The 108,006-nt window shown below is 40.1% G+C and overlaps 4 protein-coding genes and 1 long non-coding RNA gene across 10 annotated transcripts in view; 2 read left to right on the top strand and 3 right to left on the bottom strand.

Annotated features, from left to right (window-relative positions):
* Positions 1-10,779: 10,779 nt before the first annotated feature.
* strap (serine/threonine kinase receptor associated protein) lies at positions 10,780-29,066 on the top strand. The gene is made up of 9 exons (XM_008401243.3): positions 10,780-11,212; positions 16,299-16,434; positions 17,780-17,861; positions 18,765-18,837; positions 22,534-22,633; positions 22,792-22,929; positions 24,394-24,530; positions 25,499-25,648; positions 28,335-29,066. Exons 1-9 carry the CDS (start codon positions 11,101-11,103, stop codon positions 28,394-28,396), a joined length of 990 nt encoding a protein of 329 aa, XP_008399465.1. The 5' UTR covers positions 10,780-11,100; the 3' UTR covers positions 28,397-29,066.
* A 9,845-nt stretch (positions 29,067-38,911) lies between these two features.
* gys2 (glycogen synthase 2) lies at positions 38,912-73,847 on the top strand. 2 transcript variants are annotated; one of them, XM_081603997.1, is made up of 18 exons: positions 38,912-39,002; positions 39,688-39,758; positions 40,703-40,788; positions 44,713-44,894; positions 46,568-46,759; positions 46,885-47,070; positions 49,988-50,132; positions 61,388-61,505; positions 61,648-61,768; positions 61,863-61,969; positions 62,159-62,218; positions 62,299-62,377; positions 66,507-66,620; positions 67,649-67,775; positions 71,503-71,598; positions 71,679-71,842; positions 73,062-73,142; positions 73,363-73,847. In XM_081603997.1, exons 3-18 carry the CDS (start codon positions 40,740-40,742, stop codon positions 73,579-73,581), a joined length of 2,040 nt encoding a protein of 679 aa, XP_081460123.1. In that variant the 5' UTR covers positions 38,912-39,002; positions 39,688-39,758; positions 40,703-40,739; the 3' UTR covers positions 73,582-73,847. The 2 variants fall into 2 exon arrangements, with proteins under 2 accessions (XP_081460123.1, XP_008399466.1); XM_008401244.3 differs by lacking the exons at positions 38,912-39,002; positions 39,688-39,758 and having other exon boundaries at positions 40,365-40,788.
* A 700-nt stretch (positions 73,848-74,547) lies between these two features.
* spx (spexin hormone) lies at positions 74,548-77,352 on the bottom strand. Its single transcript, XM_008401249.3, has 6 exons — positions 77,244-77,352; positions 76,821-76,904; positions 76,667-76,724; positions 75,131-75,193; positions 74,882-74,968; positions 74,548-74,741 (listed from the first exon to the last, which is right to left on the bottom strand). Exons 1-6 carry the CDS (start codon positions 77,262-77,264, stop codon positions 74,686-74,688), a joined length of 369 nt encoding a protein of 122 aa, XP_008399471.1. The 5' UTR covers positions 77,265-77,352; the 3' UTR covers positions 74,548-74,685.
* Positions 77,353-78,522: 1,170 nt separating this feature from the next.
* Positions 78,523-100,925, bottom strand: caprin2 (caprin family member 2). 5 transcript variants are annotated; one of them, XM_008401251.3, is made up of 21 exons: positions 100,434-100,925; positions 99,742-99,992; positions 99,605-99,667; positions 99,437-99,523; positions 97,279-97,517; positions 96,622-96,704; positions 94,441-94,554; positions 93,577-93,611; positions 93,263-93,493; positions 93,097-93,138; positions 92,882-93,010; positions 92,014-92,098; positions 86,298-86,347; positions 86,050-86,157; positions 85,866-85,964; positions 85,643-85,774; positions 82,036-82,180; positions 81,780-81,953; positions 81,563-81,624; positions 81,279-81,330; positions 78,523-79,675 (listed from the first exon to the last, which is right to left on the bottom strand). In XM_008401251.3, exons 2-21 carry the CDS (start codon positions 99,979-99,981, stop codon positions 79,104-79,106), a joined length of 2,742 nt encoding a protein of 913 aa, XP_008399473.1. In that variant the 5' UTR covers positions 99,982-99,992; positions 100,434-100,925; the 3' UTR covers positions 78,523-79,103. The 5 variants fall into 5 exon arrangements, with proteins under 5 accessions (XP_008399473.1, XP_081460147.1, XP_008399472.1 ...); XM_081604021.1 differs by having other exon boundaries at positions 81,840-81,953; positions 100,434-100,924; XM_008401250.3 differs by having other exon boundaries at positions 78,523-79,678; positions 100,434-100,744.
* Positions 100,926-105,470: 4,545 nt separating this feature from the next.
* LOC103459582 (uncharacterized) overlaps positions 105,471-108,006 on the bottom strand; it is a 7,935-nt gene continuing 5,399 nt past the window's right edge. The window contains exon 3 of the long non-coding RNA XR_014086082.1: positions 105,471-107,961. This is a non-coding gene — a long non-coding RNA (uncharacterized LOC103459582). The remainder of the gene's footprint in view (positions 107,962-108,006) is intronic.

Genomic DNA, 108,006 nt, shown 5'->3' with positions numbered 1-108,006 from the left:
TCCAAACTCATTAAATGTAAACTCATTAGAACCCTGAACCACCATCAGGCAAATAGTTCTGGTCCGACCTGAAATATTGTTACCTGTCAAATGACCTGTCCAACCAGAGCTTCCTAACCAAGGTGTCCATAACTCTTCAACACGCTGTCAGCTCCCGGTCAGAAAGAGCATTTAGTTCAGTGTCCATGAGATGATATTCAGAAAGGATCTTTTATTTGATTGATTTTAGTTTCCTCTGCGATGAACTCTTGGCGTAAAGTCTATCATGTCTCCATGTGCGCCAGTCAAAGGTGTTAATTATAACATGTCAAATGACAGAGGGGCTTAAAAAAATAACCAAATATTCAGTCTGGTTATTTTTTAAAATTATATATATATATATATATATATATATATATATATATATATATATATATATATATATATTCAGTGGCGCAACTACACATTATTCAGGTGGATGCCAAAAACATAGATCGACGCCCCCCACCCCCCGAGCGATTGTGATGTTTCTTGATAGAACATCCAAAGTGATATATCCAGTGGCGTTCACGACATTCACGACACCTTCACGCCGGTTCTCCCGCTGGTTAGTCCAGCTAAAAAGATCATCATCTCAAATGCACCCCGTTTATTAAAAACGATCTCCTTGTTAAGGAGCTGTCACGGTATGGACAGCTAGTTTCACCCATAAAGATGGTTTCTTTAGGTTGTAAATCGGTGCTTCTTAAGCATGTCGTGTGTCACAGAAGGCAGGTATTTATGATCCTTAAGGAAACAGCTAATGACCTTAATCTGTCCTTTAATTTCAAAGTAGATGGGTTTAATTGTGGTTTTTGCCTCTTCTGAGAACATGAGATGTTTTGGTTGTGGTGCAGAAGGTCATATAATTCGATCGTGCCCAGAAAAACCGAAGAATACACAGTTGGTGAGGGTTGGTGATGGGGGCGGAGCCAAGGCGGACCGCGATGAGACCAAGGGGGGCCGCGATGAAACCGAGGCTGCCCGGGGGGCCGCCGGCGCGGGTCGCGATGCCGCCGGGTCGGGCCCCGCGACCTCTGGTGGGATCCGGTGCGGATCTTGATGCTACTGGAGTCGCGGTTCCTGGTGACCCTTCTGTTGTTACTGTAGAGCAGAGGTGTCAAACTCAAGGCCCGGGGGCCAAATCTGGGCCGCCGTAACTTTTTATGTGGCCCTCTGGACTCCAAATTACATCAATAAGTCCTTCCAGTTTTTCACAAATCTGCAAAAATCACACAAAATCAACAAATTTCCACATTTTTTTTCCTGATTTTACTGCAAATTTTCTCAAAATTGGTCAAAAACATTAAATCCGTAACTGATACAGCGAGTGATAAAGAGTCACATTTAACATAATACATTAGCGTATTTACTGTAAAATAACAATTACAAATATTTCTTAATATTCACCACAAAATCTGTCATTTTGATTGCAAAAATAAACACTAAAATAATCTCAAATCCTGGAGGAACAGCTATTTATTGATATTTTAACAGTTTTATTGGTTTTATCAATAGATTCTGGTGCAACCGGCCCTTTAAGAACATTCAGATTTTTGATTGGCCCAAAATAAAAATGAGTTTGACACCACTGCTGTAGAGGAACAGCATGAGGTGCGAGCCTCTATAACTGGTGATCACTTTAATGAAGTTGATACCACTGATGGTGAGATGATACATGATCAATCTATCAATAGGTTTGATGCAGATTCAGGGGAAAAAAGAACTGATGAAGTTTTTGTGAAAACCTTTGTGAAGATGAAAGCATGCTTGATGACGATTTGCTGAAATTGTCTCAGAAAAGGAAAAGTTCTGAACCTGCTAGCAGCAGCACTAAAGCTCTCAGACCTGAGAGAGCAAACAAAGCAGGAGAGAGCAGTTTAGAGTCTGATAGTAGCTTTTCTTTGAGCCAAGATCAGCAGAATCTGTATCCTCCTGCTGAAATTAAGAAGATTATGCAAAAAACTAAAGGACTCAGGATCTAAGTAGAAGAATATTTTCCAGATCTAAAATTGTTTGTTGAATCCTCTCGTTTTTTAACAAAGAAAACTTGACATTTTGTTGATGACGTGTTAATGGATCAGGAAATATTTCGCTTAAAGAAACTGATTTTGAAAGTCAGAGCCCAAAAACTCACTGCTGATGAAGATGAGGACATTTAGAGACATTTTTTACGTCTTTGTGTCTTTTCTTTTGTTTCTTCATTTCAATTTGTGACTTTAAAATAGGCACATTAAATCTAAATGGTGCCAGAGATGAAGAAAAGAGGGCTGAGTTTTTTAAACTTATGGCTCTAAAGAACATTGATATCAAGAGACACACAGCACTGCTGATAATGAGAGCGATTGGAAGAAGGAATGTGGAGGGGAGGTCTTTTATAGCCACAAGTCCAGTTGTTGTAGTCTGTCTATAGTTTTTGCAATGGTAGCGGTCGAAGTGAATGAGGCCGTTCAATCCATGTTCAAAATAAAACGTTTGGCATTCCCATACCACCAAGGGAATATGCTTTTGTTTTTGATGATATCCAGTCTGGTGTTATAATGCTTCTTAAGTCCTCTGTACCTCCACTAAGTCTGGACCCTCCTGTCACTAGCATTGGCCAAATGTGCCAATGCACATCGTTAACAGCAAGAAACAACCGTGAAATAGATGCTTTATTAATGGTCTCTAATCTAAATGTAATCTCTTAGAATAACCTTGCTTCAGAACTGAACTGGAAGAAAATCTGGTGTCTTCCGTCTAAATATTTGATCACGGTCAAAGAAGTATCTTTTAAGATAATCATTTTATACCTGCTAATTTTTTCTCCAATGATACAAAAAGGACATTGACACAAACTGCTTATTCTGCCAACTCTATCAAGAAGATCTGACATTTTTTCTGGTCCTGTCTCACGTATTTTCTGGAAAAACATTTGCACATTTATTTCACAAAACATTCTCGCCAACTTTCCCCTCACTTATAAAACTATATTGTTTGGATTCTTCTCTTATCATACTTGTAGCGACAGCCAAACAATGTCGCTGAGCGGCTGATTAGGGAAGTGGTTGTTGACGCGCGAGCTGATCAAAACGTAAATCCAAGCTGCAGTTGCAATGATTTTATTGTCAATATCCAAAAAGCAAACAGTGTTCAAAGGCAGCATAAAAACGGATCCGTAGAATTAAACAGTGATCAAAAACAAAACATAGCGGTCAGCAAAAAAGTAGACCTCCCCTATCACCCACTCACTAAAGTCACCAGCTGAGCAACAGGTGATCTACAATCACTAATAACACCACGTGATCCCGTGCTACACCTATCCACAACATTCCGGCCCCTAATTATTACATCATTACACCGTAATAATTACTCAGACACCATAACCTAAGACATACACTACATCAAAACACACAATGAGATAACATAACACATTCAAACAGTCCATGAAAGTCATAAGCAAATAGTCAATCATTTCTTCTTTTCTTCAAAATAGTCCATCCATAGTCGGTCAGTCATAGGCCAGAGGTTACCAGCACTTAGCCTAAATATAGTCAGTCTGCGATGTACATCTAGTTGTGGTAAAGTCAAGTCAAAAGGTCATGTCAAGAGTTAAGTCAAACATGTTATCTTCATTGATCGAATGTCTCCTGAAGAAGGCATATCTTTGTGATGGGTCTGCATAAGCAGCTGGTTGGGATCTTAATCCAGACCCGACGTACAAGTCCATTTTTATCTGGCATAGTTTCTGTGATTCTACCGATGATCCAGGAACCACGAGGTGCAGAGTCATCCATTATAAGGACCACATCTCCAGGAACAAAGTTACGTTTAACCTTCATCCACTTTTGGCGCTGTTGAAGTTGAGGCAGATATTCTTTAATCCATCTCTTCCAGAACAGATCAGATATGTATTGGACTTGTCTCCATCGTTTTCGTGCATAAATATCATCTTTCTGGAATAAACCCGGTGGTAAACTTGGATTAGACTTGAGTAAGAGAAGATGGTTCGGTGTTAGAGCTTCCAGATCATTTGGATCAGTGGATTCCAGTGTAATAGGTCTACTGTTGAGAATTGACTCCACTTCACAGAGAGCAGTTTGAAGTCCTTCCTCATCCAGATGCTGTGTCTGCAGGGTAGAATTGAGAACTTTCCTGATTGAACGGATCAATCTCTCCCATGCTCCACCATGGTGTGACCCAGCTGGAGGATTGAAGATCCATTTCACTCCCTTCAGTGACAGCACATCAGAGATCTTTCCTTGATTCCAATATTCAATCGCTTGTCTCAGTTCGCGCTCTGCGCCCACAAAGTTGGTTCCATTATCGGACCACAGCTCTTGTACTTGGCCTCTCCTTGCAATGAAACGTCGTAAAGCGTTAATGAAAGAGTCTGTGTCAAGAGAAGAGGCAACCTCAATATGAACTGCTCTGATTGCCAAACATGTGAAGATAACTCCATATTTCTTCACAAGACTTCTTCCACGCTTCACTTCAAATGGACCAAAATAGTCCACTCCAACAAAACTAAAGGGGGGCTTCTCAGGTGTCACTCTGCTTTCAGGCAGGTCAGCCATTTGTTGCTGGCCTGCAGCTCCATGGAGCCGTCTGCAGATCACACACCTTGACATGATCTTTCTAATCAATGCACCAGCACCAGGAATCCAATATTTCTGATGGAGCTTTGAGAGTATGTGGTTCCTGCCACCATGACCCACCTCTTTATGGATGTATTGGAGAATAAGATAAGCAATATGAAGATCTTTAGCAACAATGATAGGATGTTTAGAATCTTCAGACATGACAGCCCTGCTGAGACGTCCTCCAACACGCAGCACATCATCTACCAGAACAGGATTTAACTTGTATAGGTGACTGCTTCGTTTGACGTTCTCTCCCTTTTGGAGACAGGAAATTTCCTCAGAATATCTTTCCTTCTGACAAAACTTGATTATCTCTATCTCAGCATCCTCAATCTCTCCCAATGAGAGAAGGTCAGTACATAGCTCACCCCTGTGATGAGCATCTTCAGGCTGGGTTGTTTCAGATACAGGCTGAAAATGTGTCTTGTTTCTTTTGTGATGCAGGAGTATTGTTTTGAATCTTAAAATCCAACCCATCACTCTGACAAGACGAGTCCAGGATGAAACACGATGAATCAAAAGAGCCAAAGGTTGATTCTCATCTTGTGCAGGAGAAACACCAACAAAAGCAGAAACTTTGACTTCAGGGTCGTCATGTAGAAGTTCCCGTAGGTTCTCTGGGTTTACAGGCCAATCTGTCTCTGGCTGTGTAAGAAATGCAGGACCAGATAACCATGTAGTGTCATGTAGAAATTGCTGTACTTTCATACCCCTGGAGGCAAGGTCTGCTGGATTATTTGTTGTGTTCACATATCTCCACTGGGAGACACCAGAAGCCCTGAGAATCTCTGACACTCTGTTTGCCACAAAAACACGGAACCTGCAAGTCTTGTTATTGAGGTATTTCAATACAGAGGTGCTGTCTGTCCAAAACACTGAATCTAGGAGAGATAGCCTTAGTTCTCTTTTCCACAGTATGTCCATGCGAACTGCCAACACGGCTGCCGTCAATTCCATACGGGGAATTGTGACCGGTTTTAAAGGCGTTACCCTGGACTTCCCCATTATAAAGGAACTGTGCATCTCGTAGAGACTGTTCTGCAGCAGGAGGTAGGTAACAACACCATACCCCTTCTCACTCGCATCTGCAAAATGGTGCAACTGAGCAGTGGTTGCTTTTCCGAAATCAGTAGGTTTCAAACATCTTTTGATGCTAATGTTGTCTAACAGTTGCAATTCCTCCATCCAGCTTTTCCACTTTTGAGCAACAGCTGATGGAATAGCATCATCCCAACCTATTCCCTTCTGACACAGGTCTTGCAGGATTCTTTTAGCTATAAAAATAACAGGAGCTAGGAATCCCAAGGGGTCATAGAAGGTGCTAAGAGTGGAAAGGATCCCTCTTCGGGTCAGTGGTCTGTTTGGGATGGATATACAAAACTTAAATGCATCTGACTGTAGACACCACCATACTCCTAATGCACGTTCAACAGGCAAAAGGTCACAGTCCAGATCTAGGTTTTTAACCTCTTTGGCTCGTTCCTCTTCAGGTATTACTGCCAGGACGCTGCGGCTATTACTTATCCACTTTGTTAAGTGGAAGCCACCTCTTTCGCAGATGAGTCTGAGGTCTGAGTAAAGAGATATGGCTTCCTCTTCAGTGTCTATTGAGGCAAGGCAGTCATCCACATAGAAACTGTACAGAATGGTGTCAATCACCTGCTGGCTAAAATCTGCTTTGTTGTCTTCTGCACATTTCCGCAGGGCATAGTTAGCACAACTCGGAGATGATGTTGCGCCAAATAAATGAACGCCCATGCGGTACTCCTGCATGCTCTGATTGAAGTCACCACCAGGCCACCAGAGGAACCTCAATAGATCAGAATCTTCCTCTGGCACGCGCACCTGATGGAACATGGCTTCAATATCAGACATCAAAACAACAGGCTCTTTTCTAAACCTAGTCAGCACGCCGATCAGGCTATTTGTTAAATCAGGACCACTCAGGAGTTGTGCATTGAGAGAAACACCCTGGAATGATGCAGCACAGTCAAAAACGACCCGAATCTTTCCCTTGGTAGGATGGTACACCCCATGGTGAGGGATATACCAAACCTTTCCATCACTGCGCTCCAAGTCTGTGGTTGGCACTCTTTTTGCATAACCTTTGGATAGAAGATCTTTCATGAAGGCAGTGTAGTCTTTGTGAAAGTCTTTATCTCTGATGAACCTTTTCTTTAAGCTTAAAGCCCGTTGTTCAGCGATTGCTCTGTTATCAGGCATTTTTATGTCTTGGTCTCTCAAAGGCAAGGGAATGTTGTAGTGTCCATCACGCAAAGTTACTGTCTTACTGGCCAACTCTAGAAACTTGGAGTCTTCCCTTGACAGCCCCATTTGCTCATCATGGCTGCTTTCGGGAAAATCTATCTTGAATTGTTGCTTCCATAGATTATCCAATGTAACAACAGAAATTCTGTTCATAGTGACAGCTGACAGACAATTTGGTCTTTTACAGCATTCTCGGTCAATCGGCCCATTCACTGTCCAGCCAAGCATGGTTTTAATGGCGAAAGGTCCATCACCTTCGCTCCTGATGACCTCTAAAGGTTCTAGGGCTCTGGGCATGTTCATGCCGATCAAAAGCTCCACCTGTCCTTTAATCTCTGGCAAATGAACACGCTTCAAATGTGGCCAAATATCCAAATCTTGTTGCTTTGGGATATTACTCAGATCTACCGGCATTTTATGCTGAGTAAAGAGGTCAGGCATGTCATAATACAGTTCGCTGTCCAATCCAGCAATTTCAAGTTCAGGTACAATGAAGCTGTCCACAACTTTCTCTTGTCCCATGGTGCGCAAGAGAATCTTTGTTTTTCTCCCAGTGAGATTCAGCTTATCCAAAAGACCCACTGTACAAAAAGATGCTGAACTTCCTTGGTCCAAAAAGGCGTATGTTTCCAGTGTTCGTTGACCTTTCTTTGATTTCACCTTGACTGGCACAATGGGAAGTCGACAGTCCTGTTCACCGGCCCCAGTAAGACCACTAGACTGGACTGTGACAGGAGATTTCACTGCTTCAGTGTCTAATTGAACTTCATTCTTCTTCTGGTTGTAAATATGGAGTATGCTTGCATGTCTGAAACCACAGATTTTACATGAAAGGCGTTTTCTGCATTCTTTGCTGATGTGCCCTGTGCGCAAGCAACCAAAACAGACGCCATTTCTCCTAAGAAATGAAATCTTCTCATTATGAGGTTTCCTTTCAAGCAGAGAGCATAACTCCAGTTTGTGTCCACCTTTGCAAAACAAACAAATCTTCACATCAGTCTGATGGTCTTGAGCCTCTGACGGATTATTTGTCTCCACAGCAGAAGTAGTGATGCCAAAACTACTTCTTGTAGTTCTTGGGCGAGAAAAACGTTTCCCTCCATCTGTGCTCTTGGCTGATGGATTTGTTGATGGAGCATCACTTAATTTTCCAAACACAGGATCTGTAGTAATTTTGACTTGACGCTCAATGAACAAAACAATGTCCATGAATGTTACTCTTCGATGCTGCTTCTCCTGAATGTCACATGCTACTGCTCGCCATTTATCTTTTAACTTATATGGCAATTTTTTCATCACAGCAAGCATATTAGCAGGTGTGTTTAATTCAGAAAGATCATGGAGCTCCTCCATTGCATTACAACACCCACGTAAGAACAAACAGTATGCCTGAAGAGCTTTTCCATCTTCTGATTTAATTGATGGCCATGAATGAACTTTATTCAGGTAAGCAGATGCAATAACATGTCCATTTCCAAAATGTTCATACAGCATAGTCTTTGCTTTTGCATATCCAACACCATCAGACATATGTTGACAGCTTTTGACAAGTTCGTTGGGCTGCCCCCTGGTGTACTGTGCGAGGTAATGCAGGCAATCGTCAGGATCGCCAGTCTTTGATTCAATGACCTGTTCAAACGAGCGTATAAAGGCCTGAAAATGAAGCGGATCGCCATCAAAAGGTTGAATTTCTCTTTTAGGTAGTGAAGAGAGACTTTGTTGACGAACCAACATGCAAGTTAACTCATTTTGTTTCTCCATAATGGATAACAGATTTCCATTGGTTGCTGATTGAGCAGCTTGCTGCAGAGGCATATTTAATATTGTTCTGCTTACAGGGTGAGAGGATCCAAGTAGAGGTGCAGACCTTTTCACCTTTTGTTGCATTGGTTTTATTTGAAGCTCTGCATTTTCATTAATCATTTTCCTCTTTGTCTGTAGAACAAAACTATTAGCATCTGCATTAAGAGTTTCAATAGTATTTCCTTTTGTTTTAAAATATGATTCCATTCCATTGGATTTCCTTGAAGCTGAGCTTCGCACTGCAGATCCAGTTTTCAGCACGTTTACTTTTGCAGCAGTTGCAGCTATTTCTGCTTCCAGTTGAAGCTGTTCTTTTCTTTTCCCAAGTTGCTCCTCCTGTTCTTCAATAGCATGTTTTTCTTTCAGCATATTTTGACGTGTGAGCAAGGCAGCCATTTCAGCTTCTGCCCTGAGACGTGCAGATGAAGTTGATGATACTTTGGAGCTTGACTTGCTTCCTTGATTTGAAACACTATCAGATGGCAACACATCATCTTGAACGTCATGCTGGAGATTAGCAGATAACTGAGGCTCCATTTGTTCTTGAACCTCCATTTCTTCTCCTGATGGAGTTTCCTGTGACTGTAATATGTCAGAAGATGGCCTGCTTGAGTATTTAATTGTTTCAGAAAGCCATATTTCAACATCCTCAATAAACCCTTTGTTGTATTTAATGATACTTGAAAACCATGTATTTTGTTTATCTTTCTCATCAAGCGGAATTAAAGGCAGCAAAGATTCATGCAACACAATAGCATCATTAAACATGTGTGTTAACTCATCCAGCTGTGATTTTACTTGTGAATAATTTTTATCATCTTTCATCAACTCTTTGAGAGATGATATTTCATCTTTCATTTTCTTTACATGCTTCTTCCGCTCTGTTTGGATAGTTTCAATTTTATTTGCAAGAGCTTTCTCAGTGAGAACAATCGTTCTTTTATTCTTTTCAGGTTTTTCAACAGACACAGCAGATGATCCATTCATTTTAATCCAAAATAAAGGAAACTTCCAGGTTACAGCAAATCCTTAAACTTTATTGAACGCACGCAGAGCCACAGCACACACTCGCACACCAAAATGCCGTAGCCATAGTCCACAGCAAAACGTAGCGGGGGGGCGTGTCACAGCAATAGCTTCACATGGCAGAACCAAACTGCGCTTAGAAGAGCGATACGCAGCACCAAACATTCAGGTTACATACCACTGTCGTCTTCTACTTCTGTCAGGAGATCCTCTTTCATAGGTGCAGTGGCGGCGGTGTGTGGCTCGCGTTGGCGTCCCAGCTGTGCGAAAAACTCCGTTGTGCCTTTTTTTTGCTGACAATAATGTAGCGACAGCCAAACAATGTCGCTGAGCGGCTGATTAGGGAAGTGGTTGTTGACGCGCGAGCTGATCAAAACGTAAATCCAAGCTGCAGTTGCAATGATTTTATTGTCAATATCCAAAAAGCAAACAGTGTTCAAAGGCAGCATAAAAACGGATCCGTAGAATTAAACAGTGATCAAAAACAAAACATAGCGGTCAGCAAAAAAGTAGACCTCCCCTATCACCCACTCACTAAAGTCACCAGCTGAGCAACAGGTGATCTACAATCACTAATAACACCACGTGATCCCGTGCTACACCTATCCACAACAATACTAACAAGCTAAATTCATTCATTGCAAAATATCATATGCATGAATAAAAATTGTAAATAACAAACCTTCCTTCTAAATCTTTAAATATCTATTCAAACGATATATTACAACACTTTAACATCCCAAAATACCACACAGGCAATTTGGAGAGGCCAATTAACCTGACAGTCATGTTTTTGGACTGTGGGAGGAAACCGGAGTACCCACCATGCACAGGGAGAACATCTTTTTTATGATATTTCACATGTGATTTTTCAAAAGTTATCTGATTCAACCGACTAATTTCAGTTCATATTAATGTATGTAACTGGTTGAGCTCGCTGAAAACCATCAGAAGTGAGTGATATGAAATTGTTGACAATATTATTCACGACAGATTTAATTTGAAAAACATGTTACCGGAAGGAAGTGTTAACCTTGTAGTGTCTGACGGGGCACACCGGGCTATTTCATTGCTACGGCAGTGTAGCCGCGTTGCACGTTGCTAGTTAGTTGCAATGTTGTAGCTATTAGCACGGCAGTCATTCCTTTGCTGGGACGTTTACATTGATTAATTCTTAATCCTAAACTATCTATAGTTTGGCTTTGAACAGCTGTCAACAGAAAATTACCAACGAATCATTCGCTTTGTTGTAGTTTTGTGTTTCTACTCGCCCATTTTTCTATCCATCTTGCTAGCTTGCTAGTTAGCCATATCTTAACGTTTCCTTCCTTTGAGCGAGGTTTCTTGTGTCCGGCTGGAGACCATGGCAATGAGACAAACGCCTCTTACCTGCTCCGGGCACACCCGGCCTGTGGTTGACCTGGCCTTCAGTGGAATTACTCCCTATGGATATTTTCTCATCAGCGCCTGCAAAGGTGAGGCTTGTTTAAAAGGTCTTGTTTACTAAGCTGTTATCCTATCTGATGACTAAAATCAAGTTTGATAGAGTATACTGCGTGCCTTATTTCACAACAATCCAAATTGTAGTTTGTATTTATTCAAATTACAGTTTTGTATTTCTAAAATTCATGTTTGTAGTTTTGATTTAATTAACGTAAACCTGCTGTTCCAAAGATTCAAATGAAACTTCTAAGTTTTTGGTTTGGCTATTTTTACTAACAGTTTAAGGCTGTATCCCGTTTCCAAGAGTTTTCTCTACCCTTTACTTTGCCCTCTTCCTCTACATGTTGATTACTGATTCAGATTCAGGAAATGGTTGAACTTTCCCACTGATTAACGGGACATTACCTTAAGAATCTGATATACAGGAGGAAAAAATAAGTATTTGATACATCACCGTATTTTGTTAAGTTTTCCCCCGTGCAAAAAGAAGGGAGAAGGTTGTAATTTTCATCATAGGTCCACCAATTTGTACCTATGAGACAGAATTATAAAAACCCTGCAGATTCACCAGGAATATAATTTGGGAGTAATTATTTTATTCTGTTAAATAAATATTTGCAGGGCTCTAGATTAATTAAAAAATAAACTCAAAAATCCCCTAAACCAGTGGTCCCCACCCCAACCTTTTTATGACCGCGGACCGGTCAAGACTTTGAAAATTTTGCTGCCTCGGAGGGGAGGTGTTGGTGTTCCCGCTAAATCCTGAATATAGCCAATTTGGGTTGTCTTGGAGTTTTTATTGCATCCTGTGGGGTTTTTCCATGTCTGGGAACGAGAATACGACCTGCTGAATGTGACAGGTAGCCAATCAGAAAGCGCGGTGACGTCAGAACAGAGGGGAATCCCAAACACCTGACATATCGAGCAAATGAGTCCGGTGGATATCGGTGATATGTGGAAATGTTTATTATTAAATCTAAAGGTCATTATTATGTTTATTCAGTTAAAAATGTTAACTATGAAAAAAAACATTCACCTCCTAATCAATAGTGCAGCAAATAGAGCGGCTGCTCCCGTCGTCTTTCATCCACCGCCTTTTCTTTTTATTACATCTTTTATCTCTTAAAATGACTCCACAAACTATCACTATTGTTTCTACATCATCATCCGTGTTTGGTTATTCTAAATTCCCGCTATGTTGGGGGTTTTACTGGATTATCGTCTGGAATCGCGATGTTCGTGACTGGAATCGGTTCTTGTTGCTCCTGCCTTGTGGCTGAACACGAACCGATCAAACCTGTTGTTCTTTTATCAGCTCTGTGGTCACAGAGGTTTGGAGAATCGGCCGACAATTCTTAAATCTTTCCGTCTAAACCAGACTTAAGACTCACAAGTTCTACTCATCTCCTCTCGACCGCAGCCCAAACGCTCTGACTCTGGTCGCTATGGTAACGTTTACATATCCCTTCAAAATAAGATACAGATGCGCCACAAAAACAAACATTTTACTTTCATGAAAACTTTAACTCGCGATAATGACTAACGGAGCCCTGAGCTTGTTTCTCTGCAACGAGACGGTCCCATCTGGGAGTGATGGGAGACAATGACACCCGAAGTGTTGCTTTTATCCACAGCCTGCTTGGTCTCTACGTGGCGAAGCAGCTTGAAGCTTCATTGCCTCATTAGCAGCCGGTCGCCGCATGTTACGCAGAGCGGCTTGTAATGTGGGACTCGCCTACTGGTCCGGGATGAATCCATTCTCCTGTCTTTTCTCTGGGCCTTTTCCCCTTTGCAAAGAAACTTTCCAAAGACACCTGATCTGTTTCTTACTCATTTTGCTGCTTGTGGCCTCAGTGTTGGCGAGCAAGTAACCGAGAGAATCCGGTTAAAGGATTTTCAAAATAAAAGATCCTCCAGACTCAAATAATACATTGTCGAGAAAAGTCGAGCTCATCCCACTTCCCCATGCTGGAGATTTTAGTTTAATAGTAATAATAAATAAAATTACCTTAAAATTAATGACATAGGTGACATCAAGACCCAACAATAGAGTCAGACGGTAATAAAATGAATCTGGTTGTGTGTGTTGTTATTGTGTCCTGCAAACTTTGCTTTAATTCTACTTTTTTCTATTTAATCATAAAAAATCAAAGTCAGGCAGAAAGAGAGTCATGAAACAGGAAAAGCTGGTTTCCTTAATAAAGAGGAAGTTTCTGTCTCGCATCAGGCTAAAAATAGTTCAGACCATTCCTTATTTTAAAGCATTAAAGGTTTTTAAAGAATAAAATCTAAACGTTTTGAGAGATTGGATAAAACCCACAGTAAAATATTTAAAATAATGACTTATAATTATGCCAAATTAATATTGGTTTAACCAGTGGTTGATGTTGGTTTGATTATAAGAATATTTACACTTACTCTTACACTTATGGAAGTACTTAAAGGTGAAACAAGAAACTGTAACATGATATCAGATAATTAGAATAATGGGTTATTCTTGGTTTCTTGTCAGAAATGTCTGTAAGAACTCACATTATGATTATAATAAGAGTAACTAATAAGTTATGGTTATTATAACATTATAAATGAATCAGATAAACTAAAAGGTTATAAATGTGATTTTGACATTGAACTTGAAAAGGTGTAAAATGTTGTAACTGTAATTAAAGGTCACTGATGTTGTGTAGGAGGTAGATGGTAGGTGGAAGGTCAGGGGGAAACAGGAACTGATAGGAGAGCGGAGAAGACTAAGGCCTTATTGCTAAACTTCAACTTGCCTAAGAAAAGGTTGGGCAGGAAACAGAGGTAGGAGGAACTGTTGAGCAACTTGGGGACATTAGAACAGACATCAGGTCATGAGGTCTCCAGGGTGACGGATATGAGATCATCTGTCCAAGCAGTCAGCCAATGAGAGGCACAGCAACAAAGCTAGCCAATGCAAACGCACCAAAAGGTGGATAAACCCTTTATAAGGTGGGTGCAAAAGAGGAATCTTTGGTTGGATCCTTCAGGCAGCTTCGAGCCAAGACGGAGATGGACAAAGAACTCTGCAGCTGAAGAAGAGCCGGGGCCACAGAGCTGAAGACTGTTCTGCACATGGGGACCAACCCGTTAGCCCCGCAACATGTGGCTTCAAATCGGACTTCTCTCAACAGCTGGGTTTAGACCCCCAAAGACCAAGACCAAGGCAAAGATGAAGATAAAGACAAAGGCAAAGAACAAAGGCAAAGAGGAAGAACTGGTGTGTTCCTTCCGTGGGACCAGGAAGATCGTGAGACGAGGAGAAGGGAGCTACAGAGCTGCAAGACAAGAAGCTGAGGACCGCTACGCGCATGAGGAAGTCACCCTGATGCCCGAGACCTGCCGCTCTAAGTCAGTACTCTTCCTGTACTGGGAACCTCCTGCTGCTGCAACACCTTCTTCATCATCAGGCCAGTTCTGGGGTTCAAAATGCCAAACTCTGTCCGTCTCTCTCAAAGTTTCCCTTTTTTATTTCTCAGTGTCAGCATTAGGGAAAGATAGGCTAGATTATTGATTTTACTTATTTGATTATTTCTGCTACTGAATTAAGCTGTACTGACCCTTGCAAAATTGCCTTACTAATAAAATAATTAGCATTTAAGAAAATCTAAAAGATGTTGTGGACATTCAATTAATGAGTCACCTTAAAGTTCTTTGATGGTCATAAAATAGCTATGAAGTTTGATTCTGGGAGGAAAAAGTAGAAATGTTTTATAGGTTGCTTTTGGCCAAAACTAAAATAATGACCTTGGGACTTAACTCTAAGTCACTAAATTTAATCTAGCCGTTAACAAGTGCCGTTATTTTAGGAGAGGAGCTACCGTTAACAGGAGTGGTTGTAGGGGTTATGTCGCTGTGAGGGCTACTCAGCGGATTGCCCCTCAACTGTAAAAGGTCATAACTTCTGGATCGAAGGTAGTCAGAGCTAGACGAGTCCTTTCCGACCCCAGTTTAAACAGATAATTCACCATAAACTATTGCTAGGGTAAGACCCGAGTTTCTGGGGATTTTCCGGACCTGTTAGACAGAGAACTGGGCCGTAGTGAGTCCGAAGAGTTGTGAGGAGTGGGCGGGACTTACTATTGGGTAGTAACAGACAACATAAAACGGAAATATTTCACTATTTCTTGCACGGCCCGGTACAAATTGGTCCACGGACCGGGGGTTGGGGACCACTGCCCTAAACAACAGTTTTACAGGATTTTTAGTCTAAGTTTAAAGGTAATGTTGACTTGTAAATAATGAGCCATTTATTTGTTGTCTTATAAATAAAGTTATTTATTTGAAGCAGAATTAAAACAGGTAACTTACTACAAAAGTGGTAAGTGGTTCAACAAGCTTAAATTTAAATTTAAACACATCTCAAGATAAAATAAATATGTAAAATTATGAAGTAAAATCCAAATTCTTACTATAAATGTGTTAATGGCTTAAAAGCTTGAGATGTTCAAACCATTTTTTCTTCTTAAGAATTAAACTGGACTTGAACTCGGTGAAGAGAAGCTTTTCTGCCATGTCATAACACGGTCAAACTGGATCAAACTGGATCATCTGGGGTTGTTCAGTGTATTTTCATTATGCATTTATGTGAGTGAATGAATTGATATGCTTTTTTAGTGCCTTATGACATGTTGTGAGTTGGTGTTATATAAATAAACAAACAAATGGGTCTATCACAATAACACATTTTGCTGAATGATATACGTTTTAAATATATTGAAAATGCAAGGTTTCTCTCTCAAAAACCAATAATCATTTTAATTTTAAGGAACACTTGACTCTAGAACTGGAAGATATTTGAAATATCTAAAGTAAAAACAACCAGTAACGATTAATAAAAAGAAAATAAAAAAAACACACAACCAAAACCATAAATAAAATGCATTAACTCTCTGTAAACAGAGTTGCCCTTCAAAAAATATTAATCAAAATAGAAATTGTTGCGTTCATTTTGATTTATTATGTGATTAATTGTTTATTTTGACATGCTTATAACTGAATGAAGCCTGAACTCCTGGCTTCATTCTAGCAGTGAACTCCTGCTACTCATTATTCTGTCTTTCAAGAATTTTCTTGTTTATTTTTTCTCACTGTCAGATGGCAAGCCCATGTTGCGCCAGGGAGACACAGGGGACTGGATCGGAACGTTTCTGGGTCACAAAGGTGCTGTCTGGGGAGCCACTCTGAACACAGACGCCACCAAGGCAGCCACTGCTGCTGCTGACTTCACAGCGTGAGTGGGGGATTTCTTTTAATGCCTGGATTCAATAAAGTAGCTGAGTTGTGTGTAGCTGACTCACTGTGCTTGTTTTGGTTTTTCTGTTCAAAGGGAGATTTTTGAGGCACTTCTAAAATGTTTGTTGTTGGGATTTATAGGTCAGCTGGAGTTAAAGCTGGACACACTTTTCACAACTTTTGAAGTTTTCACAGATTTTCAAAACATGTGATCTTGGCACTAGATGGCCAGATTCAATATATTTCTTTCCTGGAGTAAAAGAGTGATGGACCTGCTGATTACTCACAGAAAATGGTGGATTGGTGCATTTATCAAACTATCTAAATTGCTAGAGGGACATTTCGAGGTAGATGTCACTAAAGAAGAACATACCCAGAATGTGGACAAACCATATTTCTGTTTTACTCCATGGTAAAATGAATTAAATAGCAGTGTTTTCCCCAGAAAACCTGTTAAACCTGGTGGTAGAGGCGTTAGGGCAGTCCACCAGCAGCCCACCATGTTGTGTTAAAAAATGTTCAGTCACAAAAATTCAGAGGTGCATGAGCAGGTGTCATAATTTAGAAATAATATCATGTGAAGCCAACGGGCAGGTGTAGGGACAGCGCCCTGTTCAATGCATAAACCTAGTTTAATCCGTCTTTACTGTCACTGTTCCTAGTGTATAAAATAAAAGATGCTTAGCTTGGTGGGGGTGAAGTAAAACCTGGTGGCCCGCCAGGCTTATAATACGTGAGGAAAACGCTCAATACTCTACATAAGTTTTTTGTACAAGTACAATTTCTCAAATGAAAATTTTATTTGGACAGTCCTTTTTTTTTGCTTGTTTGTTTGTTTTTTTAGGGCCTACATAAAAAAACATGTGTATTGTGTAAAAGTAAAAATGTACATCAGAGGAGCACCCAAAGGCGACCAACTGGAGGAAGTGCAGAGATAATTTCTCTGGTGGGAAAATCTGTAAAATGCTCTCCACAGATCCCGTCTTTAAAAGTCCTATTAGCAGTTTCCAAAGGCTGTGTTTCCTACAAGGTTTGCAGGAAACACAGCTAAATTTGTTGATTAGACTAAAATGGACTTCAAATCCTCTTCACAGTAGTACATGATAGTGGCAGCATCATGCTGTGGAGACACTTACCCAGGAAGGCTATGTGGTTGCAATGTGTAGGCTGAGTGTTGAAAATCACACAGAGAGATAAGTTTTGTGTAGCTCCACCACTGCATCAGGTTTCATCCCACGCTTCCTTCTGTTTCAAAGTTTCTGACTAGATCCTGTTTTTATTACTTAGATGAGTTTTATTTTGAAGTGAATCGGCACCTAGCCACTTCCTCTGTGGTTTTGCAGGAAGGTTTGGGATGCTGTAAGCGGAGACGAGGTCCTCTCACTGGCACACAAACACATCGTCAAGTCTGTCAACTTTACTCAGGTTAGTTCAGTTTTGTATCTGTGTGTTCTCACCGCTGATATTTTACTGCAACCTGCAATATAGCTGTGATTGCTTTTATACAGACTTTAAACAAAACCTGTATGGGTCAAGGGCTGTATGATATAGTTGCAAATCCAGCTATGGTACGTTTTTAGATATTTTTTTTCCGATAGAAATAAAAAATATTGTGCATAATGGGTAACCCACTCTTTATTTCTTTAAAATTTCTCTTCAAACAGCATTGACTTCCTGTAGTCCTTGAAAGGTGCCTTTATCAGTAGTATTCTAGCCGGTCTACGGCCATTATTTTTCTGTGACAATTTTTTGCCCACCCACTGCTCACCAGAGGACTGTTTCACAAAACCAGGATAGCGGATTAAGCTGGGATTTTCTGGCTCTCCTGGCTTAATTAAGCCTCAATTACGATGGCGATTCATCCTGTGCAGCTAGCCTGCTCCAGACCAAGCTAACAGCCAAGCTTGGTTAATCCTGGAGCCTTATCCGTTTGGTCAGCAGTAACACTGATTATAAACTGGCATTTTAACTTAACTTAATCCTCCATCTAAAGATGTTTGGTGTGAGGTATGGCGTACTTAGTTTATCTAGCATCGGCGTAGCATCAGTGAACCTGTGATCGATTTAATCGGTATGTTGAAACAATCTGTGGACGCGCATTCATCTGAATTACTTCAGTCTGGCTCCAAATAGCTGCACCTCCTCAGCCTGGTTTGGTCTTTATGAAGATGATAGTCAGGAGGAACTGATGCTATGTGAAGCCTGGCTTTGTCTCTTATCTTAGATTTCTTAATCCTACTTTTGTCAAACAGGCCTCTGTTTTACTGGCATGTTACAGACCTGAGGTAAACTACTATGTCCACTAAATGACCTGCCTCTTTTCTTCAGGACAGCAATTGTCTGCTTACTGGAGGAAATGATAAACTGCTGCGCATCTACGATCTTAGCAAACCTGATGCTGGTAAGTCGGCCTGTAGGAAAAGAAACATGGAGACCATCCTTCTTTGCTGCTTTGCTTCTCTTGCAAAGTGGCAGCCTTGATTTTTATGAGTTGAAAAGTCCAAACAGTGTTGCAACGTATATTAGATCATATAAAATAAAGAGTGAGACTTGACATAATGATTGAAAATTTACAACTTCTTAGTAACTAAAAAAGTATTTATTTTGACTAGCTAGATGGTAAATGTGTCAGTTTCAATGGGTTCAGAACAGTTTAAACTATTGTTATATTACAGTGTTTAGTTTGGGAGATTTCACTGTGGCCATTGGAATAAAGCTACGGCTGAATAGTTGGAACTAATAATAACCCAATGTTAATCAAATGTCCCTGACTAACAAATCAAATGCATCCTTTCAGAGGAGAAATGAGTTGGCTGTGATTTTACATACTGGCTTATCTCTAAACCCTGATTTACAGTGGGGCAAAAAAGTATTTATTCAGCCACCAATTGTGCAAGTTCTCCCACTTAAAAAGATGAGAGAGGCCTGTAATTTTCATCATAGATGTACCTCAACTATGAGAGACAAAAGGAGAAAAAAAAAATCAAGAAAATCACATTTTCTGATTTTTAAAGAATTTATTGGCAAAATATGGTGGAAAATAAGTATTTGGTCAGCTACAAACAAGCAAGATTTCAGGCTCTCACAGCCGTGTAACTTCTTCTGTAAGAGGCTCCTCTGTCCTCCACTTGTTACCTGTGTTAATGGCACCTATTTGAACTCGTTATCGGTATAAAACACACCTGGTCACAACCTCAAACAGTCGCACTCTAAACTCCACCATGGCCAAAACTAGAGAGCTGTCAAAGGACACCCGAAACAAAATGATAAACCTGCACCTAGCTGGGAATACTGAATCTGCAATAGGTAAACAGCTTGGTGTAAAGAAATCAACTGTGGGATCAATTATTAGAAAATGGAACAAGACCACTGATAATCTCCCTCGATCTGGGGCTCCACCAAGATCACACCCTGTGGGGTCAAAATGATCACAAGAACGGTGAACAAAAATCCAGAACCACATGGGGGAACCTAGTGAATGACCTGCAGAGAGCTGGGACCAAAGTAACAAAGGCTACCATCAGTAACACACTACGCCGCCAGGGACTCAAACCTGCAGTGCCAGACGTTCCCCCTGCTTAAGACAGTACATGTCAAGGCCCGTCTCAAGTTTGCTAGAGAGCATTTGGATGATCCAGAAGATGACTGGGAGAATATCATATAGTATGGTAACCAAAGTAGAACTTTTTGGTCAAAACTCTACTCGTCATGTTTGGAGGAGAATGAATGCTGAGTTGCATCCAAAGAACACCATGCCTACTGTGAAGCATGGGGGTGGAAACATCATGGTTTAGGGCTGTTTTTCTGCCAAGGGACCAGGACGACTGATCCGTGTAAAGGAAAGAATGAATGAGGCCATGTATCGTCACATTTTGAGTGAAAACCTCCTTCCATCAACAAGGGCATTGAAGGTGAAACGTGGCTGGGTCTTTCAGCAGGACGATGATCCCAAACACATCACCCGGGTAACGAAGGAGTGGCTTCGTAAGAAGCATTTCAAGGTCCTGGAGTGGCCTAGCCAGTCTCCAGATGTCAACCCCATAGAAAACCTGTGGAGGGAGTTGAAAGTCTGTGTTGTCCAGCGACAGCCCCAGAACATCACAGCTCTAGAGAAGATCTGCATGGAGGAATGGGCCAAAATACCACCAACAGTGTGTGAGAACCTTGTGAAGACTTACAGAAAACATTTGATCTCTGTCATTGCCAACAAAGGGTATATAGCAAAGTATTGAGATGAACTTTTGTTATTGACCAAATACTTATTTTCCACCATATATTGCCAATAAATTCTTTAAAAATCAGAAAATGTGATTTTCTGGATTTTTTTTTCTCCTTTTGTCTCTCATAGTTGAGGTACATCTATGATGAAAATTACAGGCCTCTCTCATCTTTTTAAGTGGGAGAACTTGCACAATTGGTGGCTGACTAAATACTTTTTTGCCCCACTGTATATGGTTTTGGTTCATGAGACCCAAAACCAGAGCAGGGCTGACAAACCAGACACTCAAAGTTGATTGCAAGCTTTTAAATGTCAAAATAATAAATGTATTATTTTAACATTAGAATGAATTTTTTTCTTTTTCTTTACTCAGCCAATCTGCTTATTGTATATTGTGTCACTCTACTGTTCTCACATCTGATTGGCTCATGATATTTAATTGTTCTGTGATGTTTGTTTGTGTCATGTTACTGATGTATAAGCCAAGTTACACATAGTCATTTGGCTAGAACTGCAAACAGCAGAAGACAGCAGATGGCGTTCTGAAGATCCTGAAACCCGACTCCTTAAAAACCATCCTCCACTGGAAAGAGAGAAGAGCCGAGCTGAACAACATGGCTGTTAATGTTAATTCAGTATTTGGAAGCGTGGCCAACACAGACTGAACAGCTTCATTCACTTCCTCTGCTGCTATTGCGGAAATTACAAGCAGACTATAATTCTAAAACAGAGCAGAAAGTCAATGTCAGTGTTCATAACTTCTCCTTCTGTTCACTAATTGTAGAAATTTTAGTTTAGGAATCCACCGCAGAGGGAGAATGTCCAGACTGAACTGTGAAGAGATTAGAATTGAGTGGGATAGCATAAGAAGGCAATGCCAGGTTAACATAATGTCTATTTTTGCATTAAAAAGACAACAGACTATTGACAGATAGACATGCAATACCAGCAAAAATCTTTGTGTCCCAGACTTCTCCAGCTGGGTCGGAGGAGGTAGATGATGGAGTCATTCATGGAGAACAGACTGGTAGGCAAACCTTCACTAGGACGTCACCAGGGCCCGTAAATGGCTGAACACCAGACAACAGGCTGTCAACAGACAGTCTTCATCAGATGTGAATTCAGGCCACCGGTCCCTAGTTGCTGAGGTCTTTAGGATGTTTTGTCTTGTAGCGGTTCCACACAGGAGGTCTTTCACAGCTTCAGGCTCAGGCTGAACATGGATTCTATAATGCCACTATGTTGATCTGCACAGCACATCAAGAGCCTGGACCTGATGCCGTTTGGACCTGCAGCCTAGCATAGCATCATTGATAATAAATACCACATAACATGCCATCCATCCATTTTCTTTACACCCTTGTCCCTCAGTGGGGTCGGGAGGGTTGCTGGTCTCTATCTCCAGCTAACATTCCGGGCGAGAGGCGGGGTCACCCTGGACAGGTCGCCAGTCTGTCGCAGCGCAACACAGAGACACACAGGACAAACAACCATACATACACACACTAACACCTAGGGACAATTTGGAGAGGCCAATTAACCTGACAGTCATGTTTTTGCACTGTGGGAGGAAACTGGAGTACCCGGAGAAAACCCACACATGCACAGGGAGAACATGCAGAAGGGCCGGGAATCTAACCCAGAACCTTCTTGCTGGAAGGCAACAGCTCTACCAACTGCGCCACAGCCTCTACCACATAACATGCCATCTATAATGTAGAACCGTACACCTTCAACTGTGCTCGTGTCAGAAGAGAAACGTCCTGTATCTAAAGCTGAGCAAATGAAACCTATTGTTTCCTGCTGCAAGTAGCAGTAGCAGTGATGTTAAGCTAGCCAGGCTGACCATTGACCTGGCTGCTTGTGTGTGTGTTGTAGCTCCTCAGGAGATCGCAGGTCACAGCTCAGCCATAAAGAAGTCTCTGTGGTGCAACAACGACAGTCAGATCCTCTCTGCTGCTGAAGATAAAACTGTCAGGTTTGTATTTTGTCTTCTCATGGAGACTTCCTCTGCTACATGTTGCTTGGTGTTAGACTTGCACTTCAGCCATACTCTGGTTGCATATTGTCTGCTAAACTGTCAAACAGTTCAGTGCTGAGAAACAATTGGAGATTGGAAACTGTGTGTGTGTCCAGGCTCTGGGACAGTAGATCCATGGAAGAAGTGAAGACTCTAACATTTGACACGTCTGTGAGCAGCATGGAGTATCTTGCTGACGGGGAGATACTTGTGATAACGTATGGAAAGACCATAGCTTTCTACAACGCTCTGAGGTACTGCTACCCTCTCACCATGGTCACTTAATGCTTCACAAGTACATCCATGTTGTTTCCTCTACTAGCTGAAGCAGTGTGCTTTAGGGGTGCAAGGTTTCCTCCAGAAAACTTGCTAAGCCCATTGGACAGTCAGTCATCCAGTGACCCATTGTATTTTTGAGCTAAACAATGTTTAAAGTTGACAAGAATTTTGAAATAATAACTTGATAATTATGTGTTATTAAAAGATTGGAAGATTAACACCTGAACACCAGCTATGAAGCCTTAAAACTATTTAAATAAATAAACAATGCTAATCCTGGTGGGGGCCCAAGCAAAGCCTGGTGGCCCGCCAGTCTTAAAATACACTGGGAGAAGACCTGGAGTGTGTGATGTAGCCAAGTAGTGATGCCATGATACAGTTTAATATCACAGACGATATTCCACAATAATGCAATAAAAATATTCTTCTTTTTTATTGCAGCTGGCCAAAAAAATATTTTTATTTTTGGAAAAAAAAATAAAAATATATCCATCATATATAAATATGAACAAAATCACACAATGAATCTAGTGCATCAAGGAAAATATAACATGAATGAATAAATACAAACATAAACTAATTTTGACTCCCGTCCTGCAGTGTGGTTTCCATTGCTTCACCAACAATGAACCACTGATTGAAATGTTAGTTAGCAGACATTACTTTAGCAGCTAGCTTCTCAAGGATATATAATTGTTATATCCTTGGGTTTCCAGGATACGGTGCTGACAGAACGGACAGAAAATGTTCTCCTGTTTGATGTAACTCGATGGCCTTGTGCTAAGCTTCCAGTTATTTATGTATTTTTGGAGAAGCCATCTGTGTTTCACAATGATTTTTTTCACTGACTGGTTTATTGTGTCTGTGTGGAGAAAGGAGCTGATCTGATGCACAGATGGAAGAGCCCCACCTGGGCAGGTAGCTGCGGGTACAGGAGCTGCAGCTACCTCACAGCATTCTGTTGATCCTTCCCTTCTCACAAGTATCAGCTAATTCTGTAAAATTCAGGCTAGTTCAGACTGTAAAACAGCTGACCAGCTGCTTCTTTGTTTTACTGGCGGTTTGCCTTTAGGAACCATTACCATATAGCGCCTCGCGCTGCACAGGTTAGGCCCAGTTAAATGACGTCATCATTTGATATTGCTGTACACGTTTTTTTCACCGGTGTCAACAATCCACTGGTATTACTATACCAACAGCTCACAGAACACCTGGTGTGCTGTTGAGTAAACTTCCAGCATTTTTCACAGGTTGATGTTCATTCTGACTTCTGCATTTTTTTCTTGGTCTAGTGTTTAGAACCAGAGCTGACAAATCAATGCTGGCGTATTTATGTATATATCAAACATACATAAATACACAGAATAGTAATTTGAGCTGATTGTTATCCGTCTCTAAATAATCGCTGTGGGCTCTAACCAGTGGTTTTTGTTGTTAAGCTTGGACCTTATTCAGATGGTGGAGGCACCAGCTTCCATCAACTCGGCCTCCCTCCATCCAGAAAAGGACTTCTTTGTTGCTGGCGGTGATGACTTCAAGCTATACAAGTTTGACTATAGCACTAAGGAAGAGTTGGGTAAGAGTACTAAAACTTTTTATTAGCATGTTGTTACCCAGAAGATTTTTAGGCTTAGAGGATTAAACAGAGGAACTTTTTTGGATGATCAGAGGGAAGGAAGTTGTTTCAATTTAAAAATATTTCATAATATGACCTTATTAAATAGGAGCATTCTCTGGGGATACTATGCTGATGTTATCCCTTGGCAAAATATATATTTGTATGTAAAATTCAAACATGCGGTCTCAGAGCTGTTAACTGGTTTAAAGGGAAGTAGGTAAGGTTAGCATCTTAAAAAAGAACTTTCCAGTTTCTTCATATGTTAACAAGGAATCCTGTCCTTAAATCAGAAATGTACTCTCTTGTTCTTATTAATTCAGTAACAGCTTTGCAGGCTTTAAGTGACCAAGTCATGTTTATTTATATAACATTTCAGCAACAAGGCAGTTCAAATGCTTTACATGATATCACACAGTAACAAATTATAATACAAGCAGCAAACATGACATTTAGTCAAATATCAGCAAAATCCTGAAGCAAGTACATATCAAATGTATTAATCAATGTTCTAGTAGTTTTTAATCAAAAGCAACTCTTAACAGTTTCAGTGTTTTGGCTGTTTTACAGTTTTCTGGAATTTTATTCCAGATTTATGGTGCATAGAAGCTGAATGCTGCTTCTCCATATTTGGTTCTGATTCTGGATGCAGAGCAGAACCAGAAGACCTGAAAGGTTCTGGAAGGTTGATACAGCAACAGCAGATCTTTAATATATAATGCCCTGTGGTGCTAAGCCGTTCAGTGATTTATACTCAAAGGTTTTGTCATACAGACAATTTAAAAGGTGTAAACCTCTTCAGTGTTGTCAGCCAGGCTGATCTTGTTTTTTTTTTAGTTTTTGTTTTTACAGCTGTTGTATGTTACAAAAGTTAATGTGGTTAATTATTGTTAATTAGCTTCAAGTTTTCTGTGATGTCCTCTCTGCAGAGTCATATAAAGGTCACTTTGGTCCGGTGCACTGTGTGCGCTTCAGTCCTGATGGGGAGCTGTACGCCAGTGGCTCTGAGGACGGCACGCTCAGACTGTGGCAGACGGCGGTGGGGAAAACCTACGGCCTGTGGAAATGTGTTCTTCCTGGTAACTCACTTTGATCACTAACAGATTTTTGTCACATTGTCAGTAGGATTGGAGCAAGTCTTACAATGATTTGATTCAAAAAATATTCTCTTGCCTTGATTTCTGTTTAATCTATATACCGTATTTTCCGCACTATAAGGTGCACCGGATTATAAGGCGCACCTTCAATGAACGGCCTATTTTAAAACTTTTTTCAAAAGGCGCATAGAATAAACGCTTCCGTTTAGGTTGCCAATTTGTTCCGTACCCTATTATTACACATCCACATTTATAAAAGTGGTCCCCGAGTACATTATATAGTAGTCTGCCTCAGTTGTTGTTTCACTCATGGTGTTGCGATATTGTGCCCAACTGCTTTATGGGTAACACAGACCAACCGACACGCTGCCGCCACAGTCTCTGTCTCTCTTCCCCCGCCCCTTCACCCCCCATGGCTTTAAATGTATTATCAAACTTTATTAACAAACCAGCGTTCTGACAACTATCCCAGCATGCACCGCGCACTTCTTCTTCTACGGGGGAAAATGAAGTCGGCGGCTGCTTACCGTAGTTGCTAGACCTGTTGTGGCTCAATATTGGTCCATATATAAGGCGCACCGGATTATAAGGCGCACTGTTGGCTTTTGAGGAAATTGAAGGTTTTAAGATGCACATTATAGTGCGGAAAATACGGTACGTCATACAGCTCAACTGCCCTGTCTTGTTTATGCACATGGTGAGAAGTTTTATAGGGACGTTTGTTGCGGTTGCTCATGTGATCGAGAGAGACGGGAGACAATGAGGGAAAAGAGAGAAACTGAGTTGACTTATCCCATCAGCAATGGCTTCCACTCTAAATGTAGCATTGACCGAGCTGCTCACAGGAGTCTGCTTGTGAAAAACAATAATGAAATAAGTTGTTCTCCTTTATGATTCTCAATCAATAAACAACTGAGTGAACTCTTTGGACCACTATGTCTTTTGGTCATTTGAATTGCCTTTTAGGAATGGGTAATATTAAAGAAGAAACAAATGGTTATTTATTTTTATACATTGTTTTGGCAGTAGTGCGTTTTTGAATGAACCCAGGACGGCGTTGACCACAGCTTCTGGACATGGTGCGCCTGCTCTATGCACTGATTTGATTTAAAATACAAAGCATTTCTCTCTTTCAGTGTCAAAAAGGATGGATAGATTTTAAAAAGATGTTTTATTTTCTATTTCGTATAACAAAAAAAAACTTTAAAACAAACAAAAAAAGTCCTGATGTTCATATTGCATTACCAGGTATGGTCACTGACATGACAAGAGCTCCAAAGTGGGAGAAAGAAAATCAAATAACCAGCTGTTTATTGCTTTTTTAATGTTGGCTTCTAAAAAGAAAATGAAATGACCAAAAGATGTACAGATGTATATCACATCGGTCAGTCATTCTAGCTTAGCTAGTTTCCTTAGAAAACCAGCCAAGCCCAGGGCTTGGGGCAGTAGGGCAGTCATCCAGACACCCACTATGTTTTTGAGTTAAAACATTTTTTAAAGTTGACAGGCAATTTGAAAATACCACTTGATTGTCATTAGGGCTGTCGTAAACAAATGTTTTAGTAATCGAGTAATCTATCAATTATTCTTACGATTACTCGAGTAATTGGATAAAAAAAAAAGATCAAATAAAACATTGGTAAATCTAACATAACAGCAGTGTTGCTATTGCATATCAACATCTGTCCAATTTTTCATATTTGAGCTTCCCTAACAATAACTTTTCTGTAGTTTAGAAAACTAACCTGCAACAATAACAGCTCACTTTCTAAGTTAACCTGAAGAAAAGTTGAAGAAAAATCTGAAATGATAATCAATGTAATAATAAAGAGGCAGGCTCACATATAGCCTGCCTATTTGTGAGCAGACTTATAAAAAATGTCTATACTCCAGCTTTCTGTTTATGTATTAATCTTTAGTCAGTTTAATAGATGAACTCTCACCTGGCTCAGCCATTTATAGTGTTTGTGTTCATGTTAGATTTAACTCTTGCATTCATCACACAGAAACATCTGCCAGGTCAGTAACGTCACGATGCTCTTCGCCACCCATTTGTTGCGACTGGGATGATATGGAATTTATTTTCCGGTATTTCCAGTAAAGCTACCCATCTAATGCACAGCCGCCCGTAGCGTTCAGTCTATCCACGCACCTGTATAAATAATCCCGCCGTGTTTGTCCCGCCATTCGCTCTGAACCAGCAGCTGCGGGAGGAGAAGTACTCCAAGCATCGCTCCCGTCATTTTAAGGATGTTTGTTTGTCGTTTTAAGGAAGAATGACAAAAATCAGTATCATGACTCAGTAAAATCCTCCCAGGCCGAACTTGAAAATTGCTGCTAACACTTAGCTTTCGTCAACAACTCAGGCGGAAGTGAGAGCACAAATAAAGTCCCGGCCGGAACGCAGTGTGCTAAATACTAAAACATAACTTATGGAAGCTTTGAGGCAGATCACTTTTACTTGAGGAATTTTATTAATCAAGGTACTGGAGTCACTCGAGGAATCGTTTCAGCCCTAATACTTAACCATTACTGGAAGATTAATATCTAAACACAAACTATTAAAAAAAACAATGCCAAACCTGATGGCCCACCATATTTCGAATACACTGAGGGAAACCCTGCTCCTGCACTTCTAACTGCTTGTGTTGCGGTTTTGTGTGTTTAGAGGACCTGGGAACAGAGAACTCTGAGCAGCTGTACAGCTCCACCCCTGAGATCAAAGCCTGAGGACGGAGGCTCAGCTGAGGACAGAGAAACAAAGAGGCCATGAGCCTCTCGGGGTTGCTGCAGTGTCTTTTACCAGGCCACATCAAGGAACAGAATCCAAAACATCTCCATCCACCGGGAACTGATGTTGGTATTCTGAGTGCTCTGTTTGTCATTGACCAATAATGATACACCCTTTTCTTCTTTTTTAAAGTCCTCCGAGGACAGGTTTGGCTGCAGAGGAAAACAGTAGAGCTGTGAGTCCAGGCTGCCTGCTGCCTGCTTTCTCTCTGATCAGCCACGTTCTGAAGACCTCAACTTCTTTTAAATTCCTTGTTATCGGCACAAACCCCAAATGTTAAGATGCTTGGCTCAGTTTTGGTTTCAATATTAAGCTTTTAAGAAGCTGGACCAAGGCATTTGTTTTCAGTTCATAGTTACAGAAATACCAGAAGTAGTTGCACAGTTTGTGCTGAAGGCGAGGTGATTTCATTTCTCCAAACATGATGACTTTGAGTATTTGCTGGTGTTTTACTGGATAAGTCATAAAAAGTGTCCAAATAAAAGAAAAATATTGTTTTGTGATGACTTGGAAAAGGAAGAAATGTCACTGGATTTTCCATGTTGCTTTTTCATTTGTGTCCAGTATAAAATAAATGAACTTTGGTTTTATTTGTAGGTAATCCACACAGCCCACTGTTTGGTGTTTTTTGTTAATCTGTGCATTTTTAAAACAATTTGTTAATGGAGTATTTCTTTTTTTAAATTCTGTATGTTGGGAGTAGAGTCTGAAACTTCTGCTTTAAAAGATACTGGAAGAAAGAAAATCCAAAATATTCCTGAAAAGTCAAAAAAATGAATTGTTGGGAGGTAAACTTACCTGGTTTGGCTTTACTGACCCCCCAGTCCTACGGTTCTCCTGGACATGTTTCTGCCAGGAGGTTTTCTGTCCACTAACATCCTACCACACATTCAGTGTAAAGTCACTAACATGGAGTTTTACCACTTTTTCCCTTAATTGTTTCATCTGATATTTCTGGTTTTCTTCATGTTGTCAATGAACTAATTACCACAACTTATGTTCTGTAAGTGATCATTTAACTGGAAACATGATTCCTGAATTGAGCCGTCATTCATTAATGACCTGCTTAAGACGAGGTCATGGGAGCTGCTGCCTGTGTCCAGAAGTCCAGAGTAACGGACGGTTTTTGACTGGACAGGAAGCCAGTCCATTAGATGAGTGGTGATGTTTGTTTTGGAAAAGGAAATTCTAAATGTTAGATTTACTTCATCAGGACAGTCATTACTGAGTGTTTTAGCAAAGCCACAATGTAGTTTGATGAAATTCCTTTCCTCTTTTGGAGACTTGCCTTTTTTGCCAGGAGCTGCTGTTTCAGACATACACCACTTTAATTTTGTCAATATGATCATTGTTTACATTTCATATGCCCATGTGCTCAATAAGACATTAATGTAGCATTTTTCTGCTCGTTATAAACGGAACTGTGATATGTTATGAGGCATATTGACAATGCCACATTTTTATTTAAATTCTGCATTGCCAGCTATTTTTAGAGATTCATTATACAGTAAAATGTTTAAATCTTTTACTTTTTAGAATTTCTGTGAATATGACTTACTGGTAAAGAAAAGCCAAATTCAGTGTCTCAGAAAATTAGAATTACACCGATGAAAAATGTATATTTTAAGCACAAATGTCTTACAGACGTCTGTATGAACGCAGAGCCTGGTTGGCCTTTTGCATCAAAGCACTGTGGCAAACAGACCTGCAGCTCTACTGAGGTTTTAATGGAAACCCAGATAACTTCCTTCAGATCATCTGACTTGTTGGGTCTGGTGTGTCTCTCCTTCCACCAGACCCAACCACCTCATAGATTTTTTACTGAGGAACACCATGGTCACTGAAGCAGCTTTTGGAAATGTGTGTAGATGCTTTGAGTTAAGTTTAAGTTTCCACTGATGATCTTTGTCACAATAGTTAATATTCTGAGGCTAAATTTTGGGTTTTCATTATCTGAAGCAATAATTAACATTACAAGGAAAGGCTTGGAAAGTATAACTTGATTTTATACGAGTTTCACTTTCTGAGAAATGAATTCATTTTTACATCATATTCATATTTTTTTGGAGATATATTAGTATGTCAACAACAAAGTCCTATTCTTTTCTTTAGTTAGTTCCCCATCTGTTAACATCCAGTTTTAACAGAATAGAATACTAGGTCCAGAGTAATTGTTGTTAGAATCTCAACAATTCTAAATTGTAAAGTTATTTTTGTAAATCGGTTCAAAAATATTAATTTTGTTTTATATCATAAATTTTGTTCTCTCATCAAAAACATGTTTGTGCATGTTGAATCTGGTGGCAGCCATTCAGGGCTTTTTTACCCAAAGCACTTCCTGGTTCCAGTTAAGGGGTTAAGCTAACACTTTAACTAGTTGGCAGGTCATTTCCAGTCTAAGATATTTACAAATTTACAAAATCATACTTTCAAAATAAAACAAATGTCCACTGTGACACAATGACCGACTGCTTGGACATTTTTCAGTCAGGTTTCTATGCTCACCACATAAATACAAATTGTGGAAAAACCACAGTGCTGGATGTCAGTGCAGCATTTCACACTGTTGACCATGACTGGAGAGTTGGGTCAGATTCTGGTGCAGAACCTGAGTCTTGCCTAAGGAACTGGGATTTCTTTGCGTCAATAGGTGACTTCTCATTGGAGCAGGTAGAGGTCACATCTGACCTCAAGGTTCAATACATGAACCAGGTTAAATAATATGAGCATGCTCACATATTATAACAAGGTATAAGATTAGTTTAAGTACACAGATGATTCAAAGCTCTACAAAAAATAAGGATACAAGCTTATGTCAAATTTTAATTAATCGAGTTTGATGGATTAAAATGCCACGCCCAAATCAAAAATCGATAAATCGATGCTATCGCACACAAACATCTGTTAAATCTGCGTCATAAAATGATTATCATATAAAAACATATGTTTTGATTTACATTAAGTTATCAAAATACAAAAACAAACAAAACCCTGCAACCTGTCCAGGGTGTAACCTGCCGCTCACCTGAAACATTAGCTGGAGAGGCACCAGCATCCCTTCTGACCCCACTAAGGGACAAGGGTGTAAAGAAAATGGATGAAAATAATAAAAAAAACCCAGACAGGAATCTTAAATCAAATGGTAAATAAGGAGCATGTCTCTTTCATCATATAAAATTTAAATTCTTATAAAACAGACAAAGAGAGAATTCTGGCAACGTGACAGTTTTATACCTATGCAAATTTTCTGAAGCAACTCCTCCTCACATGGATAGAGCCCACCCCAACTGCTCTAATCTTCCTGCTGCCCTGCAGATGCCCCAGCCCACTTTTATTAGTTTATGTTTGAATGAGCCAATAGAGATAAAGGGGCGGGATTTCTGTTTTTCTGCTTTAAATATTTTTCGGAGGCCCTGTCATTCTACTTGTTGCATTTAGTAGAGGAAGAACCACTTGCTCTGACAGAAAAAAAAGGGTTTGCGTTAAAAGAGAAAAGCCTCAAAAGAGAAGACAGCAGGAAGCTAATCAACTAGCATGTAGCTCATCTGCTCCAACCTCAGAGACTACAGATGGACAAACCACCACAAGGCCCTGCTCCATGGCTGATGCTCCATCCTCTACACTCCTGGATACAAATCTGGTCTTACCTCCATCAGCAGCGTTTGAATCCTGGGTTCAGCACGAGATTCCCACGTTCCAGGACTCCGAGCATATTAGGCCTGACTCCAATGAATCACTCTGCTGGAGCTCCTTCATCAGGTGTGGGAAAAACCAAGACCTCCCGGTGTTATCCAGTGGGACCTCCCTTCTCTGTCAGACTCCAGGCTCGGTCTATTAAAATCCAGTCCATAAATTGGATGCTTCCCAGAAGTCCACCTTTTTTTTGTGCAAGAGAAAACCTGAAGACAAAAGGCAGCAGGTTGTGAACTGAGGTGGAGAAGCTGGTCTGCTAACATCCAAAACATCCGATGGGAATCCCACCACCAGACCAGCTCCATGCATCACTCCAAGAAGTAAATCATACAGTTGGACAAAGTTTCCTCTTTATTTATTTATTTATTTATTTATTTATTTATTTATTTTTGCTTCATTCATATATAAGTTTAATCCAATAAAGAACTTTTATCTTCACCTCCAAGCCTGGATCCACTCAGTCACTTCAACCAACCAACTTGGCTCTGGGTCCACATCACTTTGAGTCACTATCTACTAAATTGTCAAGTATTTTATTAACTAATAAAAATAAAAAAAAATCACAGTTTAAATAAAAAGAGAATGGATTAATTTTGAGGACAACTGATGTATATTTTTAACTTTGAGAGTTTTTCTTTCTGCTGCATCAGCTGCTGAGCTCAGCCTGGATCAGCCAGCGGTCACTTTACCCAGCCAGGGATGGGAAATAGAAAAAGTCAAAGATATGTGGAACCAGTGAACTGTCAACCATCAATACATTTTAGAATAATAATAAGACAAGCATACTGTTACAGTTATTACAAACAACAAGTGTTTGCTGTTTCTTTCTCTGTGCTGCTCTCGGCTTGTATCAGAAAACCCAGCAGTTTGTCTCCAACAGACACTTTAAACTGTTGCTTATTAAAAAAATAAATCAAGGAAATCTGGTTCTATTGTTCCCTAACTCAACAAGTATTTACTAAGCCATCAACATGTACAAAATTATTAACACGTTAATCATTTTAAATTAAGTTAGAATTGCTTACCATGTCTTTAGTTTTGTTTTTCTTCTGTCAGGTACTTTTCTATTTATCATTTTAAACTTCTCTCCTATCTACAGAAACCAAAAGAGAAAAACACCACAGCACTAGAACACGATTAAAGAACAAACTTTTTCATAGAGATTAGGACAGAGGACAAGAATGACAGGACTGAGTGGAAGTTTGGTAGCTTGACCTCTAGTCAAACCTGACCCCATATGAAAATAAATGCATAATTAAAGATTAGCTTTGTGCATTTCATTGTAAACCAAAATGAACCAGCTTTAAAAAAATCTTCTTGTTCATGTGTGTCAGGCTTAAACACACAGGAGAGAAGAGTCTCTTATTTAATATTAGTTTATGGAAAACTATTTTAATATTTGGTTGGTTTTTCTGTGACTGGAACAAGCTGTACGCCTGACCTGCACAAGACATATGAGGAACATTTTTATCATCCTGTCTCATTATGCTCCGAGAGGCAGACCCAGCAAAACAATAAAATAAATAAAAAATACATTGCCCATGCTGTTAGTGATTCTATTCAATCGTTCAACCTTATTTTTCCTCAATATCTTTCCTAAAACCCATTTAGTACCATCTATGGTTCAGTTACTGGCTGCCATCTTCAAAACACCAGGGCAAGAACATGCATGCAGTTATGAACTAGCATCAGGTGATGTTTTCACCACTCATATCAGAATATAGTTAAACTCATATTGCCTTCATGGTGAATGTTTATTTAGTAGAATTCTTTTTTTATTACCTCAGAGGCAGGACTTTGATTAGACCCTGACCTGCTAATGACCACACAGCAAACTTCTTTCTGCTTCGTCTAATGTAAGTTTTTTGCATCAGTGAAATAAGAACCTGTTTAGTTTAGGTCAAGCTGTTGCAGCCAGACCCGAGCCATACAGGACACAAACTTTCATCTGTTACTGTCTCCCTTTTGCAAGTAATACGTTATTTTTAAAAAAAGTAATTAACAGTCTTTTTTTTTTTTTTTTGCTCATCAATATGTGATCGCAGTAAAGTCAGAAACCAGCATTTTGCTAACAAAGTATTTTATTTCTCTCTACTGAAATGTATGATCTTTCAAATTCATCTATGTTGTGAATTCGTACTGTTACATTCTGTGCTGCGTAATCAAAAAGATAGTGACCAAAAAAAAAACCCTGCAAGATATGTTTTTGACAACCTTGATTTGAGTTTGAACTCTTTCTGCTAGGAAGGGTCCAGTGAACATTTGAGTTTATTTTCAATTGCATCTGTTTGGCTTTCCACAAAGAAATGATTTGAAGTCCTCAACCTGATGAAGTGTGGAATGAGTTAAGCATGGAAATCAAGGAATGTTCAAACAGTTTAAATCAGGATTTCAGCTAATGGTCTTCACTGCATATCAATATGATAAATTGATATGCACTCTCCTGTCGGATAAAAATATGAAACTTCTTCTGGATCCTCTAAAATTTACACACAGTCAGTCTTTAGCAGATGAACTTTTCCTTTTCTATTTTTCTACTATGGGTGACAGCATGAGGTGTTTGACACCTTCTGTAAAGTCCTGTACAATGCTGGACTTGGTGTGAAAAACTTTTGCAAGTTTTTGCAATGTGGTGGATTTTATTTGGTTTTATTTTAATGATGATCACAAAACAGCACATTTTAGTGAAGTGAAAGTTTTTTTGCTTAATTCTTTTATTTAATAATGTATCCAAAAAGCAAAGGTGATCGATTACACCAGACACCAGAGATGATCTTCAATGTGAATCTGTTATAGTTATACAAAATAATGTTTGCTATGCGAACATCTGTTTAAGGCTGAAGACTTAGACTTTTATGCAGGAATGGTGATAATCTTGTAATGTACAATTCACTATTCTGTTCAAAACAAATTTTGTCTTTTAAGAAAATTTGCAGCACATTTTATTCACATTTTTATTAGTCCTAGTTACTTAAAATGGCCTTTTTGTGTCATTCCTCAGAAATAAACCCATCAGGTCAGACTTAAGAAAACCAGTAAGGTAGTAAAATTCTTTCTGGTTCATGTCTTGTAATCTCCTTCCCTTCTGCTCCCAACCTCTTCTTCCACCACCAATACAAACATTTATTCAGTTCAGCATAGATAAAATAAAACTCAGTACCTTCATCACAAAATGGTTTTGATGTAGTTTGTGCTGCCACTGGAAAATGGGCGTTCCTCCACTGGGACCAGTTACTTACTATCTCTGACTGGCTGGTGGCTCATCTTTAAACAGCTATTGGTGCATCAAATAACTGCTCACACTAAATAACCTACCAGAGAGTCTCTGTTCTTTTGAAAGTTCAATCAGGATGTGTTCTTTATCAATGAACTGCACAACAACTGTCTATAGAACATAAATGAAGGGATAATTTGTACAAATCAAATACAGAGGAAGGTGCATGACACCTTTACTGAGTATTGCATTCTGTCATTTTTCTTACTTTCATTGATGTTACAGTCTCTGCGTGTCAGAGGAAAAGAAAAACTTGATGTAAGTGCATCAAGTTTATTTTTAGATCATTTTCTTTCATGTTTAATTTATTACTTTATAAGTGTGCATGAGCTAAAAATGGAAGAAAAAAAACTTGCAGCAAAAATCAGTTGAGGGATGGTTGCTACTTATTCTGAAAACACAATTTATAACATTCTATCAAAAAGAAGAAAGTGTGTATTTCAGGAAAGTATATATTGCTACAGACAGAAGGTAGCTCTGCCTTTTCTGGCCTGCTGTTGTAAATACATCATCATTTTTCCACACTGAATCAAATGACATGCTATTTGAGTTTCTGCTCATTTGATACTTTTTGAATCACCTACAAAACTTCTGTGGTAAACCTTGTAACTTTTAAGTCTAAGCTTAGATCACTTGTAGACCATGAAGATTGGTGTAAACCAGTGTTGTGTATAGACTCATGTCTAAACAACTTTAGTACAAGTAGCACAAAAGTTCATTTTTTGAGGCAAAAAACCTAAATTTTTTTTAATGTTTTCCAATACATTTCCCACATACCACAGCCTGGTCCGAGCAGGTACAGGTCATCCCTCGCAATAATAAGAAGCTGTTGTCAGAAACCATGATCTTAAGTTTCATTTCAAAGCAATTTTCAAATACACAACATAAGTTACAGTACACACAGTCTAAAAAGTCTAAAAACAAGCTTAAGAATCAAAATAAAGTCATGACAATAAAAACCTTGTGAAAATATTTTTGTTCCTGAATTTGGGTCAGGAAACAGAGGAGCAAACTCTTCCACAATTTCAATTCACAGGAAAGTTACATTTTCAACAACCGTATAATTTTAGAATAAAAAAATGTAGTGACAGAGAGCAACATCAGAGTTTACAATAAGTTTAGCATCTTATATGAATCAATGGCAGGAAACTGAGTTTTCATCCTGGTACTTTTATTTGAACAACATCACTTTTATTCCTTAGATAAAAGAGCTGCAGAAGTTTCTATACCTAGTGAATATGAGTTTAACTATATTCTGATATGAGTGGTTAAAAAGGACATAATGTATTTACCCCTGTTTTCCATCCTCATTTGTTTATTTTACATCAATGGGATGTTAAAAGTTTTGTATCTAAACATCTTATGGAGGTTTTTATAGTTTCCTTAGTTATTGTTTCCTTAAAACTGTTTGAGGAGTGTTCATTTCATTCATAATATATACGATTATAAAGGATTTTAAGCAAAAGAAACAATGAAAATGTTCTACATCTGCAGCTTTAACCCAACGCAGGGCAGGCTGGACACTGTGGTGGAGATATTTGTCTCTTTAAAGACCTGATCCAGGATCTGTGACACCTCTGACCACTGCAGCTGGTCCAGGCCACAGCCGATTCTGAGGGAGAGACACGAGACAAACAATTATTCCCAATAAAGAAGAAGAATTAAGGGTATTTATTATAGTTATGTATTCACAGTAGTTCCTACAAACCGGGGTATTGATAACCTATTGGCACCATTTTGTAAGCAGTGAGATTTCATGTCTTCCAGACTCTCTCAGGCTGACATACGTGGGTTTCTGCCCGGCTGTTTTCTTTGTTATCTGAGATGCATAATAGGAAAGATGCACTTACCAGATTGAATAATGAACCAGCTTTGGTCCTATGCAGTATAACTGGCCGTGGCATATTTACCAGGTAGTAGATGAAACGTTGATCAAGTGTCAGGACGGCACACTGTCCTGGCAGCTTCTCTATCAGGACATACATTAAAAATGCAAAACAGAATATGAGTTAGAACTTGATGTTAAAATCAGACATTTGAACAATCTGCACTAAACATAAAACATGTTTTACCAAACACTTTGGTGACTCACTAAAGTAGTGAGTTTTAGTAACTTTAGTAACTAGTCTGACTCGCTCTGCTCCTTTAACTCTGAGACTCTTGTTGAACATCACCGCTATGCCTGCTCCCATGCGACAGTCTTCACTGACTGTTGGTTTGTCTGATCCAGGCTGAGCTCAGCAGCTGATGCAGCAGAAAGAAAAACTCTCAAAGTTAAAAATATACATCAGTTGTCCTCAAAATTAATCCATTCTCTTTTTATTTAAACTGTGATTTTTTTTTATTTTTATTAGTTAATAAAATACTTGACAATTTAGTAGATAGTGACTCAAAGTGATGTGGACCCAGAGCCAAGTTGGTTGGTTGAAGTGACTGAGTGGATCCAGGCTTGGAGGTGAAGATAAAAGTTCTTTATTGGATTAAACTTATATATGAATGAAGCAAAAATAAATAAATAAATAAATAAATAAATAAATAAATAAATAAATAAATAAATAAAGAGGAAACTTTGTCCAACTGTATGATTTACTTCTTGGAGTGATGCATGGAGCTGGTCTGGTGGTGGGATTCCCATCGGATGTTTTGGATGTTAGCAGACCAGCTTCTCCACCTCAGTTCACAACCTGCTGCCTTTTGTCTTCAGGTTTTCTCTTGCACAAAAAAAAGGTGGACTTCTGGGAAGCATCCAATTTATGGACTGGATTTTAATAGACCGAGCCTGGAGTCTGACAGAGAAGGGAGGTCCCACTGGATAACACCGGGAGGTCTTGGTTTTTCCCACACCTGATGAAGGAGCTCCAGCAGAGTGATTCATTGGAGTCAGGCCTAATATGCTCGGAGTCCTGGAACGTGGGAATCTCGTGCTGAACCCAGGATTCAAACGCTGCTGATGGAGGTAAGACCAGATTTGTATCCAGGAGTGTAGAGGATGGAGCATCAGCCATGGAGCAGGGCCTTGTGGTGGTTTGTCCATCTGTAGTCTCTGAGGTTGGAGCAGATGAGCTACATGCTAGTTGATTAGCTTCCTGCTGTCTTCTCTTTTGAGGCTTTTCTCTTTTAACGCAAACCCTTTTTTTTCTGTCAGAGCAAGTGGTTCTTCCTCTACTAAATGCAACAAGTAGAATGACAGGGCCTCCGAAAAATATTTAAAGCAGAAAAACAGAAATCCCGCCCCTTTATCTCTATTGGCTCATTCAAACATAAACTAATAAAAGTGGGCTGGGGCATCTGCAGGGCAGCAGGAAGATTAGAGCAGTTGGGGTGGGCTCTATCCATGTGAGGAGGAGTTGCTTCAGAAAATTTGCATAGGTATAAAACTGTCACGTTGCCAGAATTCTCTCTTTGTCTGTTTTATAAGAATTTAAATTTTATATGATGAAAGAGACATGCTCCTTATTTACCATTTGATTTAAGATTCCTGTCTGGGTTTTTTTTATTATTTTCATCCATTTTCTTTACACCCTTGTCCCTTAGTGGGGTCAGAAGGGATGCTGGTGCCTCTCCAGCTAATGTTTCAGGTGAGCGGCAGGTTACACCCTGGACAGGTTGCAGGGTTTTGTTTGTTTTTGTATTTTGATAACTTAATGTAAATCTGCCCTGATATGTTTGTTATTTTCCGTTTGATTTAAGAGAAAGTTCCAGAATCATGTCTGTTTGATTTTGATAACTTAATTTAAATCAAAACATATGTTTTTATATGATAATCATTTTATGACGCAGATTTAACAGATGTTTGTGTGCGATAGCATCGATTTATCGATTTTTGATTTGGGCGTGGCATTTTAATCCATCAAACTCGATTAATTAAAATTTGACATAAGCTTGTATCCTTATTTTTCTCTACATTACTATTCCAGCAGGTGACTTCAAACCCATCCAATCACTGAATAGATGCTTAGAACAGATCAATGTGTGGATGTGCCAAAACTTTCTCCAGCTGAACAGAAACAAAACTGAAGTTATTATCTTTGGACCTAAAGACGAGCGAACCAGAATCAATGCACAGCTTCAGTTATTACAACTGAAACCAGAGTTCAGGCTGAAATCTGGCTGCAGTCATGGACTCTGACCTGAACCTTCCGAGCCACAAAAAGACAGTTACAAAGTCAGCCTTCTTCCACCTGAGGAACATTAAAGGAATAATGTCTCAGCAAGAGCTATAGAAACTCATCCATGTGTTTATTTTTGATCACATTGCAACAGTGTCTTCTCATGTCTGCCTTAACAATCGGATCCAGGACGCTGCTGCTGGAGTTCTGACTAAAACCAGGAAGGTATAGCACATTATCCAGTTCTACAGTCCTTACACTGAGAGAACAGACTTTAAAATACTGTTAGTTTATGAATCAAAACATTAAAGACCTGTTTTTGTTGCATCATTCTTCTCTGGTTTGGCTCTTGTCTACTTTGCATCTTCAGTCAGAACCAAAACGGAGAAGCAGCATTCAGTTTTTATGCTCCTATAATCTGGAACCAAGTTTCAGAAAACTGCACAGCAGCCAAATCACTAAGTTCCTTTAAATCAATTTTAACTGATTTAATCTTTGATGAATATTAACTGGAAAATAGATTAATTTTGGTTTGGATTACAATTTTTTATTACTTTGTTATTGCTTCTCATTACTGCAATATAAAGTGTCTTTCTTTTTTTGTTTTGTATTGTGTTCATGCCAAGTAAATCACTTTACCTTGTTCCTAAAATGAATAAGGTATGATCTTGAATTGATGCAACTCTTGCTGTCATATGATTTAATGTTCCTTTCATACTGTCCCTATCAAAACTAAATCCTCTATATGCCTGTATACACTGTGCTGTAACCACGTTTTGGAGAAAATATTTGCACAGTTTATCACATGGGTAGGTTTGTCCAATAATGTTCATCAGGCAGTCCGGCTGCCCTCTTTCCTCACTTGATCTCCAGACCATTTTCCCCTGACGTGTGAGTGTTGGAGGTAAACGTCCCTCCTGCTGGCATCAGGTCATGCTCAGTGGGCGGGGTGAAAGCTCTTTACTCTCCTGACTCCCTGCTGCTCCGTCCATTCTGCTTTATGTCAGTTCTGTTCCTACTGAGTTCAGGACCTACAAGTCCATACCCTACAGTTCTAAAAGATTTTCTCTAAAAACTACAGAGGAGTAGCTATTTTCCATTTGTTTCTATTGCACTTCAAGAAATAACAATATGCCATTGTCACGTTCCCTGTCCATTACATCCCTCAGTGGGCTGTTTCCAGCCTGGGAGGACGATGAGCTGCCCATGGAAGACCTGATGCTTTTTGAAGTGGCATGGGAGGTCACCAACAAAGGTCAGACACCCTGAACTCAGCTGTTCCTACTTTATCTAAGGTCTTTTACTTTAACACAGATTTCTTTCAACCTTAACCAGTTAAAACTGGTACAGCTTCCCAGTTGATCACAAACTTATAAGTATAATTCTGTTCAGAGTATGTGATAAAGGTAAAATCACTCTGGTTTGGCAAATGAAGATTTCCTCACAATAAGAAGAATATATTCTCTGGCATTGTTTTCCGAAAACATAATCTTTGCTCTTCAACAAGTAAATATTGCTCCACAGAGCACAGTGTCTACTCTCTCTGTGGAGTTAAACATTAAGCTGTAGATAAGCTAGATAAGTGTCAGAGATGGGGCCCCATTCTATGTATTTATCTTCTGTCTTCTCTTTATCCCATTTAAAAGAAGTGATTTAGTGTGGATTGTGACTTTCAGAACACAATCCACATGTTTTTTGTAAAAAAACAAAATTAGAAAACAAACCAATGACAAAGTTAAGATTCCAGCAACTAAATGTTTATTTTTTTTGTGCAAATTCATACAGTAGCTTTTATTTCAAAATGTTGGTCTTTGAATAAATTGCCACAGGTACAGATGGGAGAGATAAAAAAAAAAAACATTAAAAAAACAAACACATTTCCTAATTACGGAACTTAATTTTCAGTAATTATATCCAATAATAAGAAGTTCAGTCACAATACTGACCCATAGTCATTCAACCTAAAATGGTCAAATGGTTTTTTCTTTTAGGTCTTTTCACACCAGCCAGGTATAGCCAAAGATGAGAACGTTTAATAATACTATTTGGTGGTGTTAAGTAATAAAAAAAAAACTTGACAAATGCAAAGATACGGAGCCCCAAAGGGGACACATTGGATCTTTTTATATTATTGTTTTCACAGAGGTTTTCCGTTCCCAAGCAATGATGATAAATTTACTAGTCAATTCATGTGGACCCTTGAGTACTGAAAACGTTTGTGCTACTATATAAGGTTTTAAGCATGCAAGTTCATTTCTAGTTTGTGAGATATATACAGTTTGACTTCTTTTTCTTTAGGATACAAACCCACCATAAACTTAGGTGCTATAATGATGGAGACAGAACTGGTCAAACATGAGCTTTCTATTCCTGCTTGAAAACAAAAACATGACAGACGTTCTCTGTAAGAAAGGAACAAATGAACACAGAAAGGAGAGACATCCAAACTATTTGGACTATTCTGAGTTATTTTAACAGAGTGATACCGCCATCTGCTGACAGTTTTGTTTGTGGAGACTTTTTTTCATGTTGATAAGTCTGACCGGTTAATAAAGGACCTGTTTTCATGTACAGTCCCATGTCCAGTTATTAGTTATTTATTCACTGAGATATGACACAAACAAACACGAACACCCAGTGAAAAGATTTTCAGTCATGTTTCAGTGATTCTTGAGAATAGGGACAAAATGGGTTTTAATTTTCCCATAATTTTTTTTTTGTTATTTCTCAACCTTATGTATGCAAATATGACAAATAATGTTTTGGAAATGTAAAGATGCTAAGGTGCAGGCTCCCAGTTGCAATATATTTTTTTTATTACATTTTTAATCGACCTGACCTAGAACGTTGTCATCACCATCTGACAAAAATAAATATAAAATAATTCTTTAATGACCCTATTAGTTATATTTTTACTCAGTTTTACAGACAAATGCTTCTTAAGAAACAAAAAAAATATTTAAAACAATAAACAACAAAAAATCCATCTGACGGAGTTGACAGTGTATGGCAGAGTTGACACAGAACTGAAGGTGGTGACAAACTAGTGAGTAAAATGAAAAACTTGATATGCAATTTATGTAAAATACATTAAAATGAATTAATTGCACACTTAAGTGAGATTTGACAACAATTTCACTGAAAGAGTCACAAAAACTCTGACGGAGTTGACAAAAAGCCAAACTACATCAATTTATATGTTGTTATTCTGAAGGAGGCCATATTGTAGCTCATCAGGTCAATGGAATCTTTACATTATACCAAAATTAAGCTTTTATTTCACAAAATTTCATAAATGTTTTGTAAATTGTCAGTTATGGTGTTGACACATCATGGTTGTGACGAGCAACTTAGGAATAAAACAGAAGAAAAAGCTTAAGAATAACATAAGCTAACCAGAGCTAACTAGCCCTCTTAACAAAGGAAGAGAAAGGAAGAGATCATGGGGTCCTCAGAAGTTCTGGTGCCCCCCAATAATGCCTGATTTTTTTTTTTTTACATTCTTTTTATGTCTGACGGTGTTGACAAAAACTAGGGACACATTTCAATGGAGTTGGAAAATATATAAAAATGATTTTTAATTCAATTTATTGATACTTTTATAATTATTTATATGAATACTTATACTTAATTGTCAGAACATATAATTTTAGTATTTCTTTAATTGTTTTAAGCTGTTATAATGTATTGAGTTCTGCTCCAGGACAAGGAATTTTACAGACACCATCCACCTACTACAATGTTTAAAATAAAAAATATTCAGCAAACACCAGGAAAACATACATTGCTGTGCTCACATGGCACAGGTTAGTTTAGTCAGATATTTGAAAAATTATATTTTGTGTATATTTTATTCACATTTTGTGCTTTATCCATGGCACCTGTTTTGTCTCTATTCTCAAGAATCACTGGTTTACATGCTCAGTGTCTAACATAGACTACAAATCTGAGTGTGCAGAATGTATATTCATAGCTTTTGGAACTAATTGCATGCCATAACCTCTGGTGTGGGAATAACTGTGGGAGATGGTGGGATCATTGGGGGGGAGGAAAGGTGCAGGAATGCCCCTGATAGTATGGTGATATGGCAGTAGGTGTTTAGGCTATGTCATAATGTGATGGGTTCCTGGCAGATGGTCTGTGACTGAAATTTTTCAGGCAGCGAGGACCGAGCTTGGCCCTAGTGGGGTCAGGAGGGTTGCTGGTGCCTATTTCCAGCAAACATTCTGGGTGAGAGGCGGGGTTATTTAATAATAATAATAATAATAATAATAATAATAATAATAATAATAATAACCCCACCAGAGTGGGGATCACACTCTGTTGACCTCCCTGGAGCTGTCTGGCTTGGAGGCATGGAACATTGCCCTCCTCCTCTTGGTCTTTCTTGCCTTGTTTCCACTGAACCATACGGTGCAGGTTGATGCAGTTGGGTCCACTTTTTAGTCTATTTCGTTTGAAAGCAGCTCATACAAGCAACCTACCGCATTAATCCTGGGCCTTCTTCAAAGGTATGCTACATTTGGGATGGTGCTTTTGACCTCACATAGCACAATCCATTTTCTGGGGGACAGAAAACCATCACTGCTTGCAACAAACACAAGACATGTTAATCTACAGGACATCTCGTTTGTCAGCGCATTAGTATGACGCCATGTTAGACGTTTGGGTTTAAACCCTAAAAATCTAACTGGTGATGGACCTCTAATGGACCTCAATAGCATATTGAGCCATACCAACCAGAGCCATACTGCTCAGTGGAAAAGATACGTCTAAGTCCTAACTATGGCTGCCCAGCTAATGGGGGTCTTCTCACATATTGGTATTTCATTTTAGTAATTTCTGCTCACAGATAAGACTGGAAAATATGTTCCTCTTTTCAACACAAGCAAAGGGTTGCTTTAGAATGTTTCTCATGTGCCACAGTTTACCATTAGTTTACAGTGTCTCAAATTTAAGATTTCATAAGGAATATTTATAGTTATTATTTGTGAGACTTGAAATTATTGATTTCTTCTTAATTCTAAGTGGTTAGCCGTAGAAAAAGTGTCTAACTTTTGTTGGGTTGATATGCTATAAATGGCTGATGTAGTTATACTCGCATGAAAACAATGTGCAGCAATATACAACATATTTTCATTTATTTATGTAATTTATTTTGCACTTTGTTAACTTTTAGTTGGAGGAATTTACACTGTCATCCAGTCTAAAGCTAAGGTCACAGTGGACGAATGGGGAGAGAACTATTACATGATGGGACCGTACTTTGAACACAACTTCAAGACACAAGTGGAAGCCTGTGTACCACCCAACCCAGTGATCCAGAAGGCAATGGATGCTCTTATCAACAATGGATGTCAGGTGTGTGTGCGTGTGTGTGTGTGTGTGTGTGTGTTTAAAATTCTGGTCATAATCTTACATATATTTGTCATATCATAAGATGTTCAATAATACATTTGAGACCCAATATTTGGATACAAAGAAAAATAAACACTCTTTTTTCTCATTAAGTCTGACCAAACCTTTCCTGTTGTATATAAGTTATGATTATCAAAAGCGTTAATATTTATTTAATGAATGCCAGAATAATGATCGAGAAATTTGACATCTTTCTTTACATTTCCATAGTGAGTGGTAGAATTCTCTTTTAAGCTGAAAGAAAATGGTCAAATGTTTTCAGTACGTATCTTTCAGCAAGCTTCTGTCAATGGTATAAACTCTCATAGGACCTTTGGTCTTATATTTCAAGGTCTCAGTAATATATCATATCTAAACTGATATTGACTTAGGCCTTTTTGCCTGGAATGACCCAGAAGGAAATGTATTAACACTGAATATTCTCACTGACAGTCAAAGCTGCAGGCCACCATATATTTATTTAGGTGTGTTCTGGTAAAGACTGCTGCTTGAAGATTCAATGTTCAATTATGAGAAGCTGTTTGCGTGTTTTTTTTGCAAACTATAAAGAAGCATGCTAACTACAACCTTTAGGGAAAATTGTCACTATGTTGTGACATGTAGGATGACACAGATAATCTGTGAAAAAAGTCAAGATCCTCTGCCTTCCCTCAGTGCCTCCAGTGCTAACTAGAAACACCACTGACTTTGGCATTTTATCGTCTAGTATCCACGCACTCATTTCTGGTTAGAAGAGTTTATACCATTCACTCTGAACAGACTGTTCCCAAGGCATGCAGTCTCTTAAACAGTTCTTGAAAAAATTGATTTTTAATTCCACAACCTACAGTTTTGTGTTAATAATAATCTGATGAATAGTCTGACATTTTAAAGAGGAAGTTAAGGGAAATTCCTTCTAAGTGGTAAATTGACAATTCCAAACCTCTGGTGGGAACCCAAATACAAGGACTGAGGCTCTGAAACAGGGATGTCCATCTCCAGTCCTACAGGCCTGCTGCCATGGCAGCTTTAGATGTGTCTCTGCTCCAACACAGCTGACTCAAATGGTCTAATTACCTCCTCAGCAGGTCAGCATTCTAGAGAGGCCTGTCAATGAACCATCAGCTGATTCAGAGATTGAAATAGGGTAAGAACTAAACATCCAGAATTTCAGGCCTTGAAGAATGACTTTGGACACCAATCGTCTAAAACATTTTCCAGTCTTAATTCATTAAAAACATAAGACATAAAAACTTTAGTATGGCATTTTAATATGGTTATATTTGTATTTAACAATATTTAACACTTTGGGGATCCATCCATGCATCCATTGTCCCTTAGTCGGGTCGGGAGGGAGGCTGGTCTCCATCTCCAGCTAACGTTCCGGGCGAGAGGCGGGGTCACCCTGGACAGGTCGCCAGTCTGTCGCAGGGCAACTTTGGGGATCAATAAATTATATTATATTATATTATATTATATTATATTATATTATATTATATTATATTATATTATATTATATTATATTATATTATATTATATTCTTCCGGTATAGGATAAGGCAAATTGACAATAAAAAACTGGTTTTGAAAACATTTAGACTTGGTTAAGTACTTTCTGGACTCTGTCTGCTGCTTCAGGTTCATTTTGGTCGCTGGCTGATTGAGGGCAGCCCTTATGTTATCCTGTTTGACATCGGCTCAGCAGCCTGGAACCTGGACCGATGGAAGGGGGACCTGTGGGAGACCTGCCACATCGGTCTGCCGTATCACGATCGGGAGGCTAATGACGCTCTCATTCTGGGCTCCTTGGTTGCCTGGTTCTTTAAAGAGGTGTGGCTTTACCAGTGAAGTCTAGCAGTTTTAAAAATTCAACCTTTTCCTCCCCGATTGAGTTCTAAATGTGTGCTTTCACAATTTGTAACCCTCTAACATCCATCTGTTTTGTGTTTTTTTAGCTAACAGATCACCTTGGAGACACACCCAATGTCATCAGTCACTTCCATGAATGGCAGGCAGGGCCTGGGCTTATTCTCTCTCGCTCCCGAAACATTCCTATGGCAACAGTTTTTACTACCCATGCCACTTTGCTCGGAAGATATCTTTGTGCTGGGAATGTTGACTTTTACAACAACTTGGATAAGGTAAGAGACCAGTGGGTTGTGCTTGGGGCAAAGATAAGATCAAAACCAATCAGCAGCAACCAAAATAAAGGCATACATGACAGTACAAATGATCTATTCTCTTTTTCTGTGGAGGGACATTTGATAAAGGCAACCCATGTCACTGCACATAAAGACCATCTTTTGTTGTCCTCTGTTAAAGTAGTGGGTCTGGGCACAAGAACACAGTACCTCTCTTTGGCTGACGTCTCATGCAGCTGACCTGGGCTCCTATCAAAACTGCAACCTCTGATGGTTTTGGAATGAAGGCCTAAGCCTTAAACCAGACTGAAACATTTACCTGAATTATGTCTTATCTTTTGTGGGAGTCAAAAATAAATCCAGTTGGGAGCAGGGGAGCTGCCAGGAATCTTGAGCCCCATGACAAAAAATTCAATTGGGCCACCCTGCGAACCTGTTGTCACAGTTTCTTGAGTCTATCTAACCTATCAAAAGTGTCACAATTTTACAGGCTTGTGACTGCCTTGCTTTCTTTGGTCCAATATTGATACTAGCACAGTATTTACTGCTAGTTAATTTTAAATGCAACAGTCCACATACTGCATGTCAATAGGTTGCTTAATTTTTTATTATTATTAGGTTTAGCTTACTGAAATGTGTCTCCCCACCAAGTCATAGGCAACATGCAAAATACACATAAAGCAATCCAGACTTCTCAAAAAATGTTATGTAGTTGCATTTTGTTCAAGCTGCAGTATATAACTTTAATTAATAAAATATGCTTTTTCCATATTTGTCAAAAGCTGTCACCATGTTGTGACAGTTTGCTAGGGGACAGACAAATTGTGCAAAGATCAATCTCCTCCACCTCCTTCCTGAACTATTGCTGGCTAAAGTAAAGCGCCGTTCTGACCAAAAACAACCAATCAGAATCATGAGGAGGGTCGTAGTGTTGTCAGTCAATCTCATCATGCTGTTATGGTGGTTAGAACTGCTACTGACTGACTCATCTGTTGTTAAGTGTGATAAAAGGTACAGGGACAAGTTAAATATATGAATATGTTGGTAGATTTGCTCCTTCATTCATTAAAAAAAGGGGGCAAACAGTGGTCGGTAGCTTAACTAATTATGCTAAATGATAATCATTTAGATAATCACTGTTTTTCTTGGAGAAAAACTGGGTTACAAATTGACACTCTTGTTTTTTTTTCTCTCTATCCCTACATTTTTGAAAACCTAACTTTATAATTTCTCTTAGTAGCACAGTAACAACCACAGCCGTTCTTGTCTGACTGCTGCTGAACACCTTCAAGTGCACCAAGCAGGAATGAACCATTTCATGCAGATCCAATTTTTTTTATTATTTCGATAAACCTCCACCCCCCAGAAAAACTTTTTTTGTGGGGTCCCCTGCCGGCCAGGGGCCCTTGGAATTGTCCAAACCTCCCATCCTAAATGGTGCCCATGGTTGGGAGTAAAACTTATACCAAACTGAATAGAAGGTGTAATCTTTTAGGGTAGTTTTAAATTCCCTCCACACTGACAAATCCCAATCACATATTGAGCTAGAATTATAAGATAAATGCATATTGGTGGCAACGAAATGCAAGATGTTGAGGTGTGACCTGCCATGACTTTTTAATTGGTTTTAGGTCGATATGTTTACATTTCAGTTTGTATAAATAATTTACATTATTAATGGATCTGAAAAAAAATCCCCATTTAAGTGAAATCATTCAAATACCCCCTCCCACCCACGCCCCAAAAGAGGAAAAATGGTCAATGTGAAATGGCAACTGTTTAAAACTATTGATATTTATACCCATAATGAGTAAAAGTAAGTAACTGTAGTTCACTGAATTGTTTGAATTGGTATGAATCTGAAACTTTTCTCCATGTTCATTGTTCTAAAAAATGTCCCAGTTTGCTTGTAATTCAAGCATACTGTGTTCCGACCCCCACCACAGAGCTGTTAGCAACACGGGTAATCGGTAGCTGTCAGACTGATTTGCACATTCAAAGGTTTTGGTATTTTAAAGTCATTTAGAGCATGATTAGTAACGTTGAACTGTATGAGGATGGCTTACTGTGATGCTTGTAATTGGCCCCACTGCTCACGTCCTAAAGGTCAGCCCAGAGCTGCAGATTGCTCACTGGCTCAATAGATAATTCACAGATGCCCTCAGTCTACAGTTGCCTTTCCGATTCTATTGATGAAAATACGTTAATACCTTATGAGATGAACATAACTTTAAGAAGACAGACTTCTTGAACCAATATGTATTATTATTATTAGAAATTAGATACATTACAATTGATTAAAATTACCAGAGGAATTACAATACATGCTGCTTTCTCTAATTTTGCCTGATTTAGGGTCATCAAATTATTTCCTGGCTTGTTTTGTGAGTCATGTCTCCTGGTTCCTGTCACATCTGGTTCCCCTTTACTACAACCATAAAGTTCAAACCTTTTATGGCCTGATGTAACCAGCTGGGATTTTTCAGATAACTTACCACGAACAGGCAATACATAATCAAGTCTATCAACAACAGATTTCAATGTTAAACTAAATTTGACTCAAACTGAATTTGAATTCTACATGTTTATAAATGAATGAAGTTGAAATTTCAGAAAAAAATCAAAATGGTTGAATGAGGGTGACCAAGTAAAATGTTCGAAGAGTCCAAGGGTTCTGGTATTCATATACATAAAGTATAAGAAAAAAAAGAATAATGGAAAAAAGCCAGAAAAACATCCAACAAAACAAAGTTTCCAAAGTAAGGTGTTGTTACCTGCTTGAAGGAGTGTGATGTTATAACTTGCTAGATTTTAATATACATCATAATGTACCAATAGAACCTAACAACTATTCTACTGTTATTTCTCTTTGAATTTGCAGCTTAAAATTGAATCTGATATTTTTGTGTGCTGGTAGTTCAATATTGACAAGGAGGCAGGAGAGAGGCAGATCTACCATCGGTACTGCATGGAGCGAGCAGCGGTGCACTGTGCTCATGTCTTCACCACAGTGTCCCAGATCACAGCAGTGGAGGCCAAACACATGCTGCACAGGAAGCCAGGTGGACGCCACACGACAGGAGTCTGATTCACAATGATTATTTTCATCTTTACAACATGCAAATTGTATAAAATAGATATGAATACATGCAATTGCACATACAGAGAATAGATATGGATACAATTAATGAATGGAGTCACATAATTTCAGTCCTATGACTACTGTCTACTGGCACAGTTCAGTGTTTCAGACCATTATACATTTGGATTTGGATACTAAATACAAAATGTAGTTTGATAATTATTTATTAATCAATCATTCAATCAATCAAATTTTATTTGTATAGCACATTTCAGCAGCAAGGCATTTCAAAGTGCTTTACATAATTAAAATAAAAACAGAAATAATCAGTGAGAAAGAGAGAGATTAAAAAAAATAAAAATAAAAAAACAAAAAACATTACATCATTAAAACGTCGAAAAGAAAGAAGAAATTTAAAACATTAAAGACATAAAAACATGGAAGACATCAAAACTGGCACTCTAACCCTAATTTAGCCATAAGCAACTCTAAACAGGTGGGTTTTAAGTTGAGATTTAAAGGCACTCAGTGTTTCAGCTGTTTTACAGTTTTCTGGAAGTTTGTTCCAAATCTGTGGTGCATAGAAGCTGAATGCTGCTTCTCCTCGTTTGGTTCTGGGGATGCAGAGCAGAACCAGAACCATAAGATCTAAGGGGTCTAGACGGTTGGTACAGTAATAACAGATCTTTAAGGTGTTGTGGTGCTAAACCGTTCAGTGATTTATAAACTAACATCAGTATTTTAAAGTTTATTCTCTGAGCTACAGGGAGCCAGAGGAGGGACTTTAAAACTGGTGTTATGTCTCTATCTTCCTGGTTTTAGTCAGAACAGCAGCAGCAGCTGGAGGATTGATTTGTTAGTCAGACCTGTGAAGACGCTGTTGCAGTAATCAATGCGGCTAAAGATAAACGCATGGATGAGCTTCTCTAGATCGCGCTGAGACATAAGTCCTCTAATCCTGGAGATGTTCTTCAGGTGGAAATGGGGGAAATGACTATCAAAACCAAACTGGTTCTGTTTGAAAAAGTACAGCTGTCCTTTTAAATCATGAATCAACTGTAATCGATTCATTACTGCCTGAAATATTGAATCAAGAAATCAATTCAGTTTATTTAATTGCACTAATTCACAACAAATATCATCTGGAGGCACTTTACAAAAAAATATTTCATTTCAATCACAGATATATACGACTGTGCACAGCAAAACCATGAGCAAGTCTCCTCAGGGGCATTCAAGATATTTACAGATTCTGAAAGTGTGGATTATGAGCTTTCCCGTGATGTCAAACAGAACAGCATGCTGGATGCAGGATGATTTCGGATGTTGATTAAAGTAAAAAGTTAATAGCAGGACAGAGAGAACAGTTAGGTCATTGTAAAAGCACACTAGGAGGACTCGAAATCAGCCATGAGACAGAAGTGAGCAGAAACCTCAGATCTTTACTGAAGACAGCTAAGAGCAGCACACTGGATAGGAGAGAGGGGCGGAGGGAGAAGCGCTGAAGCAGGGCAGCATGGAATCAGAGGTATTAAGTCCAGATCCAAGTTCTTGGTCAGCCGGGCCAAGGTCATACACAATGAGGAAGAGAGCAGAGTTGGAGGGAGTGGGCGTGAGCAGCATCAAATAAACAGGCTTGGGTTGAGATCCTAGTAGGCAAAACAGCAGTCCAACAAATGTAAGGCAAAAGGGGCAAATCCAGAGAACAAGGGTGAGGCAGTAACACAGAGGGCGAGAAGGGAGAGCTAGAAACTACTTGCTGAAAGCGTTCGATAATCTGGCAGCATGGGGGTGACTGAGAAAGGCTTAAGAAGGGAAACAATCAGGGAGCGACGCAGCTGCAGGGAATAAGGGAGATGAGGGACATGACATGGATGGTCTCAAAACAAAAACACAGGGGACCATGTAACCATCACACTCATGGCAGCATTATCACAGCCAATCCCCTCCTCCAGGAAGGTAGAACAGCCAACCACAAAGCCAGACCAGATGTAGTTTCTATGGAGAGAAAAATAACAGAAACAAAAATTTAACAGCTGAAATAACCGCAAATAATATAAAAAGGAGAGCAGGAGAAGTAGGAAGTGAGGAAAAAGTGGGTGTCTGCCTCACAGACTGAAACTGGGAGCTGGTTCCACAGCACAGGAGCTTGAACTATAGATCTGTCTGCCATTCTACTATCAGAAATTCTAGAAACCAGCAGCAAACCTGCAGTCAGAGAGAGAAGTTCTCTGTTAGGAACATATGGACCAATCAGATCTGATGTTTGATGGAACTGATTATTGAGGGATGTGAGAAGGAGAATCTGAAATTCTATTCTGGATTTCAAAAGGTGCACTGAACCAGTGCACCTGTGGCCCCTGTAAGGGAAAACCATAGAGTACAAAGGGATGACTCCTCTGTGGCAAACAGGTCGACCTCTGCCTCATCGAAAAGGTTCCAGATCAGGCGGACCATGTCGCTATGGAGGGATCACTCTCCAGGAGTTGCAAAGGAGGCAGTGGCAGCAGACCAAGGGTACAACCTGAGTAACCATGTTAGTTTGCTCAGCAGCTGCAGGAAGGCGATGCAAGGAAGCTGCCTGTCCAGCCTGAATTGACTCAGCTGGAGAATGTCATCCACCCTCTGGACAAATGGGTTGGCTGTCGTGGGGGTAGAATCCAGAAGCAACCCAAGAAAAAGGGTTGCCTGCGATGGAACCAGACAGCTCTTCAAGTTCATCTTGAGGTCCCACCGGGGCACATAAGCGAGCAGGCGACTCGTATCGCGAGATGCATGTTCTCGAGACGTGGCGCAGAGAAGCCGATCGTCGAGGTATGGCAGAACCTACATGTGTGGCCCTGCAGAAGAGAGAGGGCTGCCCTCACGCACCGAGTGAACAAGTTCGGGGAGACCGAGAGGCCAAACAGGAGCACATGGAACTGCCAGTGGCGACCCCGATAGGCAAACCTGAAAAAGCGGTGATGTTCCACCGTGGTAGGTACATGAAGGTACGCATCTGTAAGGTCGATTGATATAAGCCATTCTCCCTTAGTCACAGCTCGCAGAACCTCTGCCGTCGTGAGGATGTGAAAAGGCAGGACCTTTAATACTGTTGAGTCCCCTGATATCCAAAATGGGACAAAATCCGCCTGTCCTTGTTGGCACAAGGAAATACAATGATTATTATCCTCTGGGTTGCCGCAGAGGATCCACTGCCTCAATTGCACCCCCGGCCAGGAGGGCCCTGATCCAGGACTTGAGCTTTCCCCAGTTTGGTGATGACGGTCAGCCTGACCCAATGTGAGATGTGAGGCCGCCACCGGAACTGTAGCCAGTAACCATGGGTCAGAGTGGCAACCACCCATGGATCCACAGCGAAAGCAACCCAGTAAATAAGCTGCTGATGGGAAAAAAAAATATCTGATGGCTGGTCTGGCGGCCTCACTTCCTCTGCCCACAGCCCCTGGGTTGACCTGACCACCTGTGGAGAGACGCGAATAGGCTCTAGGGTCCCACCGACAAGCATGCAACTCTCTTAGGTACTCCTCTGATGGATAGAAAAGGGAGTGCGAGACGACTATACCTCCTCCTCATTACCAAAGTGAGAGGCAGAGGCAGCCAAAGACAGCACATCTTCCTCCACAGCCAACTCTGGCATAGGTGGGGAAGAGAACGCAGTCATGGGAGCATCCTCCTGAGGTGCCTGAAAAAGGGATTTCATCTCCGCCAACTCTGCAGACAATCGTTCAACCCTTGCGGAAAGACCGTGGTCAGACTAAGCTCGCCTCTTCTTAGGAGGAGCCAGAAATTGTGGCCTCAGTTCTGTGCTTAGAGCACCTAGGAGTGGCCACCTGACCAGAAGGCGGAAGGTCATTTACACACATGGGGCGTAACTGGGCCAGTTAAGCCACATTCACCGCATGGGGCATGTAGCTGCAGTTCATCAGTTGTCTGACAGGGCTTCAACCAGGTGATCATACCTGAGGAAGGCCGGACACAGGACACGACCATCATCTGCCTGAAGCACAGCCCTGCAATCCAAACAACAGTGGGAGCCATTCATGGCCAAAACTAAAGTGACTCCCACCACAGGCAGACAGAGCAGACTATGATTGGGAGAGGGGGCGGAAAGCGCTACCATCACCAATCACAATAAAGAGCAGCAAAGGGGCTGACATTGTCAGCCATGCCCAGAATAAGGGTCAAAAAAATAAAACTGGGAGAGGGGGCGAAAACGCTGCCATCACCAATTAGAGCAACAAGCGGAAAGTCAGGTGAGCCCAACACAAAACTATGATCACCAGATCGGCTGAAATTGGGAGAGGTGGTGAGACGCAACCATCACCAATTACAAAAAAAAAAAAAAACATGGACCAATGATAGGCAGACATGGTCAGCTACATCCAGCATAGGATGCAAAACAAATCAAGATTGGGAGAGGGGGTGGGGGAGAACGCTACCGTCACCAATCACAGCAGCAAACGAAGAGTCAGGTGAGCTCAACACAAAGCTACAATAGGCTGAAATTGCGATAGGGGGCGAGACGCTACCGTCACCAATTACAGAAAAAATCCAGCGGACCAACAACAGGCAGACGTGGTCAGCTACGTCCAGTATAGGATGAAAAAACGCTTCAAGATTGGGAGAGGGGCCGGAGAACACTGCTGTCACCAATTAAAGCAGAAAACGAAGAGTCAGCGATCAACAAGATCGGCTGAAATTGGGAGAGGGGGCGAGACGCTACCGTGACCAATTAAAACAAAACGTCAAATTTAGAAAGACTAACACCGTTGGCTAAGCTCCAACATGTGTGGTTATAAGCTGCGAGTTGGGAGAGGCCTAAACGCTGTCATCACCAGCAAACAGTACGAAGATCCGTCGCAGCCCTCGGAGGGCGATACATCACAACTCCGGCCAACAGGCAGTCGGGCATCCAACGACGGCGAAAAGATCCAGAAATCCAAAAGTCCTACGCCCTACAAAGCGAACCGCACGCGAGAAGAAAAGAAGAACAGAGCCTCGGATGACGTCATGCTATATAGCCTCTGATTGATCATCCGATGTGTCACAGGTGTGACTGACATCATTGCCCGAACGGCGCATGCGCGAAGGGAACATTCAGTGCTTTCAGAACCGCCCTCTGGCGGTCAGTAGGGATGAAATAGAACTTATATGAATATTCTGTCAGATCATGTTCCATTTTTAATGATGCTGGATATTCAAAGTCTTCCAGAGTTTATATGGGGGGTAAATGGTGCCCCCTCAGTTAGATTTCAATGGTCCAGACTCTCTACAGATGACTTATTAGCATATCATATGAAAACTGATATTCTTGAGTAAAATAAGTCTTTCTCTTCAATCTATTATGTGCTCAGATGTTAATTGCAGTGATATTTCTCACTGTATAGATCTCCATGCTATGTATGATGGCATCGTGGTTGCTTTGTATGAGTACAAGACCATACCTTACATGCAGAAAGACTAATAACATCAGGCCAGGTTGGAATAAACATGTGTCAGGATACCATGCAGACGCTAAACAAGCATATAAGATGTGGGTACAAGCAGGTAGACCAAGAGATGGGACTCTCCTAGATTATAAAAAACTTACCAGTGCAAAATTTAAATATGCCATTCGATACATTTCCAAATGTGAGCAGAACATGAGAGCAGACTCCATCACTGAAAAACTGCTTTGTAATAATGCCATTGGCTTTTGGATTGATGTCAGAGCTCTAAACAGGTCTGCTGCATTACTCCCCAGTACCATAGAGGGTATATCTGGGACTCATAATTGTCATGTTTGTTTTAAGATTTCGAACCCACATGCATAACACAAGTCAGGAAAAGAAAAATCAGTTTAAAAAGGTTTATTGACAAGCAGGCAAGTCAACGGCAAGGTCTCAGATAAATAGTGGATCGCTGGAACACCAGGGCACTGGAGAAAACAGACCTGGTGGTGAGTTTGAGGTCGTGGTAAATTACAGTTATTAACTTGAAAGTTGTTTTGCTTACTCTTGGGACAAACGTAGCTGCCAGGGAGTTGGATACTGAAGGTCTGGGTCTTTTGAGCCTTGTTGGAGTTCTCACCGGACACACAGTCCAAGTAGGGGTTGCTCAGAGAGAGGACTGGAGAAGGGAGTCGTCCGTGCGGTGGAGGGCGAACAGGTACGTTGGACTTGAAGGCATCACAAGCAGCGAGCGGACTGCTAGCGGGAGCACACAGGTACTGAAGAAGTCTTTCAACGGAGGCAGGTGAGTATGGACTTGGGCACCCATGGGTATAGATCCACAGTGTCACAAGGAAACTCGGAGTCACAGCCAGGCTTGGAGTCACGCGATCATCTGAAAAGGATCCAAACAACAAGGAAATGTTACTTCTAGTATTCAAGGCAAAGCGGACACAAAAATACGCAGGAGGGCTCAGAGCTACCATCACTGGTAGCTCAGAGCTACCAGTGATGGTAGCTCAGAGCTACCAGTGATGGTAGCAGCTACCATCACTGGTAGCTCTGAGCTACCAGTGCTTGGGCATCAGTGGGCTAGCAGTCGGCATCTCTTAACGCCCTGCTGACGAGCTAATTGATCACTGATGTGAATGGTGACGTCAGCACTCCAGTCCTCCCGAGCTTGTCTCCATGGCTCCGTCTGGTGGTCGATGGAAGGAACAACGGAACAAGAGGAAAATACCAAAACCCAAAAGGACCCAGATACTAACAATAATATAGCAGAGCTATGTAGACAGCACTACTCTCCCTTATTTAACTGTGTAAAAAATGAACCCTATGGATTGGGAAATATTGCTAATAGTGATACAGCTATCTTTTTACACAGTTTCAGTCCGCTCGCTGCTTGTGATGCCTTCAAGTCATCATTCATTGTGCCAGAAGTTTACCGTAAATGCACAGTAGCTGTACCATAATTAATCCTGACAGTAATTTACCATCAATGCAAGTACGGTATAGATACTATGAAAGAACGGTAAAGTACTGGCGTCTATAGCTGCCAGTAGTTTAGCGTTTTTTCAAAGAACAGTAAAATACTGGCGTCTGTAGCTGCCAGTAGTTTACCGTTCTTTCGAAAGAATGGTAATCTACTGTTTTTCTGAAAGAACGATAAAATAATACTGGTAGCTACAGATGCCAGGTTTTTGTTTTTTACCGTTCTTTCAGAAAAAATGGTAAAAAATAAAATGCTGGCGTCTGTAGATACCAGTATTTTGATGGACATTTACCTTTTCAACCCTGTAATTTCCTTTTAAAGTGGTTTACTGTAAGTAAATACTGTAATGACGTCAACACACCGCAGATGTAGTACCTCCAACAGAGTTTATTATAAATAAGAGCGAGCTGCTATTCCTGAGGCTGCAGCTGCACCTCTAACAAACCGTTACACTCAACTGAATAGCTTCACTGCTAACACACACTGTACTCCCCACTCTTCCGGTGTTCTGTCAGCATCGGTCCTGGTCCTCCTGCTCCCCCGCCCACATGACAGGTCCATCACATGTGAGTGGAAGTCAGCAGAGTCAGACAGGGGAACCCCATAACACTCTACACATAACAGTGATCACAATGCAACATAACAAATACACATAACCATACGGACCGGTCTATGGAAGAGGGGCATTGCGAAGGCAGAGACCACTGCAGAGAAGCTGTAGCCTTCAGCTAGCTGCCTAGCCTCCACCTCAGCGTTATGTTGCTTAGCAGCCATGACACAACATGATTTAAACAATGTTTGTAGGCGAGAATGTAGATGTACAGTATAAATCTCACATTTCTGCTCGGTTCATCAGTGCATCAACCTATCTGTCCGACGTTTTCGGAGACGTCTGCTCCTGCTATATTAATACCCAGCTCCCCTCCCCTGCTGCCAGCTGGTCCAAGTTTAGTATACCACGGGAGAACACTTGACTCATTTAGGTTTTCCCAAATGACAGTTAAACACAAATATTAAGTCAGGTAACATCTAGTTGTAACATTTTGGTTCACTCAAATATTTAATATATTCCTGAGCAAATCGGTTTGACTGATTAAAGTTAAGCCTAAAACACAATAGTTTGATTAAACTGTCAACTTGTCTAAACTTGTCTTACCTGAAATTTGGAGAGTATTTGAAAAGGGATACTTTGCTTACATTCCTTGTGTAAATGTGTTATACATGTTTGAACAGTTTAAAATCAAACTAAGATTTTTTTAATATGCAACAGCCTTTATTATAAAAGGTGAAGAGTAATAGAGAAATCAGATTTGCCACACTATTTATATTCTCAGGAATATAGTGTATTTATATTCCAGTCCGTTTTTTTCCCTTCGCCGCTATGTGATTCACGTTGTCACGGTTGCTAAGACACATGATGCCACGGTAAAGGCTAAGCAGCTAGCTGAAAGCTACAGCTTCTCTCCTCTGGTCGTCGACTTCGGACACAGCTGTTCTTTGTTTGACTCCCCCTAGTGGTCTGGATCACTTCTGTTTTCAGCATTTTTTGTTTGCATCTCTTTTTTGTTGCATGTGTTTTTCTCGTCTTTGCTGGGTGTTTGTACCTGTTTGCCACCATAAAATACAGTGGTGAAAGTAAATATACCTTCAAATACTGGTGTCTGTAGGTTCCAGTATTTTTACTGTAAATTTAGTTTTACTACTGCATTCACTTTATGAGTAAGCTACTGCAAAGAAAACTGAAATGCTACTTTTTAAGGTACAGTTTTAGTTTTACAATGGAACATTAATACCTGACCCAGTGTAAGCTTCTTAGAAGTGCTACAATTGGTGCCGTTTTAAAATGCATAATCTGCATAATCAGAACTTCACATAACACAGAAGAGGATGTGATAAGTAACCGTCAGAACAGAATTTTTATTTAAAGGCACCATTATGCATCAAACCACATATATTTCCAGTATATTGAAACATTCAAAACAAATAACACAAAACCATTCCTCAGAGAACTGGTAAAAAAAAATAGGCCTTCAAAGTCAATACATAGTTTCACCAACACTGGAATAAAAATGGAAGACTTTCAGTTTACAGCAACATAAACTAGGTTTAACTCATTAATTTCTACAATCTTATGAACATAAAAACACAGTTCTTAAAGAAATATCCGTGCTTTGGTTATCACTAAGCAAATCAATGAAAAAGGACTTCCAAAATCTAAAATTCAACATGGCTGAAATAATGTGGAATTCTAGTATAAACAGGATTTTAAAATGTGAACTATTAATGGTTTTCAAGAGTCCAAGTGGCACTTACTTTATTAGATGCAGATGACGGCACCCTCCAACATGGAAAAAGAATAGACAATACAATTTAGATTCTAAATAATATGGAAACAGAAATATTTCAACGAAAAGAAAAGGATAACAACTAATCTGAATGAGATGCCACTCAAAGTGGCATCTCATTCATCTAGCTTTAGCTGCTAACAAAAATAATAAACCAAGGGTGCTCACGTCCAGTTCTCGAGAGCTGGCTTGGATCTTTGACATAATTATAAGAAGACGAATAATAAAAATTATTACACATATTTAGTAGCACAGCTACATTCAGATAGCAAACAAAGCCAATGAGAAAGTGATTCTACAAATAAGTAGGATTAACCTGCACATATCTGAAAACATGGTCCACAGTTTGACATGAGCTGTTTTGGATTCTTCTTGTGGCCTTTGGATGAAGGATGTAGGACATGAACCAACAGAAGAATGCCTGGTTTTCCCCAGCCTGGAGGAACAACAGGATAAATAGCAGAGACATTAGGATAATAAATAAAGATTTTAAAGAGAACTGAGCAAAACTTACCAGACCCACCAAAATACTTTGTCCACCCGGTTTTCCCTGGAGAGCATTTTTCACCACCTACAACATAAAACATAAAAATGTCAGAAATAATTACCATGAACACAACTCAGACATTAGGCACTATAGAAATTAGTCAGGTTATAGAAACATTCTGGAGAGCATTTCTTCTGCCAACCTGTCAGAAGAAATGTGTTTAAGTCATCATAACAGGCTTCAGTCACCAACATGACACACTAAAAGAAAAAAAAGAGTCAGCCAATATTTCATTGTTTATTATCATTATTATTTATAGAGACAAAAACATTTTGGCTTAGCTTTGATCGCATAGATCAAACCACCGGTCCAGCACAGCCACTCTCCCCATTATGCCGTCTATAGCCGAAAACGTCAAGAAAACGACTCCGCAGCTAAATAATGTTAACTCAAACTGCCTTTCTGACAGTTTTAATGTTTGTTTAACCACCCGTCACCCCGTGCTACACCTGCTTGGCTAGCTTTAGCTGCTAACAAAAATAATAAACCAAGGGTGCTCACGTCCAGTCCTCGAGAGATACCGTCCTGCAACTTTTCGATGCATCTTTACTCCAACAGACCTGCTAACCAGCCATTCATTTGATTCAGGTGTGTTCATTGGCACAGGGAAGCATCTGAATGTTGCAGAATGGCAGCTCTCAAGGACTGGACTTGAGCACCCCTGTACTGAACAGTCGTACCGCACGTCAGAACTCGTGAGAAACTTGACAGGCGCAGAGCTATGGTGGCGGCTGGGGGGGCGGCTGCCCCCCGGCCCGGATGGGTGCCCATGGGGGCTGGAGGTGCCAGGAAAGGGAGGAATGGTTTCAAGTCGCTTTAATAGATGGAGAAAGTGCTCCCTCGCCTGTTCAGAAAGGTGTATGTAATGTTAAAGTTACTGTCCCTCAATGGAATATATAGTAGTCAGTACCAGTGACTGTTTCACTAACGGTTTAACAAATGTGCTTCCTTGGTAAAAATTTTACAAGAAACGCTGCCCAACTGTCCCCCGCCCTGCTCAACAGTAAACTCTAACTAAGTTAATTTTTCAAGGAGTAATCAGTAATCCGATTAAAGTAACTTTTTCAAAGTAACTATGTAATATGTAAAAAAAAAAGTTTATATACTGTTTGATAAAGTTATCTATTGGAACTTTAACAAAGATAAAAGAATAAGTGAGAGCTGCTGAAATAGGCATCAACTTGTGCAGTAAAGGAAGCAGGTTAAGTTTTTTGGAATAGTCTTTTTTTAATCCTTAATAAATGAAATAATTTGAAAACTGCATTTTGTATTTACTCAGGTTATCTTTATTTATCTTTAAAATCCTCTGACATATTTCGAGTGTGGCAAAAACAGTTGCAGCCAAATACCGTGTCTCAGTATTGTTTGTACTTTTCTCCAACAGTAAAGTCAGCTCTGTTCTGTTTAACTCTGGCGTAGATGTGGTGACCCCAAATGGGCTGAATGTGAAAAAATTCTCAGCCATGCATGAGTTTCAGAACTTGCACTCCACTAACAAGACCCGCATCCAGGAGTTTGTCAGAGGACACTTTTATGGGTGAGCCTGTAGTTCAGTCAGTAAGCTGATATGGCTCTTTGATTTTAATGTTGCCTGGTCCAATTCAAACAGGTCACATCATTCTGAGTTACACTGTGATACTGCCTAACTTCTGTCAGTTTGTAAAATTTCATTTTGGCAGGCATCTTGACTTCAACTTGGATAGAACCCTGTTCTTTTTCATTGCTGGGAGATATGAATTCTCCAACAAGGGAGCTGACATTTTTCTTGAATCGCTGTCTAGACTCAACTACTTGCTGCGGGTGAGGACCTTCAACTCTTAGAATTTGTGGTTCTCCATCTTGTGTTTTCCAGTTTTATCTAGTCCACATGAATTCCTCATGACTTTCTCAACAGGTCCACAGAAATGACCTGACTGTGGTGGTTTTCTTCATAATGCCAGCCAAAACCAACAACTTCAATGTGGAGTCTCTGAAGGGTCAGGCCGTGCGCAAACAGCTCTGGTAGGTTCTCTTTGAAATATAAATGGTACCATTTACTTTTTTTGAAATATAAAAAGTAAACGGTAACAAACCTCAGCATACCTCCATCTCCATCAAAGTCACACTTTGATGTACTTACCGTACAACTTTCATGTATACGGTAAGTATTTTGAAAAAAACATTAAACTGTTTGATCTTTGTTGCTCACAGGGACACAGCTCACACTGTGAAGGAGAAGTTTGGTAAAAAGCTTTATGAATCTTTGCTGACGTGAGTATAAACATTTTGTGAAGTAATTATGGTTATGTGTGAATGGAAATCTTTTAAATGTTTCTGTTTTCTGTCTTCAGAGGAAACATCCCAGACATGAACACCATTCTGGACAGAGATGACTTGACGATTATGAAGAGAGCTATTTATGCTACACAGGTACAAAATCTAACTGTATGTATTGGAATTTATTTCTATTGTGTTGTCCTGAAATAATGTAATTAGTTTTATAACAGGTCAATTGTGTCATCATGAACTTGTAGCGCTTGTTTATCATACTAAAGCTTTGTGTAGTCAAACCTGGGCAATAATGGTTTGACTATGTCATCACCGTAAGACCCTTATCTCATCATTTTGAGATAATGGATGAATATTGTTATTTGGATGTTAATGTTGGGACAGCAATAACACTTGCTCTCCTGTCTGCTCTGTTTATATTCGGTCTTTTAACATAACATTGAAACACCTATTCAATTTTAAGGCTTTACTTTAGCTTTAAGGCTTTTGTAAGGAGATGTGCATTAATTAAAATTCTTTTAAAGATGAAATCTTTGGCACAAGGCTGGACAGTGGCAGAGAGGAGAACATTACAGAAACTATAATAATAGACAACACCAGCCACCAGCAGGCTCAGTGGGAGACTGCTTCTTCCAAAGTGCAGGACCAGCAGACTGAGAAACTCAAGAAATTAAACTATTCAACTCTTCACTGGGAGGGAGGATGGCTAACAGGAGAACAACAGAAACAGAGGGACTATCTGACCATTCAATGAATTGCTACTGCCTTTGACAGCACACAGTAACATTCAAAACTTTTTTGGACTGTAAACATTAGTTGCTTGTCAGCTTCATCAGATCAGCTTATCCTTTTCACAGATGAGAACCGGCCCATAGACCTATGTCCATTATAATGAACATTTTGTTGAAGCTTATTTTTTGTTCATACTTTGAGTTACCCTTTCTAGCCCTACAGCACTCTTTAGAGGACATCCTTGACTTTCCAGGGATGTCATGTGATAGGTTTGCATACCGGGAAGTCCCTTTTTTTCCTAAATCAAAATGGCCGACCTGCCAGAAACCAAATTTTATGGATAGAGGATTGTTACGTCCACCAAGGGCACAACATATTCGAGGACACGAGATGAAAAGATGAGGGTTCAACAAATTTTATTCTTAAATTCTCTTCACTTTGGTTTTCTTAGTTCAGCTTCTTCTGATTTTCTGCGAAGAAATTAGAGTTAAAGACCCTCAGATCCCGTGTCCCAAAAAATAAAGAAAAACAAAACCCCAAAAGTATTAACAGAAAGTTGGACCTGGTGAGCTGATTAAACAGAACAAAACGGTACAGCAGGGGGCTGACCCTATACAGGGCTGTCGAAGCCCCTACTAGTACAGGACTAAAGCAAAAAGATCATAATACAAATGAAAGATCGAAAACAGGACAACCGGTCCCACCAGGCCAAAATCACAAGAGAAATACAAACAAATAAAGGCTAACAGAAATACTGCATGGCAGGCTGGAAGCGTCAGCTGCGGCCCACAGCAACTGGACATGCGCGCACCGCACCTGGTGGTGGTGGAGCGAGCGGAAGCGAGTGAAAGGCGGAGCTTAGCTTAGGCGGGATCCTCAACTTGCCGAAACCCAGCCTATTTATAGGCGGACCAACAGCGTCACAAATTAACGTAATTAAATGACTAAAGAGAAGTTATCCAAACTCCAAAATATATTAACAAAAGGTAATTCAACTAAAGTCTATAAGAAAAGAAAGAAAAGAAACAGACAAAAATCATAATGTGCCCGAGCACATAACAAGGGTAGGCGAGTCAAATATTTTTTTCTTTTGTTATTTTTGTCATAATTATTTATATTCATGTTAATTAAATACCAATAATAATATTTTGACCAGTAAAAACAATTTAATAATTTCTGTTTAGAAATAACAGACCTTTTCTGAATGTCAATTATGATGGACATCAGGACTATTTCAGTGTATTTAATGACTCCACATTGTTGTAGGAGAAAAACGTGAAACAGGATTCTCCACAAGATAGTAAAGGGAGATTCAGATCTGTAGTTGTCAGATAAAGATGAGGTTAAGTATCAGCCTCTGGTAGGAGCTTCATCAGATTCAGGACAATCTGATGAAGAGACAGAATCATGGTGCGTTCTCACCAAACGCATTTCGCATGCCAAAAAGGCACTTGACACTTCAAATTTGACACGTGTGCACTTTTGGTGCATTCCTACCAAAAGCGTTTTGAGCATCAGGTGTGCCTGGTTTATATTCACAGTCTATGTGGAACGTCATAAAAAAGGGTCCAAACAGTTCAAATCGCACCGCTCTAGGTGCTTGGAATGCTCCTCCATAGCCCTCAACACACCTCCACATAGACTTTGAATGTAAACCAGATGGGCCTGACATTCAAAACACGTTTGGTGTGAACGCACCATTAGAGCCAGAGAGAGAGCAGGAAAGTCACTGTGCAAGGTGGGCCAGGATTAATTTGTATGTTTGTCTAGGGCCAGGCATCTGTGATGGGAATGTCCATTTCTTGGTTCTGGTCGACATTCAATGAAAGCTCAACATTTGGTCCTAAAGATCCTACATACAAGTTTTTTTCTTTGTTTGACCATCAACTGCAAATATCGTTTAGATCTTTCCCATACATTTTGGAGGCCTTCGCCACAGGATTATCGTCAAATCTCTTTGTGACAGTCAGCTAAGATGCTCCCTTCTGTTCACAGTGGCCCATCTTCTGGTAATTGGTGTGGCTTTGGTATTTTTTGGTTCATCATAATGATTCCAGTTGCTGGAAGACCCTTTGAGAAGTTTGCAGAACTTATTCCTCATCATTTTCCTGCTAATAACTGGCACTTTTGATTTTGTAGTCCAGAAGATTTTGACTCTGGGAAATCCAAGATAGGCCAGTGTGCTGATGTTCTGAAAAAGTCCTTGTTCATGTATTTTATATTTCTATCATGTTCAAAATAAATAAAAAATAAACAAATAATTAAGTAAAAATAAATAGGCTATTGTTTAATAGAAACTATTGTTTCTTGGGCAATAGTGTTTAGCGACACCCCTGTAGTTTGCAGCCATTTTTGGTTTTTATTTCAAGTAACAAGCAATAGACTGCAACCAGAAATGGATAACTTCTGATTATTAAATGTATTTTTCCAAATGTGACCTCTTGTTGGGTTAATGTGATTCATTAAACAACAATCTGTACACCTGTACATTTTTCAATTTTTTGAATTCTGTCATAATTTAGACTGAAATAGTCCTAATGTCCACTACAATGGACATGCTGTTAAATTCTTATAAGAAATATATTTTAAAAAATGCTAAGGTGTTCGTTTTGGCCTTAATAGGTAGGAAATCACAAAAAAACTGAAATTGGAAGACAATTTTTTCTTTGGTCCTCATGAGGATATAACCTATTTCTTTGTATGAAAATAATTCAGACATTTTGCTTGTATTTTAGTTTATCAGAAGAAATGAAAACATCTCACATTCACAGAAAACCCAAGGACTGTTTCCTGCTCTTGTTTCTTTCTGATGTCACTAGCCTCTGGCTTTTTTCTTTTCACTGTCCCAACATAGTGATAATTTTAACATACAAGTAAAAAACATACTTTAAAAAAAAGAATAAAATTAACATACTGTAGCTTTAACAAAAAAGAAGTTAAACTGAGACTGCATGCTGGGATCATCCTGCAGTCAGTGCTGACCTGGAGATTCCTCCAGACACCGGCTGGACTTCTTCTGAACTACCATTGATCTATAAACCTTTCTAAATCTGCTTTTGTGTCTGGAATTGTCACCTGCTTAAGAGACATGTAGCAAGCATTATGACATTGGTAATGTGCTTGGCCCTGCAGAGGTGGTGGAGACTGAGACATATCCCAAAAGACTTGAACCACAACTGAACACAACTGTAGTTTTTTTTTTTAATTGAAAAAATTAATTAAAAAAATACAAAATAAATGTAAACAAACTATACTCTTCTGTGTTCAGTTCCTTTTGACAATTTTGAAAAGCTTTATGTTGGTTTGTCACATCAAATATAATTTAAAAGTACTAGAGTTTACAATAACATGATTTGACACAATGTGAAAAGGTTTTTGCAATATAGTGATGTTGAATGCATATACGAAAGAGCATATATGCAAATATGAGCCAGAATGTATTGGATGATGTTGTCTAAAAGAATTAACATTTTACTTGGTTTTCAGGGTCTAAAAACTAGAAACTTTTCTCACTGTATGTCCTAATGATTTTTCTCAGAGACACAGTCTTCCTCCAGTGACCACTCACAATATGTTGGACGACTCTGAAGATCCAATACTGTTCAACGTCAGACGCATTGGTCTCTTCAATTCTAGAAACGACCGCGTCAAGGTAGATTAAACATTCTGTCTTTTACAACCTGCAGTGCTGGGGTCAGTAAGTCCCCACTTCTTCCTCTTTAAGTTGTTATTTGATCTTCAGTGATTAAAACAATGTCATATTTTTTGTCTAAATGCAAGCACAATACATTCTCTTGCAAATATATTATAAAATCTAAGTAATCATGAAAAAATGCCAGTTTGATTGGGGAGAACTGTTATTTGGCAATTCTTGATTTGCAAACACCAATAATAAAAAAATATGAATAAAGAATTTATTGAACATTAAACACTAGAAGTAGAAGGAAGCTGGAAAATCAAACACAAATTTTTCAGAAGATAGATGCTCTTGTTATAGAAGATTGGAAGGGAATAGTTTAAAACTTTTGTTCTGGAAAGAATTACTTTAAGATTACAGGAGAGAAAAGTTTAGAAAATCTGAATGAAATGTCATGGCCATGGGTATTATGGTTTTGATTTTGACTATGTGAGGTAAAATAAAACCCAAATCTGATTTTTTTTTTTTGTCCATATCATGATAATTTGATCAGCCCAAGTCTGATCTTTTCAAGCCCAAAAAATAAAATAAACAAATCTGATTGCTGTGATTTCTATATGAGATAATAAATTGGATACATATTTGATTGTCTTAAAAACATCTGCAGTCTAAAAAGTATATTTTTTATAAACATTACCTACTGCAGCTGTAAAATGCTTCATCTGATCGGCTGTTTGTGCCTTCACTCTGCCAAGGCTCATCTCATTGTGACAAGAAATCTAAACTGAGAAGATGACCTGCTTTAGTGACTTAATGAGCTTTCAGTTATTTAAATGTGGTTATTTTATTTTGGTGTTCTCTTTTAAATGCATACCATCAAACAAAAAACTGTTATATCGTAGCCATTTACCTGCTTGGTAAATATTAACTGTATGTGATTCAAACAAAAGAGGAAACTAGCCTAGCTTACTGAAAAGCCAGCTACATCTGTGTCTCATTGTGTTCATGTATTCATGTGTTCATGTATTCATGTGTTCTCTCAGATCATCTTCCACCCTGAGTTCTTGTCCTCCACCAGTCCTCTGCTGCCCATGGATTATGAGGACTTTGTCCGAGGCTGTAACCTTGGAGTTTTCCCGTCCTACTATGAGCCATGGGGATACACACCAGGTAGACTTTGACCAGCAAACAGCAGCTCATGCTGTGTGTGCATGAGACCTTTCCGATAATAATAAACTGGTGCAACAGGAAACATTAGAAAACATTCATCTTTCAGGTTAGGATTTGTTGTAAGGCATCATGCACAACTGTGGTACATTTACAATGACAAATTGGACCAAGACAAACAAATAACCGTTACAGGATTATGTTACCCAAAAACAATTCTGAATTTACTTTTAACATAGTGTGAAAAAGAAAAGCACAAAAACAAAAATAAACTGAAAAAACTGTTTGTGGGTCATTATACTAAGTGTCTACTATCTGTAGGTGACTCTAGCATCACATTCTTCTTTTGATCTTTTTCTGTTTATTCACTTAGATAATATTTTCATTCTAATGTATGTTTTTTTTCTTGGTTTATCATTATTGTTCCTTTCTGTTTTCTGTATGTCAGTTTCAGGTTTTGGTCGAGTTTATCTTTCACCTTTCCGTCAGTTTACCAGCTTGATTCCTTTTCATCTGTTTAAAGTCCTTTATTTTCCCTGGAACCAGCATTTAACTCTAATAAAAGGAACAAATAAACACAAATGAAAGCTTCTGAGAGACGTTCAAAGTTTTGGATTTTGTTTTCTAACCTAATCCTGCTTTAAATATCTCAATAACATTCTATATAATGTATGCTGTTGTAACAGTTGATAAAGGGATGGAAGAATCACATCAGAATCAGGAATCAGGATCGGTTTATTCCTGTTCAAAACAAGAACATTTTTACTCCAGCAGCTTCTGGGCTTCAGCTTCCTCACACAAACCTAAACCAACCAAAAAAAAACACAAAATAATCACCTTGGCAAGGAAAACGTAATAGACATTACAAACGTGAGAATTAAATGCCCAGTGAGGTGCTGCTCTAAGCATAAAACAAACAGTAATATATATAAAAACTTATGAGTTTACAACATGCTTTAGAACATTTTCAATATTTTAATACACAAACAGAAAAACGCTTACCTCTCCTCAGCGCAGCTTGGCGTGAACTGAGGAGAGCAGCGGGAACACAGGATATAACGCAAAAATAGGAAATAAAAAAATAAAAGCTTCCTCACCAAAATAAAATAAAAATTAAAGGAAAACAAATGTTCATAGATGAGGATAGATTTTTGCACACTAAGGACCAAAAATAAAAGCAAAATAAAACAAATAATACATAACACACATGTCAATTCCAAGAAAATGAGTTTTGAGAAGGTTCATAAAGGAAATTAAATAAGTAAATAAAATTGACTCTGCTACATTGTGGTCCTTGGTCTTTTTAAGAGAATAAAATCATAACTTCTGGCTTGTTAAATTCTCTTATCCTCCTGGATTCAATGATTCCATGCGTGGAAACAAAAGCCACACAGAAATGACAGTCAACGCTCCACATCATACATTTTCAGAGTTTATTCTAACATTTAAAAGTATAAAATCACATTGACAACACAGACACTTCAAACACACTAAAACACATTAATTTAATTTACCTGAGACAAATGGGAAAGAAGAAGAAAAGAAAGAAAGAAAAGCAAAGACGTCTTTGGAGAAATTGCAAAGAGCAAAATCTGATTTGTTACTCCTGTGTAGAAAGTTTTATAGTAAAGGCGTATTCTTCTCTTTAATTTATTCAAATAAGGCGTATCTTTGCTCATCCAACCAGGAGCTGTGTCTGACCCTCTCTAAAGTTAGAAACTCCCTGCAATTTGCTTGCAAGATCAAAGGCCATTTGTCTCCTTTATCTAAACAAACTGGAAGCAGAGCTTCTCCTCCACTGGCCTGAACTCCTGCTGTTTTACGGCTTTTCACAGATCAGTGTGAAGCTGGAACTTCTCCTGATTCTTTCCCACACAGACAAAGGGCAGTTCAAAGCAAACAATCTGCTGTAACTACAGGTAAAATAAAGATTAGTCCAAAAACTATATTTAGGCTATTTCAGTCAAGACATGTTGCTAAGTTTTAAAACTAGCATATTTAAATTTATTTTCTAAACAGTCTTCATAGTAATATTTCTATTCACTAACAAACCTCTGATGCCAGCAAAAGAACAGCTTTTTGTTGTTGGCAGTGCTAAGCCCCTCACTTCCTACTCCATCCATCCTAAACCTGTAGAGTTTGACCCTGAGGACCTGTAGGAAATCTGTTGAACTGGTCTGTTGAGTAATACTGCCTGGTTTCTGATGACTCAGATCTGAGTGACCCACCATGCTTCCTTCAATGAACTGATCAGATTGAGTAGCCCTGTAGAACACCTCCATTAACAGTGGCTCTCTTCTGTTATGCAACATGCTATTGACTCTGAACTTGGTGTTATTTTAGTGACTCACATGAAGCCCCACGGGTGTTGCTATGCTAACTTTGGGCTAAAGCAACATTTAAAAACCTCTCATAAATCTAAGTGAAGGCTTTAGGAGGCTGAATGTCTCTTCTGGAAAAGAACTAGAATGTTTTTTTGGTGAAAGGCAGGCTGCAGTCAACTCTTTTTCCTCTGAGGATGAATGTCCTCAAGAGTCTAGATTACCAAGTCCTTTGTCATTGTCTGAGCAGGGTGGCCAAGTCCAGTCTGCAACATTTAGCTGCAATCCTTCTCTGACACACCTGGATCAAAAGAATGACTCGTTAGCTAGCCGGCCTTTTGGCTCATTTGTGTTGGAGCAGGCATGCATGTAAAAGTTGCAGGGTTGGAGCTCTAGAGGACTGGACTTGAGCATCCCTGGTCTATAGAGTCTGAGCGACAGCTGGTGAGAGAAGACCAACCTTAACCACAGTTCAGGGAGGTTAGGGGTTGAATTCTCTTCACAAGGCAGCCCTCTGCCCATCTGTGGGCCTCTGGTCCTCTTCTTTCTCCATCTTGCTCTTGGCTTGACTGCCTGGAGGATATCAACCAATACGTCTCCTGCAACACTTTGTAGCCTTTAAGGCTCTTCCACCCTACAGATGTTTTCATTGACTGGCTCTGTTGTTCTGTTCACATGCTCACTTTATTGGTTCTCTGCTAAGTTGTAAGGTGACATCTTACACACAGCTGGATTCTTGGCTGCACAGTGGCGCAGTTGGTAGAGCTGTTGCCTTGCAGCAAGAAGGCTCTGGGTTCGATTCCCGGCACCAAGTCTTTCTGCATGGAGCTTGCATGTTCTCCCTGAGCATGCTGAGTTTCCTCCCACAGTCCAAAAACATGACTGTCAGGTTAATTGGCCTCTCTAAATTCTCCCTAGGTGTGTGTGTGTGGGGGGGAGGGGGGTGTGTGTGTGTGTGTGTGTCTCTGTGTTGCCCTGCGACAGACTGGCGACCTGTCCAGGGTGACCCCGCCTCTCGCCCGAAACGTTAGCTGGAGATAGAGACCAGCAACCCTCCCGACACCATTAAGGGACAAGGGTGTAAAGAAAATGGATGGATGGATTCTAGTTGATAATTAGGGGACTTATTAGTGGCACTCTTGGATTTTATTTGAGGAGTTAAGTAAGGTATATGAATACAAATGCTTGAAAAGCTTCAAAAGGTCATAGGTTTATTAAGGCCCTGTTACAGTTTTCTTGTTTGTAATCATGGAGATACTATCAATCCATCCATCCATTTTCTAACACCCGTGTCCCTTGTGGGGTTGGGAGGGTGCTGGTGCCTCATTGAGATCCTACATTTTGTTAATTTACTTGTCTTTGCAATCCAAATTTTGAGCATACAGGTGTGCTGGATGTGTCTTTTCCAGGTGAATGTACTGTGATGGGCATACCAAGTGTCACCACCAATCTGTCAGGGTTTGGCTGTTTCATGGAGGAGCATGTCTCAGACCCTGCTGCCTATGGTAGTACACACACAGACGCCTCAATGCTCCGTCTTTTTCATCTCAGGTCAGTATTCCTTCAAACCTCTTTTCTGTCGTAGGTATCTACATCGTGGACCGTCGGTTCAGATCTGCTGAGGAGTCCTGCAACCAGCTGACCCAGTTCATGCTCAGTTTCTGTCAGCAGTCTCGACGTCAACGCATCATCCAGAGGAACCGAACCGAGAGGCTGTCAGACCTGCTGGACTGGAGATACTTAGGAAGGGTCTGTTTCTAACGCACCGAGAAACAGTTTAACTGCAGGAGAGCCATTGGTTTTATAATAACTTATCACTCACAAATACTGTAGATGAGTGTAATGGTGTTTCCGAAAACAAAAAAATATGACAAGCAGTTAAAATCTAATGACTAGCCTGACGCTTCCTTTTCTCTGCTGGAGATGTGCAAGTGATCCACAGTTTAACTTTGTTATTGTTGCCAACAAATAAATCTCAAAAACTCGTTTGGAGTGGGATTGTGTCAAGCAGCATTAATTAAATTAACAGTCCCTACAAAAAGTACCCCTCTGATTTTTTTTTACCTCGTTAGTTGCTTTTACGGATCAATCAGCGATCAATAAAAAAAAGAAAGAAGTGATTGCATTAAATTTCAGTGAGAGTATTTATCAGCTGGCTCTCGGTGTGGATCGCTCTCAGGCTGCACTTCTTCTCCATTCTTCCAGATAAACTGCTCCAGCTGTCAGCTTCATAGTTTAGTCCCTTGACATTGAGCATCTGTCTCTTTAAGAAGTTCCTACTCTTTCAGACTCTTCACCTTAAGAATGTTGTCACAACAATGCTCCTCCATTATCCCAATTACAACCGTTAGAAGGGATGGATGAGAAGTAGTTTGTAAGATGAGTTCAGAGAACACCTGGTGGAACTCCTCCAGATGTTTTCTTAGTCTGGTGGAGCTGAGTGGGGAAGGCAGCTCCAAACAGCAAGCATTTAGGCACCCCTGAATGGTTGCCATGGGAGATTCAAGGATTTCTCAAACATGCAAGACATACTCAAACCAAAACTCCATGATGTTGATGAGGAATAACATTATAACATGTTGTAAAGTTTTTAAAAAAAGTCAATTTAACATAATACTCCCCCTTTAAATAATTATATTTGTCATTATTTTTTATAGAAATCAGTTTTCACTGTGAACCCAAAGGGTTTTTGGGGAAATTGTTGTCAAATTTTGTTGATCATAATTGATTAGTAAAAGCAATAAATGATAAAACATCAAAGGGAGTGAGGACCTTGTATAGGGACTCTATAAAGATACATTTACAATATTAACTTGATTTTTCAGTGTTTGATTAGCTGTGAGCCTTTTTTCATAAAGTAAAAATAAGAACAAGTAAAAAATAAACTAATACATGGACAGAGTAAAAAAACTACATACAAGATGTTTTGATGGACTTTTTTGGCATCTATCTTTTCTTCTTGTGACAGTTCTACACACATGCCCGTCATCTGGCTCTTAGCAGAAGTTTCCCAGACAAATACAAGATGGATAACAAAGGCCCTCTAAAGGCAAGTAAAGAATTCCCATAAGGGAGTTGAAATGTTTCCCTTTTGTGTGGAGTTTCTCCAAAGAGCAGGAAAGAGTTTCTGTTGATTTAATAAGAGATTCTGAGGTAAGGTCAGCCATATTCGTTTCCTATTTTAAAAACTGCTCTGGGTAAAATGATCACATAAAAGTTGTAGATGGAAAGACTGCTAATGAAAAGGACATTCTGTGTTGTCTTCACAGACTGAGGGTTTCCGTTATCCTCGGCCAGCTTCAGTGCCTCCGTCTCCCTCCGCCTCCCTCCATTCCACCCCACACCACAGTGATGAGGATGATGATGATGATGAACCATACAATGAAGAAGAGGAGGCAGAGAGGGACCGGTTGAACATCAAGGCTCCTTTTATGCTGGGATCAGTGCCAGAAGGCAAGAAAAAGCAGCCAGGAGAGTCAGGGAATTAAAATCAATAATTTAAGTTCAGAATCTTTCCTGGTTCCACCGACTGCCCAACACATTCAATAAACTTGGAGATTAAATAATTATCATTTTTCTTCTACTTTCACACAAATAACTTAGTTGTATCAGTCAGGATACATGAACAAAAAGATTCTGTTCAAAATATTTTAGGAAATGATTGGATCTGTCTAAACTTTACTTCATAAACATACACAATGTCTTTTTTATAATCATGCAAAAGCTATGAACTTCTGAAATTTAAACCTCTTTGACTCTTGCTGATTTCTCTAAACTGATTAGTTGGCTACATCAAACAAACCTACAGACCCATTCCATTAGAATATTATTGAAAAGTCAATTTATTTCTGGTTCTGGTCTGCTCTGCATCCAGAACCAGAACCAAACATGGAGAAGGTGAGCATTCAGTTTTTATGTTCCTCTAATCAGGAACTAACGTCCAGAAACACTAAGATCCTTTAACTCAAGGCTAAAAACCCCAAACGGCTCGGCTGCTTTTGACCGATACCTGGAACATTGATCCATATATCTGATGTATATTTCATGTCAATGATCTTTTATTTCGATTATGCTATTAGGAAAAATATAATGTTTGCCGGTTCCAACATAATTACTGTGCCATGTTTTAATCATGTAAAGCAGTGGCCCCCAGGCCCCGTCCTCAGGGTCCACAGAGGACACGTTTCAGTTGTGTCCTTCTCCAGCACAACTGAATGTCCCCCTTTGCCTGCCTGTAGAAACCTGGTAATCACCCATTCATTCATGAAAGGGGTGCAGCAGCAGGTCGGGGCCCCATCAGGTCCTCAGGGCTCTGATGCAAACGACTTTGAACGGCATTGCTGCCGAAATGTGCTACACAAATAAACTTGACTTTTACACATTCACTGTTAATTAATGCAGATTGTATAAATGGGCAGTGATTTTATTTCAAACATTTAAGTCAACCTCAAACCTAAAGTGCAATAATCCTCAAGTGTTTATTAAAATATTTTAAACACAGTGAGATCATTCATATTTACAATGCAGCTTTTTGACAGTGTTGCACCAAACACAAATACAAAAATGATGAAATCTGATGATTATTGTTGATGTCAGAAGTATTCTCTCTTCCACACTGGGAAATACACCTGATCTGGAGCTTCATCGGCTAGGAGAGAAAAAAAGAGACAAACATTATATTATAGAACTTTAGGCATAACACCATGAAAAAGCCTCGGCCAGTTCTGGAGAACAGCGAATAACTTATGGAACAATGCCAGAAAACAAGCGGACAGACTGAGTGGTCACCTCCCTCTCTGGCTTGCTGCAGGATCTTGAGCAGCACTGTGGCTGCCTGGCCAACACTCAGCTTCTCTGTGTTTTGACTGCGGGTCTCTGAAGGAAACAAAAACAAAAAGCACACACACATCAGCCGAGTTCTGATTTCAGGTCTGGGGCAGACCGTGGGAACTCTGACTGTTCTCAAACTATGAACACAACTTGCTCAGAATGAACATTAATTTAGCTCAACTATGAACCAAAAAAACATTGTTGTACCTAAGTGTAGAGTGTCATAGACATCTCCTTCCTTTCCGTCCTCAGAGATGAACCTACGACCCTCTGACAAAAAGTATTACAAGTCAGTTTCATTTCCTTAGAAATGAATTTATTTTTTCCTTTTAAATGTAGGCACAACAGTTTGGATCAAACATGACCATTCTGAATACATTGTCCAGCTGTGTTAGTAAAAAGAAACTATTCATTAAAATATTTGAGCTTGAATATTATGGCATAAAGTGGCTCATAAATCTTTCCTTAAACATTTTCACATTTTGTCACATTATAACCACGGCCTTCAGTGCAGTTCAGTAGGGTTTTATGTGATAGATCAACACAAATATTGGAAAACTTATGAATGGTGGTGTTAGAGTTAGACCAAAATGCAGACAGAAACAGAAAAGTTTTTGAGCTGCATATTATGTTACAATGCCATTCCGTCTTCAAGCACATACTCAGAGTGTTGCATGACCTAGTGGTCCTAAAGAGGATGCTGTATTTGAGGGATTTTAATTGTATTTAATATTAAAGTATTGTTGGCACCAGACCATTATGAATCATGCTATATTTATATTTATTGTGTTCATGTAAAGTTTCCTGTCTCTAAAGAAGACTGACTCACCTTACTGTAACCAAATCTATCTGATGGTATAAATAGAACTGAGTGATGGATAAATTGATAGATTGATTCAGTGAAGGCAGATAGTTAAGAAAACATGGAGGCTTAACGCTAAAGAGAAGCAGAAAAAAAGTATCAAATTTCCTTCTAATCTTACAAAAAATGGTGAATCAAAGCTAAGAAAGAACAATAAACAGGCAATATTTAATGATAGAGCCTAGAGAGATATTGGTGGTTACCATAGCAGACAGATGGTTGCAACAGTTACAATAGCAACACAATACTGGGAAGGTTTCAATCCTGTTGTTTCTTTTGCCAACTCTTTTCCTTTTTCACCCTGAATTATTTCCTCTGATTATTATGTGCGCATGTTCAGTCTGTGGTTTGAGCCTCACCCAGTCAGTGCAGCCCACCTGACAGTAACATAATCATGTCTTAAGAATGAACTTGATCGCAAATGTATTTCTATACAGTTGTCTAAATAATTTGAGTTAGCATTTTAATAATTTGATGATACTCAAAATACTGTAAGAGCAGGTTTTACAGTTCTAGTTGGTTAACATGGAAAAATAAATTTTTGTCTTGAAATTAAAAAACATTTTTTTCAATCTTTAATTAGTGTGATCATTATTTTCTATTTACTGGATGTTGATTGACACCAGTGTCCTTATCACAGATCACAGCTTGAGATCACTTCCTCTCACTGCTTATTCTGGCAAACACAAACATCTTTCAAAAATATTTTCCCATTATTTATTAGTCGGATAACATTACACACTTGTCAAATGACTCATTGAAGACCAGAAATATGACAAAATGTGAAAAGGTTTCAAAGATGTGAACAAATGAGTCCAATGATATAGTTTTAAAATAATATTAAACCCTAAATGTCAGTCATTAAAAGACCAAATACATACGTGTTCCTTTTAAGTACAACATCGCCTGTGGTGTCCAGTTTCTTCGTTGAAATGAGCCCTGAAGACAAAACAAAGAAAGTTTTATCCAGTTTTTAATTTTGCAATTTAACACTTTTGTTCATTACAGTAAACCCCCCCAAAAAGAAACAGTTACTTTTGGCACGCTCCATGAATGTGAGATGAAGGATGCAAGCAACAAAAGGGTGAGCAGATTGGTTAACGTGAAGCCCCTCACACCCTGTGGGATACAGAGACAAGTTAAAAAGAGAGCTGCAACCATCACCCTGCCAGCTTCTACAAAATTATTAAAAACTTGAAAAAGGCCCCTGATTCATCCATATAACAATAAAAAATAGCTACACCATAAAAATGGTTAGATAAAACATTTGAATCTGAAAGCTCAGTGAAAGAAGGAAATTATAAGGTTGAGAGTCAATTTTCTTCAAACAATTTAAAAGTTTATAAAGAAAATGTGTTCAACCATTTTTGTACTCTGCAAATAATCATGGCAAAGGTTTCACTAAATGTTCCATTAAACTAGAATGTAAAATGAACATGAAGATGTGTGTTTTCTTACCTTTATGGTGCCAGATGTCATGTTGGCTTGGTGTCCAGCTCAGAAACAGGATCAGGTAACTGCTACTGCTGGCTTTCTGTATTTATACTGTGATGGGGAGCGTCTCCTCTGTGCTTCACACTTCTTCATAATGCCAACACTAATAGGTCACGCCAGTATGATAAAACGGGGGCGGGTAGGAGAGCGAAAGAAGAGACTTACGGATCAATTTCAATCATTTTGCTTCTTTCTATGAGAGCTGTTAATGTTAATGTAAATGTTTTGCTGCAAGAAGTTGCCACAAGCCATTTCATGTCCTGAGTAGTTTTCCTAAATCTTAAATTCTTAAAGCTGGTGAATAAAATCTAGATGATGTTCAGAAAAGCTGAAGTAATTCCTTCTTTTGCATCTTGCTCAGTGTAGCCGGACAGAAGAAATGATGGGTTTTAAGAATCAAAACTTGTTCTGATAAAAACAGTAACTCAGAGGCAAAAAAATACAATACTGGGATATTTCACTACCAGGAATGTGGGAACAGTGCCTTCTGTTTATAATTCTTTCCTTGTACTGTCAGGTTCAACTAGAAACGTGGTCCTGTCTCTCAGAAGCCTCGTTTGTCCAGCTCCATCACAGATAGGTGAAGGTTGCACCCCAGATACTTTATGTTCAGTCATTCAGACGATTTGAGGCTCTAAATGAGTTTTTTTTTTTTTTTTACTTTGAAGAGCTCCCCCTGGTGTCAGGTCTCCCTCAACTCCCTTCGTGGGTAGTTTGCTTCGTTTCCCCATCATTTGCATGTCACATACAACTGAAATAATTTGATAGTATTCTGATTATAGTTCCACATACATTATTGTTAACCACTGCTGTTTTTTGTATCTGTAAAACCAGACCACCCACACCATGTAACTCAATGCATGTAAAAAGATGATAATTATCCACAGGTTGGCTCCTTGCTTTAACTCAGATCTCCATACTTTGAAGCAGAACACTAGGAAATTAAGAAAATGGTGCTCTTCATAAAGTAATTATGTAATTTGGAAAAGTAGTGTAGTGCTGTATAAAAACATGCTTGAATTATTGCTTTACTTAAATGCCACTTCTAAAACTTGGTTCAGCTGTCACATATGGACATGAGTGCTATTGCATTTACATTTTGTAAAGAAAAGTTTATGGAAAAGCTTTAATGGACAACCAGTTTGGTTAAAGCAGCATATATCATGTTGAGAGCAAGGCCAAGAATTACAATTGGACCACAAACCACCCTGTAGCCTTTACAGACAACTAATGATTCAAAGGATACTGCTTATATTTTATTTAGGCAACAAAAGACCTCTTGACAGTCATGTCAGCAGTGCTACCTTTTGGTCTCATGTACAACACCATACCCACCACCAAAAAACAACAACTCCTCTCCTTAGCTGTACGTTTTCACATCAGCAGGAATTCTTTAGAGGCCAGGCTCCAGCAGAATGATGCCAGTAATGTCCCTGATGAGGAAGTTATTCACTCAATACAGTCTGAAAATCTTTCAAAAGCCATTCAAAACAAAAACAAAACACACATTTAGAACACTCCCCAAGAGTGGCCAACTTTACTGTTCTGTACTTGCAGGACCTATTTAACATCTCCGTGACGACAGCTCGGTCCAGCATCAGACAAAAGGCAAAAGAAAAAATATGGTTGACTACAGTAACAGCATGGATTCATCACAGCCATTTTTAACTTCCCAAATGAAAATGGCTTTGAGTGTACACAGCACCATCTAGTTGGGAAATGTTTTTGGTTTTCATACATTTGATACACAGGCATGCTGCCTGACCAGTTCTGAATTGTAAGCAAACCATGCTGGAGGAAGGTGGCCATCTAGCCTTCACCAGTTCAGTCCTGATAAAGCAAGAAGCCTGAAAACGTGCTGTACTTCCACGTGCTGCCATATATGGCACCACGGTGCAGCCTGAGCCACACCTGGTCTCCTTGGAAAAGAGGCAAAATGGCATGGTTGCTGGCAGTCTCATGATCAGGGGCTCCATCATTGGCATACGCAGACACCATCACCTCCTCGTTGCGCATGAGGTTAACATAGAGGGGGACGCTGATGGCCAGCTTCAGGATGTGAAAGATGAAAACGTACGTTCCATTCACAGGACAGGTGAACCGACCAATGTGGGTGTCATACATCTCCCCCAGGTTGCTATGCAGTTGGTCGAACACAATGGGCTGGTCAAGGTTGCCGGGTGCAAAGTTGGCGGTGCGAGAGGCAGTGAAGGCCACACGCAGTGGCTGCGAGAGCGGGTAAAGTGGCATGGGGAGTAAGGCTGTAGGCGGATGGCTGTGTGGGGTCAGTGGGACCTCCACTGTCGACACAGATAAGGAATCCCCATGACCAGAGTCCACAACAGTAAAGGCTCCGTCCCGGTCTGGACTGCTCATCTGGGAAGAGTCACTCCAGGCTGCTGCGCAGAAACAAGTGAAAGATTGTTTTAGACCCCGAGGACGTCAACATGTTGAAGGCAACTTCAGATAAACAGTTGATCTTATATCATCTGACATTTCAGGTAATAGTGAGTCTTATGAAGCAACAGCCTTCATGAATATGGTAGTGTTAGTTTAACACAACACGTAGTTTTTTCTTTAAGTGATGAACAAATTGAGACTTTCTTGCAGATTGTGGAGGAAATAACACAAGTGATTATCAGCAAATTAGAATATTTCATTTATCAATTCCATTCAAAAGAGAACTAAAGATTCATTACACAGTCATTGCTTTGCTACTTTCAATAGGGCCTCCAGCACATAAACATAATCAGAAAATTCTATTAAAAACTCAATAAATGTCTTTTACATAAATATCATAAAGCCCACCCAATTATAGGAATACAGGTGACCTGCTAGGTGTCAGTCAGTGACACACCCCACACTGAGGATAGGATTTAAAATGCCCTCCGACCCGTCTCTGAAAAGGCTGGTTGCTGCAGCAACCACCCCTGAAAAGATTACTTACAATTGTATGGTAAAATAACACATACAACTGAAGTTCACACAGACTGAATAGAGAGACATTTCTTTCTCACTGTGAAGTTAAAATCAGACCAAACTTTTGTTTTAGGTCAGTTAGAATTAACAAAATTATTTTTAAATGAGCAAAAACGGAGCAAAGAATTTTCTAAAGAGATGTTTTGTAGCTTTCAGAAGTGTATTCACATTTGTTCAATATCAGGGATAATTGTGATTTAAACTGTATAACTTGCATCAAATCTTTGAGTTTTCTTTCTCAAACTTCTCTCAACAGTCGAGTTCCACCAGTTCTGTCAGGACGAATGGGTCAGAACTCCAGCAGTCAGGTTTGTAGGCCTCCTGGCTGGAAGCACCTTTTTAGATCTGACCACAACTTCTTCACATGTCTGAGGTCAGGGCTTTGTGATGGCCACAAAAACACCTTATGCCACTTTGTAACCACTTTGACTGTATGCTTAGAGTCATTGTCCATTCGGAAGGCTGACGGGAAAAACCTGCAGGCCAGCCATCATTTTGACAGATTACAATTCACACACCTGACCCAATCAGTGACACACCCCACACTGATTACTGATTATGTGAAGTTGAAAATGTCTGCGCATCTGCATAGCGTGCATCACAAGGGTAACTAAAAATCATTCACGAAAAAAAACCCAAATCCCCCAGGAGTATCATCTCTGAACTGGACACTGAGCTAAACGTAGCTTTTAAGAAAACGTTTAATGACTCTGCAGGAATTTTCAGTTAATTAGTTGATTATGGTGGGGCACCATAAGTTTCCATTAATCATCTTTCTCACAGTGTTCTAATTTTTTGACACTTAATTCTGTTTTTTCTTATTAGCTATAGACAAAATCATCAAAATTACAAGAAAAAGGCTTGAAATACATAGCTCCATGATGATTCTAGAAGAGTTTCACTTGGAGATGACTGGCAAGACATATTGCATTTTTATACATCATAATTTTTGAGCTATAGTGCAGCAGGTAGAGGAAGATCATGCTGGAATGAGGAATGAATTTTGCCTGATATTCTTACCAGAGCTCTGCCTTCCTCCTCCTCGCCTGAATATGTGTTGATATCCTGAGTCCTGAGAAGAGAACAAATGCTTAGGGCGGAAAAGAACCCATGGCGAATGATCGACGATGTCAAACATCAACCTAAAATGTTTGCATGAATCTAAGGAGAATGGTTTGTTTGCCCTCAGAATCAGTTGGATATGTTCTTCCGATTGCTCTAATAAGATGGATTATCTCTACACCCGTTTGGGATGCATTCCATCAGAGTTCATCTAGGATCACAAAGCTTAGATACTGACTTACTCTAGCTGCATAGAGAAGAGGAACAGACTCTCTGAGGTGAGCGGGAGGGATGTAGGATCCTCCTGAAGAGAAGAAATCAACCAGGGAAACCTCAGGAATAATCATTTGAACTTTTAAAGAACAGTCATGTTTATTGCATTCCTTAATCAGAACAGATTGTTGAGAAGTTAAACATGCAGGGTGGGGGAAAGAAAGGAAGTGAGGCGAGGCTGGATACCTCTGTGCCAACCAGAGGACCTGTAGTTCTGAGCCAGTCCCTTGCCACCACGTGCCATACCTCTGACAGATCCTCTACTGTAGGACTGACTGCTTCGATTCAAACCTCCACCTGTCTGGCCAGGGGACAGGAACATCTGTCCACCATTAACAGCCGAGTATTGTGACTGATACACTACGTGGAGAAACAAATTCCATGCGGTAACAAAGTGATGAATTTTGCCAATACTTCATAGACCGCATGAGTCTGCACATACCCATCTGAGGCTCATCATCTGGGGGTGCAAACTCCGGGGGAGTTTGGGTGCTGGCGGTGCTGTACTTGGGCCCAGAACAGACTGCAGTGTGGGATTTGTAGTGTACTTCTCCATTTTGGGGTGAAGATGTGGCCACCTTGAAGACCTGCAGAAAATATGAAATTGACAAAAGAGGGCTGAGGAAATTGGTCAAGATTTTCTGTGGGGCCCCAAGCAAAATTCAGTTATGGGCTGAAATCAAAAATCAGATGATTAGATAATTCGCACACCTGCTATAAACTTATTGCATCTCTGACAGTGCTGTTCTCTCTATATCCTTGTATCTTATAGAACAGTGGTCCCCAACCCCCGGTCCGTGGACCAATTGGTACTGGGCCGCGCAAGAAATAGTGAAATATTTCTGTTTTATTTGAGTCTGGAGGATCTTTTATTTTAAAAATCCTTTAACCGGATTCTCTGTTACTTGCGCACCAACACTGAGGACACAAGCAGCAAAATGAGTAAGAAACAGATCACATGTCTTTGGAAAGTTTCCTTGCAAAGGGGAAAAGGCCCAGAGAAGAAACAGGAGAATGGATTTATCCCGGACCAGTAGGTGAGTCCCACATTACAAGCCGCTCTGCGTAACATGCGGCGACCGGCTGCTAATGAGGCAATGAAACTTAAAGCTGCTTCGCCACGTAGAGACCAAGCAGGCTGTGGATATAAGCAACACTTCGGGTGTCATTGTCTCCCATCTCTCCCAGATGGGACCGTCTCGTTGCAGAGAAACAAGCTCAGGGCTTCGTTAGTCATTATCGCGAGTTAAAATGTTCGTTTTTGTGGCACATCTGTATCTTATTTTGAAGGGATATATAAACGTTACCATAGTGACCAGAGTCGGAGCGTTTGGGCTGAGGTTGAGAGGAGATGAGTAGAACTTGTGAGTCTTAGTCTGGTTTAGACGGAAAGATTTAAGAATTGTCGGCCGATTCTCCAAACCTCTGTGACCACAGAGCTGATAAAAGAACAACAGGTTCGATCGGTTCGTGTTCAGCCACAAGGCAGGAGCAACAAGAACCGATTCCAGTCACGAACATCGCGAATCCAGACGATAATCCAGTAAAACCTCCAACATAGCGGGAATTTAGAATAACCAAACACGGATGATGATGTAGAAACAATAGTGATAGTTTGTGGAGTCATTTTAAGAGATAAAAGACGTAACGAAAAGAAAAGGCGGTGGATAAAAGACGACGGGAGCAGCCGCTCTATTTGCTGCACTATGATTTGGAGGTGAATATGTTTTTTCATAGTTAACATTTATAACTGAATAAACATAATAATGACCTTTAGATTTAATAATAAACATTTCCACATATACATCTCCGATATCCACCGGACTCAGTTGCGCGATATGTCAGCTGTTTGGGATTCCCCTCTGTTCTGACGTCACCGCGCTTTTTGATTGGCTACCTGTCACATGAAAAACCCCACAGATAAAAACTCCAAGACAACTCAAATTGGGTATATTCAGGATTTAGCGGGAACACCAACAACCCCTCTCCCCCCTGGGCCGCAGCAAAATTTTCCAAGTTTTGACCGGTCCGCGGTAATAAAAAGGTTGGGCACCACTGTTATAGAATATATTCATCAGGCTTCCAATTTATTGGCACCCATTTTCAGAACTTTGGGAGATCAGTGATGAGCCAAAACCTGGCCTGTCATGGTACATTTTGCTTGGCAACTAATTTTCTTAGTCATTATTCCAATAAACGATAATATTGTCATTTGAGACAATTGTTAATAGCATAAAATTTGCATAGCAATGCAAATACACCCTCTTAGACGCCAATAAACCAATTTTGAAAGAACACTAGAACTGGAAAACCTTTCAAAATATTAAAAATCGTGAGTGGAGTTTAGAGGGTTTGCATTAGGCACTGTTCACATTCTCATCCTCTGGTGATGGCAGTGGGCCGGGGGGAGAAGCCTGTATTGGTACATTTTAGGTGCAGATATGTTGGTTGTATTGTTTAGTTATTGTTTTACAACATAGCAGCTCCAAAGGGTTCCGTGGTTCACCATGGTCAGTCAGTTTGAATCCAAAGTGATCCCAGACTGCAACCGTCACGTTTGGTTTTTAAACCTGTGTTTTCCTGGCTCACTCCTCCTCACCGAGCTTTATGCTACGCTCTGTGGTTGGAGACCAGGAACCCAGTAGGTATCTAAGGTAATGGTCACACAGTGGTGGGAGACATTGCTGCTCCCTCCCTTCATTTCCTATGGCGTTTGAGTTCGTACACGTAGACGTGCATGAGGCCAACGACGCGTCACAAGAAAGTTGAAAATTATTCAACTTTTGTCGCCGTCATCGCTACCATGTCCCGTGTACAGAGTTCATCTGAGGATTTTAACTCCCCGTGTACTGATCTGTTACCAAAAAAACGAGTGCAAGTTGAGTGAAGCTTTTGTCAGTAGAAAGAGAGACATGACAAAAAAACCAAGCATTATTGCCTTCATTTTATTATGAACTTCATTTTAATTTATCATGTGATTAATTGATTTATTGTTTAATCGCGACAAGCCTAGCCAACACATGTAAAGTCGACCTTATCCACCGATTTCATCTACCTCAATAAAGGTTTAAGTATCACCCACTGTTCACTTTTGCTCTACAGCGAGAGGCTTGGCTGACAGACCAGCCCACCAGGTCATGTCTGCAGTTAACAATAATCACTACAATGTTGGCAACTCGGCCAATTTCTTTCTATATTTAGCGACATTTCAGGAAAAGAAATTTGGCATCTTCCAAAATCGGAACTGGCAGGTAAGGCATCTTAAAGATCCGCAATCAGTGATTGGCCTGAAAACTTCTAGTTTACGGGCCTCCCTAGTAATCCTGGGGACCTAAGTAGCCGTGTAATTTGCTTATGCCTTGGGCTGGCCCTGCTTCTCAGAACAACTGTCTTCTCACAAAACTAGTGAACATGCCCAAAGTATAAAATGAAAAGATGAAAAATGAGGTGTAAAAGTCATTGATCTTACAATCTTATGGCTTGGAAGAAGATGGCTTCATAGAAACAGAGCTTTGGTGAAAGGACAAAAGATGAAACGGAGGCAGATGAAGCTCACTGTAGCCTGGAGGATGCAAGTCTGACCCCTGAATTTAAGATCGCAGTACAAAGTGTGATAGAAAAGGATTAAAGCCTACATTCATCTCATTTCAAAGATACTTTTTGGAAAAAAATTATATAACAAAAAACTTGGTCTTTTCAGGTTTTCATATTTTGAGGGACGGAGAGGCCATAAACCTCTTGTAAAGTTGTATTAAATTATTCTAGATCATCATTAAAGCCAAAACTATCCTCGATTTGTTCTCTGTAAACCTCATCACCAGGACTATACATGTGTGAATAACTCAAAAGCCTCAGAGTGATAAAAAAGTGACCTCCAGAGTGCAGGACAGTGAATCAGACTCGGCAGCAACTAATGAAATGGAATAGAAATATCCTTTATTGTCCCAGAGTGGGGAAATTTTAGTGTTACAGCAGAAACAGGGTATGTAGGTTCAAAAGTCTTAGAGATATACGACAGAGGTTAGTGGATTAAGTTGTGAAGAACTTACAGAGTGAAATTGAGACGTAGTGAGAGCTCGCCTCATGGGAGGTGTAGAGAAAGAGTCTGCTTGAGGTGGAGTGGAGGTGTTGGATCTCAGCCCGTTACAGGGAGAATGCTTCCCTGAGTCGGTTCCTGGAGTCTGAGAAAGATTCAATGTGTTGGTGTTCATTTATTAATATATAATGCTTTAGAGTCATTTACTGTCAACTTGACCAAAAAGTCTACTTTACACATGGACAGTTCTTCTCTTCCTGGTCTGCAATGGTAGCCTTCACATGGAAAAGTGATGGTGAGGAATACCCCTTTCTGTCAGCCAGCTTTAGTGACTCCTACAACAAGACGACGATGTAAACAGAGTAAAAGAAGAAAGTTCTGAGCCAGTTTGGTGTAAATAATAGCAGTATTGGAACTTACTTGGGAGTGGTTGTTTGAGGAAGGCTCCAGGGCTCCAGTTTCCACATTTGGATCCCCAATTGTCACACTGGCTTTGTGCTTCATCAGCCTGGGAGGTAGTGGTGTAGACTGAATGTGGAAAACCAAGAAATTCAAATTATTCTATAGCAAATGGATAATTACAGAACAGGGCACACACTAGAGTGCCCCGTTATACATATTAGAGTGACCAACACATTAATAATACAAATAAGAAAATACAATCTTACATGCATTGTTTTGGCCAGGATATCAGAAGGGCTTCTCAAGCATCCCTGGGCTGGTCGTTGGGGAAAAAATGAACAGAATAGGTTAAAATGATAAAAGATGTCATCATTTCAGCCTTAGCAATCAACACTATAGTTCCTCATTTTAATAGATTCTGCTCCTGCTCACTTTGAATTGCCCGTTTAAGAAAAATAGTGTCAAATAAGACCGATCTATCCTAAGTGTGATACACCAGATATTCAAAACGGTTGAGTAAACGGTAGCAGCAGGTGGTTTTTACAGACATAACTTAAAATCACAAGGACGGTGGGAGGATAATAACCCGGCAGCAGGACTGTTGACTCCAAGAGAAGAACTACCAAAATATTACCATGTTTCTTCTCAAACTACAAGACAAAGACTCCATGAGGATGATACCAGGATCTTACATCCACCCAAACAGTTCCCCTACATCAGTGGTCCCCAAAGTGGGTCCTCGAGGGCCGGCATCCTGCATGTTTTAGTTCTCTCCCTGGTTTAGCACACCTGGATCAAATGATGGCTCATTAGAAGCTTACGAAGAACATCGACACGCTGAAAAGGTTGTTACCACCACCAGGGAGGGAACTAAAACAGAGGATGCCGGCCCTCGATGACTGACTTTGGGGACCACTGCCCTACATCAATATGAGTCGAAATATACTGTAGTACTTGTAAGCATCTGCTTATCTCTGCATTATTTCCCATACTAACTAGGCTGATCTGAGTTTAAGTGCGTTACTGTTAATTTACTTTACTTCGCTAACAGAATTCTGCAGCAGTTGTGTTCTGGGGGAATGTTGTTTTAGTTCTGGATGCTCACTGACTCTGGTGTGGACATGTAACGTTTGTCTGCATCGGTATTAGAGCACGTAAACTATCCAGTTGTACTCCGGTTCGGTTATCTTCATTAAAAGAAGAACAACATTATTCCCCTCCTGGAGTGGTTATTATCCCACACCTTTACAATCCATTCATGGCTCCCGTTAACAACTGGTGTCAGAAGTGGGATGTTCCGGACCGGATTCAAGACACGGAAGGACGTCTTGGGTGGTTCGGATGAATCGCTCCAGTAAAAGTAAGGCAGTGGACAAAAAGAAGGAAAAATACAGTCCAGAGAAATAAGCAAGCCAGTATTGAACTCCAAGACTGAAAGCAAGATTAAGCTGTGCAAACAGCGAATCTGTTCCTTTCGGTGAGAAACGTCAACTTTTTAGCAGTTAAAACAAAAGAAAAAAAACGGCTGTCAAGAAAGGTAACGACCTTACTTAAAAAACAATAGCTGGATGTGCCAAAGCCTAAAACAAAGCAGCACAAGTGACTATTAAAAAAAATGAAAATGAGGAACTACAGCAGCACCATTAGACCAACCTCCACCATGGCTGCAAATGGTGTTGGACCAACAGTCAAAACAGTTAAAGCAACTGCTAACACCAGTGCTACAACATGTTGCAGCAGAGCAAAGAGAGACATCTAGAGCAGTGCAACCAACAACAAGCAGTCAAATCTCGAATCCTGGAACTGCCCCTCCTCCCTTAATGTTGCAAGAAAACCCAGAAGCACCTAGAGTTCAACCACACACACCGTTTACTGCAGAACTGAGGTAATTCGGCAAAGGTCACGTAATGCAGGCCCATCCAACACTTCAGCCATCCATGATCCAACTGTAAGGCGTAGAGTGGGAGACATACATCAGCGTTCATCTGCGACACATCCAATTTCACAGGATGCATATGGAGGATTTGGCCAGACTGAGAGTCGGCATGAGGTGGCAAGACAACCCCTACATGAAGCAGCCAAAGTTAAGCTGGCAACATATGACGGCAGAGGCCTCGGACTCATTTTTGCTCCCCTTTGAACGTCAGGCTCGTAAATGTGGATGCACAGGGGCAGAGAGAATAGATGAGCTTCATCAATGTCTCAGTGGGGTTTCAACGTTATGTCTGCTCCTTGCCTGAACACATCCGTGAAGACTACACTCTTAAAGAGCAGCTTACTCAAAGATTTGGAGTGAAAGAGCCCCCCATAACTGTTCGCAGGAAGCTGGGAGAGCTGCGTCAGTGCAAAGAATCACCAGCAGAGTTTGCAGAGGAAGTGCGACGCCTGATGACTTCGGCATATCCAGGAACAGATTTATTACTCCAGAATCAGCTGGCAACTGATGTCTTCCTGAAAGGCCTAAGGAACCAAAAAGTAGCTTATGAAGAAATGAATCGTGACCCTCCATCATTGGCTGAGGCACAAAAGCTCGCTGAAGCCCACGACCACAATTTTAAAGCAACTCTGGGTCATGAGGCTGAGATGAGGGCAGGGAGGGCCCGCTGTATTTCCTGTTCTGATGAGGGTGTTCCTAATGACTTTTGCCCCACCTCCAGAGCCCAAAGTATGCAACAGAGGATAAGTTTAAAATGCCTATGGACAAAGTGGAGCAGCTAAATTTGAAGTTAGAATGCCTTCAAATTGTGTCTGCTGATTGTGGAACTGCTACATAAGCCTATACCAACAGAAAACAAGAAGTTTATAACATGCTGCCACAGGAAGCAAGAAGCCGCTCAACAAAACGTCTCTCCATAATGCAGGAGTGGGAAGCAATATGCCTGCCTTGGGTGAGCTGGAGGTGACATTAGGAATCGGGAAACAAGTTCAACTGGATGGTCTTTTTTTGGCCAGATTCATGATGGTCTGCTCCTAGGCCTTGATGCAATGCAGGCAGCCAAGATGACAGTCTTTGCTGGTCGTCAAGTATTTGTGGGTAAAGAGCCAATCCCAGCTTGTGTCATTGGAGGAAGTGAGGGGGACTAATCTGTGGCCCATGTGCTCCTGGAGGACAATGTCACACTACCACCAGAGAGTGAATGCATTGTCTGGGGAAAAGTTGATAAACCCAAGCCTGGGCTTCCAGCTGTCCTGGAACCACTTAACATAACAGAAGCTGTCTCATCAGGAAGTGTTGCCATCTACATGGACCCCAGAGTTCCAGTTTGACTTTGTAACTTCTCAAATACCAATGCATCATTGCCCTGAGGAGTGTGTGTGGGCATTCTAGTTGAAACCTTCCTGGATGATCCCCTTATAATGCTGGATTTGGATGATAACCAACAACCAACTATGGCCATGGAAGAAAACAGCCCTACTGCAATAGTGGTACCATCATCTTCTGAGTGGGCTTCACCAGTGGCACTCGTTCGTAAAAAAGATGGGGGGGGGGTGGTGCGCTGGTGTGTGGACTATCAACGCCTAAATTACATCACTCTGAAGGATGCTTATCCACTGCCAAAGATGGAGGAGTGTGTCTTGATGTGCTGGGAGAGGCTACCATCTTCTCTACCCCGGATCTCCAGTGTGGGTACTGGCAGATCTTAGTAGACCCAAACGATCACTGCAAAACAGCATTTATCACCCGCTATGACCTCTGAATATACCAGGATGCCCTTTGGCCTATGTAACACACCTGGCACCTTTCAGAGAGCCATGGAGCTTATTTTGCAAGGGTTTCAGTGGAAGATCCTCCTCATCTACTTGGATGACATTATTGTACTGGGCAGAGGTGTAGAACAAAACCTACAACATTTAGCTGATGTTTTTGAACTTCTCCACAACTACGATCTAAAGCTGAAGCCCAAAAATGTCAACTACTAAGAGACAAAGTTCTCTTTCTTGGACATGTAGTCAGTGGAGAGGGAATAAGTTCCAACCCAGAGCTGATTAAAGATGTACAGGAGTGGCAGCCTCCCACTAACACACAGCAGCTGCAAGCTTTTCTAGACTATGCAACTATTACTGCCGGTTTGTATCTGGCTTTGCAGAACTTGCTGCTCCTCTTAATGGTCTCCTGAAGAATAAAGCTGAGTTCCAGTGGGGTGAGGCCCAGCAAAAAGCCTTCCTGCAACTTAAACAGGGACCGACTGTCCTGGCTTCTCCAGCAGCTGATGGTGACTACATCCTGGACACTGATGCTTCCAGCTAAAGCATTGGTGCAGTGTTGTCACAGGTCCAGTGGGGGGAGGAAAGAGTCATCTCATATGCAAGCAACCACCTCACTCCACACAGCAGAGATATTGTGTGACCAGAAGAGAGCTGTTGGCAATCGTAAAATATACAAGACAGTTTTGCCACTTTCTCCTGGGAAGAAAGTCCCTTCTTCGAACAGACCATGGAAGTCTAGCTTGGCTCTTTTGCTTCAAACACCCTGAAGGCCAACTGGCTCGATGGCTTGAAGAACTAAGCTAGTATGATTTTGACATTGAACACCGCTCTGGTCTCACCAAATATGCTGATGCTGGGGAGAGAAGTTCAGCCACAAGACATCTGGCTTGGTCTTGCAGAACGAACGTGAAGTGAAAAGGACCCCCTGGAGTACGTTCATGATCTTGAAAAGACCCTTGGCGATGTCCATGACATGGCACGGAAGCATCTACGTGGAGCTCAGCTCAAACAGAAGAGGACCCATAACCTGCGTACCAAAGAATGCAGGTTATGGGGACAATATAGGGAACCTGGTCTATGTAAAGGACTACACGAGGAAGTTGGGCTTTAGCCCCAAGCTGCAGCCCCCCTGGAAAGGCCCATGTATTATTAAAGCCCAGCTTGGACCTGTACTATATGAGAACTTAACACAACGTGACAAAAAGGTCATGCACCACGATCAGTTGAAGCCTTACACAAGTGATGTCATACCAGCATGGGTCAGACGACAAAGACATGTGGTTCTTCCTCAGTGCCAAGATGTAGTTCCATTACCCAAACACATGACCACTTCCCCTGCACCAGCACCAGATGAGCCTAGAAGTGACGGCGGAAGGAAAGCTCTGGTTGGGTCGCCGAAACTGCTAAGGCAAAAGGGGCAAGCGTCAGGTTGCAGCCCGCAGAAGAAAGTTGGCTGTGCAACATCAGCAGCAAGATGAACCACATACCTCTGGATCGGAAGAAGACAAACAAGGACCCCGTGTTCAAAAGACTCTTAAGGGTCAAGAAATACGGGCCCCTACACGCCATCAAAATGACTGGACTGAATAATTATCCTTCATTAAGAGATGAGTTATTTTAAAGTTCTAAGCAGGTTGTTGAAAGCTTAAAAAAAAAAAAAAAAAAAAAAAAAGTTTGCTCCAGTAACATTTAAGTTTGCGCCAGTAATGTTGCAAGTGTGTTTTTAGCATGCCATAGTAGTTTGATGTTTTTTGAAAGGGGGCGGGGATAGTGTAGTACGTGTATGCATCTGCTTATCTCTGCATTATTTCCCATACTAACTAGGCTGATCTGAGTTTAAGTGCGTTACTGTCAATGTACTTTGTTAACAGAATTCTGCATGCAGCGGTTGTGTGTTCTGGGGGAATGTTTTTGTTTTAGTTCTGGATGCTCACTGACTCTGGTGTGGACGTGTAAAGTTTGTCTGCATCGGCATTAGAGCATGTAAACTATCCAGTTGTACTCCGGTTTGGTTATCTTCATTAAAAGAAGATCAATATTATTCCCTCCTGGAGTGGTTATTATCCCGCACCTTTACAATCCATCCGTGGCTCTCGTTAACAATACCATTTATGCCCACAAAGAATGTATGCAAGCTTCTGACCACAACAAAACCTAAGCACAGCACATTGCTACTATGGCATTTTTAATCATTAACCACCAATAAATGTGATTAAATCAGAGTGAAAAATGACAAAAACGACCACAAAACTGACTGGCTGTGTTCTCCGTTACCTATAGGGGAGAGTGCTCCAGATGAGAGCCTACTTAGCCTGGGAGTACCGTTGGTCACAGAGGTCTCACCATCTAGGAGGGAGTCCTGTAAACAACAGCTGGTTTATTTACCAGTAGATGATGAGACACCAATCCCAACAGGTCAGATGATCTGAAGGCAGTTAAAGCAATCTGGACTTCTATCACACCTCAGCAGGACCGCAGGTTGACAGTCACTTTGCCATGGTACATTGATAAACATGAACATTATTTTCAGAAGACTTGCATTCCTGTTTAAATTATCCTTTTTATAACGAGTATATAAAATTGACATTTTCTGAGACACTGCATTTTGGATGCTCATTATCAGCCAAGTGTAAGAATCTACATAAAAACAGAAAGATTCACCTTTATGAAATTAATGACCAAACATCTGAAAATTTTTCAGATGTTTCGGTATATCCATCTCTTTAACGGGTGCTATGATGAAGAGGCATTCACTTTAGTTTATCACTCAACTTGATGATGCCAATATGTAGTTTTAAACTCCAGCAGGCTGACTTTATGTGGCCCAATTCAATCCTATAGTGATCAGTTTGATATACTCAGGTTCCAACAAAATCTTCCCTCTCCTCTGGGTAATTTTGGTCATTTCAAATATTACCAGTAAACCAATTACTGGTATTATTCTCAAACTAGAGTACTGATGTTCTTTATGTTTACATGTTCAGAGACCAGTACACTGTGTCCATGATGCATTCATTAGAGCTATAAACAAGTTCCAGCAGCCTGAAACCATTATGTCAAGATGAACATCTGCTCACCTTCATTGGGGAATAGGAAAATTAATTATCCATACTCATTAGATTTACACACAGTTAAAGACCACCTGCATGAAACTGAAGGAGCCACGGATCTTAGTCATGAGGTCCTCGAGGTGCTGCTTCCGCAGTAGGGGGTCTTTGGGTAAGGCAGAGGGGGAGCTGAAAACTTCCACCAGTAAATTCATTTGGTTGGGCTATAGGGAACCAGAAATAGTCTCACAGCAGATAAGCATGTAGAAACAGTTCTTCAGTCAACTAGATGTTGATGTTACACACTCACCAACTTGGCATTTTGCTCTCCTTTGGTTTTCTTCTCTTTTCTCTGGAGATAATTTTATAAAGTCACGTAATCATTAGCAAACAACATTTTAGGTGAACTTTAGGTATATAAATTGAAAGTCATTCATTTTGTAAGTTGAATCTATTCTGGACATGTTCAAGCTCACCTGTTTGCTTTCAGTAGAGCGTTTTTTAGAGGAGACTTGGACAACCTTAGGTATGAAAGTGGCGGCCCCTTTCCATGGTTTGTTAACTGCAATTTGAGGTGACAGAGGTCCATCTGGGAATTCTGAATCCCAGCTATCTGGAGGCTCCTGCTCCCTCACAGCCTGAAAATCCTCCTTCCAGTTCTGACTGTTCAAAATCTCCAAATCAGTCAGGTAGAGCTTGTTGAAAAGCTGAGGTAAACCCAATAAACAGGTTTTTGAGTATAATTGCTGTCATAGAAAACTACACTGGTGAAAAGAATGAATGATTTTACCTCCTTTGAATTTTCTTTAGGCATCGACTTTAAGGCTGACAGAAGGGCACAAAAGAAAAATATGATTGCAATTTTCCATTTTTGTATGCATAAATGTCAGAAGCAACGATATAAGATAACTGGACATCTTGTTTCATGAAGAGGTCAAGGTCTTTGAGTGGAAATGAACGGGAAGGCAATAATCAGGCTTAACTACAGCTACTTCCTACCTCAACTGCAAGTATGCCAAGAAGCAGAAAAATAACACAGACATGTGAAAGTGAAGTATCTACAGAAGGGGTGCCAAAAGTGGGTCCTGGAGTCCCGGCACCCTGCAAGTTCTAGTTCTCTCCCTGGATCAAATGATGGCTCAGTAGAAGTCCTGAGAAGAACATTGACCTGCTGAGAAGGTCGTTTCTACCACCAGGGAGAGAACTAGAACATGCAGGATGCCAGCCCTCCAGGACCCACTTTGGGCACCTAAAGTATACTAGGTTCCCTTCATTCATATATATACCTCTTTGTTCCCTCACCTTTTGTATTATTAAAAATTTGTTGACCTGTTAGTTTTTCAGTGTCCTTGGTTCTGATGAACCAGCCATCAAACTAACACACAACAACTACTATATTTTCTGGAATAGTCTTCCAGATCCTATGCATTTAAAAGTAAACCATTTTTAATCCTCTAAAGCACTTTTTGTTGTAGAAATTTTGCATGAAAAACAGACTAAGTTTGACAGCAACCAAACCAAAAAAAACATCCAGCTCCATTTAGCTTTTCTTATGAAATCTAAACATGCCTGGATAGAGGCAAATATGGGTAAGAGTTTCTAAATATTTTGAAGTCCACTTCCTGGTTCAACGTTTATGCAACCATGATCTTACCACTCGGGTTGGCTGAGGTCGGAGACAACTCTGGAGCTTTGGTGGGTGGAGGTGGGAGACAATTGAAGAAATTGTACTTTGACAGTCTGATGAGCTCATCTTTCAGCAGCTTATCTGAAGTAACAACACAAACAGGTTACCAAAGGCATAACAAAATTTTCAAAAAGTTATGATTTTAAAACACTAAAAAGCTTATAGCATAGTGAGCCAATGATTTAATTCTATAAATATCACAGCATGGTAACTTTGGTTGAGTGCCACCTGTCGCTCTCCACAGGGCAACAATGTTTGAAAACTACATTTGATATGCCACTTATAACAAAAACATGATTCATGTGTACCTGCCTAATCCTTGTAGGGTAGAAGTGTGTGGATAACGTACATCTCCAGCTGGTGCAAGATGCAGAATGTACTCTGGACACATCACCAGTCCACACCAGTGGACAACAACCAAAACAACACTCCAGGTATGTTCTTGATAAATATTACAGTTCTATTACTGAGCTTTTCACCAGAAATCCTGCCAAGTCTGGTGGTCAGTGCAGTTCACCAGCAGCCCACAGTAAAGAAAAGTTAAGGTACAAATTCAGAGGTACACGAGAAGGCATCATAATATCATGTGAAGCCATGGGCAGGTGTAAGCACAGTTGGTGAGCATGCCCTCCCGCCTAGTTCAATGCATCAGTTATAAACTGATCTTAATCAGTCTTTACCATCACTGTTCCCAATGTGCAAAAAATAATATGTGAAAACCCCCCCAAAAAAACCTAAGCCTGGTGTGGGGAGTTGGGGGCAAAGCCTGGTGGCCCACCAGGCTTATAATATAAAGAGAGATACCCTGGATTAATATCATTGCATGATGCAATGCTTGAAGTCATTTACATCCCTCACTGCCTCTTAGGAAAATGCAAACTTCATGCAGTATATCATGTTCTCAGATGTTTCTTAAACCAGCCCACACCTTTTAGAGTCTATTAAATGTATTTTATTTCCTAAAGGTAAAGTTTCAACAATTGTGTTCTTTTCAGATTAAGGAAACACCAGTCAGCTCATTCCTCTCCAGACATTTATTAGATGCATCTACACAGGATTGCATGGTGGGTGGGTCTAAAGTCATGATGCAATTTCTTATCATTCAAGACAAGAGTGACTGCACATTATAATCAGACAGATGCAGGCGGATTGTGTGCATTCAGGGTCAAGATAATCCAAGATCATCCCATTATCCCCATGCTGGACATTTTAGTTTAGCAGTAAAAGTTCATTAAGTTGCCTTCAAAATTAGTCATATAAAGTAACACTAGACCTAACAGTAAAATCGAACTTCAATAAGATCAATGAGATTGTGCTTTTATGTTTTGTGTCGTGCAAGCTTTGCTTTAATTCCATTTCTTTTTTGTATTTATTCATGAGAAATCAAAGTCAGACAGAGACAGTGTCATGAAACAGGAACAGCAGGCTTCCTGAAAAAGGGGGAAATAAGTTTCCAGCCTGCAGAAAGTTTTAAAGAATGAAATCTAAACATTTTGAGTAATTGAATAAGACCCAATGTAAAATACTTGTATTAATATTGTTTTAATGCTAAATTAGAGAAGGTAAATTAAACCTGGGCGAATTCCAAGAGCCCGTTGTGAAAAAGAGGAGAGTGACTGTTAAGGAGCGTGGTCGGTAGGAGCCAATTTAAGCTCCGGTTGCTAATAAGTTAGTTTATGGAATGAAGTGAGATGGGACACTCGGTCGGAGGTCGTTAATCCCAGGTGACTCTCCTCTCATAAATCCAGCTAAGAAGCTTCTCCCCGAATTCTGCTGTGGGCGATAGCTGGATGGGGTATCAAGTCTCCTACCAAGAAAAGTACTTGCAAAAACAACAGGGATGTTTGTGAGGAGCAACCTTCTCCACCAGTTCTAGCTGCACCACAGGTGAACATAACTCTAGTCTAAATCATAGAAAGCCGATTCCATCATGTCCTGACCCATAAAATTTTGCAGACATGAAGTCTTCATCCTTCCACAGCCCCTCCTTCTGAATTAAATGATCTTCAACATGGGATTATGAGTTCAAACATCAAGTATGCCATTTAAAGTCTGGTTATTCTATGAAAGCAAAACAAGTGTACCTTAACCCAAATCTCAAAAGCCTTTTCCCCAGAAATGACAGTTATCTGTCGTAGTATAACTCACATGTGGATCCAGCAACAGGTTTGTCCTTCCCATCCAGAAGGTCTATGTAGACCAGGGCAGCTTGGTCCATCTGCTCCGCCAAGCTGCAGCACAAAGCAAAGAGGGGCTATAAGATGTCAACAGGTGGCATTTCAGATAGTTTACACCTTTCTGCAAAACTAGCCTATGGGAGAAGCTACTCTATACTTGAAATTGTTTGAAACATGAAATAATTCCCCCCCCCCCCCAACAGAAAATGTTTTTCTTTTCAGCTGCAAGAACTAAGCAACTTAAAGATTTTTGGGGGAAAGGCCCACATTCACAACTACTCAAATCTATTTTGTGACAAATACAAGGAGCTGTATTAAGAACTCAATACTCCGTGCTGTGTCACATATGCAGCTCCCAGCTTTCTAGAATAAAACCGGAATAATTGCTTCTGGACTCTTGGCTGTCAGGCTGAAACAAGAGTAATTTTGGTCAACAACAATAATGTTCTGTGTTGTTTTGCCTTCTTGAGAGGTCAACCACAGGTCGACAAACTTTTCAACCAATACACTTGAAAAGTACCTGCAACTACACTAAAGACTTTCGTTGATCACTTTTGCAGTGTGGCTGTGGTTCCTCAAAATAGTGAGTATAGAAAATGAAAAGCCATGTGCAAGAGTGGCACCTCACCTCATTCTGCCGTCCCTTTTGACCCCCACCATAGCAGCAAGCTGGTTCAGGCTGTCTAGCTGGTGAGCTGGGATGTAGGGTGCATGATTGCATCCTGCCATGACGTCTTTCCTTATGTGCTCCTGCTGTAGGCCACCAAGAAGGTGTTGAAACTGAAGCACCAGGGCCAGATGCCTCCTCTCAGTCTCCATCTTTGCAATTTGTTCCTTTTTAACCACCTTCCTCTGGGCCTTTAGCAACTGCAGGCAAGATGTTCACTCATTGTCCAGGAACAACAGAGGAAAATGGCTTTTGGGCTAATTCTGGCTCATTTATAGAAATGTTAATGTGCATGGTCGATACCAAAGAAATTAAACTCTACAGAAGAATTCTTAATGTTAATACTATTCATTATATTCATCTCATTTTTCCCCAAAACTCAATTATGGTTAGGTTTTTTTTAGTGGGGGTGGGGGACATATTATGCATTCAGGCACATTGTGCTATAAAATGGTATAACAAGTAGCTATATTACCTTCAGTTATAAAAATGATGTATATATCAGAAACATCTTAAAATAAACTTGATTTCACAGCTGTATCCAATGTTTTGATTTTGGCTTCCGTTTCTTTAATAACATCATGGAGACACTCTCCATTCAGTACATCATAACAAAGTTGTAGTTGTTATGACAATTCTGAGGCAACAGTGTTGTAGTTCATATGATAAGCTCAGCAGACATGCAGTTCCACCAGGTGTTTGTTAAGTGCAGCCCCCGCAGGGCGGAGCTTGGCTGAGGACTGACGCTCTAAGGTGGAGCTTTGGAACCAGCAGGGTTGTTTGCCCTGGCCGCCAAAACAGGATAGGATTTCCTTTGCAGCCATGTAAGCAATTAACATAAAGTGTAACAAACCCACCTCTTGCCCACTGAAAGGTGGTGATAGGCAGCAACACTTCTCCCGACCCCAATGGGATAACAGCGTAGATAGATAGAGAGATAGATGGATGGATGGATGGATCTAACCCACCTCTGAAAGCATAACCTGACAAATCCGATACATTTTTTTAAAAATTCAGCAAAGTGGGCGTAGCCAAGGCCGAATGTGGGGATGAGAGAGGGGTTAGTGGGACTGTGATCAGAACAAAAGAAGCACCAAGTCACCTTATCCACTTTGTTGCTGTATTTATCAATTTTTCAGAATCCTAGTAACTTTTTTAAAACAGCAGCTAGTGATAAATCTAGAAACTGTGTAGTTGGTGACGACGCTCTGCAGCTCAGCTTCAGCCCGTCTGCCCTGAGCGAGCAGCGAGAGCGGCCATTATCCTCCATTACATTCTCCTCCTTCCTCAGTCTGACAGTCAGCAGTTCATCAACAGTCAGAGCAGAGCAGTCCCATTCCACTCTGTGTCCACATTGCAAATACTTGTAAAGCCGAGTAAAGCTATTGTTGGTATTCACCATGGCGACACTCGCTACAGCTCCTGACTCACCACAAGAGAGAGAGGGATTGGGAGGGGGTTGTACCGTACTGCTGCAACAAGAGGAATATTCAACTGCCCAAAAACTGTTTGACCCATGAGACCATTAGTAAAACAGTTTTAAGCCAAATAATGTCAAACTAAAATAATTGCACAAAAATGTCAACAATTTGCACAGAAACAAAAATAAAACCTTACACAAGCCATTTAGTTTATCAGCAAAAAAAGTTGATTTGGGGACAAGTGTCACTTCAAAGCTGCAGTATGTAATTTTTATAGAAAAACTGCATCTCCATCATTGGTGGCTATGTTAACTAGCCTGAGCATTCACAATAAGATCTGCTGATTGGGAAAAGCTGCAGCGGTCGCAGAAAACAAGAGTAGAGGGATGGAGGAGCAATACCACACAAGACTGATGACGGGGTTTAGTCTCGACTCCTGGCTCTGATTGGTTGTTTCTAGTTAACCCTGGGAGGAGTAAGAGCAGCTCAATTTTCTCACAATTTGTGTGTTTCAGACCATACTGCCACAACTGTGGCAATTGCAACAAAGGTGTCCAAAAATTTTTTTATAAAAAATTTCATGCATATGAATATATTGAAATTTATGGTGGAATGTCAAAGTGTTAATTTATCAAGTTGATGAGATACAAAAGAAGCTCCATACCACCCTGGAACTGAGCAAACATAAAAACACTTACATTCTGGGTAAGACCATCCAAGGTTTTGTGCAGCTCCCGTGCAAACTCCAGGTTATGGAGCACCTCGTCATACTTCTCTACAGCAACCTACAGTACACTCATCTGAATACATGGAAATAAGAACTTGCAATTTTTCAATTTCCTATTTGCTTAGCAACTTGGTCTCACCATCTGATCTTTGTTGAGCACGTCCCCCAGGCTCAGCCTCTTCTGGTAGTCCTTCAGCTTCAGCTGAGGATAAATAAGATGCATGATGACCAGTTCAGTAGACTCGTTTCACCTACTACACAGCAAAGACACTTTACCTTCTTTTTCTCCAAGTTACGGACTTTGTTCTTCAGGCAGATGAGGCCATCTTCTATGTATGTTTCATAGCCATGGTAGGCTGTGGACGCCTCCAGACTGACCTGCGGGCTGGTCAGCCCCTCTGGCAGGTTCTCCACCTTCGAGCTACTGATAATACCCAGCTGCTCCCCCTGCCTGTCCTCCCCATTAGCAGAGTCCTGGGTCACAGCCAGGGTATGGGACGGAGGCAGCTGCACCATGATGAGAACTCCTGGAAGAGGAGGAACAGGGTAACAGGAGGAGGAATGAGGAGCTACTGGTCTCAACCCGGGCAGGCTGAGCGCAGGCTGGGCGGCTGCCAGAGCAGTGACGGTGCATTTTGAGACACTACAGAACCGCAGACAATTGGAGCTCAGAACCTAACAAAAGATACAGAAATGCGGTAAAAACTGTCTTTTTATCCAGCTGACTCTCCTGGCGGCTGGTTCTGATTCATGCCGTCAGAAAGAGGAAGTTTAATCTGTGAAGTAATTAAAACTCCATTTGGAACCAATTATGCTTGGCTCCTGTCAGCTTTCATGTGAACTTCTTAAAATATTCCACACGTCAAGCGCGAGGTAAACTTTCTCCACATGCTTTGATCATAGCACGTGCTGGGCTAATTAAGAACACAACAAAACAAACAAACAACCAAACAACCAAACAACCGCACCTCGCGCCTGTCCGTTCCGTCAGAGACGCCGCTTCAACTACACTCCCACAGTCTTGTCTGGGAACATCCAGGTCATACCGTGTCCAGACCTTTATATACTCTGCCAGACGCGGCAGCATCCACCCTGAACACATCCGGTTCAAAGCACCTGATTCTCTGGAAACTTCACGTTGATTGTCCCCTTAAAGGTAACACGTTCATAACAGAAAGCAAATTAAAAGCCCTGCTTTTGGAGAGCAAAACTCATAATCTAAAAAGTGAAATAGAAAGCACATTATTCCAATTCCAATTCCAATTAAATGCACAAATTCCCACTACAATCGAATAATGAAAATAAATGCGAATAAAGAGCACAAAAAGAGGATCAAAGATGGACATTTAAAAGGAAGTGACCATGTATCTCCAGGTTTACACTGAGTAACAAAAACAGTTCATCTCCCACAAGGAAGTATTTTACATTGTCTTACGAGAGACAATATATGCTTTGAACACTTTGTCATATTACAATCATAAAATATATTTTTTCCTCATAGACTGTTATTGTATAACTGTGAAATTAAAGACAAATCATAAATTATTTTCAAAATCTTTTACAGATACAGATCTAAAGAAAGTCAATGTATGGATGCCTTTGAGTGAATTAGAATACAGGTAGTAAAAGTACAAATTACTGCTAACATTAAATATATGCTCAAAGCTCTTGTAGTGAATACATATTTATATAAAAGCTACTCTTTGACCCAGCCGTCTCTCTCCTGGGCAGAAGGTGGATCTTCATTTCAAGCTCAGGTTCTCTACCAGAGTCCTGGGAGCTTGAGGGATTTTTGCAGTATCCTAGATATTACTAGGAGTGAAATCTTTTGAAATATTGCAATATTTCATCTTTGATGATAGCACTGATGCTCACCAGATCACTGCTGGTGAGCAGTGATCTCACCAGCAGTGACTGCAGGCTGTTGATTGCTCAGTGTCCAGGCAATCAACAGCCTGCAATCAGCAACTCTAATGGGGTTAAAAGTTGGCCAAGGGAGGAAATTCAGACCACTAAGGTTAAAACATGTGCGTTTTGTGTATAGCCACAGGCTATACACAAAACGCCAAGGGATTTCCTCCCTTGGCCAACTTTTAACCCCATTAGAGTTGCTGATTGCAGGCTGTTGATTGCCTGGACACTGAGCTGACTTCTCAGAACTTGCTTTACTCATTATAGTTATTTAGCTGTTGCTGCCAAACTGATTAATATATGTTGAAGAAGTGCCTGTCATAGTTTTTCACATTTTTTGGCTCCTTTTCTCACCTCTGCTGGATATTTTATGCTTCATAGTTGTGGCCGTCTTATTTCTTTCCTTGAGGTCTATTTTCATAGTGTTCCCATTCATGAATTTTTATTTCCTTTATCTTTTTTTAATTATCCTAATCTACTGTTTTGGATTCAGTTATGGTCTTACCATAATTTGTTCAGTCCCTTCTATAAATAATTGTGCAAAAGACCTGGCCATGTAGCTTGTCTATGCATTAACTTTCACAGTTTATTCTTGCATTTTGCTCACTGTACATTTCTACTTAGTTTTTTAACATAGTTCTCTAGTGTTTTATTTCTTGGTTATTTCTTATGTCCTGTTCAGTTTCTCTCACTTTGGCTGCCTCATGTTTTTATTGTATTCTTGGACAGCAGTATAACTTTGTGATATTACCTGCAATGCATCATCATCATCATCATCATCATCATCATCATCATCATCATGTGTTTCAACTGAACTGCCTCTTAAGCTGTTGTTCCATTCTGTGTCCTGTTTTCTTGTTCCTGAGCTTAGTCCCTCTGTGTGCAAGAAAAGCAAACTGGTTCCAGGTTGAGTGTGAGCACACATTCTCTCCTTCCCCATCAACATGCTCCCAGTAGATACAGCATATCGATGGGGAAACACAGATGTAAAGCGTTACAATACCGCAAAAGGTCCAGTTACACCCTGAACGTGGGAACATAGTCTCAGTATGTTGTGCGGTACTAAACCTCTTGCTCAGTTTTGCCATCCCATCTTCTCCATCTGCAACAAACCTTTCTGCATTTCAGAGCTGTTCAGATCCTAATGTGCAAAGGAAAGTTTATTATTACACTGCCTGGCCAAAAAAAGTCGCCACCAAAATTAAAAGGTCACACATTGTACTATTTTGTGGACCGCCTTTAGCTGTGAATATGCATTGTTTTAATAAGCTTCTGCAATTTCACAAGATTTTGTTCCAGTCAGTGGGTACAGATAGCTTCTGACTGAAAACAACAGATCATATTCGGAGAGATGTCAAACTAAAAATACCTTCTACACTTAGTGTCAAGAACAAGTATTGTTCTTGCTGTAGAATCTTTGTCACTAAACTGTCAATGTTTGATGTTTTGAGGCATGAACAAAATATTTATTACTTTGTTAAACGTTTCAGAAAGTTCCACTATAAGAATTAATTTTTTTTTTTCTTTTTGGCCTTTTTAACAAAATATAAAATATTAAGGCACTTAGTAAGACATACTTTATTAGCATAAAGTAGCATGTATGGAAACACTGAAAGTTTTTAATTGAAATAAAATTAGTCTAATTTGACACCATTTACAAAGTACTTACAAATATTATTGAAATGAATTTATTTTGAGATTTATTGAGGTTTACTAAAATATAGATAGAACATATTTGTAAATATTACCAAAAGTACAACTTCAGTAAAGTATTGTTTGTATATTTTTGTAATATATTTTTAAAATGTACATCTATATATACACATTTATACAAATACATGCAAAGTGCATTTTTAAAATGATTATTCAAAGTATAATTTTAGTATTATATTCTATTAGAATTTTAAGTATATTTCAGAAAAAATATACTTTTAGAAATGTACTTTACATTTTTAGTATAATCTTAAGTATATCCACTTGATAACATACTAAAAATGTACTATAGTTTTCTATAGTACATTTTTAGTATGTTATCATACTAAAAATGATAGACCTGTACTTTTTGAGAAGTACAGGTCCTTCTCAAAAAATTTGCATATTGTAATATAGTTAGGGCTGCACAGTGGCGCAGTTGGTAGAGCTGTTGCCTTGCAGCAAGAAGGTTCTGGGTTCGATTCCCGGCCGCAGTCTTTCTGCATGGAGTTTGCATGTTCTCCCTGTGCATGGTGGGTTTTCACCAGGTTCTCCGGTTTCCTCCCACAGTCCAAAAACATGACTGTCAGGTTAATTGGTCTCTTTAAATTGCCCCTAGGTGTGTGCATGGTTGTTTGTGCTGTGTGTCTCTGTGTTGACCTGCGACAGACTGGTGACCTGTCCAGGGTGACCCCACCTCTCACCCAGTATGCTAGCTGGAGATAGACACCAGCAACCCTCCTGACCCCACTGAGGGACAAAGGTGTAAAGAAAATGGATGGATAATAAAGTTAATTATTGTCCATAATGCAATGATAAAAATTAAACTCATATATTTTAGATTCATTGCACACCAGCTGAAATATTTCAGGTCTTTTATTGTTTTAATACTGATGATGTTGGCATACAGCTCATGAAAACCCAAAATTCCTGTCTCTAAAAATGAGCATATCATGAAAAGGTTCTCTGAACGAGCCGTTAACCTCATCATCTGAATCAATGAAGTTACTCTAAACACCTGCAAAAGATTCCTGAGGTTTTTAAAAACTCCCAGCCTGGTTCATTAGTCAAAACCACAATCATGGGTCAGACTGCTGACCTGACTGCTGTCCAGAAGGTCATCATTGACGCCCTCAAGCAAGAGGTGAGACACAGAAAGACATTTCTGAACGAATAGGCTGTTCCCAGAGTGATGTATCAAGGCACCTCAGTGGGAAGGAAAAAGTGTGGCAGAAAACGCTGCACAACGAGAAGAGGTGACCGGACCCTGAGGAAGATTGTGGAGAAGGTCCGATTCCAGACCTTAGGGGAAGCAGTGGACTGAGTCTGGAGTAGAGACATCCAGAGCCACCGTGCACAGGCATGTGCAGGAAATGGGCTACAGAGAAGCAGCACTGGACTGTTGCTCAGTGGTCCAAAGTACTTTTTCGGATGAAAGCAAATTTTGCATGTCATTCAGAAATCAAGGTGCCAGAATCTGGAGGAAGACTGGAGAGAAGGAAATGCCAGAAGGCCAGAAGTCCAGTGTCAAGTACCCACAGTCAGTGATGGTCTGGGGAGCCATGTCAGCTGCTGGTGTTGGTCCACTGGGTTTTATCAAGGGCAGGTCAATGCAGCTGCTATCAGGAGGTTTTGGAGCACTTCATGCTTCCATCTGCTGAAAAGCTTTATGGAGATGAAGATTTCATTTTTCAGCATGACCTGCACCGGCTCACAGTGCCAAAACCACTGGTAAATGGTTTACTGACCATGGTGTTACTGTGCTCAGTTGGCCTGCCAACTCTCCTGACCTGAACCCCATAGAGAATCTGTGGGATATTGTGAAGAGAAAGTTGAGAGACGCAAGACCCAAAACTCTGGATGAGCTTTAGGCTATCAAAGCATCCTGGGCTCCATGACACCTCAGCAGAGCCACAGGCTGATTGCCTCCATGCCGCATTGAAGGCTGCAAAAGGATTCCTGACCAAGTATTGAGTGCATAACTGAGCATAATTATGTGAAGGTTGACTTTTTTGGTATTAAAACACATTTCTTTTATTGGTCGGCTGAAATGTTCTAAGTTTTTGAGACAGGGATTTTGGGTTTTCATGAGCTGTATGCCAAAATCATCAGTATTAAAACGATTAAAGACTTGTAATATTTCAGTTGGAGCACAATGAATCTAAAATATATGACAGTTTAATTTTTATCATTACATTATGGAAAATAATTACACAATATGCACATTTTTTGAGAAGGACCTGTACATTTAAAATATATTTAAGTATGCCATTTCTTTCACCCTGATAGACCGGACCCCAATTGAAATAGCTGTAGTTCTACTGCAGCTAATGAGGATACCAAACACAATACTAGACCATAATAACATATATTAGATTCAACACAAAAACTACCACACTATGTTCCATTTTTAAGAGTGTAATTTTAATAGTGTGATTTCTTCTTTTTTCTGTAGCCCCTACCCTTACAAAGAGGTCGGGGCTTACATTTGGTCTACATTTCTTACCAGTTGGTGGTAGTAATGCTCCATTAATCAAGTAGATCAACCAGTCTCTTGAAGAGCATCACACTTAGCAATGAGGTCCACCCATACATTGGAACAGGGTCAACCACACCTCCTCTCAAAGTTAATAAATGCTGTCATTCCAAGCTAAGACTCCTTGACCGAACCATTTAGCGAAGACAGGAGCTCTCTGAGAACTGAGAAAAGTTGAAAATACGGACCCTGATATATGACTGCATCACAGAGTAAGAAGATAACTTGTAAACGACCCAATCACAGGTTGATTTTCTCCATACTAGTCAAACACAAACACAATGCTTAGTCAGACTTCATTTCTCAGTAAAAACCTTTACTCTCCTCTAGGTTTCAGTTACTTTGCTTTGCTGTATTTAACTGTAGAAAAAAACATTACTTCATAATGCATCATAGAGAAATAAAACCTTCATGCCAGCTTACCCTGTGGTGAAATACAAACACAGCAGTGATACAGCTCCGAAGGAATATTAAGTTTAAGTTTGAAGTCAAAGCTACACTTGAGGAAAAGAACAAAACTCAGTGTAGGTGAGCAGTCAGGATTTAAGTCAAATGTTCAGTACAACATGAGGTTGATAAAACATTCAGACGTGGCATCTCAAATTTACATTTGTCCCAAAAAAACAATGAGATGCAATACTGGAAGTAAGACAATAAGATATATTTATAACATCCAGAATAATACTTTACACATATTTCACCGTTTAATAGAATTATGAATAAAATGTAAATAAACAAATGGAATTTTTCTCAGTGATCATCACTGATGATCATCATCAGTGATGGCAATGGGAAAAACCATTGCCATCTAAGCTGCTGATGAACCATCTAGCGAGGATGTGTGAAGGCATTTGCCCTCTTGTGTTTTTTCTCCCTGCGCAGAGGGACATGCTGATCTTTCCAGGTTCTAAACACTTTTCTCCTTGCATGGCTGGTGACTTGCATTGACTGAACAGGAGCTGAAGATGATGGAAACGTTGCAGGAGTGAAGCGATGATCCATCGCAGAGGAGGGAGATGGTGAAGCATGCATGATGCTTCTATGCGAGTTCCTGTGGGCTTCTACATGAGTTCTAGTGGGGATGGAGGCAGGTTTGTCAGGTTGCACTCTAATCCTATCCCTCTCTGTAAATGAAGACTTTGCCATTGACATGGATTCACGTGGCCCTTGCCTGGGGTTTCTGGGTACCCTGACAAGTGTAGCCGGCTCACCAGATTTAGATTCTTTAACAGTCATGCAATCAATTATGCAGTCGTTTTTAGTGACTTCGGCCTCTGATAACCGTCTGGGATGGCTAAAGACTGTTCTCTGTTTTTTCTTTTCAGGAACCAAAACATTTACACCTGTATTTGAGAAGTCGTCACTGTCCTCTGCTTCCACTGAGATAACCTCTCTTGTTGGCTCTTCATTGTCAGACTGTTGCCAACTCACTCTTGACCTGCTGCTCTTTTGGTTCTTGTACAATGTTGCTACTTTAGGAGTTTCTGTGTTCCTCTCTTGTCTAGAACCTCTGCCACAGTCTACTGAAGTTGCAGTCAAAGCCATCTTTGCCTTATTGTGAATTTCCCTACCTTCTTCATCTGAGTCAGATAAAATAATCACAACATTTTCATCATTTTGTTTGGAGTTCTCTGAAGTTTGAGATCGTTTCTTCATCTCTGACTCGCAGTGGTTATCTTCCGCATCCAAAGCCAGGTTGTCAATTATACCATCATCTGGAGGCATTTGCACATTCTTGCCGTTTTCGGGGATGCAGTGGTCAGTCTTTCTTTGGGTAGATGATATGCTCTTGTACAGCTCCTTGGACACAGTCATATAGTTGCACTCAGGACCAGATGAATAAGAACAACTGTCCTCAGTGGGACAACTGTCCTCACCTTGTCCTGATGTTGAATCAGGGCTGCCACAGGGGAGTGCGACAAAGGAAACCTGACCACATCTAATGGCTTGTTCTTGATCATCTGGCGTGTCAAAGATGGCCATCTTGGAAAATGCAGATGCTGGTACCAGCTTTGGTGCACAACTTTGTCTTGCACTAACATCATGCTGGTGTATTTGGTTTTCATGATCACCGTCATGTTGCATCACTTTTCCTAAAGCAGGCTCCTCATCCACCAGTTCAGGGTTAAGGTCTGACATTATTACAGGTACCACTTCAAACTCAACATCACTCTCCTCATCAGACTCTTCACTAAATTCCTCATAGAAGTGGTGTGTCTGCCCTCCAAGATCTCTCTTAATACACAAGTGATGTTCTGACTCATCAGCAGTTTCAACAGAATACGGAGTGTTAACGACAGGATTCTGTTCATCCTTCCCATGGGTACTGGAGACTTCTGACAGGATCTGTGAGTGTTCTGTAGGAGTTCAAAGATTAAAAAACATGTTACCTACACACAATA

The sequence above is a fragment of the Poecilia reticulata genome, chromosome 23 (assembly GCF_904066995.2).
Source record: "Poecilia reticulata chromosome 23, P_reticulata-male-v2, whole genome shotgun sequence".
NCBI classification, from domain to species: Eukaryota; Metazoa; Chordata; class Actinopteri; order Cyprinodontiformes; family Poeciliidae; genus Poecilia; species Poecilia reticulata.
The sequence above is the reverse complement of the archived record's forward strand: the minus strand, read 5'-3'. Positions and strand labels throughout refer to the sequence as shown.

What these genes read in the sequence shown, in the direction of transcription:
- strap (XM_008401243.3), top strand. Translation starts at nt 11,101, where the DNA reads ATGGCAATGAGACAAACGCCTCTTACCTGCTCCGGGCACACCCGGCCT. An exon ending in TCTTAGCAAACCTGATGCTG is followed by an intron (nt 18,838 to 22,533) that starts GTAAGTCGGCCT and finishes TGTGTGTTGTAG; the next exon opens with CTCCTCAGGAGATCGCAGGT. An exon ending in GCTTTCTACAACGCTCTGAG is followed by an intron (nt 22,930 to 24,393) that starts GTACTGCTACCC and finishes TTTGTTGTTAAG; the next exon opens with CTTGGACCTTATTCAGATGG.
- gys2 (XM_008401244.3), top strand. Translation starts at nt 40,665, where the DNA reads ATGCCATTGTCACGTTCCCTGTCCATTACATCCCTCAGTGGGCTGTTT. An exon ending in TTGCCTGGTTCTTTAAAGAG is followed by an intron (nt 46,760 to 46,884) that starts GTGTGGCTTTAC and finishes GTGTTTTTTTAG; the next exon opens with CTAACAGATCACCTTGGAGA. An exon ending in GCCGTGCGCAAACAGCTCTG is followed by an intron (nt 61,970 to 62,158) that starts GTAGGTTCTCTT and finishes TGTTGCTCACAG; the next exon opens with GGACACAGCTCACACTGTGA.
- spx (XM_008401249.3), bottom strand. Translation starts at nt 77,264, where the DNA reads ATGACATCTGGCACCATAAAG. An exon ending in TGACATCTGGCACCATAAAG is followed by an intron (nt 76,905 to 77,243) that starts GTAAGAAAACAC and finishes TGTATCCCACAG; the next exon opens with GGTGTGAGGGGCTTCACGTT. An exon ending in GTTGTACTTAAAAGGAACAC is followed by an intron (nt 75,194 to 76,666) that starts GTATGTATTTGG and finishes ACTTTTTGTCAG; the next exon opens with AGGGTCGTAGGTTCATCTCT.
- caprin2 (XM_008401250.3), bottom strand. Translation starts at nt 99,981, where the DNA reads ATGGTGCAGCTGCCTCCGTCCCATACCCTGGCTGTGACCCAGGACTCT. An exon ending in GTAACTTGGAGAAAAAGAAG is followed by an intron (nt 99,668 to 99,741) that starts GTAAAGTGTCTT and finishes ATTTATCCTCAG; the next exon opens with CTGAAGCTGAAGGACTACCA. An exon ending in TGGATGGTCTTACCCAGAAT is followed by an intron (nt 97,518 to 99,436) that starts GTAAGTGTTTTT and finishes TCTTGCCTGCAG; the next exon opens with TTGCTAAAGGCCCAGAGGAA.